At 44.7% G+C, this 144179-nt stretch overlaps 2 protein-coding genes and 1 non-coding gene across 7 annotated transcripts; 2 read left to right on the forward strand and 1 right to left on the reverse strand.

Annotated features, from left to right (window-relative positions):
- The first annotated feature begins 5144 nt into the window (after positions 1-5144).
- Positions 5145-92800, forward strand: IRF2 (interferon regulatory factor 2). Of its 5 annotated transcripts, XM_030918810.1 has the most exons (10): positions 6189-6354; positions 6477-6627; positions 51622-51714; positions 61101-61200; positions 61960-62136; positions 62455-62501; positions 72281-72398; positions 81462-81626; positions 89769-89815; positions 91469-92800. In XM_030918810.1, exons 3-10 carry the CDS (start codon positions 51628-51630, stop codon positions 91775-91777), a joined length of 1050 nt encoding a protein of 349 aa, XP_030774670.1. In that variant the 5' UTR covers positions 6189-6354; positions 6477-6627; positions 51622-51627; the 3' UTR covers positions 91778-92800. The 5 variants fall into 5 exon arrangements, with proteins under 5 accessions (XP_030774673.1, XP_010376224.1, XP_010376225.1 ...); XM_030918813.1 differs by lacking the exons at positions 6189-6354; positions 6477-6627 and adding an exon at positions 5145-5369; XM_010377922.2 differs by lacking the exon at positions 6477-6627 and having other exon boundaries at positions 6158-6354.
- Positions 48706-48789, reverse strand: LOC115896234. The gene has a single exon (XR_004056146.1). It is a non-coding gene; the product is annotated as a small nucleolar RNA SNORD79 (small nucleolar RNA).
- A 14453-nt stretch (positions 92801-107253) lies between the features above and the next one.
- LOC104673787 (protein GVQW1-like) lies at positions 107254-109615 on the forward strand. Its single transcript, XM_030918839.1, has 3 exons — positions 107254-107729; positions 108039-108177; positions 108956-109615. Exons 1-3 carry the CDS (start codon positions 107534-107536, stop codon positions 109005-109007), a joined length of 387 nt encoding a protein of 128 aa, XP_030774699.1. The 5' UTR covers positions 107254-107533; the 3' UTR covers positions 109008-109615.
- Positions 109616-144179: the final 34564 nt, after the last annotated feature.

The following is a 144179-nucleotide window of genomic DNA, read 5'->3' on the forward strand; positions in this document are numbered from 1 at the left end:
GCTAATCACAGCAGGGGGTTGGCCGATGTTTTAATTCATTTGTGGTAATTGTTACACAATATATATATCTCAAATAATCATGTTTCCTGTGAATATGTTAAATCTTTATTTGACAATTACATATTTTATTTTTACTTACTTAAAATATTTATTTATTTATTTATAGACAGGGCCTCCTTCTGTCACCCAGTCTGGAGTTCAGTGGCATGATTATAGCTCACTGCAGACTTGAACACCTGGTCTCAAGGGAACCTCCTGCCTCAGCCTTTCAAGTAGCTAGGACTGTAGGTGCACGCTACCACACCCTCCTAATTTTGTGTGTGTGTGTGTGTGTGTGTGTGTGTGTGTGTGTAGACCGTCTTGCTATATTTCCCAGGCTGGTTTTGAAATCCTGTCCTCAAGCGATCCTCCTGCCTTGACCTCCCAAAGCTCTGAGATTACAGGAATGAGCCACCATGCCTGGGTGACAATTAAATATTTTAAAATAAGAAAACAAACATAAACACTATTAAACATTTATTCAAATATACAGATGACCAGTGAACCAAGTAGTCTCCTAAATTTAGGTTACAAATTTGAAATGTATTCTTTAAAATATCTTTAATATCCGAAACTATTATAGTAATTGCTCTCCAAACGTCAAGGCAAAGCTATAGACACTGTGTCCCTCTGTCTTTAAAGGTAAAAGGACTACTTTATAGTTTGTCACCAGAGAGAAATAATGAATATTTCACATATTTCACAGCCATTTGGGAAATTATGCCAAAAAACACTTCAGGAAGTTTTCAAAGTTGAAAGCCTTCCTTTGGGGAAGGAAAAACATACGCACGCACACACACACACAGACACAGACACACAGACACATACACACACACACACAGAAATCCAGGCAATTTTAGAGAATGTGTTTTCCCTTCAGAACAGGGCAGAATGAGTATTACCCAAAACTGGGCAATATATTACTCAATGTAAACTCATGATTTTCAGAAAATAGTTGCAACAAAATGACCCCCACTTCCCAGTTTCTTATAAAATGGAAGGAACTATTACATAAAGTAATAGTCAAACATGCTCAAGAATGGTTCAACTTGAGGCCAATGACCTTTGAACTTTGACTGATAGTTCTTTCAATCCCATCACTGTTCTATTGTTGCACAAAATTTAACTTGACTTTGTGTTTATTCAACTTGGACTTCACAATAATGTTCTTTGCAAGGCAGGACTGTTATCTGTGGCTTTTGTATTGGCAACTGCTCTTAGCAAGCATGGAACCCTCGTTTTCCATGACTTTCTAACCCCCTAAATTGCAGCACCTCGGAGGGGAGCCCCAGTGGCCAAGACAGAAGTGGTCCTAGTGATCCTGGGGAGAAAACTGAGCATCAGCTTGCAGACCTGCAGTTCCTGATTTAATCATAGTTATAAATACTTAGGTTTTCAGGTATATGCCTTCACGTTACGCATTCCTAGGTTGAATGTACAGTTCTAAAGTCTGTGATTATAGGTGGAGATGATGTTGGTGCCATTACTCAGATGCCATGGTGGAAATCAACATGTCAACCTACCAGACTGTAAGCAAACGGCTTAGAAGGCTGGGACTTTCATTCATTTGGTTCACTGCTGTATCCCTAGTGCTGGGAAATGTTCCTGAGCACTCAACAAATATTACTTGAGTGATTATTTTATGAAACTTTGTTTCAATTTTAGGAAGCTAAATTAAAAACCCATTTGAAAGGGGTCAACTTTGAGCGTGTCTTTACATTTCTTCCTTAGTAAAGATCCACTCGGAGAGATCCGGCAACTATTGTACTCAAGTAATATTGTCCTTACCCGACTCCCCTGAAAACAAATGAGTCCTAAGGCAGCCAGGCAGATCTTTTAGGATGTTCCATCCCACAAGTGAGATACAAACATGCTTCACCCAGGAGATGACTCTAGTTTCACTATACAAGATCCTTCAGCTTTTTTCACATTAGACTGAAGTGTTAGGTCAGATTTCCTCAGTATGGCAAAGGTGACTTTTTTTTTTTGAGTCTTGCTCTGGCTCTGTCGCCCAGGCTGGAGTGCAGTGGCACAATCTGGCTCACGGCAAGCTCCGCCTCCCAGGTTCACGTCATTCTCCTGCCTCAGCTTCCCGAGTAGCTGGGACTATAGGTGCCTGCCACCACGCTTGGCTAAGTTTTTGTATTTTTAGTAGAGATGGGGTTTCACCATGTTGGCTGGGATGGTCTCGATCTCCTGACCTCGTGATCTGCCTGCCTCAGCCTCCCAAAGTGCTGGCATTACAGGCATGAGCCACCGCACCTACTTTTTTACACAGGCTTCCAGAAAGGCTGTAGTTTCCACAGAGATTCATTATTATATGCATCTCATTAAAGGGCTAAGAAATACTTCTTGACTGTATCAGTACCATGCGGGTGTTTTGGTTTGTTGGTACGTATTTGGTTTGCAGTGACATGTCATCAAGGGCCTAAGAACAGAAATTCATTCTATCTTATGTTTTATGAGTTTAGAGGCCTGGAAAATTGCAAGTAACACCCATGCTTCAGGGAGGCCCCGGGACTAAGGAAAGGGGGCAGTCTGTGAGTCCTCCAGTTTCCCAGCTAATCAATGAAGTGAACAGTGCAAGGTTGTGGAAAAGATGTTCTCTCTTATTTGGGACATACATAATTTGTTGCACCTGAGGCATGTGTAGGAGTTAATGTGTCCAGAGCTCAGAAGTTACAGATTTTGAGTCCATCAGCAAATAGTGATATCTGAAGCCCTGGGCGTGGAGGAGAGCACCCAAAGATAAAGCATGTAGAATGAGAAAATATGAGGGTTGAGGATAGAATGCCTGGAAACACCATAATTTAGGGGGCTGGCAGCAGATGAGGAGCCGGCCAAGAACTAGAATAGGACAGCAGGCTGTCACATGGGCATCGCAGAGAGCAGGCTGCACAGTCAGCATTTTTAAATCCTACACAGAGACGGAGGAGATGAGGATTGGAAATGGTTCCTTAGAAAGATCACTAGAAGGAAATACATAAAAATATCCACAGGTCTATTCCTGACTAGTGAGATGTCAGGTGGCTTATGTTCTTCTTTCACCATTCTTGCATCTTCCAAATTCTGTACAAAAAGACACTAGTTACATTTATATTAAAAAGCTATTAAAATATAATACAAGACTCTGATCAAGTCTGAAATATTTTATGAGAGCATGATGAAAAGAGCAAGTAATTATTAATTCACAAGTATTTCGATGCCTGTGTGCCGGGCACCATGCTAAAGATAAAACAATGAACAAGAGGACAGCTCTGTTGTTTGACAAAAAGGAACGGAGGCTGGTTTGGCAACGGAGGGATGTAGGGCTTGTGGGGCACAGTGGCAGGAGATGAGGCTGGAAAGGTCGTTTGGTGCCGGATTACAATGGACTTTATGTGTCTTGTCAAATAATATGGCCTTTATTCTGAAGGTAACAGAGAGGCTTTTGAGGGGCAGTGTTAGGGTTGGAATTGTGCTTTACCTGAAGTTAATTTTCTACTGAATTTTGGCAGTAATGTGGCTGCTGACCTGAAGGAGTCCAAACAGGAGACCAGGAGCACAGGCAGCAGGCAAGTGCAATAACTGAATGAAGGCAGTGCCCTGGGCATGGGCCAGGCCCAGAGATATTTAGGGGTAGTGTCAATAGGATATGACTGATTGGATGCATGTTGCACAAAGCAGGACATTAAGAAAAAAAGGAACAAACTTCTTCCTGCTTATCAAAGACCATAATTAAGGCAATTGCCTTTCCTGAAACATGTTCCTTTGGAAGTCAAGCATGAGCATCACAATAGTTGGGAAGTTATCTGTACCCAGCAAGTGAGTTTCCAGTTAGCCTCATGCATGGATAAGTGGTTAGGATACAGGATACAGGTTCGTGGCCCCAGCCCTGTCTGGCTTCCCTGAAATCACACCACAGAGGCAGCTGCCTTTTATAAACACAAGGCAGGCAGTGTTAGCTGGTCCAACTAGACCTCATTATTTCTTTCACCTGGGGCCTGTGCACAGAGGCTGATGACATGAGAGTGGAATCTCACGTGTGTGGTGAATGAGAAGTTCAAAGTGACACCTTGCATTCCTCCCTTCCTCTCGACTCTCCTCTTCCCGCTCCAGGGAAAATAAAGGAAGATGATTGTTTTGGTACAGGAGAAAAAAAAAAAAAAAAAAGAATACTAGGTTTTTAACTTGTGTCCCCGGGTTGGGTAAAGAATGACTATTCTATAGTTTGTATAGACTTTACCTTAGTGATCATTGCTATATGACATAAGAAAGTCAGTGGCTGGGCCAGGCGCTGTTGCAGGTCTGTAGTCCCAGCTACTTGGGAGGTTGAGGCAGGAGGATCGCTTGAGGCCAGGAGTTCAAGGTTACAGTAAGCTATGATATAGCACAGCCTGGGTGACGGAGCAAGACCCTCTCTCTGTCTCTTCTTTATTTGTTTTTGAGACAGAGTTTCTCTTTTATTGCCCAGGCTGGAGTGCAATGGCACGATCTTGGCTCACCACCACCTCCGCCTCCTGGGTTCAAGCAATTCTCCTGCCTCAGCCTCCCCGAGTAGCTAGGATTACAGGCATGTGCCACCATGCCTGGCTAATTTTGTATTTTTAGTAGAGACAGGGTTTCTCCATGTTGGTCAGGCTGGTCTCGAACTCCCGACCTCAGGTGATCCTCCTGCCTCAGCCTCCCAAAGTGTTGAGATTACAGGCATGAGCCACCCCGCCCGGCCTACCCTGTCTCTTTAAAAAAAAAAAAAAAGTGAATATTACAATAGAGGGGATAAGGAATAATGTGTATGTGAGGTCTATTTCTGAGACCAGAGTCACAAAACAGAATCCTGAACCCTTAGCTATTTCCTTACCACACGCGTTTACTTGGATACTTTCATTTCTCCAGTCTATGTAATTCAATACTTTTGTGACAGAGAGGTGTTGGAGTTTTTTTCTTATCTTTTTTTTTTTTTTTTTAAGGCAACTGTTTACATACAAACAGCTATGGTCTCCCAGGAAGGAACTTTCTCTGTTGTGTACAGAAGTCTGGGAAAAGACTGATGAAACTGCATGCGAGGAAGAAACAAGTCTAACTAAATGTGAATCTATACTTTTTTTTTTAAAGCAAGGAACCACAAAGGGTAGGTCCCAAGGAAGTTGCATTGCTTGCTGCACCTGTCACGCGGGCTGTACCTTCTTCTCTCATTTATCTCCATTTACAAACTTGAAAACTGAGGCCTTCGGCTTTGGATGAAAACCGAGACCAGTGACTTAAGGAGGCCCAAGCCGAATTTTGCTGGAAGTGCTCCAGTATAAAGCCTCTCTCAGAACCAGCCACCACCAAGACGTCTTGAAGTCAAAGTAAGTCACACCCTTGTCCACCTCGCCCTGCAATGAAGAAACTTCGGTCGCACAGGCTCCATAACTCATCCTGGCGTGGGCTGTGACTTACTGGGGGATGGGCCTCCTTTTCGTTCTAGCTACTAAGTGGAGCGGAGTGCCAGGTGGTGTCAGAGGGCGGGGCGGCCCCTCCAATGGTGGCACCCCCAACCACGGATAAGGTTCCAATTAGGTAAGGACGCAAGCAATGCTGTCGTTTCGGCTGACTGCTCCTTTCATTCCTTGGAAGTGGTCAGTGTCACAAAACGAATTTTCATTCGCTCTAAGCAGTCACACCAGCCCTGCTAACCGGATGGTCGGAGCCCCGTGCTTTCGCCGGACGCCCTCTTGGAACCTTCAGGCCACCCAGAGGATGGACAGTCGGGTGCCCGCCCTCCTCCCCTACCTCCGCGGGCCTGCGCCCCCCACCCCGGACCGCGACTCGGGCGCTCTAGCGGCGCGTGCGGGCGCCCCTGGGTGCGAGCCACCGACTCACGAGCCGCTGCTTGTTGCTCCCGCCGCCGGGACCTGGGGAAGCGAAAATGAAATTGACTTTTCCGAGAAATGATGAAAGCGGCGCTGCCCGCCAATGAGCTGCGGCGGCGAACTTCCGCACCTCCGGGCCCGGCCGCTCGCGCCCTCCCTCCGCCTCCACCTCCTGGTTGCACAAGCTTGAAACAAACACTGGGGAGGAAGGGCGGAGGGAGGAGGGCGGAGAGGGGAGGCGAGGGAGGGAGCGCGGCCGGAGGAGGGCGGGGGGTGGGGGGATTTCCAGCCGCGGCTCTTCGCAGTTTCCTCTCCTTGTTTTGCTTTCGATCTGGACTGTTCTCAGGCAAGCCGGGGAGTAACTTTTAGTTTTGCTCCTGCGATTATTCAACTGACGGGCTTTCATTTCCATTTCACACACCCTAGCAACACTTATACCTTGCGGAATTGTATTGGTAGCGTGAAAAAAGCACACTGAGAGGTAACATTTTTTCAAATAATAGTTGTGACTGTGCGTGTGTTTCTCTCGAGGGCATGTTTCTGGGGACTGTGGGGGGCCGTGTGTGTATGCGTGTCCTGATGCCTTGACACGATGTTTTGCAGACGGAAAATGCCGGGGTTCATAAATATTAATACCGATTTTTGGAGGAACAGTCGGCGCAATTATGGATCGTCTGATTTTAGGGGAAGCAGGTTCTGCTGCTGTTGCTGCTGCTACTGGGGCTGCTGAGGCTGCGAGGAGGAGGAGGAGGAGGTAGAGAGGGAGGAGGAGGAGGAGGAGGAGGTTGGTGGAGGTTTAATTTCACTTTTGGATTTGCAGATGCGGAGAGGTGGCTCCCTGGACACAGACCTGCTGTGTGTGCTTCTGCGCCCCAGGTGTTGTGTGTGGGGGTGCAGGTCCGCTGGAGTCGGGCCTCATTTAAAACAAAATTGTGTGTATGTGCGTGTTTGTGTGTGCGCGTATGTGTGTGCAGCCACCGCCGCCAGCGGATCCGAAGGAGGGGAGCGGGTCCTTCTCGGTGCCCGCGGCGGCGTCTCTCCAGGCTGCCTCCACCGTAAATAAGCAGGCACCGCCGCCCGCCCGGCTGCCCGCGCCCGCGCCCCGGCCGGGAGGAGCGCCTCCAGCCACGGCCAGAGGAAACTTGCTGGGGCGCCCCGCGGCGGTCCCGGGGCTCGCCTGCCTGCCGGGCTCGGAGTCGGGTCGCGGGCGTCGGGTGCCAGCGGCCGGGGCAGGAGGGCGGGCTCCGAGCCGGGCCGGGCGCCGGGCCTGGCCGACGCGCCCTGCTTCCTGGGGGCTGGGCCGCCGCCGCCGCCGCCGCCGCCGCTCGGAAGGGACGCCGCGTCCTCCTTCCCGCCGGCCAGCGCCCGGTCGCACCCTGGGGCTTTGTCATTGCACTTGTCCCGGCGCGCGAGGGGCCTGGGCGGCGCGTCCCGGGAGGGCACCGCGCCGAGGGGTCAGCCGCCGGGGCCGCGGCCTAGCGCCGTGCGCCCCCGGGTCCCCGCAGGCGCCCCCGGCCGGCCTCGCGCGCTGGGCCTGACCCGCCTCGGCTACGGAACGGGCGAGGTGGGGGCGGGGAGCCTCCGGGGACCGAGCGGCGCCGTGGGCGCCGGCGTCCCCTCGGGGTCCCGGGGCGCGGGGCGCGGCGGGGGGGGACGCGAGTGCCCGCCCCGTGCCCTCCGACCCGGCTCCGGGCGCCGGGTGACATTCGCCCGCTGGCCGAACATGGTTGGTGCAAAGCCGCGGCGGCCGCCACTTCCTTTCCGCCTCGCCGGTAGGGCTCGCCCACCGAGTGAAGCCGGCGGCGGCCAATCGCGGCGCCCGCCTGCTCCCAGTGGCACGGTCTGGGGGCCAGCGCCCGCCAGGGCTGGGGAAGCGTTCCAAGTTCCAAGGGTCGCGGGTGTAACTCATGCCCCTCCCAGCACGCGCCAGCGTCTCTCCTTGGCCCCCGGTCTGGGTGCGTTTGCCACCGTCTCCTCCTTGTTCCCTAAGAAGCGGGGGAGGGGAAGGAGGCTGGCAGCCTGGGCCGGGCGCCAGGGCCGTGGTCGGGCACCAGGTGAAACGCCCGGGTCAGTCTGTGTAGGCCGGACCCTTGGCGATCGGCTGCGGATGTGATCCCGGGGACTGGCAGCCGAGGTAGCTCAGAAGAGCGAGGTGGCTTTCGCTCGTTTCTAACCCGCTACTGTCTGAAACTTGGGGACATATTACCCGCCCCCTCCCTCTTCAACCACCTCCCTCCGGTTGCTCCTTGTCCTTGGTTATGGAAGGAGAAAACTCAGTTCTAAATGAGGAAAAGTGGTGCTGGCATTTCGTCTTCAGCCACCGGCCTCCCTATGGCTGTGACTCGTCTGCTTTTGATGAATGGCCAGGAGGGATGGAGGATCGTTAGATTTCCTGTTGTGGATTTTCAGGAATCACCGAGACTGCTGTCAAGCCTGCAGTCAGTTACTAGTTTTCCTCTCTCCTGTATGTTCTCTTCGAGCAGTTCAGTTTTTGGTGCTTAAGGGCAGGTGCACAAGGGGGTCTGGGGTTAGACCAGGCAGTGGATAGCCTTGATGCCAGGCAGATGCAGTTATCCCCACCAGGCCCAGAGGGGGACGGTTTAACTTCACCGCGCACAAAGATTCAGGATTCTCTGATTTCCCCAACTTTCCTTTATTCTTCTTTTAGGGGGAGAAGGGGCAAAAATAGAAACCTAAAAAAGCCTGGGAAAAGGAGCCTTTTCTGAGGAAACTTCAGCAGATGGAGTATTTAAGACTTGAACTGGGCTCTCTAGGGGGAACGTTGGAACATCTATTGATTGATGTGTCAAAGTCCGGAATTTCACTGTAATTAGTGAACGATTATAACTTGTAACTTTGTTGTGTAAGAAATTACATTTTGGTCTCTTAGATCCTAGAGTTCTTGTCTGTTACGATTTATAACTGCTTGTTAAAATTAAACATTTACATATTTCATTCTCAGTGAGTTGTCATTTTTTTTGTTAGAGAAAGTTCCAGTTATTTCGGATTTACTTACCTGTAAAAATGTCATCATAATCAAAAGCAAGGATTTGTAGTCAAACTGGAAGCAAATTATGGCAAACACATGCGCGCCATGAAGTTCTGACAGCCCTATGAACAATGGTCCCACCTTTATCCCACTTTCTGAAACACTTTATTAGGCAAATAGCGTACCAGAGTGAAAGATGTTTAAAGTTACTGGAAAAATAGAAACTTTGGATACTCCACATTTGATGTGCATCAATTTTCTCATGTTACCAACGATGTTATATTTTTATTCTTAACCTCATCTCGTACAAAACTCTGTTGTTTTTAGAGCATTTTCTCATAATATGCTTTTTATAGTGAAAAACCACTGTACTCTATCTAAATTGAGTATCTGGGTTATAGTTCCCTTATCTGCCTTATACCAAAAAGGGCTTAATGCAGACAAGATAATTTAGGTAGACACTCAATAAATATCCTTAGCACATCTATTAAAAGCCAGACACAGTGCTAGCCACTGTGTACTCAACTGACAGCGAGAAAGACAGTATCTTTACGCTAGGTTGTGTTCTGGTTAGTGAGCTGACCATTAACCACAAAAAAATACATACAGTTACTACCTTTTGGGGTTAGCTGTAAGGAGGGTAGTAATAATTCTTAACTGTCTCATAGTGTTGCTTTCATGAACAATTGAGATACTGTATATGAAAGAACATTGCATAAATTATGGCAGTCTACAAATGTGTAAGGCATTAACTTTCAAAATTCTATCAGATTATTCTTAATGTAAAAGGGCCAGATAATCATGACTGGATTAGACACTGTCTTTCTCATGGAATTTCCAGCAAGGAGGGATTTTACTTCTGAGCGTATATAAATAATGATAAAAGATTAAACATGGAATAACTGTTTTATGTAAAGTATCAAAAATATTTAACAGTGAAATCCGATATTGTCAGTGAATTTCTTCCTTTCAGAAGGAAAGTTAGGTGGTATCCATGGAGACCAAATGATATGGAAATAATAGTGATTGGACCAATGTATTTTCCCTCTTTATATCAGATAAGAAAATCTTCCCAAGCCTCTCTGTGCTTTAGTCTGAATCTTCTTCACTCTCCTGTCAGCTTCTTCATTATCTGTCATTGCAGGTGTGCACTGGGCTGATGTTAGTATTTTGCTTTTACCATCTTTTTTTTTTTTTTGGAGACAGCGTCTTGCTCTGTCGCCCAGACGAGAGTGCAGTGGCACAATTTCAGCTCACTGCAGAACTCTGCTTCCAGGTTCAAGCAATTCCTGTGCCTCAGCTTCCTGAGTAGTTGGGATTACAGGCGTGTGTTACCATGCCTGGCTAATTTTTGTATTTTTAGTAGAGACAGTGTTTCAGCATGCTGGCCAGGCTTGTTTCGAACTCCTGACCTCAGGTGATCTGCCCACTTCAGCTTCCTGAAGTGCTGGGATTATAAGCATAAGCCACCGCACTGGCCTGCTTTACCATCTTGGCTCATGTGCATTTATTGAATGCTTACTGTGTGCCCAACACTGTATATGTGACAACATACATGAAAGTAAATATAACTGATAGTATATATTTATAACCTATATTAAAATACATAATATATGCAAATAAACGAAACTGGTGAAATGTCAGTTATTATTAGTAAAAATTAGTTCTTCTTTTCATCTGTATGGGACATGATGTTCCTTCCTGCACAGGCATAGGAGGTCAGGACCTTCTCTCTCTGCCTGCCCCATTGGCCCCCTGTGTTTGGCCTGAGTGCAATCAGTGGTCGGTGCACGATGCCAGCTTAGTGCATAGTGTGCTGAATTGAGGAGTGGCTCTGGTGGCGGGAGTGACTGATGGAAAAGTGGGTGAGGAGGTTCCATCAAACTTTATCACCAAAGAACAAAGAATGATGAATAACATATAGGGTCCAGATTTGAACATGAAGCCAGTATTTTTTATAGAGTACCAAGGAAAACACACAAGCAGGAAACCCAGCTCACAGGTCCCCTTTATCCCTGGGACTCCATCTGGGACTCTTTGGATTCAGAACAAGCAGCAGGCCTGAAGTCTTGGCATTGACCTTCAAAGATCTCCTAAAAATAATGTTTCCCCTCAGAAGCTCCATCTTACGACAAACTGTCTCTGAAACAAATTGTGTTTATTTCAGAAGACTTCATGTACCCTTTTTCTTTTATCAGAGTTAAAGTGTCACTCTGTCGACCAGGCTGGAGTGCAGTGGTTCGATCATAGCTCACTACAGGCTCAAACTCCTGGGCACAAGTGATCCTCCTGCCTCAGTCTCCTGAGTAGCTGGGACAACAGGCATGTGCCACCCCAAAGCCCGACATACATTTTTGTGTAGAGACGGGGTCTCGCTGTGTTGCCCAGACTGGTCTCAAACCCTTGGCCTCAAATGATCCTCCCTCCTCAGCATCTCAAAGTGCTGGGATTACAGGCATGAGCCACTGCACTTGGCCCTTGTGCCCATTTTTATTCCTCAGAAACACATATGACTTCCAGTCAGAACTCCTGACTGCCTTGAGAAAACGGGTATCATCAAATCTAGTTGATCTTGTTTAGCCAAATGTAGAGACCCGTGGTGTGTTGGACAGGCTGGCCAGCTCTGTGTAGAGAAACTCACCATCCCGTGAGGCTTTCTGAGGCACTGAGACTAGCCGGGGCCATCCATCAATGAGCTCTGCTTGGGGATCCAGGGACCCCAAGCAATTATTTTAAATGAATAATTGATTTTTGTTAAACATAGTAACACATGCAATAGTTTTCTTAAATGCAGACATTGTGTTATTATTTCATTTGTTTATTAAATATTTGTTGACAGCCAGCAGTGTACAAGGCTCTGTGGTGGAAGGTGCATGAACTCAGATGCCTAGAGTGGCCTTTTAGTAATCCAATCACTTCCCCCTTTGGAAGTTTTCACTCTGTAAGACGTGGCTGGATAGTTCTGTCTTCCTTAGGAGACAACCTATGTGTATAATGAAAATCGCCCGGGGAGGGGACTTTTAGAAATTACACAGGACCCTTTAGATTTGAGATTATCTATAGCCCCCTTTCCCCTCCTTCCCCTTCCTGCCCTGAATAACGAGCCTCTTATTCCCCATTGGATCCCTGTTCCCTAGTCTCCATCAGGTGTGTGGCCAGAGCAAAAATGGAAAGCCACTGAATCAAGGGTCTCTTCCCAGGGCCAAATAGTTGATCTCTTCCTTGGCTCAGATGAAACCTCTTTCCACATTTTAAAGAGCTCTTTGGACAGGGGCCTGTGGTCACTGTGTTGGCTCTGCCCACTTGACCTTGCTTGCCCTACAGAAATGGGACTCATGTTAAGTTTGTGATACATTGAATTTTCCTTTTTTTTTCTTTTTTGAGACAGAGTCTTTTTTTTTTTTTTTTGAGACGGAGTCTCGCTCTGCCGCCCAGGCTGGAGTGCAGTGGCCAGATCTCAGCTCACTGCAAGCTCCGCCTCCTGGGTTTAAGCCATTCTCCTGCCTCAGCCTCCAGAGTAGCTGGGACTACAGGCGCCGCCACCTCGCCCGGCTAGTTTTTTTGTATTTTTTAGTAGAGACGGGGTTTCACTGTGTTAGCCAGGATGGTCTCGATCTCCTGACCTCGTGATCCGCCCGTCTCGGCCTCCCAAAGTGCTGGGATTACAGGCTTGAGCTACCGCGCCCGGCCTTGAGACAGAGTCTTGATCTTGTCTCCTGGGCTGGAGTGCAGTGGTGTGATCTCGGCTCACTGCAACCTCCGCTTCCTGGGTTATACTGATTCTCCTGCCTCAGCCTCCCCAGTAGCTGGGATTACAGGTGCCTGCCACCACACCCGGCTAATTTTTGTATTTTTAGTAGAGACAGGGTTTCGCCATGTTGGCCAGTCTGGTCTCGAACTCTTGACCTCAGGTGATCTGTCTGCCTCGGCCTCCCAAAGTACTGGGATTACAGGTGTGAGCCACAACGCCCAGCCGAATTTTCCATTTTGAAGAGGGAAGAAGGACTTTATTTTGTTTTATGTATTTGTCTCTGTCCAGGAAGGCCATGGACAATTAGGTGTTTGGTTTGGTTTTGTTTCTGTTTTGGTTTATAACTCTTTTATCAGTTTAGTGTTCCCTTCTGATAAGCAAGAAAGAGCAGAGTTGACAGAGAATGTCTGCGGATGAGAAGCAGGTGTATGCGGTTCTTTCTGACTATGGATTCTAAGTATTTTTATCCCAGAGGCAAGACTAGTTCAGCAAAATACCTTAATTTAGGATTTTGTGTGATAAAAGCCTGTCCTGTTTTCATTAAATGAAGATTTTTTGAGAATTAACTACTTTCTGTATAATTTTCATAAATGATTTCATTTGGGCATACTTAACACTCTGTTGCTATCTGCTGAAGGCATTTGATACTCGCACACCTAATGCCATCAAAGGAGAGACGAGCATACATTTTACTTTGTTCTTATTGAGCCTACATTTTAATTGTTCTTATGAATGTCAGATTTTGGGAAGATCCAAAGAAGTACTCTGTAGATAGAATACGCTGTCCTGGCCCCCTAACCTTACAATCCTACCGATTTTCCCATTTCATGAGATTGACCTTTCAGATGAGGAGGAACTGCATACAAATTGCTTTATTTCAAGTAATATCTACCTTGTTATTTTTGAAAGAGTTCTTTTGTCCTTTTTATCCTAGATCTATTGGAGAAGATGAGAAAAATTACAGTGGTGATAAGAGAGCGTCTTAACACCTAGATATGGTGGGTGTGTCGGGTGATAGGAACAGGAGGCTGTTGGAAAGTGAGAGTTGGGGGATGGGGTGATGAAAAGGAAACAGGTGACTAGTGCCTCCTGGATTCTTGAATGGGAGAGAGTGAAGAGGTAATCAGGCAGGGAGATTTTCTGCACAAATGTCATTGAAAGAGTGTTAGAGGTCGGAGGGGTGAGTTGAAGTTGGTTAGGTAATTAGTAATAACCCAAGGACCAGTCAAAAGACTGGAGGACTGTCCGCTGCTGACTTTGGGGTTAGACCCTTTTATCCTGGGGATGATGAAGGCTGATGGGAAAACTGCTAGGCAGCTGCTGACATTATTCTACAAGGAAACATGAAGTTGTGAGTAGTTGTCACTTGGAGACATGGTTGAAGTCACCTTAGGGGTACAGTTACGTTGCTGCATCATGACATTTAGGTCAACAGTGGACCACATGCATGACTATGGCCCCATAAGGTTATAATATCAGACTTTTACTCTACCTTTTTCTATGTTTAGATACACAAATACTTGCCATTGTGCTGCAGTTGCCTACAGGCCTCAGTACAGTAACCTGCAGTACATATTTGCAGCCTGGAAGTCATAGGCCATATCATAAGCCTGGGTGTGTAGGAGGTTACGCCATCTAGGTTTGTGAAAGTACGCTCTGTGATGTTCACACAATGACAAAATTGCTTAATGGTACACATCTCAGAATGTATAACTGTGCCGGTGTTGATGCATTGTTTGGGGACGGGGAAATTGATACTCACTATGTGAGGCCCCAAACTCAATCTAAAGTTGCCTTTGGAGGCAGCTACGGAAATACCGTAATGGCTGTCTTAGGCCCTTCTCCCCCCGTACCGATCTTCCTTGGTACTGTTTTTATTTTATTTTTAAATTCTTGAAAGAATACATAATAGATGTACATATTTTCAGGGCACATGTAATAATTTAATGCATTCATATTTGTAGTTTGTAATGATAAATCAATGTAATTGTGCTGTTCCGATTGTGGGAGGTAAATATGGAATCAGGGACATAGAATGGGCTGATAATGTGTTTTCCTAAAGAACAGATGGGACAAGTTAAAACTGAACTGTGAATTCCATAACTGGGTAGTGTGGGTCACTGAGTTGGGCACTCGGTACTCCACAGTGACTGTAGTCGGGATTCGACATTGAAATAAACTTTCTGGAATTTACCTTGGTGCTATATACTTAAAGTCTTAAAAATGTTAAGCTCTCTGTTCCAGTAATTCTGCTTCTTGGAACCTACTTATGTGAAGTAACCAGAGATGGGAACAAAGATTTATGTATAAGGATGTTTATTGAATTAGCTTCTGTTGTATAAAAACTTGGAAACAACTTAAATATCCAATAGTAGGGACACATTTGAACGAATTATGGCACATCCAGACAGAGTATAGGTAACTTACAAAGCTCGTGTTTTCGAGCAGCATTTGGTGATGGGAAAATATTTATGATCTATGTTGGCTGGGTGGGGAAAAAAGAATGTGAAATTGTGCTTCTAATTTTATTTTAAAAACGTCTGTGTATATTGGTGTATTTTAAAAAACCCGGAAGGAAATGTATCTTTCTGATGGTAGAATTGTGAGTGTTTGGCTTTTTTTTCCTCCTTGAAACATTTTTGTATTTTCCAAATTTAAAACAGCAAGCACAATTACCAATTACCCTTTTAACCAGAAAAATATTCTCAAGAGAGTGCTAATATGTCATCTCTGCCCTGACCTCTGGTCCACGATAGGTTAGAAAAAACACACTGGGTGCTGCTGAGGAGGCTGTGCGTGGACGGGGCCATTCTCGAGCCTTTCTGCCTCCGTGTGTGGACCAGGCTCTAGAGCCAGGGCCTTCCTAGCCGGGTTCTTGGAAGCCCTTGTCCTCAGACAGCTGTGGCTACTTGAAGACACTTAGATGGGTGGCTTTTTGGTGAAGTTGGGACATAATGTTTTGTCAGTAACTGTGAAGGGCTTGAGATATGATCTCACGTTACAGTTAACATTCTTTATACATATGAATACTGCGGAAACACAAAACACCTGGGTAGGAGAAGAGCGTTCCTTGTTGGTATTTACAACTGGGGCAACAGTCTCAGTGACACTGCTGTGTCAGGCCCCTAAACCTGGACCGTTAGGGGACACTGAAAACTAATGGAATGTACATGTGGGCTACACTCTGTTGACAGGGACAGAGCAGCTGTCCCTCTCCCGTCCCAAAAGAGAGAGAGAAAAAAAAGAAAAAGGAAAAACAAACAAACAAAAACCACCTTAGCTCCCTTGACATGGGATGAAAAGGTTCCAGGGGTCTTATCCCGACCTTTTAGAATGTGAGACACTTACAACCTGGGGATGTCTCCAAGGTCTGTTTTTCGTTCCCTTTGAAACACACATGCCTAGGGAGCTAGGTCTTCCTAGCACCTTGGGAACCAGTCCAGGCTGAAACTATTTGGTCCTCTTGAGGAGATTAGAGGTTTTATTATCCTTTTGGAAAAGAGCATTTAATGTACACAAATGGCTACAGATCTAATTCTCATGGTAAGTGAAGTATAAAATGTTTGTAGGGCAAGTGAGAGTGAACTTTCCCTATCTTCACATCCTATACTTTCCCTGTCTTCATGTCCTATGTAGTCCCTATCTTCATGTCCTGTACATTCCCTGTCTTCATATGCTATACAGTCGCTATCCTTCATATCCTATATGGTTCCTATATTCATATCCCATACATTCCCTATCCTATACATTCCCTACCTTCATGTTGTATATGTTCCTACCTTCAGACCCTTGATGGTCCCCATCTTCCTACCCTATACATTCCTTATCTTAATGTCCTAAACAGTCCCCATCTTCATATCCTATACATTCCCTATCTTCATTTCCTAAACATTCCCCATCTTCATATCCTATATAGTCCCCATCTGCATGTCCTATACATTCCTTATCTTCATATCCTATATATTCCCTACCATCATGTCCTAAATGGTCCCTGTCTTCACATCCTGTACCTTCTCTATCTTCATGTCCTATATAGTCCCTACCTTCATGTCCTATACATCCCCATCTTCATGTCCTAAACGGTCCCTATCTTTGTATCATATGCATTCCCTAGCTTCATGTCCTATACATTCTTTCCCTTTATATTGTATTCATTTCTGTGTGTGTGTGTGTTTTTTTTTTTTTTTTTTTTGAGACGGAGTCTCGCTCTATCGCCCAGGCTGGAGTGCAATGGCCGGATCTCAGCTCACTGCAAGCTCCGCCTCCCGGGTTTACGCCATTCTCTCGCCTCAGCCTCCCGAGTAGCTGGGACTACAGGCGCCCGCCACCTCGCCCGGCTAGTTTTTTGTATTTTTTTTTTTTTAGTAGAGACGGAGTTTCACCGTGTTAGCCAGGATGGTCTCGATCTCCTGACCTCGTGATCCTCCCGTCTCGGCCTCCCAAAGTGCTGGGAGTACAGGCTTGAGCCACCGCGCCCGGCCTCATTTCTGTATCTTAGGAGGTGAAGGCATTTTATAGGAACTCTGAGGAGTCTGGAAAGAAGCCTGGGAAGCTTTATTTTCCCCTCACACCTGCCTTTAAAAGACCCCTGTTGGAGAATGACAGTAGAACTTAATCAGAGTGTGACCTCTGACTTTTCACAACTGAAGACCTCAAATCTCCAATTTTTATCTGAAAAAATACTAGAATAGTTTCACTCTCTTTATAAACATGGAGACGTTTTTAGATTGCTATGGAAGTAGGATCGGGCGTGACCATTATGAGTTCAGAGGCTGAATGCCGTAGCACAGCTCATCAAAATACATATATATACACACATATATACACACACATATATACATATGTACATATATACACATATGTATACATATATATACACATACAACATTGTCCAACATGAATATAATGTGAGCCACGTGTATAGTTTTAATTTTCTAGTAGCCACTTAGAAAAGTAAAAAGAAGTAGGTAAAATTAATTGTAATAATATTTCTCATTTAACTCATTTTATCTAAAATATTTCAGTATGTCATTAATGTAAATATATTAATGAGATATTTTACATTCTTTTTTCATACTGAGTATTTAAAATCCTATGTGTCCTTTACACCTATAGCCTGTCTTAATTCAGCCCAGCCACATTCCAAGTGCACAGTAGACCCATCTGGCTGGTGGCTACCATCTTGGTTGGTGCAGCATAAGGAAATGAATCAAGGTGTGAAGAGAATACAGGGGAAAAGTTCTAGTGCAGTCCTGTGAAAGGACTGAAGGAAAGTAGAGTTGGAGTGGTTGTTTTGGTCACAACTGTATGAATCTCCTTGTGCCTCTGCCCACAAACCATACCTGATCTCTTTAGCCTAAAAGAATGAAATGCTCTGAATTTCTGTGGAAGCAGCATACTATACGTCCCATTCCTAGGGTAGTTAGCTATCTGCATCTTGATGAGATGAATGTTTTCTAGACTCTTGAACTGTTAAGAACATCTTTGATTATTTGGATTTTTCCATTTGTATCACCTATGTGGTAAGTTATTTGAGAGCCAGGATCCAGTCCAATTTATTTGCATTCCTCACCAGTGTTTGACACCTTTAAGACCTAGATAAATATTAGTTTATTTGATTTTCAGCTGTAAAGCAAAGGTTAGCTTGAAAGGCTGAATTCCAGCTCAGGAAGGATGGCACAGATCTAGTTTGTACTAGAAACCTAATGGTATATGAATTGAACACATAAACATTAGGATTTGTCACTTTGCATTAGGATTTGTCACTTTGTATTAGGGGTTCCACACCCAGAAGGTGAAAAATTGTTTGGTTTTTCTCCTTTGTATCCAGACCTTTAAAAAATCTTACCAGTTCATTCCTTTGATGTTTAAGTTCCAATGATGATACTAATACCTTCTTGTAAGTATAAATAAGCTAAATTTGGTGATGAACCAGAGATAAACATTTGGAAGCTGCTACTTTTTCCATGGGTTCTTTGTTAACAATAACTGTGTTATTAACAAACACAGCCCATGACATCCACACCATGAAATTCTTTTGAAATCAAGTGTAGTATTTTACACTTGCCTTCATTTGTTCTCTTTGACTGTAATTGTTGGGTTGAAGCAACAGACTCATCCAGAGAGCCAAGGCAATTTATTTTTACTGAAGACTACCTAAGAACTGCTTAGGTAGCTTTTCTCTGCAAGATTAAATGCGACCTTCATGGAATCATGTTAGCAGGGCCAGCAGCTAGAAAAATAAAGACTAAACCAAACCTTCAGCCACGAAATTCCCAGCTGCTCAGTGGCTCAGAGCTTTCCTGATTGCTTTCTTCCAATGAAAACACTGTAGATTAGTTTTAAGTGAATTCTAGTAGGTTTGGGGATTTGCAACTGACAGAAGAACAGCAAAGCATAATCTCACTTTAAAATAATAGTCCTGAAGGTAAATCTTTATTGGCTTTTTCTTGGGAGCTGGGATTTTTGTTCATATGGGAAAACTTAACTCATACACACTGTTTAGCTGACCTTTGAAGGTAAGGGCCTAGAAGGCACACGGAGGCTGCACACCTGGGGATATGCGTCAGGACTGCTGCTCCTCTTCTCTCCATTGTAGAGGCTAGAAACTTAGGGAGCCTGCGAGGAAGGCCCCTGTAGGGAATGTAGATGACCTGCTCTTTCCACTTTTGGGTGCCGTCATCCTGACGATTGGTGAAGTCAGGGTGAATTGAAAATGTTATAGGAGAGGATTTACTTAACTTACAGGTGCTTTTAATGCATTACGATTTTTTTTTTTTTCTTGAAAGTCGTTGCAGTTTGGGAGATGGGGTAGAGGAGAGTGCTCAACTGAAACAGTTGACTATTTTGATCATTCATCCATTCAGTCATTTATTTAGTGGGTGTTTATTCTGTGCTAACTATATGTAGAGGGAGATATAAAACGAAAGAAAAGTAATCCTCTTGGATTTGAGGTAGCCAGGTAGGTAGATGGTCTACATTCCTTAGAGTTAGGAGCCTAATTTATCCAGATAGAGAAAACACAACTAGGCAAGTAAGATGACAGTTCCAGAAAGATTTTACTTATCTGTGAATCCCTTTTGGAGTTCTTCCATGGGCTCTGTGGGGTTGTTTCAGATGGTAGGGGAAGCCACAGTGCTAATGTGACAGATTTTTTGCCAAGTGTATACATTTTACTTATTGATTTTTTAAGAACAGATTCTTAATAGACTGTAAAATAGGCATAAAACAATGTATTGTTCTGTTGTTCTTTCTGCTTTCCACAATTCTCCCACATTGAGTTTGGAACGTGGAACTATGGTCTGGTGTCTTTTGTCATTAAGGAAAACTGATGCGGTTAAATCCTGGTAATGATCTCCCCTCTCTACTTCCCCTTCCCTTGTGGGGAGACACTGTAACCAGCAGAGCTGCAGAATCAGTGCCCCTGCCCCGCACGGTAAAGTGAAGGAAGCTGATGAAAGATATCCGGGAACTCTTGGCACTAGTTTGAAATTTTTATGTGAATTTGAAATAATTTCAAAATAAAAAGGTTTTTTTTAAGGCTTCCTGTTAGTGCTCTAGAGTTACTGTTGCTTATTTAAAATAACAGCCTAATAGAGTATATTTGTAAGTTTCTTTATGTGCTTCCCCACATCGATCTAAAAGGGATTTTATGTAGCTCTTGTTCTAGGTAGGTCCTACTTTCACCTTGAAGGGGAGACTGGCCCTTACTTCATTTTGAAAATGCCTCATTTTCTCTGTTTGCGTGTGTGTGTGTGCGCGCGCGTGCATGTGTGTGTTTGACCATAGTGAATATTTAAGTTGCCTGAAATTAAGGAATAATTATCATCCATAAAAGGACTGAAGGAAACAGTGGCAGCAAGTAGGGAATTCATCAACGCATGTTGAAGCATTCTTTTTTAAACTGTGGTAAAATTTACATAACAAGATTTACCATTATAATCATCTTAAAGTGTATAATTTGGTGACGTTAATGACATACACAAGGTTGCCTAACCATCACCACCATCCATTTCCAAAACTTTTTCAGTGTCTGGATCAGAACCTCTATACCCATTAAACAATAACTCTGCTTCCCTGCAGCCCCTGGCAGCCAGCATTCTACTTTCTGTCTGTGAATTTGACCACTCGAGGTGTCTCATGTAAGTGCAATACAGTCTTTGTCTTTTCACGTCTGGCTTATTTCGCTCTGCAGAATGTTTTCCAGGTCCATCCATGTTGTGGCACGCATCAGAACTTCATTTGTCTTTAAGACTGAGTAATATTCCCACATGGTGTCCGTCCATTCATCTGCTGATAGACACTGGGATTCTTATTAATTTGGCTATTGTGAATAAGGCTGCTGTGATCGTTGGTGTAAAAGTATCTGTTTGAGTCCCTGCTTTCAGTTATTTCAATTCTGTAGAATGGCTGGGTCATATGGTAATCCTATGTTGACCATTTGAAGAGCTACCAAATTGTTTTCCATAGCTGTACCATTTTGCATCCCCACCAGCAATGCACACAGGTTCCAGCGTCTTCACACCTACTGCAAACATTTGTTATTAATATCTTTTTTTTTTTTTTTTGGATAGGGTCACCCTAATAGGTATGAAGTGGTAGCTCATGAAGGTTTTGATTTGCATTTCTCCGGTAACTAACGATGCTGAGCATCTTTTCATGCTCTCCTAGCCACTTGTCTATCTTCTTAGGAGGAATGTCTATTCAAGGGCTTTCTTCATTTTTTATTTTCTTGTTGTTGTTGAGCTGTAGGTTTGAGTCATTCCTTTTGTGGTTTTGAAAATGACACACTAGTAAGTCTGAGAAACTAAGATTCTCCTCATTACAATATATGTAGCATGTGGCAAAAAGTTCTGTTTTAGAATTTTGAGATGCTGTAAAGTTGATGAAGCACAGTTTGGGGAATTCACTTATGCTGGAGTGAAGTAAATCGGAGCGCATGGGTAAGCGAGAATCCGATAGAAAGTACCTTCCCTTCTCGCACCATGCTGCAATTGGGAGTTTCCGTAGCAACGATTGCCAGCCCCTTCCCTTCATTTTTTCAGCTGGAGAAATCAAGTAACCTGCTCAGTGTATTGTGACCAGGTTAAGTACTCAGTATGTTTTGTCGAACTGTGCAGTAAATAATTTTTTTTCTGTTGTATTTTGAATCCAGAAATGTCTTGTGAGAGGAAAAATAGCAGTGCTTGAATATGGTAGTGAATTTATTGTCGCGGCTGCCCTTGTGGTAACCTCTCTGCTTGGGACTCATGAAAAAGGCCTTAGGGTTCTTCACTTCTGTGGTATTTCAAGATAAAAATTAGTAAAAGCAGCCTCAGAATAACATTTGGGGGCTTAAGAATTTAAATACAATCCATTCAATAATGGTTCAATAGTATTACTGAGTAGATGAAAAAAAATTGCCATAATGACAGATCTGTTAAGTAAAATGAATAAAAAAGCATTTGTGTATTTATTGTGAATTGTTCAGAGCATGAGAAGCCATTCATTTGGTCTTACATAAAGAAATTCAGTGAAATATCACAACTGTATGGAAGCAAATTCATTGTTGGTTTAGTTTTATGTCCTGTGGAAATTTTTCATTTTACTCAATCCTTTTGAAAAGTTGAACTTTATTGAATAACTATAGCCCAGCAAGGTCATGTGTGGATTATAACTGAGTTGTAAATAATTGGAAGAAGAGGCATAATATATGTGTTGTGAAGCAGAGTGGTAAGAGGAGTTGCAAAAATTTTTGTTCTCTTTAGGCTTGGGGCAAAGATTTTAAAAATCCTTAAAATTAGTTTTAAGTACTGTGAAAACAAACATGATAATGATGAAATTAAATTGAAGACTCTCTTCTGCAAACAAATATCTTAAATAAAACCCTCAGAGGAATTCATTCCTTCAGCAGACATTTTTGAACAGCTGTGTGTGAAGCCCCGTGCTGTGAAGATGTAAAGTTGAAAATTTCGGATCCATGCTTTCAAAGAGCTTATTGTTTAGTTAGAGAGACAAGCAGGTAAATAACCATTCCTGGTCATGAAAAGAATGAAAGATGGGCTTCATGGAAGCACAGCAAGCCAAAGGCTAAGGGAAAGAAGAGGAAGAAGCTGTATCTTCTTTTTATTCTTTTTAATTTACTGGAGCTACCCATCATGAACTAAGAGCTATCTCTTTGACCAGAGAAACTGGGGCGTGCCTCACCACTGACTTCTGACTGGCCGGAAGGAGGGAGGCGATGTCATCTGGTGGCCAGTGGGTGAACAGGGCATTTTTGGTTGAAAGAACAGCAAGAGCAAAGACATGAAGGGTTGACAGTTTCTTCCGCTCCTGGTGCATGGACCGCTCTCCAGGGTGGCTGGAACAGACAGATGAAGGAGGGAGTGTCAGAGCCAGTTCCTGGTGGCCACAAATATCTCACTCAGGGCATGTGTTCCTGTTTCCCAGTAAGGAGGATACAGCCAGCTTTTTTTTTTTTTCTTTTGGAAGGTTATTGAGGATTTGGAACATTTTCCCCTGTGCATTTCAGAAAACGATAGATAATGACTGCGAGCAGCAGGGCGTGTCGCGGCTGTGCACCTGCAGTGTTGGAGAGGAGCTCTAAGGCGTGTGCATTTGTAGTCTGTGGTCCATTGCGGGAAGGACTGGGTCATGCCTTTGATAATAGCCAGGCCTGTCTTTGAGGTGCTTTTATATAAGTTTCTAAGAGGAAATGATGAATAGGTACAAAAATATTTTTTGTACTATCTTTTGTTTGGTTTGAATCGGTTTGTAAAGAGAGTGTTTATGGATACGTTTATAATCCTCAAGTGAGGAGGAATTAAAGACAGTTGGCTCTAATTCAGGTAAGAAACCCAAGTTAGAGAATCAAAGATAATGGCAAGACCCCCCAGAAACAATGCCTTCATAGGGCAGAAGTTAGGACAGGTCTTCCTGTCCGCCCAGAGTGTCCCCAGGTCCTCCGAGTGACGCCACGCCAGGCCACGGAAGGGCTGGGCGAACACCTAAGGTGCAAACCTTAGCCAGCGGGACTCAGGAACTGGAGGGAGCCCCGGAGCTGGCCGTACCACCCTGAGGCTTCTTCCCTGCATTGTGACCACTTGGATGATCCAGGAAAATTCACCTCTGTCAAGGTCAACAGACAACCTTTACATCGACAGCCTCCTTAATTCCCATTTGTCACATAACACAGTCTATTCACAGAGGCCAGCATGTGGGATACTTGGGAGGCATTATTCCACCTGCATCATGTTTTAACCGAACCACCTCACACTCTTCATGCCACACAGCTACAGAGTGGCTGGGGAGGTGTGACCATCAGGTGCCGAGGCCCTCACAGCTGGGGTGGCCGGCTGCGGTGATGGCATTGATTGGATGTTTGCCAGACTCGTCACTTCCCTGGGGGGATACATCGGAAGGTGCTATTCACAGGCCTAGATATTTCTGTGGTTTATTTCAGTATTTCACCGTCTCCCCTCTAGTGTCAGTAACTGCCTGTTCTGAACCGGTTGTATGTTGTGGAGGGCCGAGCCACGTGACTCGCGTGGACTCGGTACCCTCATACGCGTTGGCTGAATTCAGTTGCAGTAATTGACTCGGTCCTTCCATTGTTATTTCCTGTCCAGACACAAAGGCGCCGGCAGGGCATTGGTGCCCCAGGCTCAGGCACTGGTGTTTCCCGGTAGGGAAGGCGGACCGGGCAGCGGGAGGAAAGCGCGTCAGCGGGTGTGTGCCCTGGCTGGACTGGGGGATTTCCTCCACTTAGTCAGCAGGGACCCTCGCTAAGGTGCAAGGACACATGGCTGACTGTGAACTAGCAGCTTGCAGGGAAACCTTCCAGCATTTTCTCCACCGCGGCTCTCATTTCCCTGTGGAGCAGCTTCTTTGTATCACCAATGGCTCAAACATGCGGTCATCCCCGGTCATTTGCCCTTGTCGTTGTTCTTCCTTTTGTTGGGTATGTTCTTTCTTCTCTTCCACCTGAGGATCCCTCGGCTTCCAGGCCCAGTTCAGGTGCCCCCTCTTCCAGGAAGCCTTCCAGAGTCCTCTCTTTCTTCTGGGTTTTTACATAAAATATTAAAACTCCCCCATAGGCCTTTGAAAAAATTCATCTATTTAAAGTGCAGAGTCACGTTATTGTGAGGCGAATGAACCAATGGGGGTGAGTCTGATGCAGAGAGGGAACCCAAACCGAATGTGTCAGACGCCCGTAATCAGTGTGAGCAGTGGCCGTGGGTGCGTGGCCGCAGGGCGGGCGCCCGTTCCAGTGTGCTCATCCCGGGGGCTTCAACTCACCTCCAGGACACCACGTCTTGCTTGAAAGCTTGCTTTAATGCTGACGTGCCTGCCTTCACCTTTGCAGGGTAAGCCCTTTGAGGCCAGAGATCATGTCTTCATCATCTTTGCATACTCCACACAGCTTTAGATAATGCTTGGCACACAGCGATTTTCATGTGGTTGGCTGGTAAGGTTTTTGGAATGAAAAGTTGAACCAACGTAATTCAAAAGTGTATTAACATCCTTAGCTGGATTCACCCGGAAAATGGCATGTAAATAGTAAAAATTTTTTTTTCGGTTGCATGCTTTTTGTAGTCATATTGTTTTCCTTGATTATCATTTGTTCATAAGTTTATCCATCACAACATATGGTTAATATCATCTGCTTTATCCTCCTCAGTCCTTGCCCTCAGTGAGTTTTCCCAGGAAGAATTCATCCACTTTCTTATCAGTGAGTGATTACTACATGTCATTATGTGCAAGCTACTGTACTTGATGTTTTGGGATGAATGAGATGGACTCCTTACAGTACTTTATACAGAGATAAGCCTGTTGCCAAGTACATGGAGCTGTAAGCTTTGGTTGCATCAGAAGGTGGAAGGAGGCTGAGTGCAGTGGCTCATGCCTGCAGTCCCAGCACTTTGGGAGGCTGAGATGGGAGGATCACTTGTGGCCAGGAGTTGGAGACCAGCCTGGGCAACATGGGGAGACTTCTTTCTCTACAAAAAAAAAAAAAAAGAAAGAAAAGAAAAAGAACAAGAAAAAGAAGGAGGGGAGGGGGAGGGGGAGGAGGAAGAAGAAAGGAATCAGTGGGATAAGAGGTTAGAAGAAAAAGGTGGAGGGAATCAGTGGGATAAGAGATTAGAAAGGTGGGATGGGGATGAATTATGGTGGCCAGGAGTCTACATTTTATTCAGTGGGCATTGTGGAACCATGGAAGGATTTTCTGCAAGGTCAGGAGCCATTTGGGGAGATTAATCTGGCCAACAATGTGCAGAGTGGAGAATATGCTTCTATTACAGAAGGTAGACCCTGGACATTGTCTTGTTCCTTGTGGAACACTCTGGCTTAGTCAATGCAGTTAGGTGGAGCACGGGCCCTACTGTTTGAAATTTCTTTGAGGAAGTCTTAGGGGAGACCAAGGAAATCTCACCTCATACTTTTCCTCCTAACATAAACTATCCTTTATCTATTTCTTCTCATGGTAGCTCTGCTAAATTGCTGTTAAGATCTCTGTTTAGCGACGAGGAAACTATGGCTTGGACAAGTTAAAGGTTGTGAGCGGTGAGGTTCCAATTCAGGTGGGCTTGAAGCCAAATCTGAGCTCCCGCCACCATATTATGCTTTACCAAGGAGAGGGAAAGAAAAGAAACCACCGTGGTCCTGGGAGGGGTTGCCAGAGAGGGGAAATAGTGACCATCCGATGGATGCCAAATCTAACCATCCAACCTCTGGCTACCATTCAGAAACTGGTGAGAGGCAGTAGGTATCTTCCAAAAATATTTGAAGTCAGTTCTGCAGCTTGCAGGGGAGACATGCATTCTTGCTTCGGAGGTATTCCTGTACTTAGAGTGGGTAGCAATTTTGGCTCTTTTTCCAGTTGGAATTCATTGGTGATTGGGATGGTTTATCCCATGAATAGAATCAAACTATCGGAAACTGTAGTGCGTAAGTTTATAGTTTGTGTGCCGGAGCTTGACCAGATTTGAACATAAAGAGTTAAATTGGATATCTCCATAATAATTAATAGTGATCATAGCACCAAAAATAGCTGGTAACCGTTATGGAGAGCTTCCTGACAGAGGGGACAGCCCAAAGGAAATCCTCAGAGGAAAAGTGGCAGCAAGAAGCAGACCCTCAGGGCCAGCCTGTGCATGTGGAGTGTGGGAGGAAATCATTTTTTGTCATCCAGGGGAAAAGATGGTGCCCTTCAAAATCAACCTTTCAGAACAAGTTATTTTCAGGCAGCTGGTTTTTGGGAAGGTGTTGGTTTTCAAGGTAGTCTGCTAGTGATGTGATTGGAATCAGAAAGCAGCAATTTTGTTGCTCTCTGCAAATAGGTTGTCTCAGGTTCCGGTTCCGGTTCCAGTATGCTGGCTCTTTGAGTTTCTGTTATTTGACTTTTCACAAATACTGACCACACTGACATCTCCTCTCTCTTGTCCCCTTGTCTTGTCTGTGTTCCTGAAGGGGCAAAACACACCTTTTGAGGTCTGTGGAGCTTAAAAATGAAGTCAAAGGTGACTGGGTGACATAAACAGCTCAGGTAATTCAGGTCCTGCTGCTTCTGCCATGCTCCTCCTCCTCAAGCCAGCATGGCTCAGTTATCCACTTTGATGTCTACCCTTTTCCCACGTGCCTCCTCCTATTGAACTTGTTCTGTATACTGTTACCTCTCCAGTGTCTGCACAAGAGGACTGAGTGGTCTTTTCCGGCTTGCATACTGCAGGCTGACACAGTCTTAAAGGAACTCCCCACTGCACTCCGAGGAGGAGGAGCTGTGCCTTCCCAAGGTCACGTTACTTCTCCTGTACTGCAAAGGCAGTGCTCAGAGGACGTGCTGATTAAGGGAAATATAGGATCGCTTCTTTTCCCATTTTCCATATGGAAAGAAGCTTTGAAAATGCAGTATGTGCTGGAGTCCATATGCTTTGAAATCTGTGCATGATTCTTGCTTTGCTGAATTGCAGAGGCTGATGCCATCTAGATGCTGCGATCCAGGGCCAGACACACCTAAGGGTCCCAGCATGAGTTTACATTTATAAAAACTTTTAAAAGTCAGTCTACCCTTTTAGGTCTTAATGGCCTTGCATAAATTTTTCTAGAAAATGCTCTTTAAAAAAATGATGGAGTAAAAAAGATTCTTAGATTTTCATAATTTAAATGTATCTGGAAGGTAATTTATCTGCAATTCACAGTTTCCTCATGTTATCTGTTTTTTACAGAAAAGAATATTACATTTGTATCTGCATCAAATTTCATGATCTTTGTAGATTTTTTTTTTTTTAATTTTAAGACAGCATGTTTCACACATGATTAGATTACTTGGGAAGCATTCCTAGAAGTGACATGGCTGGGTCCAAGGGTGTGTTTTTAAAAGTTTTGATACCTATGGCCTAGCTGCTGTTTGGAAATTTTGTACCTATTTTATACTCCCACCCATAGTGCATGTAAGATGCAAAACACTATTCTAGATAGTTCATATGTTTATTTGCTTTTTTCTTTTCTTCTCTATTTCTTTCTTCTCTCTCTCTCTCTTTTTTTTTTTTTTTTTTTTTTTTTTTTTTTTGAGACAGGGTCCTGCTCTGTTGCCCATGCTGGAGTGTAGTGGCATGATCATAGCTCACTGCAGCCTCTACCTCCTGGGCTCAAGTGATCCTCCTGCTTCGGCCTCCCAAAGTGCTGGGATTACAGGTGTGAGCCATCGCATTGCCTTATTTTACATGCTTCTTCATTTAATCCTCACAAAGCCTGATGAGAACAGAGAAGGTCAGTAACCTGCCCAAAGTTACAGCTAAATGATGGAGCTGGGGGTGAAAGCAGGCAGTGCAGCAGAGCTCCAGGGTCCATGTTGTTGCCACGCCCACTCTGCACTTCCATGGCAGCCGGCATGAGAACAAAGAGAGGCTGTGATGAGACTCCTTCCTTTTGGGAGCCCTTAGATATGGATCTGGCCTTGTCTTTCACTCTCCTTCTTGATTCATCAGATGGGACAGGTGCAGAATGCTTTTCGTGGGCCAAAGCCTATGGTCTTCGCATTCTGTGTGCAGCGGCGTAATTCGGAAAGAAGCAATGGACACTTGGGAGAGCCAGCCCCTTTCCCCAGCTCTCCTGTGCCCCTGTGCTGCTGTCACTGCCCGTCACCTCTGCCGGCATCATTTCCCGTGACTGCAGTGCTGGGGGGACTTGGGCCTGGCCTAGGGTCTCTACATCACCTGAGGAGGGTCTCCAAATAGAGGTGTGAAGGTTTTACAGAGTTTCTATAGGGATTGCAGGCTTTAGACCCATGCTTGTCTCTGCTGCTGCATTTGGTGTGATGGATTTTGCGAACAATGTGCTTGTTTTCATCGGCGCAGCGTAGGGTCATATTGGCTCAAAAGGCTTCCTCTTTTAGGAAGAGTCCCAGACAGCTGCTCACTTATCTTCTTGTTCCATCCCTGCTTGTGGGGGATTTGTATTTTTAATTGTCTTTCATTCTGAACAAAGACTGAGCAAGCAGAAAGTGTTGGGAAGGGCCCCAGGGAACATTCTGGCTTTGTGTTTTCTTTCTGATCTGCGGGCCTGGGGGACTTCAGTGTTCACATTCCTGACAGGAGGGACAACCTGGGGACTAGTGTGGTGTCCAAGGCCAGCTGGGGAAGCACACCAGTTTCCTAGCAGTTCTGTTTGAGGATCAACGGCACATGTAGAAAAATACTGTTTCCCATGGTTTTATATTGCCAACAATACCCCTGAAGATGAAGCCCATTTTTGGATCCTCAGTTCTCACGATAACGGAGTCTGATGACCTAGAATCAGCTGTGGCACGGGCTAAGCCAGAGCACCCTTTTCAAATGAGGATAGTAATGAGGCCAACCCCGTCGGGTCACTGTGAGGGTTACATGAGGTAATGTATAGAGTTTAATGCTGGGTGCACCATGGGTGCTCAGTAAATAGTCACTGCTCTCATGATCCCCACCACCACTGTTACCTCCTAGACATCAGGAGAACATTTTTGTGAAGCAACTTTGGACTTTTGCATGTAATAAATAATTCAGTCCTGCAAATGTAGACGCTGATTTAAGTACCTTGGCCGTTGTGGTAGGAAGGTCTCGGGGCTCCTTCACCTTGACCCTCATTACCTTTAGTGTTTTTTCTTTCTTCACACTTTCGTGGGGAAGGATGTGCCTCTCTGAACTGAGTTTCCTCCCAAGCACCATGGAACCTAAACAGTTCAGTGCTTTTTATACTTCTCACGTTGCATGATATTTGCCGTTTGATTCGAAATTACGTGATAAAAGAAATGGAGGAGGTAAACTTGCCAGACAATTCCTGTGTATGGTTTTGCATTTGTGCCTCTGGGTATTGAGTCTTTTCAGTTTGTACCAAGGCTTCCGCAGAGGAGTAGGGCATGTTAAATGGAGCAGTTGCTTGTGTGCTCAGCTCAGTGGACGATGTGGGTGTCATTCATAGTGCACGCACAGCAACAAACAGATAAACAAATGCCATTTAACTTGATACTTGGAAGGGTATTTTTACAATAACTTTAGTTTTTAAATCAAATATTTAGAATGTCATGGAGAAAGAACAATGATATTACAAATGCCATCATAAAGGAACCTTAGGGAGACTATTTTAAAGAAATTTTGAATCTAAATATTTAAAGCTTTTCTTATTTTATAAGTAACTATTTTATGTATTTGATTGGTAAGCTAAAGCACATACACATTGTTAGGTAAACCTGATTTAAAGGAAATAATACTTGTAAATGGCTGCTTAAGATTTCAAATTTTATAAAAATGTTCAGGAAAAGTATTTTTCCACTTTCTAATAAGCAGAAATAGTTTGCATTACACTTTTTTTCATTTCAGAACTAAACAGTGCTATTATTCACTACATTAAGCATAGTGTGTGCCAGATTAATTTGTAATATAAATACAGTTTAAGGAAAATGATGCTGATTTTTCTGTATAGCATGATAACAATAATATATTCCAAGGATTGAAATAACTTGAAATCTACTGCAAGCCCCACATCCCTTATTTGCAATCCAAAATGCTGTGAAACTGAAAGTGATTATCGTGACTCATTTGGCAGGGTTCTCTGCCCTGAATTGACATGAAGCTATTTATAGCTTTTATTTGTCCCAATCAGTGTGAATGTTCGTGTTTCGCTGCAGAAATATTAACTGTGTTGGATTAAGGGGTTCTGCCCTAGATGCTTTCCGGGGTGTTCCTTGGGGTATATGGTATATGTGCAGCATTATCTTGCTAACATCCACACACTTTTGAATTCTGAAGACTTTATCTGGCCCCAAGATTTTGAATAGAAGATGGCGAGCCTGCGTCAGTATACCTAGCCCCTACAACCAGAGGCTTCTCACATCCTGGTGTTTCTAGGAACAGTCACGCTTTATATCTGTTTCAGGTGTAAGTATTAATGAGACCTCATTCACAGTCACAAGTGCTCCATTTTGGCTTGGTCACCATACTGACCACATACCATAGTTCTTGATAATGGCCAACGCAGTGTTGGTGAACATCAGTACATTTCTAATGAATTCTCATGTATAAAATAAACAAGATCTACATAAACAAGATTCCAGATTGTATCTTGAAAACCTAAAATAATTTAAAGCATTATTGATAAGGTATCCCCGACTGCCTGTCTAGACAGCATTTTCCATGCATTGGTGCATGCTTCCTTTGATGGCAGTTCATCCTTCTCCTCACTGTGATTGCCTGTGTCCCTGTCTTCTCTTTCTAGGCTGCAAGCTCCTTCCCCCATTGCATATCACTATGCTGGGAGTGTATAGCAAGTTCATTATTTAGTCAACTAATACTTACTGAGCATTGGCTTTTGCCATACTCTGAGCCCTGGGAATAGCATTTTGAACAAAACAGAATTGGCTTTGGTTCTCATGGAGATTCTTGTCTACAGATTTGGGGGCCTGGCCTGGCGAGATGGAGGCTTGCTGTCAAGTGACTTTGAAGCCAAATCTGAAAAATGAGTAAGAGTTAGCCTGTGAGAGGGGATGCTCTTGAGGCTGAGGGGTGACAGACGCAGAGCCTTGGGACAGACCCGTCGCTGGAGGCTTGTGGGGTAACGAAAGGCTTTAGGCTTGTGGAATGACGGGAAGCCTGTTTGTGCTTTCGGAAGGGTGTTCTGGCTGCAGGGCAGAGCTGGGTTGGGGTTGGCGGCCGAGGAGAGCAGTCTGAATGGCTGCCTGGTCCAGGCTTTGTGGAAGGAAGGAGCAGTTCTTCACCCCTGGTTTCGGTTTCTGTTCTGAGTGTGGTAGCTGTTCTTGGACAGTGCTGTGTGCTCTTCTCCGGAGTCTAAAAGCAAGCAAGAAACTAAAAGCAAAGCCCTTACTCATAGTAGGTCTTCTCTGAGCCCAGTGCTTGAAAAGCTGTGGGAGTGGGAACTGTTGTCATGACAGTAAATGAAACTGTGCTGGGAATGCCAGCTTTGGGGCGCTGGGAACCCTAAAGTGTCCTGCAGAGAACTGGGGGTGGAGGGGCCTCTGGAGGATAAACATCTAAAATTTGCAAATCTATCAGTGACCCAGCAATGGCACTTCTGGCGATTTTCTTCCACCTTAACTTTGAGGTGAGGCAGTGTGACTTGGAAATCAATTCTGGGCTTTAAAATATAAACTATAAATAACTTCTATTGAATTGGCACAGAAGTTTGACCAGAGGTAAATCTTTGCTGCCTAAACCTGAGGGCTTTCTCTCAAATACGCAGGAGGGCTCTTTGGTGGTCTTGTTTTTCCCTCTTCTACACAACCGAACAATTTAAATGAGGTATGGACCATCACTCCTCATCTTCCCCAGGAAATGAAGCTCAGAGGCTCCTTGTTCAGCTAATTGTTGCTTGATTAAGCCGCCCCTTATGGACGGATAGATAAAGTGATTGATGCGTGTGCTTATTAATACCGTCCTGGTGCACGGAGGAAGAATAAACCGCCAGCAGCTTAATTGAAGCACCACAAAGGGGGTTTTCTAGAGTTTGTTGTATTTGCAGAAAGGCTGTGGTCTTTCCCTCTGTACTGGAAATTACTTCCCTACCTGGCATTGTCTTTCTCGCCAAGTCGTTTTCTTTTGAGCTAATTTCAGACTTCCACCACGGTTCAACAATAGCACCAAGAATTATTTTTCTGCACCTGTGGAGAGTAACTTGCCAGTACTGATATCGCATCATTCCTGAGTACTTCAGTGTATCTTTGCTGTGACAAAGACACTCTCCATTGAGAACCAGGCAGGCCGTCAGAATCAGGAAACTAGCACTGCTGCGTGAGTCCCCTCCCACCTGCAGACCCCGTTCCTGTTGGAATGTCTCAGTCACGTCCCTTGCAGCAGGAGAATCTGATGCAGGGCTAGGGGTTGAAGTTTGGTGCCCTGCCTCCTTCATTATTCCTTGACTTCCATGAACTTGACACTTTGGACAATGGTAAGGCAATTAATTATCTTAGAGAATGTCTATCCGATTGGGCCTGTTGACGTTTCGGGTTATGCATTTCTTAGAAGAATATCACGGCGGTGAGGTTTTCTTCTTCTTGCATCCTTATAGGTGACACATGCCTTTGATTTGTCCCTTAATTGGTAACATTCGTTTGATCTTTTAATTAAGGAGCCATCAGTCAGGCTTCTCCACGATAAAGTTAGTCTTTTTTCCTTTGTCGTAAAAAATATTTTGTGGGAGGTATTTTTGAGGCTATGTAAATATCCCATTTTTCACCAACCTTTTACCCACTGGTTAGCATCCATTGGTATTTCTTGGCTGAGTATACTTTGATAGCTACCAAATGTCGACCTTCTAAGTCCATCATTCTTCCTATGTCTATTCGTTTGCATTCTGCTTTATGGGAAAGCTTTCTCATCCCCCTGTATTTATTCATAGATTCCAATTTTGTTCAATGACAAATACATTTCAGTCATGTATTTGGGTGCTCAGATTTTCTTAGGTGTGGCCAGTGGGAGCCCCATCAGGTTGGCTTCTGTGTCTCTTTTCGATATGTTGCTATTATCTTTTGAGCTCTTCCTTGTTTTCTGGCCCGGTCTTATCTTTTGCTTTCCCTGTCCCAGCTCTGGAGTCAGCCATTTCTCCAAGGAGCCTTGATTCCTTTTGGTGGAGGATGGTGTTTGGAAACCAAGATTTGGACACTGCCTGTGCTCGTTGCTGTTGGGGTCTTGCTGTTCCCAGGCCCTTTTAGTGGCAAGGTTAAAGAATATGTGTATTAGTTACATATATACTTACACATATGCATGCTTTTTTTTTTTTTTTGAGATGGAGTCTTGCTCATTGCCCAGGCTGGAGTGCAGTGGCACGATCTTGGCTCTCTGCAAGCTCCACCTCCCGGTTTCAAGCAATTCTCCCTGCCTCAGCCTCCTCAGTAGCTGGGACTACAGGCGCCCACCACCACGCCTGGCTAATGTTTTTTTGTATTTTTAGTAGACACAGGGTTTCACCATGTTAGCCAGGATGGTGTTGATCTCCTGACCTCGTGATCCGCCTGCCTCCTATGCATGCTTTTTTACCTCTGTATTTATTTCTGTGTTTATTGAGATATATGAAAAAGCACAAATTCAAATGAAGTCCTCCTCTTCTAGTGCCACAGCCTGGGTTATTATAGTTTTCTTTCTTTCTGTATTTGTAACTTCCTTCTCCAGTAGTCAAAAGCCTGGCTTCCATTACCCTGGTATATAATATAATTTACTTAGTTGCCTGTGTGTATGTGGTCTTGTGTCCCCACTGCTGCCCCACCACAGTGATGATGCCCTCCTCACCTCCCTGCTCTGGCTCCCAGCCCCTGCACAGGGCTATGGTCTCCCTCCTGTGTCTATCCTCACTGCCCACATGGGCTTTCATATTCTGTGTGCTGGGTGGCTGCTGCCCCAGCCACCCTAACAGGTGCCCTCTTTCTGCCAATACCTACCCTGGCTGCACCTGCCCCTCCACCCCTAGTGTCTGTTAGTTTTCTGTGGCTGCCATAACAAGTTACCACAAACTGGGAAGCATGAAACAACCGAAATTTATTCCCTCACAGTTTTGAAGGCCAAAAATTGGCAATTAAGGTATGGACAAGGCTGGTTCCTACTGGAGACCCTGAGCGGGAACCTGCCCCATGCCTCTCTTCTAGCTTCTGGTGGCTGCTAGCAATCCTTGGCCTTCTTTGGCTTATGGAGGAGTCACTCTAATGCCTGCCTCTGTCTTCATTAAACATTCTCCTTTCTACTATGTGTGTCTGTGTCCAAGTTTCCCTCTTCTTATAAGGACGCCAGTCATATTGGATTTAGGGCCCATTCTAATCTGGTATGACCTCATTTAACTTGATTACATCTGCACAGACTCCATATGCAGAAAAGGTCACATTCACAGGCTCCAGGTGGACATGAATGTTGGGGGGCCACTGTTCAACCCAGTACATCTTTGCTGTGTTGCATCGAATGGACTTTTGGAGTAAATCATTCATAAAGGAAGGGTGGAGGAAGGAAGGGTAGAAGGAAACTCATTTGTTTTGAGAAGAATGTTCTCTATTACTATATTGTTCTTCTTCTTCTTTTTTTTTTTGTGTGTGATGGAGTCTTGCTCTGTTGCCCAGGCTGGAGTACAGTGGCATGATCTCAGCTCACTGTAACCTCTGCCTCCAGGGTTCAAGTGATTCTCCTGACTCAGCCTCTCAAGTAGCTGAGATTACAGGCGCGCACCACCATGCCTGACTAATTTATATATATTTTAGTAGAGATGGGCTTTCACCATGTTGGCCAAGCCAGTGTCGACCTCTTGAGGTCACGTGATCCACCTGCCTCGGCCTTCCAAAATACTGGGATTACAGGCGTGAAACATTGTGCTGGCCTATTGTTCTTATTTTCTCATCTAAAATTAGGGCACCCTGCTGACATCAGGACAGTCTTGGAAAACTCAGGACTTAAGAGTGAGCACAGGGTGGCACTTAGTGTGATGACATTGGGTTGTCCAGGAGACATGTTCACCTTCTGTTCTGTGCCATCCTGGCGCTGGGGCACACCCCCGACCCCGGACCCCCAGAGGCCCAGTTCCAGGTCAAACAGCTATCTCTTGGTGCATGTTGTCAGCCCGGTGCATGCTCTGAGTTCTGTGAGTGTGAGTGAATGGGGAACTCTGACTGTCATTGGTGCTGCGGTGGAAGAGAGCAGTGTATCAGCACGTGGACTCAGCTGTGGGGAAACCACCATGGTGTGGAGGGCCTGGAAGTTTGTGCGTAGTCTTTGATTGCCCTGATGGTTAAAACCACCTGCTTCCCTACTTTTTTTTCACATTATGTTCTGTGCATTCCTGCACAAATTAAATATTCTAGAGGGTAGTTCTCCCTTATCTGTGGTTTTGCTTTTAGTGGTTACAGTTACTCATGGTCAACTGAGGTCTGAAAATATTAAATGGGAAATTCCAGAAATAAACAATTCGTAAGTTTTAAATTGTGCACTGTTGCAAGTAGCATGATGGAATGTAACATCCCACCTCTTCCTGCCCAGGACATAAATCATCCCTTTATTGAGATCAGGGGATCTGCTGTAGCCCCCATACTCTATTATTTGACTCTATTACGTTTTCTTTCCACATCTTCCTACTGTCTGGTATTTGGGTTAGTTTTGCTATTATACCTGATGCTCTTTGAACATCATTGACTATAAATTTGTGTCTGTAGAAACTATTATTTGTTAAATATCGACTATTGATGATGGATCAGGTACCAGGCTAGGCACGTTATACATCTTATTTAATCCTTACCACACACCGTGTGGAAGTTATCCCGTTTTACAGAGGAGAAAACTGAGGCATAAGGGTCTTGGGTTCTGTTACCTTCTGCGTTTGCTTCCTGAAGCAGTTCCCTGGCGAGTGGCTGTAGTTGCTGGATGGAGACCTGAATGGCTTCTACAGATGTGGAGACGGCGACCAATACTAGGGGATTTCTGAAGTTTTAGGGCAATGGCTTGTTGATTTCTCATTTAAGGTCTCATTTTTGTCACTACACTGTACATGAGATAAGGATAGGGACCTTATCTCATGTACAGTATAGTGATAAAAAAGCATCACTAGCCAAGGCTGGCTCCTGCCCACTTGTCATGGATGCAGGAGCCGCTGAGGTCTTCCCTGTTCTCTGCCCTGCCCTTAGGTGGCTGTGCTGTCCTGAAGTCATGTGGCTGTCAGACCTCGGGTGCCATCCTGCGTCCTGCATTGCAGCTGCCATCCTACTCCATGATGAATAAGGATAGGCCTGTGAAGGGCCTAATCAACTCATTGGGAAGTTGCATGTTGCCAGATTAATGAGCTAAGGGTCAGACATGATTGATCATTAATTTGGCAACATGCAACTTCCCAGTGAGTGATTAGGCCCTTCACAGGCCTATCCTTATTCATCATGGAGTAGGATGGTAGCTGCAACACACCATTTCCTAGGCTGTCATCTCAGCAGGAGTTGTGGTCATAGGTGAGTCTACATTGGCTAGGGAAAACTTTCCGGGATGGGTAGATGTAAAACTGTCTCCTGGATTTCTCAAAGAACTAAAAATAGAACTGCCATTCAACCCAGCAATTCCATTACTGGGTACATACCCAAAGGAAAAGAAATCATTCTAGCAAAAGATACCTGTACTTTTATGTTAATTGCAACATTATTCACAATAGCAAAGATATGGGCTTAACCTAGGTCCTCATCAGCAGTGGATTGGAAAAAGAAAATATGGTATATATACACTATGGAATACTATGCAGCCATAAAAAGAATGAAATCATTCACAATAACAAGCATGGAGCTGGAGGCCATTATCTTAAATGAATTAACACAGAATCAGAAAACCAAATACTACCACATGTTCTCACTTATAAGAAGGCGCTAAACACTGAGTACACATGGACATGAAGATGGGAACGAGAAACAGTGAGGATTCCAGAAGGGGGGAGAGAGAGGAAGTAGAAGTGGGGCAAGGGTTGAAAAACTACCTGTTGGGTACTGTGTTCACTACTTGGACAGCAGAATCATTAGGAGCTGAAACCCTGGCCAGTATCATGCAATACACCCATATAACAAACCTGCACATGTGCCCCCTGAATTTAAAACTAAAAGCAAAAGCAAAAACAACCTGTAATCCCAGCACTTTGAGAGGCTGAGGTGGGTGGATCACCTGAGGTCAGGAGTTCGAGACCAGCCTGGCCAACATGGTGAAACCCCATCTCTACTAAAAATGCAAAACTTAGCTGGGCATGGTGGTTGTGCATGCCTGTAATCCCAGCTACTCAGGAGGCTGCGGCAAGAGAATGGCTTAAACCTGGGAGGTGGAGGTTGCAGTGAGCCGAGATCACTCCCCTGCACTCCAGCCTGGGCGACAGAGCCAGACTCCGTCTTAAACAAAACAAAACAACACAACCTCCTCCCCACCAACACACACACACACAAAGTTATCTTCTGAAGACCAAGAGAGAAGTACTTGGTATCAAGTGGTAAAAAACAAACAGGGCTGAGAGATGTAAGTAGGTTGGGGAAAGGAGTTTTGGAGCACAGGGATTTTGTATTTCTTAGAGGTCCTGATACTAAAAATGAGGTCATTTTTAGAGTGGAGCAAAATGGCCCCGTAACGAAGTGTTTGCTCTTCATATGCGCTGAAATGGCAGGAGGTGGAAACTGACAAATACTGAAGATGCTTATTAGTACTTCAGTGGTTTTCAGCACCTTAAATAAATGCCCATGTGAAGTTAACATTAAGATAGTGGAATGTTTGCCTTCTGTGGGACTTACTTGTGCCTCTGAAATAGTTCTTCAGGTTAATCAGTTATGGGCTGGGCAGGGTACACTTTCCTCCCCTTCTGCCTTCAAAAGACCCTGTAAGCACCCAGGTGACCCTGCTTTATGGCAGACGCAGCAACTAACACGAAACAACTGGAGAAGACACCCAGGTGATGCAAAGCTAGAAAAAGTCCCTCTGGTTCTCTCTTGTTTTCTTAAAGACAGCGTGAACGTGAAGGGGTGGAGAGAGGGCGAGTGTCTTTATTCTGGAGTATGGGAGTGTTTACCTGGTCCAGACTACAGGAGGAAGGCCCGGGTTGGCCACAGGAAACGCAGCATGTGTCGTTGATGCCAACTCGCCAGGGAAGTATTGAACGGGGCAGGAAGTGTGACTTTAGAAGGGGCTACATAAAGGAGGCTGGGAAACTGCTTCCTGTGCACCAGGGCCAGCTCAGGGGCTGGAACGGTGTTTGCCAGGCTGTGGGGATCTTGCGGCCCTGGCTGTGTCCCCTTCCACACAGGCTCCCAGTGCAGATGCCAGGTCAGACAGAGGTGTGGGGCCCTCTCTGCCTCTTGATGTGAACCCTGGTTTGGCCTGCCTGTGCGAGCCTCATATCCAAAGCTAAGTAAGGGCCTAGGACTCCAGTTCAAATACGAGTTCTGCCATTCAGTAGCTCTGTGACCTTGGGAAGTTACTTAACCTTACGTGCCTCAGTTTCTTCATCTATAAAATGGGGACCACTGTGGTACCCACATTCTTGGGACTCTGTGAATCAGGTGAGCTTATCCTCTTAACGTGCTTAGAACGTGCCTAACGCTGTTAAGCGCTTAATACTTCTTAGCTATTGCTAATACCCTCATGGTGGAGGATATGGACAATATCCTGGCAAGTGGGACACTCCCTTCTGGCCAGACTTTGGGAGGCCAAGGCAGGTGGATCATCAGGTCAGGAGTTCATTTCCAAGGGTTTGCAGGTCTAGACCTGGATCAGGCAGTTACTCACACAGAAGCTCCCTTGCTTACCAACAGGTTGTGTTCCAAAGGTGATGAAGTTTGCAAAGTGTGCATCAGACTTTTTAAAATTAAGCTTTTCTCAAAACAAAGCAGTTTCAATGTCAGGAGCTCTACAGGGGTGTCACCAGCAGGTATTTTCTTTCCACCAGACACCTGACCACTCACTGTGATTTGGAAAGATTAGAACTGGCCTGGAAACTATGTTTCCATCTTTGATGACAAAGCTTTCCTCATTCATGCTAACCACATTTCAGGTATTCAGGAGCCACCTTGTTGACTGCCCTGATACATAACAAGTTAATTGTTGCAAAACGTCTACTGGATAGTGCTGGTCTACACTCATTGGGTGTTTGCTGGGTGCAGAGTACAAGGCCTGTTTAGGCCTAAGGAGTGTTGGTCTCAGTGGATTAAAGCACATAACAATGAACCGGTGACTTTAGGGCAGTGTAAGATGCGTGCTAACTCACTGTTAGAGGCAGTGAGTTTTATGACTTCAAGGGAAGGGGGCAAATATGTGTCTTGTGTTGGCCAGGCGATGTGGAAAAGATGACGTTTGAACAATCTTTCAAGGTATGGCTGGACGTTTCCAGGCTGGGCCTTTCTCCTGAGCTCCAGCCTCGCACAGCTAATAGCGCAGCCACCACCTCTTTTTGGGTATCTCAAAGATCTCCAACTCAGTAGTCCCCAAACCACTCTCAGTATCTCTCCTCAAACATTCCGCATCCTCTCTTGCAGAGTGGCACTCCCACGCCTTATAGTCTAAGAAAGGGAAAAAGGTCACACCCAGATGCGTGTGAAGAGGGTGGGGAGGCAGACATTCAGAAAGAAGAGCCTCGCAGATCTCTTTTCTCTGTGAAGCTGGAGGCAGGGAGGGATCTGAAATTGCACCTGTGGAAAATGGGAACAGCACCTGAGGAGAGGAAAGCAGAAAGATCTGCAGAGACTCTGAGAGCTCAAGATGAGGCGATCAACCGTCCATCTGTTTTAAGGTTCTCCAGCCTATCACAAATGTTTGCAATGTGAGCAAACAAGACGGAGGCATGAGGCCCGTTTGTGGTGGGAAAGTGGTCAGGCCACTGTGGGAAGCAGAATGGGGCCAGGGAATGGGCATTCTAGGGAGCAGGGCAGGAGGCCTCTGGAGCTGGAATCCATATTAACGTTGCTGCCCATGTTAATATACAGGCCTACGTAGTCTTGTACTCTCACCCAGCAGACATGCGGTAAGTACAGGCCTCCACTGTGTGGCATGTGGAAGTGGATTGAAGGGAGGGTGGCCAGGACAGGGATGCTGCAGCAGCTCGGGGCAGAGTGGAGCAGCCCCTGAACAGGCTGGAGTGGGAGCATGGAAGGAGGCTATGGGTAACGGGGATGGTCCAATGGATGGAGACTGCAGCCCTTGGTGGCTGACATGGCAATGGGTGGGAGGGCCAGGGAAGCGGCTACTGAGCCAGGGAAAGTCAAGAGAGTGTCAGCAGAGAGGTCTAGCTGCTTTCCCATTCGTGTTCTTGCACTGTGTTTCTTATATCTGCCTAGGGAACTGCCTTTTGAGAGTTTGTGGGGGCCTTTCTCAGAAAAGCACACATCTGGGTGAACATAACACCTTGCATGTATTTTTTAAGGCTTGATCTCTGGATGAAGATCTGCTGTTCTTGTTAGTCTGCACTGAGAACTGTTTTCTAGAGTGACCACTGGGTCGTCTGCAGAACCAAGAGCCAGTGATAGACAGGTGACTTTTGTGCACACACACATAGGGGCCCCAAATCAGTTTGCTCGATTGTGGTTGTGATGCAGCCCACATTTCAGGTACGAGAGGAGTTTGTGGTCAGAGACAAGGTAAATTTTAGAAAGTAGCTATGGGAATAGCTTCCAAAAGGATATAGAAAACGCACCTAATAGGAAAATTGTGCATAGAATGGCAAATATGTAAAACTATGATCTGGATGATTTTCAGCCTGGAAAACTAGTTTTGTGGTATTTAAAAGCATTTTAGACTTTTAATTTCATATACATTTATATTTCATTAATGATGAAATCTATTCACCACTGGCCTCCTGTTTTCCCATGACTCAGCTAGAGATGTTTATTAAACATCTGGAATCTGGAAGTCCATTGGGTTAATGGATACTAAATAACAGTGAATTGCTTATCAAAATTACTCTAGGATAATAAAAAAAAATCCCGGTTCTTATTTCATTAGAGTGGGGCCAGGGACCTATTTGTCCCCTCCCCCACCTTTTTTTTTTTTTTTTTTTTTTAAAGTTTTAAGGTGATAGCGTTGCAAGACAGTTTTGGGCTAGTGGTATGAACAGAACAGAAAAGAATAAAGGTGGGTTATGATGTATTTGGAGAGCAGTCCTGCCCCATCATTCATCCTGAGAAATCTACATAGTAGGAAATTCATGGTTGAATTGCTTAAAACCTCCTGAGGGAGACTGGCTGGAGACTCTCATTCTTAAATGAATCTATGACTTTCTAAAGTTCAACAAAACTTATAAAATCAGTTTTGCGTTGGTGCAGATAATATGTATACTGAGAGGCATGCTTTTTTCTGTATCTGGCCCTCCATCCAAACGTTAAACGTCCTTCTGATTTCAGGACTGGCAATGGCTGACTTCAGCCTTCAGGGTCCGTATCAGAGTCCGGAGAGTGATTTGAAAGTCACAGGCAGAGCAGGATTAAGCATGGCCATATAGGAAGGTCTCAGGCCACCTCTCTAATATACAGGTCCTATTATCTTTGCTCTGAACATGCTATTTTCATGCCATGAAGTTCTCGTACGTTTTATTTCTACCTCTTAGCACTCAGTACAGCTCTTAGGGTCTGCTTCTCTTGTTTTCACATATCCTGTTTTCCTGCATTCTACTTCCCACAGCGTCCCCTCCCTGTCTGCGCCATCCACGTGCTTACACACACATGCACACACACCCTCAGGAGGCAGTCCAGCCTGCTTCAATGTTTTTATACCCCTTTGACCCCAGGACCAGTATAATATAATGTGATGTGACATTAAATGGAAGCAAACGTTTCGTAAAACAATGCTTACTTCACTTTGTTTGGGGTGCTCCCTCATTTTCCATTCTCTTATATTGTAAATTAAAATTAAATTAAAAGTGCTGATCTTAATGCAATAAACGATCCCATGACCCTCTGATGGGTTGTTAGCAGAGACTTGCAAAGCACTGGTCTAGAGGTTTCTGGCATATTCTTTGAAGTCAGACGGATCTGGATTTGAATGTTTGCTTTACCACTTACTGGCTGTAAGTGGAGCTTTGTAAGTAGCTTCATTTCCTCATCTGTAGAATGGAGAGTAGCTACTCTGCCTTATGTAGCTTGTTGGAAGATTAAATGAAATAATGCATGAAAGGCATTTGGGCTGAGGGTCAGCCTCCTAGTAAGGGCTGGAATGGTATTAATGATGGGGATGACGATGGTGGTGTTCAATTTCTAACTCCAGCTTTCTCTCAATTTACATAACTTTCATGGAAATTCTTACTTTTGCTGAAAAAGCACGCAGAAGTCAATGTGAGGAACTTGCAGGAGGAACTTGCATTTGGGAAAAGACTGTTGTGTGCCCAGGAAAAATTAGTACTAAACACTGCTGTTAGATTCCTATGCGCGCGTCATCGCGTGTTTTTTTTTTTTTTTGTACATTTCCATAGTCATTGTCCTGACGTGGAGCAGTAGTTTCTAGCTCCCCTCCTTCCCTCCATTTGGCTCTGGATAGAGTGCTGGATGGCTCATGAAACTGAAGCATGGTTTTTCCCAAGTCATGCACTCAGAAGTTGTCAGCAGCCTGCGTAAACAAGCTCAGACTCTAGCTGGGCATCCGAGACCCTCCTGAGGTTCAAATCCTGGCTCCTAGTCTAGAGGCGTGGGTGTCTTGGACATTTTCTTTTCTTTCTTTCTTCTTATTTTTTGGGGGGACTGCCTTTTTCGTTATGCTTTTCCTCATCTCTAAAATGAGGATAATAGACTGGGCACGGTAGCTTATGCCTTTAACCTTAGCACTTTGGGAGGTTGAAGTAGGAGGATCGCTTGAGGCCAGGAGTTTGAACCACCTCGCGCAACATAGGTAGTGAAACCCCTGTTTCTACAAAAGTATTTTAAAAATTAGGCCAGGCGCAGTGGCTCACGCCTTTAATCCCAGGACTTTGGGAGGCCAAGGCAGGTGGATCATCAGGTCAGGAGTTCAAAACCAGCTTCACGAACATGGTGAAAACCCATCTCAACTAAAAATACAAAAACATTAGCTGGACGTGGTGGTGCATGCCTGTAATCTCAGCTACTCAGGAGGCTGAGGTAGGAGAATTGCTTGAACCCGGGAGGCAGAGGTTGCAGTGAGCCGAGATTGCACCACTATACTCTAGCCTGGGTGACAGAGCGAGACTCCATCTCAAAACACAAAAACAAAAACAAAAAATTAGCTGGGCATGGTGGATGCACCTGTAGTCCTGGGTACTTAAGAGACTGAGGTGAGAGGATCTCTTGAGCCCAGGAAGTCAAGACTGCAGCGAGCCAGGATTGCACCACTACACTCTCGTGTGGGTGACAGAGTGAGACCCTGTCTCAAAAATAAAATGGAAAAATAAAATGGGGATACTAGTATTTAACTGGTTAGAGCTGTTATGAGAGTTAAAAATGACTGATGTGAAATACCCAGCACTTGCTTCTCACACACCAGTGACTCTTATGAAGACACCCATGTTGGTTCATAAGACAGTTGCTCTGCTCACATCAGCAAACACATCTTCAGTCCTGCTTTGGCCACCAATACCAACCTTTTACCTCCCCCGGCTTGCCTGCCACCTTCTCCCTGCCTAGACAGCACCTCCCCATCCATTAAGGTCTTCCTTTGTCATAAAGCTTTCCCTTACCATAAAGCTTTCTCTTACAAGCCCATTTAACAATGATTTATGTATTCCTTATGAACTAACTAACTTAGTTGGCAATTAATAATACATTACCTTCTGATCTTTATTGCATAGTCTTTTATTATTATAATTATAGGATTATTAGTTAGCTTTATGTGATTTATCTCTCATATCCTTAGTTAACTTATTTGTTCCTTGAGGGTAGTGATCATGTCTTACCCATCTTTGAATCCCCCATAGCACTCAGCACAGTTCCTTGTGACAATGTGTGTTTAATGAATTTTTGCTGATCCACTGGGTGACTGGGTACCAAGAAAAGGCGTTCCGTGGCCGGGCACGGTGCCTCACGCCTGTAATCCCAGCACTTTGGGAGGCCAAAGTGGGCAGATCACGAGGTCAAGAGATTGAGATCATCCTGGCTAACATGGTGAAACTCTGTCTCTACTAAAAATACAAAAATTAGCCAGGCGTGGTGGGGGGCGCCTGTAGTCCCAGCTACTCCGGAGGCTGAGGCAGGAGAGTTGCTTGAACCCGGGAGGCAGAGGTTGCAGTGAGCTGAGATCGAGCCACTGCACTCCAGCCTGGCGACAGAGCGAGACTCTGTCTCAAAAACGAAAAAGAAAAAGAAAAGCTCCAGAGATAATATGAATCCTAGGATAATGTTATGTTCCTCAAGATTTGATTTATATTTATTGTTGGTAGTTCCAGGTCATTTTCATTTGGTCAGGGATTGAGATGATTCAAAACTGGGCTTCAGCCTTTGATATTAGTTTATTTCTACTTAGTTGTATTACTTACAAAGCTTGTGGGGGTGTTTCCAGGAACCCCTTTTCCTAGCTGGGTCCTGTCTTCGATTTTTGTCTCCTTAGTCACCTGAGTGTGTCAAACGCTCTGCTCACTTTCAAAGCCCCGCAGCCTCCTCTTCAGAAATGAGCAACTGTCCCTGCGCTAGGATGACAGCAGCCCTGAATGTCAGGTTCACCGTCCTGGGCTTCTTTTTCTCCCAGAATTTGCCCCCCTAATTTTTAACTACCTTGGTAGCTCTCTGATGCATGTAAGTGGATTTTAAAAATATATTTTGTCCATGTTTCTTAGTTATTCAGCCTGGGAGTCAGGTCTGATTTACCTATTGCATCATTACCAGAAGCACCACCCCCGTCTCAGCTAAGGAATTTGTTATCTTAAGTCCAGCAGGCACATTTAGAAGTCTCTGGAACAGAGAATTAACATGATTAAATGGTATTTTAGGAAGATGACTGTCAGTGGTATGCAAGACAGAGAGGAGTTTGGAAAGTCTCAGCAAGTAGAACAATTAAGAGGTCATCATAACTCAGTGCTTTCTAAAGTAAGATGAAGGCAGAGGTTAGAGTGGATAAGCCTGAGCTTTTCATGTTAGGCCTGAATTTAAATGAGAGTCTCGGCTCTCCACTTACTAGCAGGTAGTAAAGGATGGTAAAGTCCCTACGTCTTAGGGTTGTAAGGGTTAAATGACAAAACTTGTAGAAAACCCTAGGTTTTTTATTTTTTATTTTTAGAGAGGGAGGGGCTCTTTCTGCCACCCAGGCTGGAATGCGGTGGTGTGATCACGGCTCACCGCAGCCTCCAACTCCTGGGTTCCAGTGACTGTCCCACCTCAGACTCCCAAGTAGCTGAAACGACAGGAGTGTCCCACCACGTCTAGCAAGAAAACCCTAGTTTTAATGCCTAGCACATAGTTAAGTGCTCTGTAAATGGTCACCGTTGCTCTTACTATTCCAAGAACCAAAATTCAGTTATTTGGGTGAAAATTCAACCTCATTGTTGACAGCACTAATCATGGCCATAGTACTGTCAGCTTCATGGAGGATCATTCGTGACTTACGAATCACAATGAATAGCTTGTAAGCCTTATATAGCAGGCTTGGCACCAGTGATATTCTCAGTACCCACCGTGGGCTGAATTGACTTATGGCCAGATGGCACGGTTTTGAAACCAGTCCTAACCTCAAATCTCAAAGGTGTAATGATAGGTGATTTTACACAGTGCCTTTCGTCAGACTCCAGGGTAGATGCTTCAACTCTTTTACTTACTTTGAAGTACAGGTTGCTCATATATTAGGTTTGTAGAACCATAAAATTTTAGCATTTTACTTCTAAAAACAATCTGATGTACAAGAAGAGAAGCTTACAAAAAAAAATCAAATTATGATTCATCGTATCACGGATAACCCCAGGAATCATCTGTTTAAAACGTCCCACTTTTCTAGATGATCAAAGTGTGGACCAGAAAGATGGAGTGATTAATGCCCAGGGACACACACCAGCAATGGCAGAGTCAGGGCCGCGGCACAACTGTCCTGACTTCTGTGCATTTTGTTCTTAGACAAACATAGCCGCTCTGTGTCATCTCCACTGAGTTACCTGCCTGCTCTAACTCTGTTCGAGGTTCACATGGCCTGGCTGTTAGTGCCTGTGGGAGGCTTGCCTTACAGAAAGACCAGCACGTCACCCTGACTTTCAGTAATGGAAGCTACATGATACATACCGAGTAAGCATCTTGCTTTCCAGTCCTCAGTCCCCTGATCCTCTGTGCCTGTCATCTCAGTCTTTTAATCTCTGGAAGCATAATTAATCTATTTTTAGTGTCCAACTAAATGATCCATTTCTGGTGCTAGGCTTGAGGTAGATTCTGCCTTTGCTGTTTTTCACAGAAGTAAAGATGTATGCTCACCCTCTGCTAGTCTAGAGAAACCTATGTCAAATGGCAACCTTTATACCCTCTCGCATGCCAAGCACACTGGTAATGCACTACCTTCCTAGGGTGGGGGATGAGTCGGGGAGAAAAAATCAAGTCAGAAAGGAGAAGGGCCTTCATGTGACTGGGTGAGCTTTTCATTGTGTCTCATTGGAGATGTCCTAGCTACAAACAAACAAACAAACACAAACAAAACCTGAAATAAGTATAGACCTTTTTAAGTGTTTTTTTTTTTTACTCTGATAAAATACTTGTTTGATTTTTTGCCTTTTCTAAAAGTTACTTATACTTAATAACAGTCCTGATTTAAGATTATGAACTTTTCCAATAAGCTTGAGGTTGGGCACAGCTGCATCCTTACTAGACAGGCACACTGCGTAAGTGAGGAGTGGACCCAGCTGGTGGATGACAAGCCTGGCATGCTGACCAGCGGAGGACTCTATCAGAATAGCCAAAATAACCACACGGCAGGAGCATGGGAGATCCAGGCCATTAAGCATGGAAAATAAGGGGACTCTAGAGCTCTGCTTTCAGAGTGTGACCCAAGGACCTGGGGGCTTGTCAGAGATGCAGACCACAGGGGTTGCCTAGAATCCACTGACTTGGGATTCCTGTGTGCATTCAAGTTGGTGAAGCACTGATCTGGATTTGACAGTCAGCTCTTCCCTTTACTACTGGCCAAACTGACCCTATCATTCTTTTGCTAAAATCCTTCGGTTTCCTCTTCAGTCTTAGATCATGGTCATGACCAAAATCCTAGGCATGGTCTTCTGGGTGAGCTGGGTCTCTGGGCCCTCCCTGCCACTGACTGCCGTCCACAGGGGCCCCTTGCCTCAGGGCCTTTGCAGCTCTCCCTTCTCTGTTAGTTGCTCAGGGCTGCCATAACAGATGGTTTTCACACAACAGAAATGTATTCCGTCACAATTCTGGAGGCCGGAAGTCTCAGATGAAGGCGTCAGTAGGGCCCTGCTCTGCCTCACGCCTCTCGGGGAGAACCCTTCCTTGCCCGTTTGAGCTTCCAGGCCTGGCGGGCTGCAGCAGCCTCACTGCAGTCTCTGCCTTTGGCTTCCTGTGCCCATGCTCCCTGTGTCTGTGTCTTCAGGCGGCATTCTTCTGTGTATCCGTTTCCACACTTCCCTCTTCTTATGAGGACATCCGGTTCCTGCGAGCTACTGGTCACAATATTTTGTCAGCTGATCATTGTATATAACCTTGTCTTACGTGTTTCTGTTTGAAGATACCCTCTGTAGCATTTACTGTTGATTGATTAGCATTGAACTCACAGCACTACAATGCATGCCTGAGCAAAGCTTATCTAATATACGTATTTTCCCTGTAAGGCGTATCATAGCCTTCTGGTTCTTAGGAACCCGGGAAGGCACTTCGGCACAATGCCTGAGCAACAAAAAGCACAAGGATGCAAAATGTCACACTCCATAGCCTGTGAAAAGGATACTTGTTTGCCATAGGAGAGCAAGAGCAGGAAGGCAGAGTGTGGCCTTGTCCAGCCTCAGCTGGGAACACGTGCGTCAGACGACTTGAATTCAGCACACGTCCACGAGTGACCACAGACGCACCAAGTATTGATTTGGGGGTTGCGGAGATGTTTTAGTGAGTAGGCAAATTCACAGATACAGAATCTGCGAACAGCGTGGATCGAATGTGTCTTCACACACAGGCTTTAGTTTTAAAGACAGAAAGTTGGGTTTTTTTGTATTGGTGCTTTGCTTTACCTGACAATTGACTTTTCAACTACTGTTTCCATTTCAAACTGATCTTCATTGTCTTTCAGAAAGATTCTCGTCTGTGTGAACTTTGAAAGCCATCACTAACATGAGAACAGGAACCACCATGGGCTGGTGGGGGCACCTGAGAGGAACCATACCATATGGCTTTTTGAACTATTTCAGATGGGACTTCCTCCCCCGCCCAACTAGGTTATTTGTAAGAAAGATAATGGAGGAAATATGATATTATTCTGAGTACTAGCTGGAAGCAGGGCCACTTCCACACTCTGCTCATGTTTCCATATTGCTAGGCTCAGGCTCAGCTGCAGTGCCAGGGACCACACACAGCGCTTCTGCACATCAGGCTGTCAGGAGAACTGGCATCTGTTGCTCTCTACTCATGACCACTGTACCTACCCCTATCCTGTAACTACTCTTCCCTCGCTCTTCCCTCTACTTTCTTGACTGCTCTGGATTTAGTGGTCTCCAATCTGTGTCTTGAGGTCTTTTCCAGAGGGAGGATCAGGCTGGGCTGGCAGTCACCACCCTGGTGGGCAGAGCTCTTGCAGGGTGAGCCTCTGAGGGGTCGCCAGTGCACTCCTCTGTGCACAGCTTTCCCCAGTGCTCCCCAGACTTTTCTGAAACTCTTTATCTTCTTGTACCCAGGAGTCTTCGTGGAGCATGGTACCTCCCTTCTTTCCAGTGTCCTGTTAGATCGGGAGTTCCTAGACGATAGGGAATGTCGTCTTTCCCCGTTCCTGGAGCATCATTCTCAATACATGATCTCTGAATGAGTGAGTGAACAAATGAATGAATGGAACAAATGAATGGATGAGACCAAGAGCAGCAGTATCTGCAACTCCTTGCGGCCATTCCATGTCCTTGTGAAATAGCTCTGAGGTTCCTGTTTGTGTCTCAAAGATTGCTGGCTGGAGCCTGCATATGAGTGGATGAGGCCAACCTCTGACGGCACCTCACCTAGGCTGTCAGAGCGATCTTCAGAGCTGGCCTGGGCCTTGTAGTGAGCGTTCCCTGTGTGGAAGGCAGCATTTGGGCTTTGTAGGACTAGTGAAAGACCTAGAGGAGGGCGGAACATGGGAGCTCACATCTGTAATCTCAGCACTTTGGGAGGCCAAGGTGGGAGAATTGCTTGAGCCCAGGAGTTAAGACCCCATCTCTACAAAAATTTAAAAATAATTAGCTGGGCCTGGTGGCTCACACCTGTGGTCCCAGCTACTCAGGAGGCTGAGGTGGGAAAATTGCTTGAACCCAGGCGGTTGAGGCTGCAGTGAGCCGTGATCATGCCACTGCACTCCCATCGGGTGACAGAGTGAGACCCAGCCTCCAGAACAAAAGAAGGTGATGCTCTTCCTATGTAGAACTTAAATTTGGTTAGGAAAAGAGAGTGGAGTGTACACGGCTGAGAAGCGTATAGGTAAAGCAAGGGATAAGATGAAAGACTTCACTTAAAACAACTTCCCTAAAGCAATGTTTGATTTTTCAGAGGAGCAGTGTACGGTTAGTGAGTATCATAGGAGCTGGAGGCAGAGGGACTGCTTTAGGCGGGAGTGGTCTGTGAAGCCCTTGTGGAGGAGGAGGCCGGGTCTTAGAGGGCGGATAAGGACCTGCAAGGCCAGGGAATGAAGAGCAGAGGGCATGGGATGAGCACGGAGCAGGAGGTGTCTGCAGCATTCAGTGGGCCTGACTGCGGGAGGCGTACAAGGAAGGAAAAGGCTGTGGACTCCTGCAGGCCCAGTGAGGCCCGGGCAGGTCATGGAAGGATGCTTGTAACTCTGGCATGTTCAGGGCACAGGGAATAGAGGAGAGAGGAAGTTCGTGGCAAGCTGGAAAGGAGAGTAATTGAGACATCAGCCCAAATGCCAATGAATAGAATTTTCCGAACTCAGTTTTGGAGGAAATGAACCAAAGAAGGAAGGGACGCATCAGGATTGAGAAGAGGATTACAGTGTCACACTGTCTGTGAGGTCCTATAGAATGGAGGCGTGCACCGGAACCGTCTTTGCTTTTGGACCCCAGATTAGAAGTAAATGCAGGCATAGATAGGGTGAAGATGGGTGGGGGACAGTGTGCAAGGTACTTTGTTAGCGATTCCCCTCTGGATCTATTCCGATGGATAAGGGGAAGTCCATCTCAGAAAGGCATCTGGAAGCAGCGGGAGGCATTGTGTGGACTGGCGGAGGAATGGTGGTCAGACTAGGGAAAATGATTTTCAAAGGGAAAGTAAGTTAAAGGAAAAGGGGGTGATGTCAAGTCAGAGGGGAGGCTGGCATTGAAGAAAGACACTTGGGTGAGAGATTGCACTCAGGTAAAAGCAAAAGCAAAGGAGATACTTGTGCAGGGTGCCAGGGGCTCTGGAAGTAAAGTCGGGAGGGACGGGTAGTTGGTGGAAAACTTTGGAAAAGCCAAATTAACTGATTCCTTTCGAGCTTTAAATGTTAATATTGGGGGTTGAAAGCGTTTGTATAACCCAGATTCTCAAAAGGAATGGCTTGACTATCAGTGCTTTCCCACAACTGCTTTGCTCTGCCCACCTCTGGCTCTTGGAAGGACAATCCCCAAAGGCATTGGGGCCTCCAAGCAACTGAAGCCTCAAAATACAGCCAGGGTAGTGGGGATAAAGCCCCTCTAGGCAGAGTCCCAGGGAGGAGTGCCGGTCCTCGTCTCCAGTGTCCATAGGACTTCCCAGTGGAGGGCAGGCCTGGACCATCCTGCGTCCCCAGACAGCCTCCTGGCCAGCACGAGGGCTGGGCTTGCACAGGTGGCTCTAGGACACAGCCCCTGAGTACACCAACCCCCCAGTTCCCCAGTCCCCACCCGCAGGAAAGGAGAGAAGGAGAGGGTCAGGCGGGGTGTAGAACTCTGCAGCGCAGACACTACGTTGAGTGGCACCAACGCCTGACGCTGTGTTTCTCTCCCGCAAGGGCACCATGCCGGTGGAAAGGATGCGCATGCGCCCGTGGCTGGAGGAGCAGATAAACTCCAACACGATCCCAGGGCTCAAGTGGCTTAACAAGGTGAGTGGATCAGAGTGGGTGTATGCGTGAGAGAGGTCCTGGCTGAAACACGTCCAAGCAGACTGCCGAAAGTAAAATTGTTTGTATTCAAAATCTTAGACTCATTCATGACAAAAAACAGCCAACGCGAAATGATCATAAAACATCAAGTTACCATCTCAAAGGCTTTTTTTCTTTTAGAGACAGGGTCTCACTATATTGCCCATGCTGGAGTGCAGTGGTGCAATCGCGACTCACTGCAGCCTCGACCTCTTGGGTTCGAGTCATCCTCCCACCTCAGCCTCCAGAGTAGCTGGAACTACAGGTAAATGCCACCACACCTGGCTGATTTTTGTATTTATTTTTTGTAGAGCTGAGGTCTCACCATGTTGCCCAGGATGGTCTTGAACTCGTGGGCTGAAGTGATCCTCCCACCTCAGCCTCCCAAAGTGTGGGGATTACAGGCATGAGCCACTGAACCCGGTCGCAAAAGAATTTGTATCCTCTCCGACTATAGCCTCAGCCTGGAGTCTCCAGTGTCTGCTCACCTTTGCTGTCTTGGCTGACTGCCTATGGAAAGCTCCTTGCTATGTTGTTCTTTGAAGATTGTTACCCTCTTCCTTCTCCAAATTCCTGTTTTTGCTTCTCCTGGCCTTTTAGGACTAGAGGACATGGGAGCTCCAGGATTTTATATTAGGAATGGAGCATTTCCTTTTCCATGTTCTCTATTTAAAGAAAGCTTGTTTTTGTCTTTAAGAAAAAGCCTTCTTTTTACCTCTTAATGAAATGAAGCCCTATCTGTGTGCCCACCTTTCCTAAGAAAGCAGCCAGTCATTTACAACCTGCCCCTTCCATGCACAAACACTCCCTTACTTTGCTAACCTAAAAACGCTTAATTTAATTGATCCTAGCTATTAGGGGTGAATCAGAAAGAGATAATGTAGGTAAAAATGAAAAACTTCTAGAACTATATAATCTAGAAAAGCAACTAAATATATATCATACCTTCTTTAAGGAGGCCCAGGAGAGAAGTTCCTCTCCTGCCAGGAACAGTTCTGAGTAAATGCCTTTTTCCTCTTCTCCACTGCCTCCCCTTTTCTTTTTTAATCTTAAGGACACAATGAATAATTTAGCTGGCCAGGCTTTATCTTTGTATCAGGTGCAAGAGCTTAGAGCCAGATTGCAGTTTGTAGCTTGCTTCCAACAAGTAAACAGGATATTGCAGTATAATTTTTTTTAACTAATATCATTCCTGGCCTTATTAGGTCTTTTCAGATATCTTTTAAATCTTATTTCTTTTTGCCCTTTTCCTTCTATCCACTTATTTTGATTTTTTTTTTTTCTTTAGACAAGGTCTAAAGGTCTGTCGCCTAGGCTGGAGTGCAGTGGAACGATCTCAGCTCACTGTAACCTCTGCCTCCGGGCTCAAGCAGTCCTCCCATCTTTGTCTCCCAAGTAGCTGGGACCACAGGTGCACTCCTGGATAATTTTTGTATTTTTTTTTGGAGAGATGGGGTTTCACTATGTTGCCCAGACTGGTCTGGAACTCCAGGACTCAAGTGATCTGCCCCGCCTTGGCCTTCCAAAGTGCTGGGATTACAGGCAAGAGCCACAGTGCCCAGCCTTATTTTGAATTTAATGTTACTGTGTTGAATAGCTCTATTTGAGCCTTTCTGAAACAAGGTGGGGCACTAAGTAAATAGAAATGAAGAAAACATATGCTTATTCCCTGTGACCTGTCACATATCTCAAGGTCTTAACACAAACAATGTATTTTTCTAGAGTTGCTCTATCTATAGTGTTTTAGATTTACATATGTAATCAGCTTCTTCCAAAGAAACAAACAAGAAATGGAGGTGCTCCTTGGTCAGCTCAGTTAGCAGGGGTGCCATGGAGGTATAAGGAAGTGGGGACCAGAGTAAAGGGGAGCTGGAGAGCCAGGGTAGCAAATGACACTAAATGAAAGCTGACGAGTACTCAGCACTTACTGTTTGCCAGGCACCCTTCTAAGCAAGCTACATGCATTAACTCAACCTCTGCCACCGTGGGGTAGGTACAGTTAATATTTTCCATTTTACAGACAAGGAAACCGAGGCACAGAGAGGTTAGGTAGGACTCTGTTTTGAGGAACAGGTAGCATCACTGTTTGATGTGGAGTGGAAGAGGAAAGCATATGCTCCTGTGTTCTAAAGAGAAGTAAGTTGTCTGGTTTTGCTTTTCCTTTTTTAAAAATACCTGCACCAGTTTTGGTTGGCTTGATGCAGTGGAGAACAGAGAGTGTCTCACACCAATCGTGTTGAGCAGTGCCTGGTATGTTGACCTCTGTGATTGGTTTAGACTAACCATTAGTCCCTTCATGGTGCGGTAGTGGGTGGAACTGTGGCTCCCCGAGAAGATATGTCCACATCCTCACCCCCAGAACCTGTGGATGTCACCTCATTTGGAAAAAGGGTTTTTGCAGATAGAGTGAAGGACCCTGACATGAGATCATCCTGGGTTTTCTGGGTGGGCCCTAACTCCAATGAGGAGTGCCTTTATAACACACAGAAGAGGAGAAGGCACACACAGAGGAGAGGGGCGTGTGAGGACTGAGGCAGAGACTGGAAATAGGCAGCCACAGCCGAAGGACTCCAAGAAGAGGCGAGGAAGGAATCTTCCCAGAGCCTTTGAAAGGAGTGAGCCCTGGCTGGGCATGGTGGCTCACGCCTGTAATCCCAGCACTTTGGGAGGCCGAGGTGGGCAGATCACTTGAGATCAGGAGTTTGAGACCAGCCTGGCCGACATGGTGAAACTCCATCTCTACAAACACAAAAATTAGCTGGGTGTGGTAGGGGGTGCATATAATCCCAGCTACTTGGGAGTCTGAGGCAAAAGAATCGCTTGAACCCAGGAGGTTGAGGTTGCAGTGAGCTGAGATTGCACCACTGCATTCCAACCTGGGCAACAGAGCAAGACTCCGTCTCAAAAATAAATAAATGAATAAATAAATAAATAAAAGGAGTGAGCCCTGCAGACACCTTGATTTTGGACTTCTGGCCTTCAGGACTGTGACGGAATACATTTCTGCTGCTCTAAGTCACCCATTTTGTGTCATTTTTCACGACAGTCTTAGGAGATTGATGCACCCTCTAAGGGTCACCTCCTTACTGGGACTCTCGGTTGAGATGCCTTCTCTTCCATCTATTATGTCCATGTTTTTCTGATACAGGACCAGAAGGCAAATGGATTTCTCTTTGTGCAAGTGAACACTTGGTCCCTTTCAGGCAGCCCTTACCTGCTGAGCGTCACTCATCTGACTCTTGGCTGGAGAGTTCTCTTCCCGAGGCATGGAAGGAAAGGAGACCTCTGTGTCATCTCACTGGGCTCCTCCGCTAGAGCTGGACATGAGCCAGGCTGATGAAGAAGGGCGTGCCCATGGCTGCCGGCCCGTTCTGCCTCTCAGCACCACCCTGGCACAGAGGCCAAGGCCTGCACTATGGCCCCGAGGCCCTGTCAAGCTGCATCCTGCTGAGGCCTAGCCAGAGTGGGCACGTGTGCTGCTCGTGCACATGGGCACTGCCATCACTGTCACTGCAGACCTCGGCTGGGGTCAGGGTCTCTTCTCTCCATACCTGTACTCCTACAGGGTATCTTTTTATAGGTTTCCGCCAACTTAGGCTTGTTGGCATTCATCCGTCCATAGAAATACTTAACTGAGAGCCTAATGTTCTTCCCTCCCATTCACAAGCATTCTGCCTGGAAATCCTTGTTTATATTTTGAGTGGTTTGAGGTCATTCCAAGATCTCTTTTGCCACTGAAGACTGTTGTGACGCTTAGAAAACACTGTCCCTGGGGCTGTGGGACTCACTTCTGCTTCAGTCGGCATTCCGGATGTGTTCACGTTTATCGTGAAGTGCTCCAGGCTGGAAGCCCCATACACTGGTGCCTTGGCCGTCTTTATCGTGTCTGTGTGCTCGGGGCCAGGCCTAGTGCCTGGTAAGTGGGAGGCCCTCTGTCAAAATTGTTCTGGGAATACGCAGATGAATGTCGTGGTCTTGAAGGGGAGCAACGTTGGTGGTATTTTTGTTCTGTTAAGATCATCAGATTTATGGACACTGGATTGGCAGTTGTCACATGGCTTTATGGACACTGGATTGGCAGTTGTCACGTGGCTCTCAGAAAGTCCGTTTAACCTATTCCATTTTCAGTAAGAGAGAAAGAGTTGGTTCGTTAATGCTCTAAGTTTGTTTCCATCCCCTGTTGTCTTAGTCTGTTCCCTGTTGCTTATAACAGAATACCTGACTCTGGATAGTTTATAAAGACAAGGAATTTATTTCTTACAGTTATGGAGGCTGAAAAGTCCAAGGTTGAGGGGCTGCATCTGGTTGAGGGCCTTTTTGCTGGTGAGGACCCTCTGCAGAGTCCTGAGGCAGTGCAGGATATCACCTGGTGCGGGGGACGTGTGTGCTAACACAGGTCTCTCTTCCTCTTAAAAAGCCACAATCCTACCCCCATGACAACCCATTAATCCATTAATCCCTGAATGGATTAATCCATTCATGAGGGCAGGGCCCTCATGACTCAATCACCTCTTAAAGGCCTCACCTCTCAGTACTGCCACATTGGGGACTAAATGTCAGTGTAAGTTTCATAGGGGGCAAATATTCAAAGCACAGCACCTGCTTTTAATAAGTTTGAAGGAGGGTGGGAATGGAATGGGTCCCTTGGATTCCTCTGAAGGAACAGCGAGGACATTTGGAAAAGTGCATTAGAAGCAGCTTATGAATGAGGCCTTGGCTGGGGCCATTTGCCTTTGGTTCTGGGTATTCGCAAATGTGCATAGCATGTTTGAGTAGCCCAATGACAAAAAAAAAAAAAAAAAAGATAGCAAATTTTCATATGCCTGCATCTAGATGTATGAATATTTTGCCTTTGTGTGTGTGTGTGTGTGTGTATCTGTGTGTATCTGTGTGGTATTTTAAAGCAACTCCCTGACAGTGTACATTGTAAGACATAAGGACGTTTTCTTATATATCCACAATATACCATTGTTAATTGGACACAGTTAATACTGTTGAGTATCATCACTGCTCCATTCCTGTTCAAAATGCCTTGAGTATTCCCAAATCATCTTGTTACAGTTGATTTGTTCAAATCAGAATTCAAAGACTGTCCACAGGCTGTGTTTCGTGTTTGTGACTCTAAGTCTCTGCTGACTGTGGGCAGTAACCTCTGTTTTTTTCCTTCTTGCCATTGACTTGTTGAGACCAGGTTAGTTTTGGGTTTGTCCATGTGCTTGCTTGGGGTTCCCTGGGCCATTTCTTGAGGAAGGAAGGAGACAGCCACATCCGGGGTCCCGGTTTCTCTCACAGCTCCGTGTGACCCCCAACACTGGTGGGGTTATTGATTTCTTATTTCCTGTGGGAGATCCTCCTGGATCCATGCACTAAGGCAGGGGAATCATCAGACCTTTCCCTTTTTTTCACTTTGAAAGTAGACTCGTGTTTGTGTAAACATCAGGCTGTCTCTGACTCAGGTAAGGAGTCCAAACAAAAATAGCACAGTCATTGGAACATCTTGCAAATGCTGCGGGGAAGAAGAGACAGAGGAGATAACAGAACTAGTTTCCATGTGGGGCCAAGGAACATTTTTGTTCTACATTGCTCAAGATAATCTCAGATACTTTTCTGAAGTCAAGCAGCGCTCATCTCTCCTGCCTTCCTTCAGATGGGCAGAGTTCTGCACACACGTATAAATCGTAGGACCCTGGCACGGGGCGTCTATCCATGCACAGCGTGTACCATCACCACATGTGCAGGCCTGGTCACTCAGGACATGGGACACCTGGCACATACTGACGTCATAGGGTCTACACACACATAGCAACACCGTCATGTCCCATGGAACACACAGCTTGTGACCAGAATGTTTGCTGGTCAGAATCTCTTTCAGTTTTAAGATGAATCTTGCTTTCTCTTACCTTTTCATATGGTCTTCTTCAAGAAAAGAATCTGTGATACGATTTTAAAGATATTTCTGATAAGTTTATTAGTCTTTTCTTTTTTTTCCTGAACTATGAAAAACTAGTTAAAAGTGACATGTAAGTTTAAAAAATATGCAGCCATCACCACTGTCCAGTTACAGAACGTTTTATCCCTCCAAAAGGAAATGCTATATCCATTAAGCAGTCACTTCCCATTTCCCTCCCCGCTAGCTTGTGGCAACCACTCATCTCCTCTGTCTCTATGAATTTGCCTTTTCTGGATATTTCATGTAAATGGAATCATTCAATATTTGGCCTTTTGTGTCTGGCTTCTTTCACCCAGCATAATGTTTTCAAGGTTCATCCATGTGGTAGCATGTGTCAATACTCTATTCCTTTTTGTGGCTGGATAATACTCCATTGTATGGCTATACCACATTTTGTTTGCCCATTCATCAGCTGGTGGACACTCGGGTGGTTTCTATATTTTGGCTTTTGTGAGTAGTGCTGCTATGAGCATTTGTGTATAAGTTTTGATTTGAATGTTGGCTTAGAATTCTTTGGGTGTATATCCGGGTGTAAAATTACTGGGTCATCAGGTCATTCTGTGTTTCACTTTCTTGAGGAATGGCCAAACTTTTTCTCCAGGGTTGGCTGCACCGTTTTGCATTCGCACAGCAATGTATGAGGATTCCAGTTTCTCCACATCCTCACCAACGTTTGCTATTTGTGTATCTGGTTTTGGAGACATGTCTCTGGGTCAGTCTGTTTTGTGTTGCCATAAAGGACAACCTGGGGCTGGGTAATTTATAAAGAAAAGAGGTTTCTTTGGATCAGGGTTCTAGGCTGTACAAGAAGCATGACCTTGGCATCTGCCTCTGATAAGGCCTCAGGATGGGAGACAAAGGGCATTACATGGCAAGAGAGGGAGGAAGAGAGAAAGGTGCAGGCGCCAGGCTCTTTTGAATAATCAGCTCTCACAGGAGCTAATGGAGCAAGAGCTTACTCATTACCACGAGAGCGACACCAAGCCATTCATGAGGGATCCTGCCCCATGACCCAAACACTGCCCACCAGGCCTCACCTCCAACACTATCGATCACATTTTAATGCAACATTTCGAGGGGACAAACATCCAGACTCTTCCAGTCTACTCAGGCCTGTCACACATTTCAAGAGGATCCGTAGTGGGTAATTGCTAGGTTCGGTCAGCGCTTTTGTAGTTGCATGACTTTTGCGGTTTCTGTGGGACTAGGTTTGGTTGCGTGTGTGTGTATGTGTATGCATGCATGCGTGCAGATGCTTAAAAAGATCTACTTTATCAGTATCAATTTTGTGTCTTGCAAGTTAGATTTCAGATTGTGTCACCCTAGAACTCCTTTGATCTAGAAAAAAGTGCAACAGCAAATTCTTAAGAATCTTGGTGTTTAAGCATAAAGCTTTAGATTCTGGGCGTGCACTTCAGGAAAAGTTCTTTCACTGAAATCAATCAATTTTCACTTGTATTCATTTTCATGTGAACATCAATAAACGGCATTAAGTGATTTTGCTGTCGATTTTCATCTACATTAAAGCATCCAATGTCACTCAGCCCCTTTCTGATCACTGTCCTTCTGAAATTGGCTAACCTGAAGCCCTCTCTGTGGGTGATGCAGAATGAACAGCAAGGAATTTATGAAAAAGTCTCTCACTTTCAGTTCTCCTTTAATAACTGACTTTTTAGAAGATGGTAGAATTTTCCTTTTAATGGGTTTTGGGAAACTCTTCAATGTTCTGAAACAGTCTTAGTTCTGGCTTTGTGATTGGTTCAGTGGAGAGGTGCTGAGTCTCTTTGGGGACAGCTGGACCCTTTCTGCGTGTCACTGTGTGAGACCGAAGAGGTGGAAACTCCCTGCTGACATTTCCTCTCCTTCCTCAGTGTCTAGTGCGGGGACCTGCATACCTGGCAATTATCAGAACTGCCTTGAGAGCTTTAAAAGAGTACAGTCTCCTGGGCTTTAATCCACAGAATCCAGGTCTCAACCAGTCTGTCATAGGACAGGGACTCTTCCAAATCTAAAAGCTGGGAGATAATGAGTGGGTGATTAAGTAATAGTATATGGAGTTGCATGACCTGGGGTTTGAACTGAGACACTTACTACCCTGCAAGTTCCTTGACCAAATAGTTAAAATCTGCTTCTTCGTTTCCTCAGCTGTAAAATGGAAATCATAACATATACCTCGCTCAGGAGGCTGTAGGAGGAAAACAAAACTGAGGTTCATGTGGACGTGTAGGCAGATGCACAGTGCCAGTGGGACCTTAGTACCTGCCGCTACCGCCACAGGAGCTGCTTGGGCCAGGTTTCTCATCTGTAGCTTCATTAAGAATACAGCTTTCTTAGTAAACCATGCGTTTCCGGTTTCCAATCATTTGTTTTTCAGGGTTGCTTGAGGCAGTTTTGAATTACAAACCTCAGTTACATTGAGAGAGATGTAGAGATAGTCTGATATAAGGATTGTATTGAGAGATGTTTCTCCAGAAAATGTGTCATCTCATAACCTCTACCTCTTTGTTTGCACTTCTTGCTATTTCCTGCAGGCAGTGGACCCAGAGGGATTCCAACATTACTTTCTATTTCTGTTGGATGCATAAGCAAATGCAGATACTCGGTTTCTGTGACAGTGGCCCAGATATACCCGACTTCTCTGTAGCAGCATCAAGGGTTTTGGAAAGTTGTCTCATTTTTAATTTACCTAAGATAGCTAGAGTTACTATTTACCAAATGATGAGAGTAAATTATAAGAATAAGCATTGGAAGTTTCAGTAGGTGGCCATTTTTCTGTGGTTTTATAAAAAGAGGCACAGGGCCGGGTGTGGTGGCTCACACCTGTAATCCCAGCAGTTTGGAAGCCTGAGGCAGGCAGATCACTTGAGGTCAGGAGTTTGAGACCAGTCTGGCCAGCATGGTGAAACCCTGTCTCTACTAAAAATACAAAAATTGACCAGGTGTAGTGACGCATGCCAGTAATCCTAGCTACTCAGGAGGCTGAGGTGGGAGAATCTCTTGAACCCGGGAGATGGAGGTTATAGTGAGCCAATATTGTGCCATTGCACTCCAGCCTGGGCAACAGAGCGAGACTCTGTCTCCAAAAAGAAAATTAAAAAACAGAAAGGAGGCACAAATAATGGAACACACTAGCATATCCCAAATCATCACCTTTGACCTTGGAAAACATTCCTGCTCTGCAAGACTTCATGGGACTGACTGTCACTTGGGGTAGGCTATCAGGATTTGGGATCCAGCGGGGGAAGTGGGTTTGGTTTACAGTAGATTTTCTTGTCAACAGTCAACACATTCAGTGATGCTTGGTGGGGAGTCTTGCTGGCTAGACCTTCACAACCTTTTGCAGTGGTGGGTCAAAACCCATGACTGCAGTTGTTCTTTACCTTTTTTTTTTCTTCAGGAAAAGAAGATTTTTCAGATCCCCTGGATGCATGCGGCTAGACATGGGTGGGATGTGGAAAAAGATGCACCACTCTTTAGAAACTGGGCAATCCATACAGGTACTAAACCTCCCTGCGGCATTTATAGAGGCAGGCACTCTTGCTTAGTTTTGTTTTTATTACACGTAAAATATCCTGGCTTATGACCTCATGAAGATGGCTGTGAAAAACCTGTAACTTGTCCCTAGGCACATCCAGGACACATGGGGTACAAACTACAGCCATCAGAAGTAATACTCCCCTCATCTCATAGACTCTTAGTCCTTCAATTTCCTATAAATGTGGTATTCTAAGAAGTTCCCTAGGTGTTACCAGGGAATAGAAACTCATTTGTTCTGATGCTATAAACTTTGATCAAATTTATCTCCCCCACAAAAGGTAGTCAGAAATACATTTATTTATTACGACATTTACGTAGGGAGCTATTTACAGGAATGGACTCTATTGGAGCGTCAGATGAAAAAGAGGCACTCAGGTTCCCTCTACCTGTTGACTTTGCAGCCTCTCAGTCTTCTATATTTTTCTTACGCTGGTGCTCCATTCTTCCAGCATTTATAGTTTCCTCAAGCTGTTCAGTAGAACCAGGGTGACCAGCTTGTCCCAGTTTGCCTGGAACTGTTCAGGTTTTAGAAACAAAATTCCCACATCCACAGAACCTTCTCACCCCCAGGCACACCAGGACGATTGGTCACTGGAGGTATAGCCTGGAGTGAAAAGGTTTCCTCATACTGCCTGACCAGCAATAGTGTGTTTCCAGAAATGTCTTCTTCTGTATCTAATGTTTTCTCTCTTTTTCTTAATCTTTGTCTATTTTGTTAGGAAAGCATCAACCAGGAGTAGATAAACCTGATCCCAAAACATGGAAGGCGAATTTCAGATGTGCCATGAATTCCTTGCCTGATATTGAAGAAGTCAAGGATAAAAGCATAAAGAAAGGAAACAATGCCTTCAGGGTCTACCGAATGCTGCCCCTATCGGAGCGGCCTTCTAAGAAAGGTAAAGGCATTTACAGACTCAAACAAGATCACTCAATTTATGTCATCGTGCCTTCGTGATCTCTTCATTTCTACATCTGCAGTCACTTCGCAGGTAGAATAGCCTGTTCATGCTGTGGGGGATCATTCCGCCCCTACCTGGCTTGGAAACAAGACTCTCAATTCACCAAAGGCAGTAAAAGATACATGTGGAATTTTGATCATGTACAGAGTAAAGCAACAGGTTCATTGAGAGTTTCAGAAAGAGTTTAATTGGAGGGAAATGTTTCTCTGGAGGCCCTTCATGAATTAATCCAAAACTACATTTTTGTTGCCACAGGAAAGAAACCAAAGACAGAAAAAGAAGACAAAGTGAAGCACATCAAGGTAATCTCGGGTGTTTCAGAGAGAAAGCCAAGGTTGGGCTCCTAGTAATGACTCATACTCCGCCTCGTAAAGACGAGTCACAGGACCTCTGCCGAGTGTCATCTTTCTTCCTTTGCTTGTGTCTTCTGTGCTTTACATGTTTGCGCTTCGGCATGTATCCACTTGCAGTCATAGGTACACAGGGCCCTGCCTCATCCCGTTTCCCTGGGAAATTTATGAATGAAGTCACAGTCTCACTGTGCTTGGCAGGCTGAGGCCTCCATCTGGCCACCACGGCCGTTGCCAGCGGTCATTCTGTGCCAGCTAAGCTCCACAACAGCTTGTGGCTCATACTATTAAGCATATTTTCAGGCTATTAAATATACTTTAGTGTGTATTGAATGTTCTGTACCTCTAAAATGTATGAACTGTATGTTACAGACATCCGTCACGGGCGCTTCGGTGGGGACGCAGTGGTTAGCTTCAGCATTCCATCAGCACAGCTCTCAATGACTGCCTTCTGCCCCCTGCATCTCTCGCACCCCACAAGGGTTTCCCGTGGGATGTGCGTGTGTGTGTGAGTTCTCACGAAGCTGTGTGGTCTGAAGTCCCCTGCAGTCTGAGGATCTCTGTGCACAGATGAGGTGGCCCTTGTTATAGTGAGAGAAGAGCCGAATGTGCCCCGCAAAACTGGGGACAAGCCTCAGTGGTTGAGCAGAGAGCAGACACTGGCCACAGACCCAGGGATCTCAGAGAGATTGTCTAGCTCGCTGGCCTCCCTTTGCAGATGAAGAAATTTAGGCAGCGTATTTTTGCAGTGATACTTTCAGTTTCACTTTCACTAATTTTTATTTTTAACTAAATTTAAATATTGCACTATATTAAAGGCCTATTATGCTTTAACTTTTCATTGTGGAAAGATTTTATGCACATAGAAAGGAGACAAATGAGTAAAATTTACTCCATAGGCCATCATTCAGATTAATTTTAACCTTAATCAGCTCCTGGCCAGTTTTGCTTCATCAATAGCTCTTCCCATTTCCTGACTTCTAACATGAAATTGCAGCCCTTCAACCATTTTTGACTTACAAAAATAATTTGTTTATTTATTTATTTATTTATTTTCTTTTTTAATTGAGACAGAGTTTTACTCTGTTGGCACAGGTTGGAGTGCAGTGGTGCGATCTTGCCTCACTGCAACCTCTGCCTCCCGGGTTCAAGCGATTCTCCTGCCTCAGCCTCCCGAGTAACTGGGACTACAAACACATGCCACCACGCCTGGCTAGTTTTTGTATTTTTAGTAGAGATGGAGTTTCACCATGTTGGCCAGGCTGGTCTTGAACCTCTGACCTTAAAAGATTCTCCCACCTCAGCCTCCCAAAGTGGGAATACAGGCGGGAGCCACGGCACTCGGCCCAAAAACAATTCTTTATAGTTCAGCTTAATGTAATGTTTGAAGCAAATTCCAAACCTCATAGCATTTCTTCCATAATAGTTCAGTATATATATTTAAAAGATAAGTGCTCTATAAAAATACCATGATGTCATTCTTGTACCTGAAATAGTACACGGTAATTTCTCAATATCAGTGAATATCCAGCCAGTGTTCAGAGTTTCAGTTGTTTCATACATGTTATAACTTTCGTGTGGTTTGTTTATGTAAATTAAGACCCATATAAAATTCACATGTGGTTTTTGAATGTCTTTTAAGTATTTTTTAAGTATATATGTTTCTCCTATATTACCTCTTAAAATATATATATATATATTTTGCCATTGAGCAAACCTAGTTGTTAGCCATATCATTTCTCACAGTTCTTTTTTTTTTTTTTTTTTTTTTTTTTTTTTTTTTTTTTTTTTTTTTTTTTTTTGAGACAAGGTCTTACTCTGTCACCCAGGCTGGAGTGCAGTGACACGATCATGGTTCACCGCAGCCCCAACACCCCGGGCTCAGGTGATCCTCCTGCCTCAGCCTCGCTCTAGTAGTCGGGTCTACAGGTGTGTGCCACTAAGCATGGATAATTTAAAAAAATTTTTTTATAGAGGTGAGGTCTCACTCTGTTGCCCAGGCTGGTCTCAAACTCCTGGCCTCAAGTGATCCTCTTGCCTTGGCTTCCCAAAATGTTGGAATTACAAGTGTGAGCCTGGCCGAGTTAGTATTTTTAAGGCCTACATTTTGATTCATGTTATTTAGTCAGAAAAGTATACCTTTCTCACAAATGTGTGAGAATTTACTACAATTTCAAGTGTGACTGAATCGTATTTACTACTGTTTTCCCATCATCTAGCTCAGTGTCTGGCCCAGAACAGATCACTAATACATATTTGATAACTGAATAGATGGATCAGCGTTTGTTGACTAAATAGATGCATAAATAAGTAGGATATGTGGGGTGGGAGTGAGGGGTTTTCCATTAGGATGCAGATTTAATTTCTGAATCACAGTTAATGAAGAAATAAGAATGGAGTAACAGATGTTGCCTTTTCAGCCCACGTTGCTCACATGTATCCACTGTATTCCATCGAATGCCAGATGCCAATGATGCTAAGATGCACTATTATTTTGTGTATCTCTTAGAAAAATTGCTTCCAATGAAACCATGACACATAATGGATTGAAAGGCATGTCCTCTTTCAGGGATGTGGCAATGCGAGGAAATGTCCGTCTTAGTAGTTCGTGCCATGTGGTGGTCCCGTTCGTCCGGGATCTCTACAGCCACGTCGGCACTGGCAGTGTCTTCACATGGCCCTAAAATGAGCAAGTTGTGGAAGGCACAGTCCTAGGTGGGCTTGACCATCCTGGTCCAGGGAAGTAAGTGAGAGATTCCCTTAGGTGCAGCCATGTGGGTCAAGAGCCACCTTAGCCAAGTGTGTTTCATGAAATCCTTGTGCCATGAGGATATGATTCATACCTGAAACTTTTCTTTTGAAAGGACCTGATTCCTTCGGCAGAAGGCAGGTGATTCATTAGGCCTAAACACAGCCTAACTTTGGAATTTCGAGCTACTTGCATTGTGCTTTACAGTAAAGCAGGGAAGCTCGGAGGAGGCCAGTGGGCTTCCCGAGTTCTGTGCTTCCTGGCTGTTCAAGCCATCGTGTGGACTCTGTCTCTGTAGAGTGTTTGAAAAGTGAACTCCCCAGGGCGCCTGGAATTGGAAAGTCAGAGGACAATTACTAGCTATTAATATATTACCTTTTAATTGTATATCAGAACACCCAAGGACTGAGTTAATATACCCTGTGCAAATATACTAAACCTACTTAGTCCATCCAAATATGTAACTGGATACACTAAGCAGGTTTCTTCTACTGAGGAAATCTGTCTTTCATGTGGTAAGTAGGTATGAAAATTTGCTGTTGAAGCAAGCTCTTCCCAATCTTCCATTCAAGTTGAAGTTTTAATTAGCAAACAGTGTTTACAACATGTAGGCCAAGTGTTAGAATTTTCTTGGGGTCACTCATGATTCATCTCCATGCTGTATATCCCCCAACAAATAGTCTCCCCGAGACTGGAAGACCCAAGGCCCAGTGGCCATGTGGTATGTGCAGAAACGGCCTCAGCATCCTCTGACATTTCCTTTTGTGGGCATATCCCTGCATACTCAGTGAGCCATGTTTTCCTTGAGCTAAGCCCCACCTGTGCGGCAGTAACTGGATATCTAAGGAAGTGAAAACAAGAAAAACAGCTGGGTACAGTGGTACATGCCTGTAGTCCCAGCTGCTCAGGAGGCTGAGGTGTAGGAGGATGGCTTGAGCCCAGGAGTTCGAGGCTGCAGTGAACCATGATTGCACCACTGCACTCCAGCCTGGGCAACAGAGCAGGACCCCTTCTCCACCTCAAAAAAGAAAGAAAAACAATAGTGAGAAATCCTGGATTCTACATCATCGGTGCATGCATATGCTTCAGAAAATATCATGGAACGGTTTGCTCTGTGAGACTTCACACAAGGCCAAGAACAATAAGGATAGAAGTAGTTAAAACAGAGGGGGACTCGTTGATATTTTTGAGCTGATTCCAAGTTCCCAGCTACGATTATTGTCTCATTGAGGTCTCCCTGTGATGGGCAGGTTGTTTCCCTTGTAGACATTTAGGAAATGGATGCACAGAGAAGCTGATTCATTTTCCCAAGGCTGCATTGCTTTACAGAGCTGAGATTTGAATCCAGGTTTGTCCACCGGGTGCCTGGTAGCCTTTGGAGCCTAAGCCAGGCCTTGAGGGGTGGACAGGGTCAAACCATGGTCCTTCCCCCACACTAGGGGCATCAGGAATGAAGGCCTGGAGATTAGAGTTGGTTTGTCTTTCCTGGATGAGACAGGAAACTGACTTAATTAGAGCAGAAGTTTGTGTAGCGGACAATGGGAAATACAGGCGTGTAGGTGAGGCGAATAGAAATGGGTACTTCCTGCTTCAGAGGGTTGTTTGCGGCTGAAACATACGTGCCTTGAAACTGCAGAGTACTTCCAGATCAAAGTGTTAGTGTTATGAAGGAGACAGAATTGGGAAGGGCTGCCAAAGTCACTTGGAAAAGATTAGGCCTGGTCTGTATTGGTTCTGAGCGCAGACCTATGGGTGGAAGTTATAGAAAAGCAGATAGGGGTTCAGCTGCTCTTTCTCATAGAGTTGTTGGCTCTAACAGTGACATGAGCTGGATGAAGACACGGCACACTCCCTGGCAGGGCTGCTCCTGGAGTGATCCCTTCACTGGTTGGAAGAGGTCTTCAGTTTTTAAATTTTAATCAAATGAAAACACACGCCAGCAACTCACTTGAAAAACAGATAAGATGAGAGATGCCCTGGGTGAAGCGGGTTATCAGGCTTATTCTGCCTGCCTGGGATCCTCCCTTCCCATGTGGTGGCTCAGAACGGGACCTCCGAGCCCAATGTGAAAAGCTTGAGGGACAGTTTTATGGGATGAGATGCAGTTGAACTCCTTGGAGCACACTTAGAGCAGGAGGGAACTGGTTATGTAAGGGAGGCCTTTCTCACCGGGGTAGGAAGGGGCGGGGGCGGAGACACTGCTGTGGAAAGGCAGTAGCTGGTGCTACTGGCATGGAGGGAGGAGACGTTTCTCCAGAAAGTGGAAGAGGTTATGGAGGATGCAGATAAGAGCGGCCTAAAGAGGAGGCCCCTGCGTCTTGCACCTTCAGAAGGGAGTGTTGGGAATGGAGGTCGTTTTGTGGAGAGGGTGTTTCGCTTTGGACATGCTGCCTTTGAAGTGACAGAGAGCCCTGAAAGTCAATGCCAGCTAGAAAGTTGGAGAGCATAGCACTTGAGTGAGTGCCCAATGGGCAGATGTGTGGTCATGTACTTGAGAATGGCATTGGTAGCTTTGGAAACTGATGGCTTCTCCAAGAGAGAAGCTGTGTGAGATACAGACAAAGGCCTGCAGAGAAGAGGCAGAGAAAAGTGAGCTAAGGAAAAAAGTCAAGAGGGAAGCTGCAGTGAGAGAAGGGAGGAAGAGAATGATGATGGCCTCATTCCAAGGAAGGAGCGGAAGGAAGGTGGTTCTGGGACCGGGCAGGAGGCCCCAGCCTGTCTTACGAGAGCTTCTGTTCTCAGTGGCATTGCAGCCTCTGTGCTCGGTGTGTGCACTCGCCAGGGTCCAGTTCCCTGACCTCCTTGTGAAGTCCAGCTCTCAGCCTACACGTTCTGTTAGCAGAGACCTAGAGATGCCCTTAAATTTGATGTTCTTAAATCTGGCTTCAAAGAGATTGGCTTTGCACAGATGAATTAGAGCATTGGTCCATCCCCAAACCCATTCAGCTTGTGTAGCTTCAAGACCAGCTAAAGGTGTATTATTTTACAGGTCTAAAGACGTGTGCTCCTGCCCCTGAACTCTCTCTTGTGCCAGTTTGCTTTTGCTTAAAATCCCTTAAACCATAGACCAAACCTTGGGTTCTATAATTATAGCAAAGGTTCTTGAGCGTCAGTGTTTGGCAGAGTTCATGCCCCCGTGTAGACCAAACCTTGGATTCTATAGTTAGAGCAAAAGTTTTGAACATAAATGTTTGGCGGCGTTTATGCACCGTGGAGGAGTCTGGACCCAAGCAGGGTCTTCTTTTTTCTTTTTTCTTTTTTTTTTTTATCTTTGGAGTAAGTTGAGAAAATTAAAAGTCAAGAAAGCTATGGGTTACTGGATTTACAGAAGAGCCTCTATCTAAAGTGAGAAAGGGAGCAGGAAGAGGAGACATGAGTCCTGGCCAGGATTCACCGGGCCAGGTTATGGTGCAGCAAAGCAGGAGGCAGTTGAGCCAGGGCAGGAGTGGGGCATCGGGGGTCCAGGAGAGGCTGCGGGTGAAGGCTGTTCAGGGGCTGCAGGATCTGTATGTTCATTTTACATAGAGAACTCCACACCCCTTTTCTTCATTTGAGATCCTTGGATTTTTAATATAGCTTAGATTTAGATGTTTCTACTTCCAATCATTTCCAAAATTTTGACCCAGTTTAGTGAAGATCCTTCTCTCCTGGGCCTATTCTGAACCCTGGATGGAGGTGTTTCGGGAGGTGCTGGCTCCATTTTACTGTGCCATTGACTATACTGTCTGTCCAGAGTGACAGTATCAGTGAGATGATAGCTCTGAAATGACGGTTTTTTTTGAAGTGGGGTGAAGGGAGTAACACAGTGTTTGGAATGGTCTTTCCCAGCCTCAATCGGTGGAATATATGATGTCATTATAGAAGTGGTCAGTGCAGGATACAGGGTAAGAATGGAGAGAGTAGAAGGCCAGGTGCGGTGGCTCACGCCTATCATCCCAGCACTTTGGGAGGCCGAGGCTGGCAGATCACCTAAGGTCAGGAATTCGAGACCAGCCTGGCCAACGTGGTGAAACCCCATCTCTACTAAAAATACAAAAAAATTAGCCAGACATGGTGGCCGGCAACTGTAATCCCAGCTACTTGGGAGGCTGAGGCAGGAGAATCTCTTGAACCCAGGAGGTGGAGGTTGCAGTGAGCCACGATCGCGCCATTGCACTCCAGCCCAGGTGACAGTGTGACTCCTGTCTCAAAAAAAAGAAAAAAGTATGGAGAGAGTAGAATAGTGTCCAAAAGAGTGTCTCAGTCTCCACTGGAATTAGGGCACGATACAAGGGCTTCTTAAGACAGAAAGCTCCTGGAATTGAACCATATTTTATGACCAAAGACAGAGTTCAGTTCCGGTGTCTCTGCAGGCTAAAAGTAGCGTGATCTTGAAAAATTAATTTAGACTCTGAGTCATCGTTTTCTCAAGTGATAAAAGTATCACTTGTCACTCATTAAACTGTAGATCATGTGTAACATTTAGAGGTCTTCAATGGAGAAATCAGAATTAATTTAGCTTTTTAAATATATGCAAGCCTGACTGCCTCATTAGTTTTATAAGAAACCTAGAAACAGAGTGAGTAAAAAAATAAGGTCAGACAGCAAAGGAAACCCATACAAATGAGCAGTTCTCTGGTCACTTCTTCAGAGGCCTGTGCTTAGTTCTTTTTGAGGGAGTTGAAGAAATGGGGGTGGAAGAGTGAAAGGTGGGGCATGACTCGGGGGAGGGAAACTGACCAGGGTCATTGAGGACGCCATTGAGAAACGAGGCTGCCATCGGAGAGGTGGAGAATTGCAGCAGTGTCAGTCCAGGTGGCCATGGAGGGACAGCACAGTCCATCAGAGGTCAGAATATGGGGCCAGGAGAAGGGATTTGAGAAAAGGCCATTGGATTTAGGAGAGCAGAGTTTTGTTGGTGACCTTTGGTAATGGTGAGTACTTATTTACTAATAAGTGCTATGTACGTAGTTAGCTCATTTAATCTTCACCTTATCCCTATGACGTGGGTCCTATTATTGGCCTCAGTTTACAACTGTCCGCGGTGCCCTAGGGTGGCTTACAGAGGTTCAGTAAGGAGCCACAGCTAGTGAGGAGGGGAGGTGCCAGGCTTTGCCCCAGGCCCTTCTGATTCCAAAGCCTGAGCTCTCAAGACCCGCTGGGAGCTTGATTCTGGAGGTGGAGGGGAAGCAAGACCGCAGGAACTAAGGGGGGCCCAGGTGGAGAGGCCAAGTCCGGAAAGGCAGACGGGGGGTGGGAAGTTGGGCTGTGAAGGAAGGGAAACCTGCTGACTCACCCACGTCACAGGCAAGGTTTTTTTTGTTTGTTTTTTTGTTTTTCTAGAAAGGGCAGGTTTTTTTTTTTCCCTTAAGAATCAGGCTCTCACTCTGTCACCGAGGCTGGAGTGCAGTGACATAATCATAGCTCACTGCATCCTCGAACTCCTGGACTTAAGACATCCTCCCAACACTGCAGTTTCCCAAGTATCCGGGACAAGAGGCATGCACCACCACACCCGGCTAATGTTCTTATTTTTTGTAGAGACAAGGTCTTGCTATGTTGCCCTGGCTGGTCTCCAACTGCTGGGCTGAAACAGTCCTCCAGCCTCAGCCTCCCAAAGTGCTGAGATTCCAGGGTGAGCCACCGTGCTGGACCCAAGAAGGGGCAGACATCTTATTTAGAGCTTGTAAGAGAAGAGATGCAAGATGCTGGGGGAGAAAGGAGTAAAAATCATGCCCGGTAGGGATGGATGTTCTGGGCCTACCCTTACGTTGGACCTTCGGGACATCTGGTAAACCAGGCAGCGTATCGTTTATTTGAAAACTGAGCTATACAGTGGAGCGACGCCTTTGAAGTCATGTTATTAAGGTGGGAGTTTGCCAGGTGGGATTATGAAGGAGGAGGTTATTTCCCCTCCTTCCGTTAGTGACTTTTTGAGGATTTTGGGAGGATTGATTCCAGCTAGCGTATAAATAAACTGATGAGAACACCCACCATGTTTCAGAGCCGACCACTGTTGACTTTTCCAAACACAGTCACATCCACTTGCATGATCCTCTGCTTCCAGTCCTGTGTTCCTTCTGCTCTCCACCCTCTTCTTCCGCTTTGGATTCCTTGGGTGTTGTCCTGTGTGGCTTTTGTCTGACTTGATTGCTATGGTAGCAGCAGATGCAAGCTTACCTTGAGAGCTGAACGTCACCAGGCACCTCAGGGCTGGCTTCTGCAGAGCTGTTTAGTACAAGGGAATGGAGGGTACTGGTGCACTTGAAAAAAGCACACATTTAGAGCTCCAATAAGGGAAAGGAATTTGTTCTCATTATTTCATTAGTGTGCGCGTGCAGAATTCTTGGGCTGGATGGGATATTCAGCCACCTGAAGGGCAGTTATGTAAGCCCATGGTATGGGGTTGCCTGGCTGGACTCAGGCCAGGGTACGGCCCTTGTGATCAGCCAGCCATCCAGTGCAGGGCCTCAGGTGGCCAGAGGCCATGGCAAAACTTATCTGCAGAGAATTCATCTACAACTTCCCCTAGGCTCCTGTTCTTGGGCCAGTCATTGAGGCAGAGCTTTCCCTAAGAAATAACTATGAAAGAGGTGGCATGATTCCTCCCTTAGGAGAAAGCCAGGCATTGATTCTTTTGAGCACTCCCTCAGAGGAGGAGAATGTGGAATCCACACAGTGCAGCATTTTACAGAGACAGTGATGCAGCTCTGCGTAGCCCCAAAGCTATTGTCTGCAGGTGGAAGCATTTCCTAAAGGCGAGCCAGATGGGCCGGTACCGTTTCCTTGAAGGAAAATGGAAGGAGCTGAATACCCAGCAGTGTACCCTGTGCAGAAATGTGCTTTAAAACAGGCCAGCTTAAAGAGGCAGGGAATGAATGTATCGGCAGCTGAGCATGAATGACCCTAGCATTAAAGAAAGTAGGCCGAGGGTAGAATTTCAGCTAAGAGAAGGGAGGGGAAAGGAAGTGTTCTCAATTCTTTTTTCTTTTCTTCTTCCTAGCAAGAACCAGTTGAGTCATCTCTGGGGCTTAGTAATGGAGTAAGTGATATTTCTCCTGAGTATGCGGTCCTGACTTCAGCTATAAAAAATGAAGTGGATAGTACGGTGAACATCATAGGTAAACTGTTTTGACATCTCATTTTTTATACATATGAGCAGCCCCCTGGGGCCTGAAATTTGTAAAACAGTGAACTTCAAATAACATAGTCAGTGGGAGGAGGTCTTGGAATCATCTCAGAATGCAAGTTCCAGCCCCCGGATTTCAAGGCTGAGAAACGAAGGCTTTTGAGGATCAGATAAAGGAACTTAGACGGGTCAGTCTCCGTGGAAGAAGGCTGGGGTGACCTCCTAGGAGAAATGTTGGTTTCCCGGCGGCTCATGGCTGGCGATCCCAGTCTTTCAGTATTTGGTTCACATGGACAAAAGAGTATTTATTTAACTCGGGAACCAAGGAGAGGGAAGATGGTCCTCACAAGTCCTCTCAGCAGCTGCTTCCTGGCAGGCAGAGAAACTGAGGCACAGAGACGGGTTGCCAAAGGGCCCACTCTGATTCAGCCGATATTTTTGAGCACCTTCTGTATATCAGACTCAGTACTAGGAGCAGGAAATAGATGGAGGAGGCCCAATTTCTTTTTTCATGGAGGGATGCAGATAGTAAACATAAGACACCCACAGATAACTGCAGTGTTACCATGTGTGGTAAATACTGCAAAAGAAAAGAAAGGAGAGGGAAAAACCAAGCCACCAAATTTAGATTGGAGGTCTCAGAGGAGCAGTGTTTTCCCTCCTTCGTGACAGTTGAACAGCTTCCAGATGTAGCTAGCTGTGCCCGCCCCCAAGGAGGGCAGGGTCTTTACAATGAAGACATGTCTTCTGATGTTCCTTCTCTCCCGTATGGCCAAATGCACAGGTGTGGTGCCCAAAAGACCTCAGCCTGCTTTCCCTTTAAGGGGAAGGAGAAGAAAAAACTCCTTTTTATTTTTACTTTCTTTTAGCATTGAATTTTTGTTGTGTGTGTGGTGACTTCTGTTTTTAGGAACGGAAGAAGCCAGCAGCATGCTGAAGTGTCCTGACAGGCCTCCGCTGGCCTCTTGCCGAGGTTAGCAGTGCTTTTTTGTATTGAAACCATCTCCCAGGCAGTGTAAAAAGTTTGCAGGTGCAGACATTCTGTGTGACCGGCCTAGGCAGTGCTCTGTAACCCTGTTGTGTTTCTTGATAAAACACAGCCCCACCCTTTAATAAAGCAAAGATTGCTATGAAACCAGAGAGTCTATTCATTACTCTGGAGTAAATAGAGCAGTCTGTAGTGACTAGACATATGGCAATTAGGAAGTCATGGAGTTGGGATTTTTGTCTTAATTTTGGCTGCCCAAAGTGCCCCCTATAGGATATTCTTTTTTTGGTAATTGTTTCCAAATTTGCCTGTCTTTATCTACAGTGAAACTCAAGCAGCTTTTTAAGGCAAGCCTGCAAACCTAAGTATCAACATGGGCTCCTGAAGGCGCATGAGAGCAGATCCACAGCTTACTGGCCAGTGTTAGGGTCCCCATGAGGGCCACCCAGTTGAACTCAAGGTTGGCAGACTCTGGCCCCAGCACTTGCCATGGTTTCAGGATGGCCAGAGGTGACACAGGGCTGTGGCACTGGGTCTTCATCTCTTCCCATATCCTTTGTTTCCCCTTATTTTTGCCATATTTTATTATGCTTCAGATAGAAATTTTATTTATAAGATAAAAAGTAGCTCTGGGGCCGGGCACAGTGGCTCACACCTGTAATCCCAGCACTTTGGGAGGCCGAGGTGGGTGGATCACGAGGTCAGGAGATCAAGACCATCCTGGTCAACATGGTGAAACCCTGTCTGTACTAAAAATACAAAAATTAACTGGGCATGGTGGCAGGTGCCTGTAGTCCCAGCTACTCAGGAGGCTGAGGTAGGAGAATCACTTGAACCCAGAAGGTGGAGGTTGCACTGAACCGAGATGGTACCACTGCACTCCAGCCTGGGTGATAGAGGGAGACTGCCCAAAAAAACAAAGATTAAAAAGTAGCTCTGGGTGAGTCTTTAGATGGAGGGGACCCCCTCTGAAGAGATCACCTATGCTGTCAGCCGTGCCCATGCCTTCCTCCTGGAAGCTGAGTTGTTCACCCCTTAGGAGAAGGGGCCTGAGACAAGGCATTCGATTTTATCCACACCCCTAGAACGCTCTTAGCAAGATGAAACACCATATGAGATGTGAACCCTTACATCGCAATATGCCCAGACACAGAACCCACAACAACATACTTTATTCTTGGCTGTATTGGACCTGGAGCGCCTGGGCACTGAGGTGAGACTGTGGGGCCGCTCCTCAGTCACCAGGTGCCAACCGAGAGACCCGGGCAGTGGAGTTGGGCTGCTGTGTTTTCAGCCTTAAGAAGTTTTTATGGGAGGCTGAGGCAGGAGAATGGCATGAACCCAGGAGGCGGAGCTTGCAGTGAGCTGAGATCCAGCCACTGCACTCCAGCCTGGGCAACGACAGAGCGAGACTCCGTCTCAAAAAAAAAAAAAAAAAGAAGAAGTTTTTATTTACTCAAGAAAGCTGTCATCTTTTTGTGATGCTATATATTGTTTTCTTCTTCCTTCTCTCCCTGGCTGCCAATACCTCGTTTATAATTAACTGTCACCTCCTCCTGTCTTCCCTCACCCTACTTCTCAAGTCCATCCCTTCTGTTTCGGACACTGTGTGTGGGCCTGCCTTGGCTGTCACCTGGGCTCTGCTTCCATTCTGCCCCCCATTTGTTCTTCTCACAGAATAAAAATGCCAGTGTCATCATGTCACCACTGACCCCAAGAGAAGGAGTTGAGTTCCCCCAGGTCCCTGGGGTCTGGCATGACCTGGGCCCTGCCCACCGTTTTCATACCTGTCTTTGAACTTGAATTACTCTGAACAAGTTCAGCTCCCTGTGGCTGCTCATGGAGACAGTGAGGTTGGTGGTGGGCCTCTTTCTGGTGGAGCAGCCGCAAAGCCTTTGTCCACAGGGCACAGTGAGGAGTGGACATGTGGCAGTTCCAACAGGAGCTGTAGCTCCAGCCCAACACGTCTCATCCACACGTCTGCTCCCAGATCATTGACCCTGGAGACATTGGTTACCTCTACTGAGTGGTTTTTTTTTTGAGACTGAGTTTCACTCTGTTGTCCAAGCTGGAGTACAGTGACATGATCTTGGCTCACTGCAACCTCCGCCTCCCGGGTTCAGGCGATTCCCCTGCCTCAGCCTCCCAAGTGGCTGGGATTACAGGGATGTGCCACCATGCCTGGGTAATTTTTTTTGTATTTAGTAGAGACGGGGTTTCACCATGTTGATCAGAGTGGTCTCGAACTGCTGGCCTCAAATGATCCACCTGCCTCGGCCTTCCAAAGTGCTGGGATTACAGGTGTGAGCCACCGCGCCTGGCCTCTACTGAGTTTTTACTGGGATACATCCTGTGCTTCCCTTCGTGTAGTAGCCTGAGATGCTGTTTTCTCACGGGGTGCAGGGTGCACGGTGCCCCGTCCCACTCTTGCCTACTCCTGCACTCTGTCACCCTGGTAAGGTGTGTGCAGCCTGTAGTCAGGGACAGCCTGGCCCAGGCATCTACAGATCCCTGTCTCTGAATCACTGACCCCACAGTGACTGTCTCTCCCACCATGGCTCTCGAGTGCCTAAACCAAATCATGGCTGTATTTTATACCGAAAGAGCACGAGATTGGAAGTCAAAAGATGTGGTTTCTAGACCTGCTTCTGAAGTTTTTTATTTACCATGTGATTTTGGGCAAACTCCTTAATCTTTGAAATTCAATGTCTATATAGATTGGAAATAATATATAATTATTTATAAAATGGAAATATTTAAAATTGCATAGAAAATGGAAATAATCATACGGATCCGGCCCATCTCACAGAGTTACTGTGAAGATGAAGTGAAACGTACAGATAAATCACTCTGGGGCTAGAAGGGGGTAAAATGATATGTTATGATTATGATATTACCAAAATCATATTAAAATATATTTGATTAAGAAAAGTAGCCTCCATCTGTGCTGTGTCATCAGGGCTGGTATGAAGTTTAACTCCTGAAACCTTCAGAAGGGCGGGGGGAAATTCCCTGCGTGATGCCCTGCTGGTGGCCTGATTTTATATGCCTGCTAATCAGTTTCATTCTTGACTCTGCAGCTACCTGGGTGACCTTAGCAATCTACCTGACTTCTGGGTTTCAGCTTTTTTCAGCTGTAAAATGGTAGGACCAAGCTCCCTCCAAGGACCCCTCTGTTTCTAATAATCTGCTTTTAAGCACTTTCTCTGAGGCGTGGGAGCAAGCTGCTTTCTCAGGTGGAGACCTACATTAAGTCAACAATGGCTAATAAAGTAAGAATGACCTTTTAAGGGATCAAACCGTTCATCAGTAACCAGCCATAAATAATATTGTTATAATTCTCAGCAACTAGATTCAGTTAAAATTGCATTCCTGTGGGTGACTCTTTTCAGATGTGCTGACTTTAATAAACTGGAGAAACTTAGTGGATTTCTCCTTCTTCTAACTGAGAATTTCCCTGGCACACAACAGAGAACTATTGAAAAGAAATGTCACTATTAGTTATGAGCCTGAAGACTCACTAAGGTGAGATTCAAAAGTTTTTTATCCTGAGAGGGGCTAAGAAAGCCAACAGTAGCTCAGTTCGGACTTCATTAACTCTCTCTGTTAGGGAGAGCATATTATAAAGAGTTGAAATTTGGAGTCAGGTAAGGCTAACATTGAATCCCGGTTCTGCTGCTGATTGGCTGTCTGACCTTGAATTCGTTATGTGGTTATGCCTTGTCTGGTTATTTCAGCATCTCTAGAATGGGGATCACTATTGTGCCTTCCTCATGGGTTGTGAGGTCTTGGGAAGTGGTAGGTAGAGGCAAAGATAGGTGCTCAGAAAGTCAGGTTTTGTCATTATTATCAGTTAGGACACTCTTTAGTACCCAGAGGAGTGCCACTTCTGACTCTATTTGCTGTAGCAGGTAAGTTTGTTATTCATGTGTCTTTTCAGCCATCAGGAGTCAGTGTTGCTGTGAGCGGTTCAGGGAAATCAGTTCACGTGGCATGAGACAGAGAGAGGGACAGAGAGAGAGAAACAGATAGAGACTGGTTAGCGATAGTGTTGATGCTCATCTCGAGAGCATTTCGATACCGGGATTTCCCTGCTTCTCTCATGGGCTTTCACTCGGGAGCTGGAAAGTTTCTAAAGTACCCAGGATGTTTGGATGGAGAGAAGCCATTGTCCCTTACCAGGGCATAAAGCAGCACACTCCTGTGGGGGAATTTGGCCTGAGAGATAACATAATTACATTAACTTGGTATCCAGATCATAGCCCAGAAAACAAAGACTGACTTTTCTGTCCTGGTCACCCGCATTCAGGATACACCTAAAATCTGCATGGACATGCTTATCTACTTTTTATCCCAGGTCATGTATATTAAGTGAAATACGGTAAAAGTCACCCCTTTTAAGGCATACAGTCCTATAAATGTTGACAGATGCACTCAGTGATGTAACTACCACCATACTCAAGACAGAACATTTTCATCACCCCAACACGTTTCCTCCGTGGCCCCCAGCCCTCGCACCCACAGCCGGCTGTCTTTATCACTTCCCAAAGGCTTCAAGAGTCCGCTCGCCAGAAGTCTTGACGTTTTCTAGAAAACATTAATTGTCACATCTCGTAATTGCAGATTGTCACAATCTCCTGCAGGACTCGACTCTGGCTCCAGTCAGTGAACCTCAGCCCCTTCACGTGTCCATTTATTCAGGGGAGAGTCCCTGAGTGCCTCTGGTGGGAGTTGTGAGTGTGTGTCATGACTGGACACAGAAAGTTCATACTTTCGTTGAGGAGAGATGCCATTGACCAGTTCAAAGTGCCATACGGGTATATAGAATTAACCAGCAACACAAGGCCGGAAGTCCAGAAGTGTCGCAAGGTCATGCCCCATTGTAGTTTTGGCCGAGCGACGGGGACAGTGAGTGAGAGGCACCCAGGGGACAGAGCCCGGTCTGTGCTGGCGGGTCAGGAAGGGGCTCCGGAAGTCAGGGGCATGGTGCATGCTGCCTTTTGCTAAACCCCCACCCCTGTGCCACTGCCTCATTGAAGCCTTTGATTCCTCAAACTAGAAAAATCACCCCACTTCTCCAGCTTCCATCGCACGGCCCCGTTCTTTTTCTTTTCTTTCTTTTCTGTGTTCACGGCCTTCAACTTACTCTCTCGATGGTTAGTCGCTGGCCTATAGCCATGTTTGTGAACTTCTTACAAACCGGATGCTTGACTGCATCGATTTTCCGCTGCTCCTTCTAGCCCTGGGAGGCTAGGAGGTGCAAAGCAGGTGTTCCATAAATCTCTGTTAGTTGAATAACCGACTTGGATGTCATGGGGAAAAGCAGTGAGAGAAAGAATTCCTGGTTGGAACAAAGGGATCTGACTAGGGGGATACTTGAGCGGCTGCCATTGTTTGTAGTCCCAGCTAGCTTGCTTCTTTCTATTAGGAGCAACATGCAAAGGAGAGATGAGTTTTGAAGTACTGGAAGTTTAAATGGCTTCGACTTAAGTCACATTTATCTAAGGCCTTCATTGCCTTAGTATGCAAAGTATCACTGTGCCCTCCCTCCTCAAACTCACCCATTTGGTTTCTACCTCCACCCACCAGCTGCTTCTTAGGACTTGGGCTAGGGCAGGACATTATCTTGTTTTCCTGCCATTTTATTTTACTTGGAGGGAAGAGGCAGAAGAAACTTGAGAGAGGTCAGTGTAGGTCAGTGTCAGTCTGTGTCTAGTGACCTGCGTAATTGATGTCCTCACCCTCAAATAGGATAGTCCAAAGGATGAAATAAACAGCTTGGGATCTGCCTGCCATATATAGCCTGCCTGCCTTTTCTTTAATTTTATCCCCACCAGGAAAACCTAAACGAGATCCGGTTTCCTTCCATTCTGTATGCTATGGCTTTTGGACTCTTATCTCAGCCCCAAATCCCCTTTCTGAGCCTCTTCTGTGCCTTTCCTTTCTTTATTAAAGAACCTATGAATTGCCACTGCCCTCTAAAACCTTCCCTGCGTAGCAAGCAGAGAATGTGCTTATCGCTCCACAGAAAGCAATTAAAACAGGAACCTGTTTATAAACAAAATACTTTAGAAAATAAAATACTTGGAGTGATTAAAACAGGAGCCTCTCCATGACGCCTGGCGTCTCAAGGAGACTGGAGTGCATTCTAACCTGAATACTTTGCCGATTGGTGAGAAAATGTCAGCAACATAGAGCACCACATATTCTCCAAGCTGTGTGAGTTTGGACAAGTCACTCTCCCTCTCTGTGCCTGAGTTTCTTCATCTATAACAGGATAACGATGATTTATCTGTCATCCTTGTGGGATAAAATGTTAAAATAACATATACGAGGACCTTGGGAATTATTTCTTCACCTTTATTTATTGAAGCTAATTTTCAGGGACATTTCATCCAACTGACAGCGGTATGAAGTCAGTTTCATTTAAAATTAGGGCAGGACCTTAGGGATCTTCAAATTGAAACGGCAATGAAATATCATTACTTAACTATGAGAATGGCCAAAATAGATAAACAGTGACAACACGAAACGCTGCCGAGGCTATGGAGAAATCTCATCACTCAGACATTGCTGGTGGGAATGTAAAATGGCACGGTCACTCCGGGAAGCAGTTTGGCAATTTCTTGTAAAATTAAACATGAAATTACCATATGACTCAGCAATTGCATTCTTGGGCATTTATCCCAGAGACATGGAAACTTGATGTTCATACAAAACCTAAACACAAACATTCATAGCAGCCTTATTTGTAATAGTCAAAGGCTTGTATCAACTCAGACATCCTTCAGGGGGAGAATAAACACTGGTACATCTATACCATGGAATACTACTTGGCAATAGAAAAGGAACACACAACTTGGGTGACTCTGCAGTGAATTCTGCTGAGTAAAAGCCAGCCCCAAAAGGTTACTATATGAGTCCATTAATATAACATCCTTGAAATGAACAAATTAATGAAATGGGGAACAGATTAATAGTTGCCCAGGGGTCCTGGACAAAGAGATGGATGGGGAGGTATTGAAGGAAGGTGGCTATGGTTACAAAGAGTAACATGAGAGACACTGGTGGTGATGGAACTGTTCGGTGTTTTGACAGTGGTGGTAGGTACATGAACCTTCACGTGTGATAAAACTGCACTTAGTCCTGGCGCAGGTACACACTCACGCAAAAGAGTGCAAGTAAAACTGAGGAAATCAGAACAAGATGGGTGGATTGTTATTTATGTCAATACTCTGGTTGCGATATTGTGTTCTAGCTTTGCAGGATATAACCATTGGAAGAAAATGAGTAACAGGCACACGATCTCTCTGTATTATTTCTTACAACTGTATGTGAGTTTACAATGATCTCGAAATAAACAATATAATTTTAAAAATTGAGGCAGATTTCAGAGCTAGGGTTGTCAGATTCCATCTTATCAGTGTTCTGGGGAGCTGATGCTACTAATGTTTGCCAGAATTGGAGATCTGACTCTATTACACTGTGCTGATATTTCAGCTAGTTGGACATATTGCCTGCAGAGCAGGAGGAGAGCTGGGAGCGTAAGCAGAGCACCCCACAGCTAGATGTGACACAATTGGGTGGATTTTCATGGTCCTTCCTCTTTGGTAAGGTTTGATAATGTCTCCCTGGATCATAGAATCCAGAAAATAAGCACAGCGCCTTCTTTTGGAGCAAGAGCAGGGAGTAGAAATTGGTCAGGTTCAAAGTACTGTCATGTCTGGCTCTGGGGCTGGGGCTGGATGCTGCCTCTGGTCCTGTGGCCTTGGCTGTGACGGGGTTGAGTGGAATTCTGCTGAGCTGGATAGGACATGGCTATGGTGCATGCCATTGGCAGGCATGCTGGAGACAGACCTGGGGAGCCAAGGACTGGCCGGCTGCTCCCTGGGAAACATCACCCCAGAGCTACAGAGCTCAGGCTTGTTCTTCAGCCCCATGGCAGGGGACAGATGGTGATGGAAGCCTGGCAGCCTGGCTCTTTTGGGGAAGACTTTCTTTCTTGAGAAAGTGTGCTAGAATTGTGAGGTCAGGGGACTTTGCGTGATGGCTGTCTTTTCTTTGAAGTTGTAGGACAGTCCCATCTGGACAGCAACATTGAGGATCAAGAGATTGTCACCAATCCGCCGGACATTTGCCAAGTCGTAGAGGTGACCACTGAGAGCGATGAGCAGCCGGTCAGCATGAGCGAGCTCTACCCTCTGCAGATCTCCCCCGTGTCTTCCTATGCAGGTGAGCGGCAGCGGGAGGCTCTGGGAGGCCTGGGAACCGGCTGTGCAGTGCTTTGGTCTAGGATCACCCATCTCACCACCCCACGGGGCATCTCTCCTCTGTCCTAGGAGTTATTCTTCCTGGAGTTTTTCATACTTTAATTATCTTGATCAACATCTTCTTGGACACTTCTGTTCTCAGGTAGAGGACAGGATCACAGCATTTCTTTACTTAGTTGGCCATAACTTTTTTTTTTTTCTTTCTGAGACAGAGTCTTGCTCTGTCGCCTAGGCTGGAGTGCAGTGGGATGATCTCGGCTCACTGTAACCTCTGCCTCCCAGGTTCAAGCGATTCTCCTGCCTCAGCCTCCTGAGTAGCGGGGATTACAGGCACACACCACCACTCCAGCTAATTTTTGTCTTTTTAGTAGAGTTGGGGTTTCACCATGTTGGCCAGGCTGGTCTCGAGCTCCTGACCTTAGGTGATCTGCCTGCCTCGGCCTCCCAAAGTGCTGGGATTACAGGCTTGAGCCACAGTGCCTGGGCTCCCATAACATTTTTATGTATGGTTAACAGATAAGATTTCTTTAGGGCAGTGGTTCATCAGAGTCTAATTTATTAGTCCAAGTTATTAGAAATTTGGCAGTGTTTTAACGGATTCTCAGTTTGAGCAGACTGGATAGGACCTTAGAGGTGATCTCTTCCTGTTCCTTCATTTCTGAAAGGGAAGGGACTTACTCGGGGTCGTACAGTCAGCACGTGTCTGGGCCAGGACTTGACCTCCACCTTCAGACCCCAAGCTCATTGCTAGACCCACTCCATTCCGCCAAGTGTTCTTGTCCTTTCCACATATTTCCTCTTTCTTTTTATATCTAGTACAGGTTCTAATGAGGCCAGATGACTGAGCCCATTGCCAATTCCCCAGGGAACTGGCGACATAATGGCAGGAGTTGGCCCGGGAAGAGTCACAGGAGAAGGAACAGATCAGTTGGTTCTTGATTCTTACAGAGTAAAAGGACGGCCCCTCTTGTTCACCGGCATTACGTCATCTTCTCCTCTCTTCCTGATGATCTCCATTTAACTTTGTGGAAATCAGTCGTAATTAGGAAATCTAAATCCTGAGTCAGTGTTACTGCTTGCAGATATTAAAAATAAAAAGCAGAGGCCCCATCCTAGGAAACTGCAGTTCAGTTCTAGTAGATTGTTCAGGGATTCTTCCCTGTGCTCTTTACACGCTGCCAAATGGGGTGTCCTCCAGTAGGTGCCACCCCCAACACTGGCTCAGACCAGCGCTGAAATTAAAGGACCATTGTTTGTGAATTATCAGCCACTAAATCTAATCTCATTTTCCCTGAATGCCAACTTTCTTGTTTTTTCTTTTTTTTTTCACTTTTAAAAATTGTGGTAAAATACATTAACATAAAATTTACCATTTTAGCCATTTTTAAGTGCACAGTTTAGTAGCATTAGGTGCGTTCATGTTGTGCAGCTGTCACCGGCAGCCACCACCAGAACGTTTCTCATCTTGCAAAACTGAAACTCTGTCCGCATTAAACACTAAGTCCTCTTTTCCCTCCTCCACCCTACCCCCTGGCAACCTCCTACCTGTTTTCTATCTCAATGAATTTGGCCATTCTAGGTACCTCATATGAGTGGAATCATGGTGTTTATTGTTTTGTGACTGGCTTACTTCACTTAGCATAGGTCCTAGTGTGCATTGATGCTAGGAATGTAAGTGGGATGTGAGAATAAACCTTGGCTACAGGAAGACTATAATCTGTCAAACAGGATAAGCTTGTCATCAGTGATTTATTCAGCAAATGCATTTTGAACTCTTATACGTGCCAGTCCCTATTTGGTCCTTGCCAGTATTCAGTCACAAGAACTACCATTTGTTGCAAGTTTATTGTGCCCTGGGAACCATGCTCAGTGCTTCGGTACAGTTGACTATTTGTTGTTGTTATTGTTGTTGTTAATAGAAATAGGGTTCTGCCATGTTGCCCAGGCTGGTCTAGAACTCCTGGGCTCAAGTGATCTGCTCGCCTCAGCCTCCCAAAGTGCTGGGATTACAGGCCTGAGCTGCCAAGCCTGGTATGATACAGTTGACTTGTTTAATTATAATTAGAGTAACTCTGTCAGCCGGCCATCATCATCATCCCCTTTTTAAAAGTGATGAACCTGGCTGGGTGTGGTGGCTCACGTCTGTAATCCCCGCACTGGAAGGCTGAAGTGGGAGGATCAATGGAGCCCAGAAATCAGAGACCAGCCTGGGCAACATAGTGAGACCCCACTTCTACAAAAAAATAAAAAAAGTTAGCTGGGTGTGGTGGCATGTGCCTGTAGTCCCAGCCACTTGGGAGGCTGAGGCAGGAGCATCACTTGAGCCCAGGAGTTCAAGGCTTCAGTGAGCCCTGATTGCACCATTGCACCCCAGCCTGGGAGACAGAGTGAGATCCTGTCTTTAAAAAACATATATATATGTGTATGGATCTACGGCTGTCGTAGGTAAAGCAGTGTGTCTGAGGGAGAAACGATTGGAAGCACAGCTAGAACCCATGAACCGTTGATGCCAAAGGCTGGTCCTTAACCCCTCACCCTGTGTTGCTGCCCTGGACAGCTGCACGGGCTGTGCCATTCAGAGCACAGCCACATCCCGTGATCTCATTTGATTTTCACAAGGACCCACCAAAGGAGGCAAAGCCGAATGTTTATGCCTTAATTTTACAGTAGAGCTAACTGAAGCGTGAAACACTCAGCCACTTTACTTATATTTACATAGTTATGGCTAAAAACCCATGACTTTCTTCTATATCCTGCTGCTGCAGGCATCGTTACGCTCCATGTGGTTTTCTTTTTCTCTTCTTTTTTTAGGGGGTCGGAGCTTTAGAATAGACTTCTATGTTTATCTGTTGAGTAAGACTTTTCTGAGGTCTTCCTGGGGATTCTGGAAAGACCTCTTCTTGCTGTTCTGCCAGCAGTGGCATTTGCTCAAGCAAAAGAATCCGGAGAAGAGCAGATCCATGCAGACAGAAATGAAAATTTCATTACTGCCTTCAGGACATTTGCATAGATTTGAAAGGAAGGATTTCAGTGCCAGGATGGCAGTCAACAGGAGGTTTTGCTGGAGCCTGGCTTTTCAGCGTGGTCTTTGGTTCTTTCCATTGTTTTCATTGTCTGGATTCTCCAGAACCTTGTGGAGGGAGGCTTACTGGATGGAGCCACAATGTTCCATCGCTGCTGCTTTTCTAGAGCTCACACTGATATAAAACATTTCCCTGTTACTGACTGTGGCTAATTTTAGTTCCTCCGTCAGAAATTGTATAACATGCTGCCAGGAAAGGCAGCTTTCTGCGTGTATTCACCTTTCTTGCTTTATGTTCTCCAATAGAGTCGGCCATTTGCCTGTTTTTCATGATGGAGTTCCTTTGTTTGGGCTGTTCATCTGAATGTCAACCTCCTCTGACCATCTTTATTCATCTGTTTGGGAAACTGGTATTTGGAGGCTGCTGTTTGCTAGTTTTCCCCTCTACTAATCATTGAACTATAATCCCAGTAGTATATTAGAAAACTACATTCAGTTTTGCAAGTCTGTCTTCTCCTCTATGGTCTAAATATTACGGTGAGAAAGAGAAGAGACAGTACTTGCATTGGATGTTTTAAGACAACATAAACGTCTAGTGTGATTTGTAAACCTTTCATACTAGGGAGGGACATTTCAAAGTGCCACTTTGGGAAGCTCTGGCAGAGAGACATGTCATATTTAAAGATCCATCACAAAGTGACCGCTTGCCTGATCTGTGGCATCAGAATTTTATTAGGTGGTTGATGGTTTAATTAAAACCACAGTAGAGTAATGGGGGAGGATGGGTAAGAGGGGCTGGAGAGTAGACTCGAGAAGAAAGCATCATCTAAAGGACTCACTGGCTATAATGAGAGAGTGGAGATCTTCTGCTGACCGGCAGCCATCAGTAAAGGCTTTGAATCCTTCGGGAAACCACACCAGGCTTGCATTTTGTTGGGCGGAGCAAAGACACAATAGCTTTGAGATTAAGAGGACTCCGATTTGAAAATAATTTACTCCTGGTGAAAGTAATTGAGAATATGATCAATAGAAAGACATTCAAATCAAACTTGTTGAACAAGAGCCTTCCAGAAAGTGTAGCAGAATGTCAGAGTGCAAACAGGCTTTCAGGTAAAAATGTATCATCTCCCTTCCAGCAGTATTCCTGAGATGGTTAGACAATATGTGTATTCTCAGGGAGGCATTAAAAACTGGTCTGGAATAGAGAGTTAACCTACAACCAGTGTCACCCTAGAACTGGAAGAGCTTTTGAGATCATCTAATCCAAATACTCCCCTTCCCTCCCAGCCCAGATGCTTTCAGGAAAACTGAGACCAGAAAGGGTTAAGTGAATTACTCATGTGCCTGTTGGTGCCATGTAAACACCTTCAGCTTCAGCTTGTTTGGAGTTGCTAGAGAAGCATCTCCAGACTTCTTTATTCCATTGTATTTGAAGTAAGTAATAAACAAAAAGCAAAAGCAAATTCAAACTGATCAAAAGGGAAAATGAAATAACTTATGTTGATAGTTCCATAGTAGCGCTGATCTGGAGGCACAGCTGCAGTCAGCTGCCTTGTGTAAGAAGTCAGCGTGGAAGTGGGAGTGGTGGAGTCAAACCAAGGAAACAAGAGGACATGGGGCGCGGTGCATCCACCAAAGCACTTAGAGTCACCGATTTTGGGGTCGCAGAGAGAACTGCTGCCCTCAGGGGGAGGTTCAGGGTTCTCTGCTCCTAAGCGAAGGTACTCATGGCCCCTTTTTAAAACTGTTGGTGTCTGGCCGGGCGCGGTGGCTCAAGCCTGTAATCCCAGCACTTTGGGAGGCCGAGACGGGCGGATCATGAGGTCAGGAGATCGAGACCATCCTGGCTAATACGGTGAAACCCCGTCTCTACTAAAAAATACAAAAAACTAGCCGGGCGACGAGGTGGGCGCCTGTAGTCCCAGCTACTCGGGAGGCTGAGACAGGAGAATGGCGTGAACCCGGGAGGCGGAGCTTGCAGTGAGCTGAGATGCGGCCACTGCACTCCAGCCTGGGCGACAGAGCAAGACTCCGTCTCAAAAAAAAAAACAAAACAAAACAAAAAAAAACTGTTGGTGTCCTAATATGGCGCATCTTCCTGACGACTTCAGATGCTGTGGACCTTAATCTAGACATGACGCTCTTCAACTCGCGTTTGTGTCAGCTGAAAACAGAAGTTCAGAGCGTGTGTATCTTTTCTTATCTGCAGCTATTTCCCTGAAGCTGAAAACTGGGTACTTAAAGGAAGTTAGCATCCCAGTCATATTCATGGGCTGTGCAAGGTCTCACCCAGGAGCCTTACCCCAGGATCTGACTTTCAGCCCTTCCTGCACCTGCGACTTGGGCTGTGCTGGAATCCCAGCCCCCAAAGCATGCTTGGTGGCATTATTTTGTTTGTATTTGGAGGGGAAAGGAAAAGAAGACCTGTGATATTTATGGAAAGTCATTAGGAGTGAAGAGCCTCTGAACCCATATGAAAGGAAGAGAAACCTTGGCTTTGGAGCACAAAGAAAGCTCAGCATAAAATGGAAAGCGGATCTTGAAATTTCGTCAGAGGCCAGAAGAGCAGGGAAGTGGGGCTGTTGTGTGCAGTGTGCAGGCCCTGGAGTCAGAAGTCCGGTTTTGTTCTCTCTCCTCTGTGCTGTCTCAGTTGGCAACTCTGGCAAGTTTCTCAACATCTCTGTTCCTCATTTTTCTTCTTGGGAGTGACTGTTCCGATTCCTGCCTCCTCGGGATACTGAGCCAGCACAAGGGTTCTGTGAGGAGGGGAATTCTGCTTTCTGTTGTTTTTTGTGTGTTTCTGCGTGGAAACAGTTCTTGTGCTTAGCACTGTCAGCTCATCTTCATAGCTGGGATCTTCGTCAGCTGAGGCTGAGGGCTTCTCTGGGCCTCTGTGGCTCCCAGCACGGTATGTTTTGGGGAAACATGCCCAGTCCGAGGAGTGGAGAGATCTGCCTTCTGCATGCTCATGGCCAGCCCCCCGTGATCACTCAGGCTTGTGTGAAGTCACTGGAGAACACTGGCTGACAAACAGGCCCAGAGACTCCAGGCTGGGACCAGTGGAGTCCACGTTCTTACTTCCCTCGTTTAAGGAATGCACCTGTGGCACAGTTTGTCCATTTGTTCTTTTGCCTTTAACTGATAGACAGCCTGGTCTGGGGCTAATGCTGTCGGTGGAAGAAAGGGCTCTGTCTGGGCTGGAGCCATCTCATCCCAGCTCTGCCACCAGGAAGACGTGAGACAGAGGCCAGCCCCTCAGCAGGGACCGGCTGGAAAGCTGGAAGGCACTGGAGCATAAGAGCTCTTCTGCATAACGGGGGATAAGAGCAGCTGGTTCCTGACGTAGGACCCCTGTGAGACCTGCATGCAAAGACTGTGGCATGACACTGACCCATAGGGCTCCCTTCTTTTAGAATGTTCGCTTCTTTTAGAACATGAGCTTCGCTTTTGGATTTTCTTGTGTTTTGAAATATACGTCACCTAAAATTTACCATACTTTTGGGTATGGGGTTATTAAATTCAGAGTTGGAACTAAATGGGAGGAAAGGCAGTTAAAGGTTACCATCAGGAAGAGAAGCTATTGCAGTGACTCTTTAGGCCTTGTCTGTACAGTGAATGGCTCAGGCTAAGTGATCTCTAAATGCCTAAATATTGCACAGGCTCTGCCCTCTGTGATTTTATTTCTCAGTGGTTATGGACACTGGAAAAATCGCACACCATTGATATTTTATTTTACAAAATCAAAATGTTTTTACATTTAAAAATCTTTTTATAAGCATAGGTTGTGTGTAATCACTAGACTTCAATTCCATTAATCCAGCCTGTTGTGCAAACCCAGGGTTAAGCAGTGCTGATGTACAGAGCGTGTGCTGTGTGCCAGGCCCTTGCTAGGCCTTTTCCATGTACCCTCTCACTCACTCTCCATGTAATCCTCTTAGCAGGTGGCAGTGCCCTCATTTTACAGAGGAGAAAACTGCAGCTCAGTGAAGTTGAGAAACTTGCCCAGTGTCTCACAGCTGGCAGGCCAAATGGGGATGGTAACTGATTGGCTGCCATAACCATGAAACCACAAACTTAGTGGCTTGAAGCAACACACATTTGGATCTTACAGTTTCTGTGAGTCAGGAATCCAGGCGTAGTTTAGCTGGGTCCTCTGCTGCAGAGTCTTGCAAACCTGCCATGGAGGTGTTGACTAGGGCTGCTGTCTCATCTGAGGCTCAACTGGGGAAGGGTCCACTTCCAAGCTCACGTGGTTTTGGCAAAATTTCGTTTCTTGCAGGTTGTTGAACCAAGGACCTCAGTCTCTTGCTGGCTGTTGGCTGGAAGCAGTCCTTACTTGTTTGCCATAGGAGCCTTCCCAACATGGTTGCTTGCTTCAGCAGGGCCAGCAAGGCAGAGTGTTTCCTCTTCCAACAGGTTTCTGTGTTATGTAACATGATCATGGACACAGGATCACATCCATTCCATCCCCTTTGCTGTATCTTATTTATTAGAAGCAGACACACATTCCATCCACACTCAAGGGAGGCAATCCCAAAGAAAGTGAACCTGCGGAGGTGAGGATCATAGGGAGCACCCCAGGTCTGTCCACCCACGGTAACCCACATGGCAGATGCAACTCTAGAAATCCAGGATCTAAGTCCTAAAGGGGTGAGAGGTAAAGGAAGGATCTGAGTGTGATAGGGATAATGTAGGAAAACCTTTTTGAAATGGTCAACTCTGCATTGGAACTTAAATGAATTGGTTGGCATGGATTGGAAGACAGGACCCATGTGGGCATCGTGGATGGAGCTGCAGGGAAGAGGGCCCCAGGGACCAGTGCCCCTTCCTGGGAGTTAGTGCCCAGTGTGGACACAGCCTGGCCCTGGCCAAGGGAGCCTCCTCACAACTCTCAAGCCTGGCTTCTCCGAAGATTATGGAGTGGAAATTCACTGTAGCTTCTTCCATGTAGAATGTTTGACTTTACAAAGGGAGGAGGTGATGAGTTTAGTTACTCAGTCTTCTTTTTATAAACACTGCCCGAGCCTGGGCACAGCTTGAGGGACAGGAATGATGGCCCTGTGTTTTTCTCTCTGTGAACAGAAAGCGAAACGACTGATAGTGTGCCCAGTGATGAAGAGAGCGCTGAGGTAAGCTGCCACCCCGACCACCCACGATTCTGCCGAGGAAAAGCCTCCCCACCAGCTCCGGGCTTTCCTTGCTGCTGGTTACACACCTTTCCTTTAGATCACAAGCTTCACTTTGGGATTTTCTTGTGTGGGGAAATAATGCATCACCTAAAATTTACCATACTTTTGGGTTTGGGGTTATAAAATTCGGTGTTGGAACTGAATGGGAGGAAAGGGAGTTAAATGTTACCATCAGGTAGAGAAGCTGTGATGGCAGGAAAAGGGAATGAAGTGGAGGCCAGGAAATGCTGATGCTCTTACCACTTAAACATCCTATTTCACTGGCAAAAATAGAACAGCCTACCCAGCCAAAAGCAGTGACCAGTACACGTCAGAAAATGCTAAGCAAAAGCCTCTTCCACGTGTGCGTGGGTTTCCTCCCTCTGTGACCCATGCCCAGAGCTGGTTGTGTGCCCCATCTTGATTCCGAGTGGGTCCCATCCCCTCTCCCTCCCGTAGATGGGGCGTGCGCAATGGCAGAGAGTGGCTGGAATGGAGATGGAAAGTATTCCTGCTGGCCACCTGCTGGGGGTCTGTGCTTGAGTGAATGAGAGAGAGCAAGAGGGAGGGAGAAAGAGAGAGGGAAGCTCATGGTTGTTTGAATTAGTGGTTTCCCATGTACTAAACACTTTCAGAAAAAGTGCAGGCATTCTGAAAAGACAGATGTACACACTCACATATACCCTGGCCTGATTTCTTCAAGGTTGCAGATCTAGTCCCTTCTCTGAATGAAACCAGCCCTTCATTCAGAGCTCCACACTGTGGAGCTCTAAACCACCCCCATTTGAAAGCAATCAAGGGGTATACATTATTGCATATCACTAAGTTCCTCACTACCTTTTCTCTGCAAATGCAAGTTGGCTCAGGTTGACTGGGCCAGCACTGAGGGACTGAGTCACTGTGCTACACTGGCCATGGTGACCTGAAACCTATCGAATAATCGGGCCGAGCGGCAGAGCATAGGGGAACCAGAAACCAAGCTGCTGCCTTCTTTTTTTGCCTTCATAGAGTAGTCTGGAAAGTATTTCTGGGAGGTAGCAAATGGGAATTGATTTAAAAAAAAAAAAAAGAAAGAAAGAAAAGGGAAGAAAAACCATTACTTGGCATATGAATAGCTGGGTGCAATAGATTTCAGTTGAGGGATATAGAAGTGCTAAGCCTTTGTTCATTCTGCAGTTCTTAAAAAATTCAGCTAAAGCACCAACACATGGGAACAGTGACACATTTTTCATTTTTAAATTTTATTTGTGGGTTGTTGTTTTGAGACAAGGTCTCATTCTGTTCCCCAGGCTGGACTGCAGTGGCGTAATCATAACTCACTGAAGCCTTGACTTCCTGGGCTCCAGTGATCCTCCCACCTCAGCCTCCCGAGTAGCTGGGGCTAAAGGTGTACACCACCACGCCTAACTAATTCTTATGTTTTGTAGAGATGAGGACTCACTACATTGCCCAGGCTGGTCTCAAACTCCTGAGCTTAAGTGATCCTCCAGCCTCAGCCTCCCAGAGTGCTGGGATTACAGGCATGAGCTACCACACCTGGCCAGTGATGCATTTTTTAAAAAGCCATCCAATAGAAGGAGAAGGAAATACATATCTTAATTACTTTCTTGAAAGGGGCGGCCACACTGGCGGAAGAGGAATATTGAAGGCAAACAGTACCTCAGCAACATGGGGACTCGAGGCTCCTACCTGCTGCCCGGCATGGCGTCCTTCGTCACTTCCAACAAACCGGACCTCCAGGTCACCATCAAAGAGGAGAGCAATCCGGTGCCTTACAACAGCTCCTGGCCCCCTTTTCAAGACCTCCCCCTTTCTTCCTCCATGACCCCAGCATCCAGCAGCAGTCGGCCAGACCGGGAGACCCGGGCCAGTGTCATCAAGAAGACATCGGATATCACCCAGGCCCGCGTCAAGAGCTGTTAAGCCTCTGACCTCCCCGGTGGTTACTGGGGCTTCTTGGCTTTGTTTTGTTGTTTGTTTGTATTTTATTTTTTTCTCTCTGACACCTATTTTAGACAAATCTAAGGGAAAAAGCCTTGACAATAGAACATTGATTGCTGTGTCCAACTCCAGTACTGGAGCTTCTCTTTAACTCAGGACTCCAGCCCATTGGTAGACGTGTGTTTCTAGAGCCTGCTGGATCTCCCAGGGCTACTCGCTCAAGTTCAAGGACCAACAAGGGCAGTGGAGGTGCTGCATTGCCTGCGGTCACGGCCAGCAAGGTGGAGTGGATGCCTCAGAACGGACGAGATAATGTGAACTAGCTGGAATTTTTTATTCTTGTGAATATGTACATAGGCAGCACTAGCGACATTGCAGTCTGCTTCTGCACCTTATCTTAAAGCACTTACAGATAGGCCTTCTTGTGATCTTGCTCTATTTCACAGCACACTCAGCACCCCCTTCTCTGCCCATTCCCCAGCCTCTCTTCCTATCCCATCCCGACCCATCCCATCCCACTCTTTTCCTACTTTTCCTTCCCTCAAAGCTTCCATTCCACATCCGGAGGAGAAGAAGGAAATGAATTTCTCTACAGATGTCCCATTTTAAGACTGCTTTAAAAAAAATCCTTCTAATCTGCTATGCTTGAATGCCACGCGGTACAAAGGAAAAACTATCATGGAAATATTATGCAAATTCCCAGATTTGAAGACAAAAATACTCTAATTCTAACCAGAGCAAGCTTTTTTATTTTTTATACAGGGGAATATTTTATTCAAGGTAAAATTCTAAATAAAATATAATTGTTTTTTATCTTTTCTACAGCAAATTTATAATTTTAAGATTCCTTTTCTTGTTTATCAGCAGTTGTTATTACATCCTTGTGGCACATTTTTTTTTTTTTTAATTTTGTAAAGGTGAGAAAAGCTTTTATGAGCTCATGTAGCAATCAGATTATCCTGTGGATTGATAATAAATGAATATGATATATAGTTAAATTTTTAAGGGGCATCACTCCTGGCTTTGTCTGTGTCTGCTTTAAAAGAGCACAATCACGGAATAGGACTGACAAAGTATTGTTTGTTTTGGGGGACCAAAATGTTTTCCCTTGTTGACCACAAGAAACCCTGGAGGTTCCTACTGTGAGGCTGCAGGTGACTTCTTCTCTTGAGTGCTCGCCTGAGCAGGGGCCTGTGCTGAGCGTTTTCCATGAGTTCCCATCTTCATTCATCACACTTGTGCTGTAGAATAGGCATTCATCCCCGTTTCATGTGGAGGAAATGAAGACTTAACGTGAAGATGCCTTTACTCGGCCCACAGTAGCACTAAGAGGCCAGGGCACAAGTTGGGCACAAGTTGAGCCCAATTCCCTGTGCTATGAAGTGGGTCTTGTTTCTTGTAAGCATGTCTGTGATCTCAAATGTCTCTCTTCCTTTGTGTTGGGAGCGTTGCCTAGGGAGGGGGAGTATTTTAGCTACTCCACTGGTTTCCTTCTCTGCTATGAGCGAGGTTCAGCCACCTCTGTGTCTTTCCTGTTTTCATCCTTAGGCTTACACGTACGACGAACGTTTTGTGTTTATGTCACTTACAGGGGTGTGTGGATAAGACATTTTCCACTACAGGAAATATGTGTTGGGCTCCAACACCATGTCTGTCACTGTTCTTTCCAGGACCCAAGGCCTTACACATAGACCCTGCCCTCAGAACTTGGGGTCTGTCTTGTGGAATAAAAGGGGTGACTTCAAGAACACCAGTCTTTATCATCCACTTGGTGTTTGAAGGTATAGTCTTGGCCTGGAGAAAGCCACAGCACCAGCCTCCCCTGCATCCCCAGTATCTTATTCTGTAAAATCAGAATATGAAAACTCCGCTGCCTGCCTACTACCTCTGGGAGGTTGTGGAGGAGATTGCTAAGTTAATATTTGAAGAAGTTCCTTTAATGAAAGGACAAAAGGCTATTTCTGTGCCCATCTCCATGTGTGGCTGCAGATATAATTAGTGGCCATAAAGTTATCCAGCCCTGGATGGAAACCAACTGGAGCATTTTCCTGGCGGATGCATTGTAGCTGAAATACCACACACAGAGGTGGGGCTGCTTCTGGAAGGAGCACCTTCGTTGACTGTCTCAGTTTCTTAGTGAAAGGGGAGTTATCAGGAGGAAAGGGATGCTCCCTGGCTCTTTGGCACCCTGCTTTTCAGTTGAGACCTGCTCTTCCCCCAGGTCCTAAATGGAGGAGTTCAGTTCTTTGAGACTTACATCTGAAACCTTTTACTGAGTCATCCTGTTTTTAAATAAATTAACAAAACAGTAAGGGAAGGTTGCCCTGAGTCACATGACCTGGTTATCAAAGGGTTTCAGGTAGCTCAGGTCTCCTCCCCCTTCCTTCTTCCCAACACAGGCTCAGGGCTTTTTCCTGCATCTCAGGTCCCAAATGCCAATCCTGCTGTCCTCCCCCTGCTTCTGTAGTGTAACCAGACTTCTCAAACCCCATCAAGTGGAGTAAAATTCAGGACTTGGAAACGCATCATTTAAGCTCCAGAGATGATACTCCATTGCCAATAAGGCCATGAAAAACAGAATCATGTTTAAAATACTTCTGAGAAAGCCTGTATTGTTTCTAAGTGATCTTTGCGAGCAACATAGGAAAACCAGCTAGTCTCAGGATGCCTAGGGTTGACACAAGGAAGAAAAAGGCGATGGAGCAGCTCATGGACCCAAGCCTCAGACCTTGTCGTCACTTAGAGGAAGTACCAGGGACACATGCTTCTGGTTGGTATTTGTGCGAGCTGATAGGCTTTTATGATGGGCTTGGGTGTGTGTGTGCACGTGTGCACTTAACAGCAAGTTCAAGTTCAGTGTAACTGCCTTTGGAACAATAGTTTCCATTCTCTGCAGCCAGTTCCTGGGTCACTCCCTTGATAACGGGCTCGCTGTACAGCTGTGAACTGTGAATTCAGGGACATGTACTTCTGCCCAGCCTTGAGGTTGCAAGCACCCAGCACATCCACATGCCTTGATGAAAGGGGCTTCTGGAATGCCATTTGCATATCTAAATAAATCCACCCTCAACCGCACTATTTTGTCCGTGTTTTGATGAACCACTGCCAAAGGTGATATTGAGTCTATTGAAAAGGATCTGTAAAAAAGAAGAACTATACATGGCTATGGAATACAGATTCTTGGGACATCGGAACCCTAACACAACAGCCTCTTCCCCACCCGAATCCAAAGTGTCCCATACTATCATGTAGCCACCACTGAGACAGATTTTAGAAGTGAAGAAGATGAGTGATTTGATTTCAGGAGTCTGAGTTTTCACACTTGTGCTTTTGGAAGTACTTTGCATATGAATGAAAAGATGGTAAGCCCCAGATGGCCTCCTGCCCCTAGTTCCGAGAGATGGAACAGGAGACGTTCCTTCTGCTTGAGGCCACTCTGCAACGCTGCATTCATTAGGCTGTAAAGGCCCCCTGCTATTGTAGTTATGGACAAATAAGCCCAGATCAAAGGTGAAGAAAAAGAACCCCACTGTTCTGCCTGACTTCTCCTGATAAAAGACAAAAGCTAGGGAAAGGTTTACACACAGGTGGCCAGGATGAGTTCCTGGCATTCAGGGGTCAAACAGCTAATGGCTGAGTACCAGTTTGGTTTGGAGGCAGAAACTGGTTTTCACGTGGTACTGTTCAGCCACCTCCCTCACCCTGAAACTCCATCCCACAGCACAGTGACATGCCTGGGACCAGAGTGATCAGAGCTGGTAGGACATGACGCTGACCTCCCTCTGTCCCCAGGCTGCAGTGGACCCTCCCAAGGCCAGTTGGGTGACACCATCAGCTTCTTGAGGCTGTTTTTCAGTCTCATTTGCACGGCAACATGTGAATCAAGGTTGGGTGCTACTAGGCTGTCATCCCCCGGATCTCCTCCTTCCCTGAGCCCCACCATTCTGGTGTCAAAAGAACAGGACTGGGACTCTTGGCTTCACCCCCTTAGGAATGTGTCCAACCACAGGCCTGGAGATGAGAGCCCAGCTGTGCGAAGCCGTCAGGTCTCAGGTCAGGAGATGCAGGAAGCTGGCAGGAGTCAGGGGGAGATGATTTCTTGTGAGGCTGCCTGGCCTCTGGGTCCCCACTGGCCCCATGGGACACTGGTACCTTCCCCATTCCCTGTCTGGGCTTGGGCATCTCTGGTTCTGCTATGCAGACAAATGAGGGTTTTGTAGAGGTTTTCTTCTGTGGCCACACGAACAGCAGGTGCAGAGGCACTGTGTCTCTGCTTCCGAAAATAGGGCCTGGAAGGAAGGAAGTGGTCAGGCCTAATAGCTGGTTTTAGCAACAATGTTAAGTCTGTCCAAGAACCTGGGTTGTGCTGTGGAAGGATCAAGATGTAGCACATTTCAGAGTTCATATAATCTGAAAAGAGCATGCTCTGGAGTCTGACCAAGTTTCTGCAGAAGAAAAGCAGTGTATGTGCTTCTGTTCCTGTAAGCACACTGCCCTGTGGAGGTTTGCTCAGTTTCCCCATATCTGCTTTATAAACACGTCCAGACAGAGGTTGCTGGTGCTGTGGAATGTAGTGTGCTGGGATCATGTAACTGCTGCCCAGTTAACCCCTTACATGCGTGGCTGGAGAAACACCAATATCCCGTGCAACAGCCTGTGTTGCGAAAACAGTTAATTTAAAAAAACAACTTTTTTTTTTTTTCCTGCAGGTGCAAAAAAACTCCACAGTGATAACAGCTTTAAGTTTCACTTTTGGTTGAGAAGCACATTTTAAAATACAAATATCTCTCCATGTGAGTCATCAGGGAGAGGATATCCAAGATGTTCTGGCAGCTTGGGTTGTGTATCTGAGAATACTCTTATTCTCCAAATTTTCTCTAATGTGCCAGTTCAACGGCATTGACATTTCAAATCCACACATGGCACCGGAACTGACTGCCTGAAGTTTCAGGATAATGTTAGCAGCGAGATGGGAGTGAGTTCCTTAATTGGGGGGAGGTGATGACTAAGCGTTTATTCATCCCCAGAATTAACATGGATCCATATTCTCTGCCGAGTTCACTCTGCCGTCTCCCAAGGGGACGTCCCCGGTGCTGGGATTCTAGAGCACGTGTTTATGCTGCAGTATCTTTTCTCTGGGAAACTCATGTTTTGAATGTAACTGAGATGCAGGAAAGATGTCACAGGCTCAGCTCTGCAATACTCAGGGTACAAGCAATAGAAATTTTAGTAAAAATCATAAAATACAGCCCAAAGCCATTGCTTGGATTTTACCTGATGGTTCCAGGGATCCTGTGCAACACAGCTGATATGGGAAGGAGACCACAGGTGGATTTGTGTTTTCAAACTTTTATTTGCAAAATTGATCTGAAGTAATGTAATGACAGTGCCTTTCTCAGCAACTAACATATTTAATTAGGGTAACCAATCATCTTCGTTTGCCCAGAACTGAGGGGATTCTCAGGATGTGGGGCTTTTAGTGCTAAAACCAGGAACGTCTCAGGCAAACTGGGAGGGGATGTCACCTAAAGGTAATGCTGAGTTACATAGCACAAATGACATTTTGTGTTTTTGGAAGATTTTTAAAACCCAGGTAAATGTTTCATGAGGAGGTGTTATTGAGAATATCTTGTTGATGACCCTATTCATGCATTAATTTAAAGTAGTGTTTTGTTAAAAAAAAAAAAAAAAAAAAAGTAGATTTCGTTCATTCAACCCTATGTACTGAATTCCCACTGTTTTCTAGTACTGTTCTAAATGTCAGAGAGTTGTTACAGAAGTGAACAAAGCAAAGTCTTTGTTCTAATGGAGTTTAAATTCTAGTAAGGTGGACAGTCAACAAATAATAAAAATAATCTTTGGGCGACAATCAACTCCATGGAGAAAAACAAAGCAGAATATGGAGTGATGAAGATATTCAACGCTTTCATTTTAGAGCTTAAAGGATTGATTGCAGGGTTGGCGGTTGTGAAAACCAGCAGTTAGAGGGAAAGAAGGAAAACAGCATATATCGATGGGGCTTAGTTGCAGGAAACAAAAACCACGCCAGCTATTTTAAGCAGAAAGGCATTGTCTAGAGAGAAGCAGGTGTTTACAACTTTGTCGGGAAGGCTGGAGGAGCCGGCTTACGGGTGCTTCCACATCTGCCACCACCGTAAAGGGAGGAAATCAGGAGCCTGTGGCTGGAAACAGTGACTCTGAAGACACATTGTCTTAGCTGAAAGCTGTTTATTAGAAAGTTCTGTCACCACCACTTTAACTGTCTCTCAACACCCATGCAGTCAGTGGCTGAACTTTGAGACATGGCTTCAGAAAGCCCCAGTGTTACCACAATCATGCTTGCCAGTGTTTACGGTCAATCAGGAGGAGGTGGCTTCTGCCTCCATTCTGACTTCCAAATCTCTTGCATATAATTGGTTGAACCTAATTCACAGTTAAAACCCCAGCTGCAAGTAAGACTGGAGAAATGGTTCTCAGAGTTGCCGCCTCTGCAGTACAGGAAGACACTCCAGAAGGAGTTGAGAATGGGTGCTGAGTGCCTCTTCAGGATGTCTGTCACACCTCAGGAAACCTGCCAGGAATACCAAAGGGAGTGAAAAATCCAAGGTAAGAATATCCAGAGAATGAAATCTGCATCCCATACCTTCCAGTGTAGATGGGAAAGCAACATATGTAGTGGGAAGAGAATACGTTTTTTGAAATCAGATAAACCTGGGTTCAGTCTGCTCTTACTTGCTGACGACTTTGGGAAATCTCTTTGTATCTATGAGAAAAAGGTTCTTCACATATAAAATGGGGATATTAACACCTTACTTGCAAGGTGAGAATCAGATAAGATAATGTAAAGTTTGAAGTATGAAGTACATTGTAAGCACTCAGTTATATCAGCCACACCATCTGCATATAAAATAGCTAAGATCCATATTTTGGAGCACTGATTCCAAACTACCCATCCTCTCTCAGACTTACATGAATTCAAGATTTGACCACTGAGGATCTCAGAGCTCACACATGTGACCCCAATTTCTATACAGCTAAAATTAGTCTTTCCTTCTCTGAGCTATCCTTTTTTTGAGCAAGCCTAATTCTGTTGTCAAGTGGCATAGAAGGAGCTGAGAATTTATTCCTTTCTGGTAGAAGCTGAAGGGGATATAAACCTGCTGGCAGTTAATTTAATTTGATTTTTGTTTTTTAAGACAGCGTCTTGTTCTGTCACCCAGGCTGGAGTGCCGGCTCACTGCAACCTCTGCCTCCTGGACTCAAGCCATCCTCCCACCTCAGCCTCCTGAGTAGTAGCTGGGAATACAGGTGCATGCCACCATGCCCAGCTAGTTTTGTGTGTGTGTGTTTTCTGTAGAGACAGATTTTCACCATGTTGCCCAGGCTTATCTCAAACTCCTGAGCTCAAGTGATCCACCCGCCTCAGCCTCACAAAGTGCTGGGATTATAGTGTGAGCCACCATGGCTGGCCAATTTTATTTTTTAAACAACATAGATTCAAACAAACTTTTTAAGCTTCATAAAGCCACCCAGTGGAATTACATTAACTTTTGATTATTGAAGTGATTCTGATTTGCTTCATTCTGGCCATTGATACAGTTTCCCTTGTGGACCAGTTGGCATTATAATTCCCACTAGATCCTGGGATTCATGACATTTTGACTCAACAATTTTAAAACTGGGAATATTTCAACATATTCATAAAACAGAGCCACAAACATTAAGCTCTTGTGCTTTCTTGGTATCTTTCTACCCTATGCTAGAATCTTACCCACACTCAGGACAGAATGAGGGAGCTTACATGGCAGGTGCTTTGCCAGAGCCTAACCTGTGCCAGACATGAGGGCAGGGCCAGGCCTTCTGTGTTATCTTTTTGCATAAACAGATTAACATAGGGGCTGAGGAGGCTCCTGGGAAAAGAGCTAGAAGAGCGTGCAGAGAATGGATCCCAGGAAAAGAATATAGCCTGAGGATGTGACCAGCTGGGGCCAATTAGGCTCTGAAGGTGGTAGGAGGTGTTCTTGGTACAGTGTCTTGACTGCTGCCTGAACCTGTGAAGACACCTGCCTGCTTCAAGGGGTGTGCATACCTTGAAGAGAGAATGGCTGGGAGTGTAAAGCTGCCACTTCCGGTCCCGGTTATCCTTTGTATTAGCCCGTTTTTATACTACTATAAAGAAATACCCAAGACTGGGTAATTTATAAGGGAAAGAAGTTGAATTGACTCACAGTTCTGCATGGGTGGAGAGGCCTCAGGAAACTTACAATCATGGCAGAAGAGGAAGCAGGCATATCTCACATGGCGGCAGGTGAGAGAAGCCTGTGAAGGCAGAACTGTCAGACACTTACAAAACCATCAGATGTTGTCAGAACTCACTCATTATCTCGAGAACAACATGCAGAAACCACCCCTATGATCTAATCACCTCAACAGTGGGGATTATGGGGATTACAACATGAGATGAGATTTGGGTGGAGACACAGAGCCAAACCATATCACCTCTATTAAGCAGAGTTTTCCCTAGCTATTTCTTAGTGGCCTGAGCCTGGGTGGCAGATTAAGTAGAAGATGAGAATTTCCCCAGTAATGACAGAGGCATGTGTCCCAGTAAAAGTTCCTAGACATCCTGAAATAGGACTGCATCAGTAGATGCTATGGTCTGAATGTTTATGTCCCCTCGAAATTCATATGTTGAAACACAATCTCCAATGCAATAGTATTAAGAGGTGGGGCCTTTGAGAGATGATTAGGTCATGAGGACTCCACCCTTATGAATGGGTTAATGCCCTTATTAAAAAGGCCTGAGGAAGCTTGTTTGCCCCTTTCACCATGTGAGGACAGATAGAAGGTGCCATTTATGAGGAACAGGTCGTCCCCAGATACCAAATCTGCTTATGCCTTGATCTTTGACTTCCCAGCCACCAGAACTGTGAGAAATAAATTTCTATTGCTTATGAATTACCAAGTCTGAGGTATTTTGTTATAGTAGCCCAAACTGACTAAGACAGTAGGGAAAGCAGAAGCCTTAGCTAAGGAATGAAAATTGCCTAAAAGCAGAAACACAGTAGGTAGGCCACTGGCCCAGGCAGTGGCAGCTCCAGGGCTAGGGAGGGCAGAAGTGTACTTAGTGGATTGACACACAAAAGCAGAGAACCCTGGATACTAAAGGTGGAAGGGACCTCAAAAATGGTAGTGGAGGCTGGGTGCAGTGGCTCACACCTGTATTCCCGGCACTTTGAGAGGCCAAGGTGGACAGATCACCTGAGGTCAGGAGTTTGAGACCAGCCTGGCCAACATGGTGAAACCCCATCTCTACTAAAAATACAACAATTAGCCAGGCATGGTGGCAGGTGCCTGTAATCCCAGCTACTCGACAGGCTGAGGCAGGAGACTCGCTTGAACCCAGCAGGCAGATGTTGCAGTGAGCCGAGATTGCGCCATTGTACTCCAGCCTGGGCAATAGAGTGAGACCAAAAAAAAAAAAAAAAAAAAAAAAAAGAGGTAGCGGCAGGGGGTGCTGTTATTGATTTCCTGAGGTTTCATAGGCTGGGCTCTCAAGGTTAGGACTTGAATGTTTAGGACAGCTCATATAGTAGTAATATGACATCATGTGTACCTACAGGTTGGGAAGCCCTGGGACACTGAAATTACAACTGGATAATAAAAACAGAGTTTTTTCCTTGTGACGTGACCACTGTGATGTAAAGCTGTATCTCCTTCATTTCATCAAGAAATTCTTAACATTCCCCCCAACTTGCTTTCATCTTTCTCTTCATTGCCAACTCTGTAAGCAGTACCACCCCTTTTCTTTGAATCTGATTCTCCTCCAAGAAGGAATGCTTCTCTGCGGCTTTCACCTTTGCTCACATCAAAACCCCCATACAGAATAAATACCATCCTTCCATGCTCTTCCAAAGACTCCCCTAATGGACGAGCTTCCAACAAAAGATAACTGGGAAACTTCAGCAAAAAGACTGTTGATGAAAATTTGCTGTATTTGATTATATAGCTAAGACTAAAACGGGGAACATGGTTGGAATTATACTAAGTAAATATGATGTGTTCTCACCAAGTAGAAAGAATGCAACTAAATAATATAGAAGAAGAGGGAAAGTAAAACAATATTATTTACAATTTTATAGGTATTGGGTGTGAGTTAAATTACGCCACTTAAAATGAACAGAACAGACAGTAAAAAGTGAAGAAAAAAAGACAAAAGTATCATAAAATATATAAATTCAGAGGTATTGAAATATGTATGCATCAAAACAACTATGGCAAAATTTTACTGATTCAGTATTATGCCTATGAAAATTATTCAGTTCAGTGATTTGGAGAAGAGGGTAAAGAAATGTTTACACATTGGAATCTGTGGAGGGGAGAATGTGTGTCTAGAAGGAAAATGGTATTTTGTCTCATTGGTTGGATTTGTTTTTAGTTATAATATTTCATCTATTTTGAATTTTATAAAAATGACAGAAGTGTATGTGATTTTTATGCTAATGAAGAGAAAATGGATTCAAAAAGGTTAAGAAACACTAATCCAAGGGAGCTTCCAGAGTAATTGCAGCCATCTAATTTGGACCTCCTCACAAAACCCTTAAATTCAACAGGAGCACCACAAGATAATCACCTATGGTCCATGCCTTCAGCATTAGTGGAAGATGGAGGATACCACAAATGTTAAGTGACCAATAAGTAGAGAAACAAACGCCATATTCCAAATGAACTCCCATCACTTATACCCACTGTAAGCTGTGTGCAGAGAGTGGGAGAAAGAAGACTTAAAATCCCCAGGAAAAAGAATAAAGAGGCAGGGAAAGCTTAGACATAGCATAAACAAAATCACCTCCAGAAAGTAAAAGTTTCACTGCTAAGTGACACATTCACAGCACAGTTAAAGGGAAGGGGATTGAAAATAAGCAGAACCAGAAATAGCAACTTCAAAGAAGCATTGCTTCTTGGGGAGAATCAGATAAACTAAGAAAGAGTAGTGCCCCTTAGAGACTTGACAGTGATGAGAAAGAAGGAAGTAAGAGGGAAAAATGGAGGACCTTGCAGAAAGTAGAGAGAAACAAGACATAATGGCCCACTACCCCATTACTACCCATTTCTGCACTACACTTGACAGGAGAGGATATTCTTGAATTAAGAACCTGTCCAAAAAACTTTAAATTTAAAAAATCAACCTAATTCCATAAAGAGCTACTATTAGAAGAACACATACACACAAAAATGAGAATCATTACAGTTTAACTGATGAGAATTCTTAACCAAAACCAACCAAAGAGCAGAAGAAAAATGTAACCCAACATTCCAAACTGAAGTAGTTATCTTTAAACAATGGGATATATTTAGAAAAAAAAACCCAGAATCAGAAATTTTATAAGTAAGACCATAATGGGCACAAAATAAGAAAACATGCAATGAGTTGATTGAGCTATGGAATGAAATTCAAGAAAAATACAAAGTCATTTCAAAAATGAAGAACAGATTACAAGGTACTGAAGGATAATAGATTTGAACATTGAACAATTTCAACAATGAAAACTGGCAGTAAAATAATGAAGAGAATAAAGAATGATGTAAACAGGGTTAAACACAAGTGATTGGAATGGAGGATGGGCAAATAAGATCCAACATACATATAATAGGAGCTCCTGGAGAAGAAAAGCAAAGCAATGGAATGGAACTGTAATTCAAGAAAACTTTCCAGAAAGAAAAGAAAATATAATTTACGTATTGAAGAGGCCCACTGTGTATCTAGAAAAACTGACCTAGAGAGAATAACTGAGATATTTTTAGTAAACTATGAGGCTTTAAAGGTACACACACACACACACACACACGCACACACACAGATAATCCTCAGGGCCTATGTTAGTTTCCTGTGGCTACTGTAACAAATGACCACAAACTTGGTGGCTTAAAACAACAGAAATTATTATTTCACTTTGGCCAGAAGTCCAAAATCAAAGTGTCAGCAGGGCTATGTCCCCTCCGAAGGCTCCAGGGAAGGATCCCTCCTTGCCTTTTCCAGCTTCCAGTGGCTCCAGGTGTTCTTTTGACTTGTGAGTGCATGACTCCAAACTCCACCTCTGTCTTCACATGCACTTTTCCTCTTTATCCCTGTCTCTTTCCTCTATTGTCTCTCTCAAATCCCCCCTGTGCCTTTCTCTTATAGGAATACTTGTCATTGAAATTGGGGCCCGCCTGGATAATCCGTGATGATCTTGTCTCAAGATCCTTAATGACATCTGCAGAGACTGGTTTATCAAATAAGGTAAGATTCACAAGTTGCAGGGACCTAGACATAAACATATCTTTTTAAGGCCATTATTCAATCCACTAAAGGGCCTCCAGGCAAAGAGCTCAAATTACTTAAAAGGATAAGAATACTAAACTGGCATCACACTTCTCGTAAGCAACAGACAAAGCAAGTCAATAATGGAACAGCCTTTTAAAGGACTTATGAACAGAGTATGAGCCAATGTTTTTACATCCAGCCAGGCTCTTTCAAATATCAAGATTAAAGTAAAACAGTTTCAACATACAATAACTCAGGAATACTGTACGCATGTACAGTAGGGCTCTCCTAGAGAACGAGCTTTGTTTGAGCAAAACTAGAAAAATTTTAGCAGAAGGACTGGTGGTGAAAATATATTTTGTGGTTGATATGGTCTGGTTCTGTGTCTCACCCAAATCTCATCTTGAATGGCAATCCAAATTGTAATCCCCACATGTTTGGGAAGGGAGCTCCTGGCAGGTGATTAGGTCATGGGGACAGTTCCCACATGCTGTTCTCATGATAGTGAGTGAGTTCTCATGAGATCTGATGCTTTTATAAGGGACTTTTCCCACTTTGCTTGACACTTCTCTCTCTCCTGCCACCATGTCAGGAAGGACATGTTCGCTTCCCCTTCTGCCATGATTGTAAGTTTCCTGAGGCCTCACCAGCCATGTGGAACTGTGAGTCAATTTGACCTCTTTCCTTTATAAATTACCTAGTCTCAAGTATTTCTTCATAACAGCGTGAAATGAACTAATACAGTAGAGTATATTGCATGGTGAAAATTTAATATTTTTAATTGTATAGCTAAAACACAGGCGAGGACATGGATTAAAGAGTAGTATACATATATTATGTGTTCTGAAAAGCAAAACTTATGGAATCAAAAAGAAAAGAGACGAGAAGAGAGAAAAAAAGGAGAAAGCAGAGAAGTAGAATTAATAGTTACATAGATAAAGGGTGAAGGAGAAGAGTATAAATGGTCATACCAGACAGTAGAATGTTCAGTAAGAAGAAAAGGAAGTTAAAGGGATTAAAATGGAATAAATACAACCACTGGAACAAACACACAAACATTCTGAAATGCCAAAAGCAATGAAAAAATAGCAAAAAAAATATGGCAATTAAAGAAGGAAATACGGTAAGTATGACACATGGAGTAATTATAAAATAATATGATACTTGAGACCAAATATATGCGTCATACCAATAAATGGATTGGGCTTTACTGGTTTCCTCTCTTTTCTTGTTATAGTGATGAATAAGCCCATTCTCAAATTGGCCCACAAGGCAAAACCTGAGCTCATGCTATATTTAGTAGACATATATCAAACATGATGATTCAAAAGGCCAAAAATATAAAAAACTGGCAAAAATATACCAGAAAAATACAAACAATAAGAAGATAGGATAGTGGTTATTACATCAGATGAGTTAATTCAGGCCAAAAAGCCTTAAATGAGACAATGGAATGTACTACGCAATACTGAAAACCAGGTTTTCACAGTTCATGTACAATACTTATGACTATCTACGCACCGAATAACACAACCACCACCAATATAAAGCAGAAATCACACAAAGTGAGACTAGGAATCGAATATTAAACATATTAATAGGAGACTTTAACATCATAGCCAGTACAAGGCAGATTGAATGGGAAGAAAATAAACAAAGTTGTTTAAATAGCTTAATAATAAAGTAGACCTTATGCATGTTCAACACTGTGCCCTAATAATAGAGAATGTATTTTCTTTTCAAATATACATGATCATTTTGAAAAACTGGCCATATAAGGCCAGGTATGGTGGCTTACATCTATAATCCCAGCACTTTGGGAGGCCAAAGTGGGAGGATCACTTAAGCCTAGGAGTTCAAGACTGCCAGTATAGTGGGACCTTCACTCTACAAAAAAAAAAAAAATACAAAAATTAGCCAGGTGTAATGGTGTGCATCTGCAGGCCCAGCTATTCGGGAGGCTGAGGTAGGAGGATAGTTGAGCCCAGGAGGTTGAGACTGCAGTGATCTGTGATCACGCATTGCATGATTAGCCTGGGCAACAGAGTGAGACCCTATCTTACAAAGAAAATTCATCACATATTTGTATTTATGGTTGCATTAAATTAACCTGGATAGGCTTGGTAGACCTCTGCTTTTACTCTAGCTTCTGCCATGGTCTTTTCTAGTATAGTCTGAGTTGCATGTGCAAGAAAAACAGTTCTCACTTCAATGTGTGATTAAATCCAAAAGTTGACAAGTGATGCTGTTCTTCTCTCTGACCTTTTCCAGACATAGCCTAACTAGTATCTCTTTTTTAAGCACAGGATGTGGGACGACTGCAAATAAAATGTGCTTTCACATACAAGTGTCAAGGGATGGGTAACTCCTTCACGTCTGCAGGCCTCGGTGGAGAGGGATTAATATTTGATGCTTCTTCTCCTACAAGCCATTGGGCGTGCCAGTCAGCTGGGCTGTGTGTTCTGTGCTATGGCCAGCGAGATGGACGATGTCATCACATGGCTATTCGGCAGGGTCAGTGGGAAACACGAGAAATGATAGGTTAGTTGCATATGAAATATGTGCAGAAAAGAAAAGCTGAGCAGTCCTTCCACAGAGCATACAAAAGTGCTGCTGCTTCTGCTACAACGGTCATGTCGTTTATTGTAAAGTATATGTGATGGCTAATACTGAGCATCAACTTGATTGGATGGAAGGATGCAAAGTATTGCTCCTGGGTGTGTCTATGAGGGTATTGCCAAAGGAGATTAACATTTGAGTCAGTGGGCTGGGAAAGGCAGACCCACCCTCATTCTGTGGTGGGCACAGTCTAATCAGCTGTCAGCACAGCTAGGATAAAAGCAGGCAGAAAAACATGAAAAGACTAGACTGGCATAGCCGCCCAGCCTCCATCTTTCTCCCGTGCTGGAAGCTTCCTGCCCTCGAACATCAGACTCCAAGTTCTTCAGCTTTGGGACTTGGGCTGGCTTCCTTGTTCCTCAGCTTGCAGACAGCCTGTTGTGGGACCTTGTGATCCTGTAAGTGAATACTCCTTAATATATATATATATATATATATATATATATATATATGCCCACATCATTTATTTTGTTATTTAGTAATTCCTTTTTTCTTTTATGATAAACAATTTTGGCAAAATGAGATTTTAAAAAATGCATGCATGCTCAATGAAAAAGTGTTAACTGTCTTTTGACACTCAGGAAGTTCATGATAAATACGTAATTTGCACAAAATGTTTCAAAACATTTGCCATCCAACAGGGACTGTGGCTATATCACTGACCTCAAGAAAACCTATGGACAAAATCTGCTAAAGAAGTACCAGCATCTATGTCAAAAGTTAGTCATTATTTTAAGAAGACTGTGCTGGAAGACGGGTATTTAACATAAGCAGATACAAAAGGTGCAGTTACAAGTCACTGTGAAGCAGTGATGGCTCCTTATTTAGATCAGACATCTGCTCTTCCAAATGCACTTTTTTCCACTTGCAATAATGGTTCCCAGGGAAGGGCTGCGGGTACTGATGGGACTGACGGTGGATGGAAAAACCCAGGCTTTCTGTGTGCCACACAGCGATGTTCAGTAACGTCAAAAATGAAGCCTTTTCCTATAAAAGGGATCAACCCAGGTAAGTCAGGTTTATCGGAAAGTCTTTGTGCTGAGGGAGGGGTTACATGTGGAGGAGTTCATGGCCAGAAATGAAAGGAAAGGCTTTCTAGCTGACCCAGTAGGTGGGGGTGGAGGGTGGTATTCTTTCTTTTCTTTTGGAGGGGGACAGGATCTCACTCTGCCACCCAGGCTGGAGTTCTGTGGCACGAACCCGACTCACTGCAACTTTCGCCTCCCAAGCTCAAGCAATCCTTCGACCTCAGCCTCCGGAGTAGCTGGGATTACGATGCACACCACCATGCCCGGCTAATTTTTGTATTTTTTGTAGATATGGGGTTTCATCATGTTCACCAGACTGATTTTGGACTCCTGGGCTCAATCAGCCCACCCTTCTCGGCCTCCCAAAGTGCTGGGGTTATAGGTGAGAGCCCCCGCGCCCGGCCCGGGAGGCTGCTCTTCACTCTCCGGTAAGCAGAGTGGCTCCAGAAGGGAGGGCGGGGGCTGAGGGGCAGAGGCCTGAGGACCTGTTTGCTTTATCTTCTGGTTCCAGTGTGTGTGCAGGGCTGCGAGCGCTGGCAGGGACCTCTGGCTGCCTGAGGCACGCACGGGGCCTGCTCACCCTGGGCTCTGAGCGAGAGAGACACTGAGCCCAGACACGGTGACTCTTTCTTCCAGAGCTTTGAGTAAATTTCTTCCAGAGACATCTGCATCTTGGCGCGGCTTGGCTTTGCCCTCCTGTATAGGTTCTTGATATTTATTTCCAGAATTTCCGGAGTGGGGGATTTACTCTTCATTTTAAAGGACTGGCTGGGTGGGAATTGTTTCAGAGGTGGCAAGGCACAGCGCTTACTGGTAAAAAGAAAGGGAGGAGCTTTTGTGTGGGGACTTTTAACCACAATGAAAAGGTTGTTTGCTTTATAACTATTAAAAAGAAGGGGAAAACCTCCCACCAAAAGCAACATAACCACACACATGAGCACACAAAGCTGCAAAATTCTTGGATAGGATTAATTTCAAATTCCTTGATTAGATTCAAGTTGGTGTTTCCCAATAGCCACGTCATTACTAATTTAAAGGAAGTTCAAGGCCTTGGGAAAGAAAGCCTCCATCTCTTAGCACAGCCATGAAAATATGCATTTTCCTGTCAGCCTTCAGAAAATGACATCTGAGCTAGAAGAAATTAACCTAATGGCAGTTCAGGCAGGAAGCTTAAAATAAGCTTAACTGTTGTCTTCTTTCTTTTAGATTGGTTTCCCCTCCAAGCTGGGATTTGAACTCATCTTATCTCCAGGGTTAGGGTTGGAGACGGAGTTGTAAGGACAGAAAGGGAAGAGGAATACACAAATTTTTTGCTGACGGACTTGGCCCCATCTTTGCAGGCTAACTGAAACTCCCAAGGCCTTGAGATTTTTGAAAACTGCCATATTTCCTCTAGTTGAAGACTCACTTTATATTTTTTCACATGTTAACATTTATGAAATTGGGATGTGTAATGTATGCCCTGTCAAAAAAATTTTCCAGCAGCTGTGCAGAGGAGTGACATGCCAACGTGGCCTGCCTCGCCTGTGGCCACACCACCTTAGCCAGCTGCGTGGAAGTATCTGCTCATCCATTTTGTCACTCTGTTTTGTTATTTTCATTGGTAGGCACAGCACACTGTTAACTTAGATTCATGTTCCTAATTGCCACTGAAAGCGTCTTTCACAAGATAACTCTGCTTTACTGTATTGGAGCAAAAGTCATCATGCGTGCAAAAGATTGCCTGGCATATGCCAGGCAAAAGATTGCCCCACTGCACAGAGTAAATGGTACAATTTTCAAAGCGAGGGGAAATTGGCATGACTACTTCATGCATCATTAAAAAAAAAAAAAACTATTATTCGGGCTCCAAAATCTTTAAAAGCTTCTAGTGATTTTCAAAAGAAGTTACTTAATGTTTATCTTTAAAATAAGGAAAAACAGAATTATAAGTTTAGCCAAAGAGGAAATGCCAATAAACCACTAGGATTCTCTATGATACCCTCAAATTACATTGTCAATCTTAAGCGTGCTGAAGAGGCCAAGCTCATAAGCATGGCTGGAAAGTGGCATTCTCCATACCGCTGTGAATAACTGTGGGTGTCCGAAATCATGTGGAAGAATATTTAGTCTCTGATAATGAAACAGGCCAGAGTTAAACTTTGGTAATGAAAGCAGCATGTAATGGCATGGATAAGTGAATTCCAAAGTCATTTAAGAAGACACACAGTAAGATGTGCCTCTCTCTCTCTCTGTCTCCCTTTCTCTCTCTCTTCCTTTCTTCTCCCCCTTTTTTCTTTCTTTCTTTTTTTTGGGGGGGGGACAGAGTTTCACTCTTGTTGCCCAAGCTGGAGTTCAATGGCACGACCTTGGCTCACCGCAACCTCCGCCTACTGGGTTCAAGCGATTCTTCTGCCTCAGCCTCCCGAGTAGCTGGGATTACAGGCACATGCCACCACGCCTGGCTAATTTTGTATTTTTAGTAGAGATGGGGTTTCTCCATGTTGCTTAGGCTGGTCTTGAACTCTCGACCTCAGGTGATCTGCCTGACTCAGCCTTCCAAAGTGCTGGGATTACAGGCGTGAGCCACCGCGCCCGGCCCCTCCCTTCTTTGTTTCTAATCTCTCTTCCTTCCTTCTTTTCTTTCCTTTTCCCACTGAAATGCTGCTATTAAATTGATGAGTATCTTATAATTGACGGCATCTTAGAACTGGGGAAATAGAGTGTTTTGTCAGACTGCTTGATTTAGCAACTGAGAGTTGAAGGGATGGGGGTAAGTTCAAATCAGTGAGATTGCTGGATTTCTTTTTAAAAGGTGCTGATGAGATAGAATCACCATAACAGAGTCAGGCACAGATGTAAAGATCAGCAAAGGCCAGGTTCCCTCGACTTATTTTGAATGGATGGAGAAACGGTGAATCTTGGGTTTGTGAGCATGACCAATGGGTCATATGGGCAGAAAAGCAAGTGGCAGTCTCAAAAGAAGAGGGCATTTAGAATCCGAGGTTCAAGCTGGAAGAGATCTTGGTCACCTCCTTGCTGAATGCCTTAATTCAACAGATGAGGAAAATGGGCTCATACGGCAGAAATAATCTGTAGAAGTAGGACAGGATCCTAGGGGTCCAGCCCCCTATTCTGTGGATTTTCATCTGGAGAAGTCAGTCATGTACCTGCCTCAGGGCCTTTGCACCTCTTTTCTCTTTGCCCAGATCATTCTTCCCCTAAATAGCCACATGGCTTTCTTCCTCATCTCCTTCAAGTTTTTGCTTAAATTTCAATTTCTCAGTGAGGTCTTCTCTGACCATTTAGACCAGAATATGCCATCTTAAAATATGACTATAGAAGACCAGAATATGCCACCCCAAAATATGCTTCTTGGGCATGAGGGTTATTTTGAGCTGATTATTTTGAGAAACTGCAGACACAGGAGTTCTAATCTGAAAACAGATCCCTGTGCAGGGGAAATCTACATCTATAAAGGAAATCTCTGCTTGTAAGAGTATCTCCCTCTCAGTATCAGGGCAAGAAGGATGTGCGGAAGTCACTGGAATCTCTAGTCAATGAAGCAGGTGCTGACTTAATTCTGCATAACAAACCTTACCCTTGTCTACCATGAGTTTCCTGGTGACCTCCCCACAGCACTCCAACCGGTAATGCAGGAGAGCTGAGGTCTCGGCATCCTCATTCACACCTGGTATTGCCAGTTCTTTCTTTTTAATGTTAGCCACTCTCATAGGTGTTTGTATTTTCAACTTACACTTCCTTAATTACTGATTATTATCTTTTTATGTTTAATAGGGCTGAAACCAAGTTAAACAGATTTCTCTACTGCAGCAGGACTCAGAGGTTTTTTGAATTGCCTGATGGACAGATAGCTGGGAATTCTTTTCCTATGGTCAAGTAAAGATTGCAAGGCTAGAATTTCAGTGAAGATATTTTGGCAAGTAGTGACCTACATGATTGAAGGGGTCCAGAATATGGCACCCCAAAATATGCCACTTTGACATATGGTTTATTTTGGGCTGAAAGCAACTGAAAATGAGCAGATGCAGGATGAATCCTCTGCTCTCTCTTTTCCTACCTGAAACAGGGGCATAACATTCCTTTGTGGAAGGTGTTCCTCAACTCCCATACCAGGAAGTGTAGAGCACTCTTACCATCAACGATGGAGGGTCAGCATTGAGATAAGTCTGCATAAACAAGCTTTGTTTTAAAAAGTTTCCTCCATTAATCTCCCCTATGTATTTCCTAGTTACTATCCCACAATTTGTCATCCCTTTCCTTTGTTAAAATGATATATAAGTCCCTGAGCCTAATCACTTTGCATTTCACCAGTTTTCTGTGAACTCCTATGTATGTAAAAATATAAATACATTTGTATTCCTTTTCTCTTGTTAACCTGTCTTGCGTCAGTTAAATTTACAGGCTCCAGCCATTAAACTTACGGGACAGAAGAAAGTTTTTCCTCCGTAACATGCTCAAACACCTATTCTTCTAGAAAGCATTTCATCTGTTTCCAACCAATTCATTTCGTATTACTTCCTTCTGGTTTCTATTCATAACAGAAACATTTTGGGGTTATCAACTATGCTACCTTCAAGCCTTTGCTCGCGCGATTCTACCTGCTGGGAATGCTTTCCCCTTTTTCCTCCTCTCACTTAATCTGCTCAGTCTTTCCAGCCTTCCTCCTGCCTCTTCTGTCAGAAATGAGGCAGGAATAATACAGGGTGGTCGCAGAAGAATAGAAAATTCTAGGCAGGCATTTCACATGACTAGCAAAAGGAAACTGTTGAATTAGCCACAGGAGCTAAGAGCCGATAGGACCCTGAAAAACTAGGGTGTAGGCCAAGCTGGCTAAGACCAACTAGACCCAACATGGTGCTGGATTTGACCGAGGTTTCTCTTAGGACGTCATTATTCATTCATTAGCATACAAATGCATACCCGGCAGTGCCATGACAGTTCCAGGAACACACATATTTGGTGTAAAAGTGGGTGGCACTACAGTTCTGAGAAATCTCCACCTTTTTCAAGGAATTTTCATGAATATTCCACCCCTTGGTTAAAGAACTCATAAAAGGCCGGGCGCGGTGGCTCAAGTCTGTAATCCCGGCACTGTGGGAGGCCGAGACGGGCGGATCACGAGGTCGGGAGATCGAGACCATCCTGGCTAAAATGGTGAAACCCCGTCTCTACTAAAAAATACAAAAAACTAGCCGGGCGTGGCGGTGGGCGCCTGTAGTCCCAGCTACTCAGGAGGCTGAGGCAGGAGAATGGCATAAACCCGGGAGGCGGAGCTTGCAGTGAGCTGAGATCTGGCCATTGCACTCCAGCCCAGGCGGCAGGGTGAGACTCCGTCTCAAAAAAAAAAAAAAAAAAAAAAACAACTCATAAAAGTAGCAGCCCTAAACACCCTTGCACACAACTTTCTCTTGAGTCCACCTGCACTCCCCTGTCTTGAGTGTGTACTTTTCACTTTGCAACAAATCTCTGTACTTTCACTATTTTCTGACTCATCCTTGAATTTCTTCTCCTGTCTACGGCCATACCACCCTGAACGCGTCCGATCTCGTCTGAATTTCTTCTCCCGATGATATCAAGAGCCTGGCTGGGCACCGGCTGGGGTCAAGGTCCCACTTGTGTTTGGGGACCTGCCCAGCCCACCGGTATCCATGACTGGGACGCTCATGGGACTCATGATCAGACCCTCAGTAGCTTTTTTCTGTATTTTCCCAAAGGGGTTCTGCTCCATTTTTCTAACTAAATAGTTAGTGGAAGGCCCTAGTATCCTAGACCTTTTAAAAAGTCCCTTGAGACATTGAGCTGAGCATAGCTATTGCTTACAAACATTTATTGAATTCATATACAGTAAATCAACAGGCATTTATGTCAGTTCACTTAAATGTTAGCTCTTCATTTAGCCAGCTACTAAGAATAAATGCCAAAAAGAGAACTTTGTTTGTAGTTCCTGGCTAAATGGGGAGAAGACATTTAATTGGAAATTATGCAGCTCACAGCTGGGTTTCTTGGAACTTGTGGATGAAACTAGAAGTGTATGGCCAAGCCTACCAACAAACCCCCAAACCATGACTTCTCCTTTGACACATCATTCATGAAATGAAGGAATTAGAGAGGAGATCACCCAGTCCACACTTATCTCCAAACTGAATTGCACCCAAGGCTGGAAGAAACAAATGGAGCCCATGGCATTCAGATTTCTGTGCCCCGCTCTCCTCTCCTTGGTACTCTCACGTGTCTTGTCGAATTTCCCATACCCAGCTCCTTAACCAAAGGGACTGACTGGGCCGGGCAGAGGTTGAGTCAAGAGTGCTCAGGTGTCCCAGGATGAATGTTGAGGGTGGTGGCAGCTCTCCTATGTCTCAGCCCCCCGGGAGCACCTCAGCCCTGCAGCAGCATCAAACTGGGTGGCACTCACAAGTATGGAGCCAGAAATCAGTCAGTGGGAATATGATGCACCCAGTTTTACAGTGACTGTGTCCTGAAACTCCCTGTCCTTTGTTCTTTCAACAAATATAGATTGAGCAGTCATTATATATCTCCTATCTGTCAGGCACTACAGGAGTTCCTGGAGGATACTGGTCTGAAGTTAGCATGATCTTGACCCAAGAAACTTACAGTCCTGATAAGAACTTCCATCAGAACTCCAGATGTAAGTCATGTTTCCTGGGTTATGCTATTGGTGGTGATGGTGGGGGAGGGAAGGAGGGTGGGATGAAATAAGAGCCTTCTAGTAGTCACAGATTTGTATGGCTTTGACTCCCAGGCATAGGAGTCTGGCAGTTTTGAGGGTCTATCAGTATATGAAGTCCTTTGATCTTCTTGGCTTCCAGAAGGCAGCACAGGCCTTGCTGTTTGCCCAGGCCCATGGGGTCAGTCCTCTTGGGTACCGTGGCATGCAGATGAGGGTGCTCACCCAAGACACCCTGTAGTGCTGACTACTGGCTGAAGGCACTGAATATCTGATATAGTTTGGACAAATCTCATGTTGAAAGTAGATCCCCAGTGTTGGAGGTGGGGCCTGGTGGGAGGTGTTTGGATTGTGGAGTCAGATCCTTTATGGCCATTTGGTGCCATCCTTGTGGTAATGAGCAAGTTCTTGATCTACTAGTTCCTGAGAGATCTGGTTGCTAAAAAGAGTCTAGCAGCATCCTCCGCTCCCTCTCCTCCTCTCTTACCATGTGATATGCACACACCGGCTGCCCTTCACCTACTGCTCCAGCGCCACGCTTCATGTACAGCCTGTAGAACTCTGAGCCAAATAAACCTCTTTTCTTTATAAATTATTGACTTTCAGGTATTCCTTTATAGTGACAGGAATAGACCAAGACAAAATCTATGTATCATCTATCTATCTGTCTCCCTATTCCCACTTCTGTGACAGGAGACTTATCACCTGGTCCTGCCCTCGACCCAAGCTTCTGTGACCATCTCCCACTCAAATCTGCCCCAACAGTAACCTCAAGTGGGCTTGAGTCCTTGTCATCCCAACTTGCACTAACTTTGCTTCAGAATTGTACTTGTTAATATATAACAATATTCAGGCTACCCTAGTTCACGTAACACCTTTGAGAAGTGGCGGTGAGCAACCGCTTCCGCCAGGTGCACACAGCCCCACACCGGTGTGCAGGGTCTGGTCAGTGGAGGACAGCCTAGGTTGCAGCTGAATCTTACCTCATCAGGGCACAGCCAAGCCAGGTCCTGAAGGCATGGCCCATGGCTGGATTATTGCGAGGCAGTGGACACCTTCACAGCTATTCGCTTTATCTTTATGACTGTTTCCCAAAGGTTCCCCTGACTTGAGCTCAAAGGAAGTTCTCTCGGGGCCGCCATCCTGACTTTCTGTTCACACCACAAATGACCCTCCCAAGGGTCACATCTTCACTAAACACACCTGGCCTCTTCCAGACCCCACCATTGCTACAAGCCTGAGGCAAGAGGGTACCACACTTCTCTTCTCTGTCTCAACACATCCACATGGGCCTGGCTTTCACTAATTCCTCACAGCATGGCTGGGACCACAGTGTAATGTTTAACAGGGTTTCATCAGAGGTCAAGGCTAAAGGAAGGAACATGAAAGCACATAGGGGTGTTCTGGCTACACGATAACCTCACAAAGACATGATATTGATGTATTTCCCAAAGTCTGGTTTCAAAAAGTCTTGGGATGCAACATTACACGTGGGCTTGCTGTGAGAAATACACACACTCCTGGACTTACAATGGGGTCCCATTCAGACAAACCTGTTGTAAATATCACAGTGCCTTAGCTCGACTCCCTTAAATATGCTCAGAACATACATCAACTTCAGCTGGGCAAAGTCACCCAGTGACACAGGACAACGTAGAGTATCATCATTCACCCTCATGATCGTGGCGGACTGGGAGCTGCATGCAGCTCACTGCCGCTGCCCAGCATGGAGAGGGAGTATCAGACCGCACATCACTAGCCCGGGAAAAGAGCAAATGGCAAAATTCATTCCAAGTATGGTTTCTATGGAACGCGTGTCACTTTTACACCATCATAACGTCAAAAAATCGTGAGTTAGAGACCATCTACTTAACAAAGATTTCAATGAAATAGTGCCTTAAATTATGAAGTATATATTAATTCATTGCATTATTAATTATGATTTAAATTATTAATGTGCCATCACAGCAGCCTCTCTTGGTAGAGCCTCTGTGGACTGGGCTAGAGGCGCTGTGCTGATTTGCAGGCAGAGCTGATCTTGTTCCTGCAGCTTCAGGATGGGTTGTAAGGAAGGGGTGAAAGAACAACATGCAATATGGCAGGTTGAAACATGGTCACAAATTCTTTGGCACTTTTCCCATCAAGAGGCAGAGGCTGTGTCCCATCCCCTGGAATCTAGGTCTGCTTTGGCCAATAGAGAATGGTAGAAGTGATACCCTATGACTCCCAAGGTTAAGCCATGGAAGGCAATCTAGACTTGCATTGTTGCCTGGGAACATTTGCCCTTGGGGCCCTGAACTACCCTGTGAGCGGTCCCAGGAGCCTGAGGCCGCCATGCTACAGTGACCACAGGTGGATTCTCTGGTCACCAGCCCCAGCTCAGCCAGCCTCCAGCCAGCCCAACTCAAAGACTAGACACATGAGCCAAGATGTTGCCTGGGCAATGGGTCATCCAGCCGCATCCAGCCTACCCCCAGCCATGGGACTCATCATAGCTGCAGCCCCAGACACCACGGAGAAGAGCCACACCTTCTGTTCTCTTTCCAAATTCCTGACCTGTAGAATCTGGGAGCATAAGGATGACATGGTTGTTTCATGGTTTTTTATGCAACAATAGGTAAGTGAAACATGCAACCTCTTCTCAATCACTTCCTTAGCCTTAAGAATTAAATCCCACATCCTTAGCTCTCCAAGTAGAAGTCTGGACAAGTCATGCTGCTTATTTTCCCTTCTTTCATTTCAGTTGCGTTGGGAACAAGTTTTGCAGGCCTATTCGTTTCCCAGGGCTGTTGTAAGAAGTTACCACAAACTTGGTGGCTTAAAATAACAAAATGTAAGGCCCTGGGAAGAGCCTTAGAACGTGTTCAAATGGTCATATGTTTATAAAATTTGCAAAAGTAAGACACTTAAACAATGGAGACTGCTGGTTATTTCCATTTTTGCTTCCTCTCTGTTTCTGTTTTTCTTGCGTGGGTGTTGGGAGTGGCCCGCGGTGTTTTTCCATATGTGCTTTAGTGGAGTTCAAGTTAGAGATATATTTAGTTTTGGTGAAATGGGACCTATTTATGTGGTTTTCTGGCAATTTCACATATAGCTGAGTTATGAATAACCATCCTGATGAGGAATGACTTCCAGGAATACTCCCTGAGCCCACTGGGCTGATTTTCCTGAAGTCAAGACATAAATGTGCAGAGTCAGAGAACACAGGGCAATTGATACCAGCCCTGGAAGTGTGTAGGGAAGGGGAGGAAAAACAATGTTTGAAATATGTGGAACCAGCAGCTCGTCTGTGGAAAATTCTTCCAGCCATCACAGGATAAAACTGTTGGTAGAGGACTTGATTCTTAATGATGCTTATTCGAAAGTGTAGTTCTCCCCAGTTCAGAATAACCTCGGGGATATAGTTTGGATACGTGTCCTCACCCAAATCACATATTGAAACATAATTCCCAGTGTTGGAGGTGGGGCCTGGTGGGAGGCGATTGGATCCTGATGGCAGATCATGAATGGTTTAGCACCATCCCTCTTGGTACTGTCCTCATGATAGCAAATGAGTTCTTGTGAGATCTGGTCGTTTAAAAGTATGTATCACCTCCCCCTTGCTCTCTTGCTCTGGTTCTGGCCATGTGACATGCCTACTCCCCACTCGCCTTCCACCATGATTGTTAGTTGCCTGCGGCCTCCCTAGAAACTGAGCAGATGCCAGCACCATGCTTCCTGTATAGCCTATGGAACTGTGAGCCAATTAAATCTATTTTCCTTATAAATTACCCAGTCTCAGCTATTTATTTATAGCAATGTGAGAACAGACTAATATACTTGGTAATGCAGAGTATACAATTATAAGTTCATCATATTTATATTTTTAGCTTTTGATAGGAATTGCATGAACCAGAATTGACAGACTTTCTGTATTTACTGGACAGAAATCTGTAACATTACGATAAATAATGAGTATGTCTACAAAAGCTCCTGTATGAAAGAAAGGCCATAGAGATTTCCTCTAAACTTGACAACAACCCAAATATTTGTATGACATCATTAAGAATGAATGGTGAAGCCAAAATAAACTTTTCCAAGCTTCTTGATAATAAAAAACAAATTTTGACCAAATATGCTGGATAAAAGGCTGCATTATATTTCCATTCTCTATACTTGGTCTTAGCCAAAAGTCTGAGAAGCAATTATATTTCTATTCCTTTTATTTAAAAAAATTATAAAATAGCCAGCTAATAAACATATGGAAAAAGTATGATAGAGATATTTTAAGCAGTTATTTAAAGAAAAATCTTAACCATTTGGACTTCATGCTTGTGTTATTTGTCAGGTTAAAAACTTATTTGTCTTGTGTTCTTTTCTTATTCCAAATATTAACACTCATATATAATTTTATATTTATAATCTTACTTTTTTTCCTTAAACAGGATGCCTCAAATTTCATAAGCTTTGGGATCCCACAAATCCTGAATCTCCCCCTGCCTCCTTCTTTAATCACCCAAACCTGACTGGAATTTCTATTATTCCCTCCTCTACTTGCCCATATTGAGGCCCTGACCTGGGAAGAAGGTAGCCTGCACTGATGTCTAACTTGATAGAAAGTTGTTGACCAGGGCAAAAAGTTTATGCTAGGTTTTCTTTGGATTACTTTTTTGGAGCTCAAAACTTGAATGAGCTTTGATGTAGCAGGAGAAATGCTGCTTGGACAGGGAGTCATGCCTCATTCATTCTTCAGTGGGGAAAGGGCTGATGAGTGGGTTTCTGGATAACGGGGGAGGCAATAGCATGGGTTCCCAGACTTTAAAGAGGCCTGTTAAAATGAAAGTTATCCTGGGCTTTGAAGCAAGGGAAATAACACTTCCTTTCTATTTTCAAACATTTCATGCATCCATGACAAAGAAATATTGAAGATGTGGCCTCTTGGGAACTGGGAACACCAGAAGTTGAATTTATGTAACATTTTCAGAAATAACTATGGAATAGAATTGTTCAGTGAATTTTCCAAGTCTATAGTGTCATCAAAATCTTTCATGAATTGAATAACGATGTTAAACTGTAGAAAGACCTTTCAAGATCCCAAGAATGGGTAAAATGATGTTGGATTCTCTTAGCCCTGTAATACGAAGGAATGAGGAAAAGCAGCAAGCAGCTCAGACCCTGCCTCTAACATAATTTCCCCTGTGACTCTTGTTACACCCTAAAGACATGCGCTGGAGGGAATCCTAACACAGGCCTGTGGGTATCACTGGGAAGGACAAGGAAAACAGAAAAGGGGTAGCACTTAAAACAGAAAATCAATGAGTCCCTGCTCCTGACATGTGCCAATTGCCCCAATGAAGTTAGGGGAGCAGAGAAAGAAACCAGTGTGATTGAATGAATCTTCAAATGGAGAACAGACGTTGTTACATGTTTATTTTTTCACAGCAGTATCTTTAAGTCTGAAAAATGGAGAGCTTCCAGGTCACAAAGAATGCGAAGGAACTCAGTGAAAGCTAAGAATCCTACGATGTGTGGAAATTTATGGGCAAATTCTCGAAGCTCAAAAGAGGTAGCTTACAGGCTGGTGAGGGTAACTACTGTCTCACACTGTGGAGAGGAGGCTCTGGGGACTCTGGCATGCGAACAACGTAGGGAAAGGAAAGGCTATGTGTGTAAACAAATAAACAACCTCTATGTACATATAATTATTTTTTACTACTCCCAAGGTTTTTTCAGATGCCTGGGGGGGAGAAGTAGGAGAACTTCAAAGTGATGCTCAGATGTGCTAGGAAATGTGAAGCCTGTTATTCAGAGAAGTGAGAAAGAGCCTGTCTTTGGAAGCAGGACCTGGGTTTGAATCTAAGCTCAGCCGCTTAGTACCTTCTGTGGACTTAACCTCCCTGAATTTCAGTTTTCTTATCTGTAGCATGGCCATGAGAATCCTTTTCTCCACAAACTCACAACATGTTGTCAGGATTAAATAAGATAATATGTGTAGGACTTGACAGACTGCAAACAGTCAATAGATGACATATCTTTTTTTTTTTTTTTTTTTTTTGAGACAAAGTCTTCCTCTGTCGCCCAGGCTGGAGTGCAATGGCGCAATCTCAGCTCACTGCAACCTCTGCCTCCCGGGTTCAAGTGATTCTCCTGCCTTAGCCTCTGAGTAGCTGGGCTTATAGGCGCACACCACCACACCTGGCTAATTTTTTTGGTATTTTTAATAAAGACGGGGTTTCACCATGTTGGTCAGGCTGGTCTCGAACTCCTGGCCTCTGGCGATCTATCCGTTTCGGCCTCCAAAAGTGCTGGGATTATCACAGTGAGCCATTGTGCCTGGCTGATGGCATATCTTATGAACTCATTTGCACCTATACCTTCCTAAGGCCTTTGTTACAAATAAAATATTATAAAATATGTGTATTTTTACATGTGAGCATTTTCATCTGAAGTCATTGGTTCATGGCCTTGCTCTATTTATTTATTATGTATGAGGGACATGCTGGCAGGGGTCCTTCCTGTAATTCCATCCCACTGCTGCCTCCTAAGGCAATCGCAAATCTTCCATTCTATCAAACCTTATGAAATTACTTCTATCAACAAATGTCAGCTTTGGAATTCTCCTTATGAAAGCTCATTTCAGGCTTCCTTGGAATTCTTAAATAACTAAGCAAGCATTTGAGATCTGATATGCACCGGAAAGCACTGGCATAGGAAGAGATAAACTGCCTTAAATGCATACACACTCACAAAACAGACATTGTTCTCAGCACTTTCTTTTAATATTTTGGGGGCCAAGCTACCTACTCAAATGCTACCCAATAGGCTTCTTCTGAAATCAGCCTCCAGCAAGGCATTAGCACCAATTCTGAGAGCTTCCATTTATTTTGTTTACAGTCCCTGTGCAGTTTTGGAACACTGCGTTCCCTTTCTTGTAACGGCACAACAGCAACACTGCCACGTGGCACTGGACGGGCTCCCCACTTCATGCTGGAGTTTCCTTTGGGCTGGCATTGTTTGCACACAACTCTGGGGCCTCTAGCTATCCGGTACAAAGGAAAAAGCATGGGCTTTAGAGGCATTCAAACAAACCAGGGCTCAGGTTCTGCTGTCATGTGCTATGTGCTTACTTCATCTGACTCTTTGTTTTCGTTTTCTTCTGCAAAAGGGAAATAATAAAATTAATGTCTTTGCAGGATCAATGTGAGGACTGAATAAGACAATGTGTGTAAAGCATCCACTATAGTGCCCAGCAATGTGAAACACTCCAATAAATGAAGTAATTATTTTAATAATGGCGGTTAGGGAACGGGCAATGCGCTTTTTCTTTGTTGTGATTTCCAATGTCAAACTGCTCTGCCTTTGCTTACAGAATTCAAAGACACACATAAAAATGTTTCACTGTGGAAGATTCTGCTCAATGGTATGACTCTTAGCAGTAGTAACTATCTTTTCAAATGTTCTGGTGGCCTGGCAAAAAGGCTGTATTAGTGACGAGGTGGTTACTCTCTGAATTCCTGCGGCCTTTTTAACCTACCTGGAGAAAGACAAGGCACACTTCCCTGGTTTGTTAACTATGAAGAAGCAGAGGCGAAGAGAAGTGGACCTTGTACTTCATGTTATGATGATGACATGAACACTTACAAGAATCCAAAACAGCTGTTGTAACTCTGCAGCCCACCCTTGGCATGGCTGAAGAGGGGTGGGTGTGGCAAGATTATATGTTGTTGATATGCACAGTCACGTGCAATGGACTTTTCAATGAATATGTTTTCTGCAAACTTCTTGCACATGGGAGTTACTCTATCAAGGTGAGTGTACCATGCTTACTGTTAGTGTCCTGAGAAGGCTCACTGCGGTGAGTCTTATTGGGAGGATGAGCAGGTGGGTGTTTGCCGTGTGTGTGCTAAGCATTTACTCTAGGCGGCTGGTGGCAAGCATCCCACAGCATGGTGGTGGGGCATGCATCATACGGCACGTAGAAAGGAGAGCAGAGCTTAGACTTACGTAGGCCTGGACTCCAGTCTCAGCTCGGCTGCTCATCAGTTACCTTGAAGGAGCTATCTAACCTTGCTGAGGCACCTCATTTTAAAATAAAAACAATAATGTCTACCTTGCAGAGCTGTTGTTATTATGATAGATAAAAACTGTGTTGTATTTTGCACAGTGCCTAGTATAATGAGAGAACAATAATTCATGGCTTATATTTGCCATTCCTTAAAAAAAAATCTAGATTTACATAGAGTGATGGGGCCACAGGGCAAGCTAACTCATTATGTAGATAAACAGATCTCTGAGCAGATCTGCTTACCTTCAGCATTGAATCCTGCCATTGTATCATTAGTAGCTACTCACAGAGGAAAAAGAACACCTAGAGTTGATTACTGAGTGAAATCCTGGCCAGGGCCTAGTTCCACAGTAAGTCTTCTTGACACCTGAGCCCGCCCTGGGCGCTGCATACTCTAAGGTGGTCATCTATCACTGAGCACCAGAGCAACATGCTTCCCTTTCATAAGAAGCTCCTATGTTTGGTTGGCCTCCTTGGTGAAGGAGCACTGGAAACAGGATGTGCGGGGCAGACCTGGCGTCATCCATCTTTGCTGCATCCCCACAGGAAGGACCATCTCCCAGTTCCACAGTACTGCTCCAAACTAATGTCATACAGATCAAGACAGCAAAGCATGGTCTTACGGACCTGCTGGGACTGGGAACGGTTTGATAATCTGTGGCGCTATCCCACAGGCTGGGGCTGGGCAGAATCCAGTGTAAGTGACATGGCAGCCAAAGGTTGGATGTTCATCAGGGAACTCTGCTTCCCTTCTCTGTTGCTGGGAAGTAGCTGCTCAGCCAGAGATGATGTTTTCAAGAGAGACCTGCATCTACTTAATAATTTGGGCCAGGTGACAGTTCTGGCTGTGGGAAGCTAGGAGGAAGTGACCTATGACACTTCCACACCTGGCCCACAAAACTCTCCCGTCCATCCTTTGCTCTCCGATCCTGTCTGTTGGCAGCAGTGCTGGGGACATGCCTGTAGGATGGCAGAGCCCGTCTCAGCATAGGCTGCACAGGATTGTGTGACACTTCCCTCATTCTTGCTTTGTGCCAATTCCTGCGTGAGTGGGAAGTGAATTTCTGTTGTGTTTTACCACTGAGGTTTGGGGGCTTATGTGTGGTAGAAGCCACGTTACCTTAATTCAAGGTGACTTGCGATTCACTTTCTCCAGAATGGCAGCCCAGGCCTGCTGGAGATTTGGCTGTGTAGTGACCAGATAACTGAGGGTGTCTGGTAGGGGATTACCCCAAGTAAGACCAAGTTACTTTGAGCCAACACTCAGCACCTGTTGACACATTTCAGTACAAGAAGGAAGCTTGACATTTAAAATTTAATCCTGGGGCCTTGATGCTGAGTAGATTTATAATGCAGAATAAGCCCCAGAAACAGACATCTATTTACTACAAATGTTTATTATTTACTTATTGTCATTATCTTTTGAGACAGGATCTCCTTTTGTGTGCAGTGGCATAATCACGACTCACTGCAGCCTTGACCTCCCTGGCTTAAATGATCCTCCCACCTCAGCCTCCTGAGTATCTGGAACTACAGGCTGGCTAATTTTAAAACCTTTTGTAGAGACAGGGTTTCACCACGTTGTCCAGGCTGGTCTCAAACTCCTGGACTCAAATGATCCACCCACCTCAGCCTCCCCAAGTGCTAGGATTACAGGTGTGAGCCATCGTGCCCAGCCTACTACAAATTTTTAAAGGCTCTTTCTTGGAATTTCATTATCCAAGGGAACATTTTGGGAGTTACCTGCTCCATAATTATTTATTGAGATTTCTTTAATTGGAAAAGAAACGCCAAGGCCTTTATATTCCCCATCCTAATTTATGCAGAATTGGTTAGATATCTTAAGCAAAGAAAATAATAGTCCCAATAACAACCACTTGGATTTCTAAATGCCTTAAACAACATACCTATAGGTTACTAAACTGGCCAGATAATATTACCAAATTGGCTGTGCTGTGGTTTTCATTCCAACCCTTTCTCTGTTAGGAAGGGTCCCCAGAAAAGAACAGTTCACTTTCACTTCAGTAACTGGTGGAGATGATCCTCCCTTCCTTTTTCAGACTGTCCCATAGACTTCTTGCACTGGGAAATTTGCCAAATTCCTCCCATTTAGCCACATAAGGCAAAACTCACCGGAAACATGCATTTCCCTTCTCTCCCAGCAACAATGACTTTACCCAGAGTCACCAAGAAGTCCTGTTCACTGTCAGCTGTGCAGACTGTGTGTGTGTATGTTTCACCCAAAATATGGCATGAAATGGACTTACTAAAAAACAATAGAAAGGCCTTTTTGCAGCACTGCTTGGAAAGCCTTCTTCGCTGTTTTACCCCTGCAGGGGCCACTCCTGCCTAAGCTGGGTGGTGGTCCCCCACCTCACCTGTGGGCAGCTCATCCTGGAGGACACAGCATGCATGAGGGGTGCCTATTCTCACTTGTCTCTAGGCACAAACATTCTGCTACTTTTCTTTTTTAGAGAAGTGATTCCCTTCCAGAAAATATTTTCTTCCTGCTTCAAGTAAAATAACCTCTTTTTTTTTTTTTTTTTTTTTTTTTTTTTGATATAGGGTCTCACTCTGTCACCCAGGCTGCAGTGTAGTGGCACAATCATGGCTCACTGCAGCCTTGGCCTCCCCAGGCTCAGGTGATCCTCCCATCTCAGCCTCCCGAGTAGCTGGGGCTACAGGTGAGCACAACCACTCTCAGTGAATTTTTGTATTTTTTGTAGAGATGGGATTTTGCCATGTTGCCCAGGCTGGTCTTGAACTCCTGGACTCAAGTGATCTACCCACCTCGACCTGAAAAAATGAGGGCTTACAGGTTTGAGCCACTGCACCCGGCCGGCACTCTCAGAATTGATCCTTGTCATGTTCCTCTCACCCATCACTGTAGCTGAAGCCCCGGAGAAGCCACTGATTACCCTCTAATTGTCCTAGGTGTTGGTTTCTCTGTTAACATAATGGCTATAATTAGAGCTTTTAACCAGGAAAACTTCCCAAATATAACTTCAGTGAAAATATGTGCACTGTTCATACCTGATTCCCCTGGTACTGTTGCTGCATAAGAAGTCACCCCTTAATTTAGTGGCTTAAAATGATCACCTTATTTATGCTCTCAGAGTCTGTGGGTTTGGAATTTATTTTATTTTATTTTATTTTATTTTATTTTATTTTATTTATTTATTTATTTTTTAAGATGGATTCTCACTCTGTCACCCAGGCTGGAGTGCAGTGACACGATCTCCGCTCACTGCAACCTCTGCCTCCTGGATTCAAGCAATTCTCCTGTCTCAGCCTCTCGAGTAGCTGAGATTACAGACCGTGCCACTATGCCTAGTTTTTTGTATTTTTAGTAGAGATGGGGTTTCACCATATTGGTCAGGCTGGTCTTGAACTCCTGACCTCGTGATCTGCCCGCCTCAGCTTCCCAAAGTGCTGGGATTACAGGCATGAGCCACTGTGCCCGGCGGGTTTGGAATTTAGACAGCAGGAGTGGCTTGTCTCTGCTGCATGATAGCTGGGGCCTTGACCACTGGGGGTAATGCAGCAATTGGGGTGCATTATCATCTAAAGACTCCTTTCCTCACATGTCTGGCCCTGGCCTGGAGCACTGGAGGATGAGGTCTGATCTGATGACTGCAGCGTCCATCCGGGTCCTTCCCAGGCACTGTGGCCTCCCTCACCGCATGGCTGCCTTGGGTACTCGGACTTCACATGGAAGCCCAGGGCTCCAAGATCAAATGCCCCAGCAAGACAGAAGCTCAGCCACCTTTGATGACCTAGAAGCTAGGCAGCATCTATTGTACTGCCTTCTGTGGGTTGTGAGTGAGTCCCAAACCTGCCTTGACTCAAGGAAATGGAATTAGACTCTACGTCTTGATGGGTTGTGGCCAAGTTCTGGAAGCACATGAGTAGGGGATACTGTGACATTTTCATCTTTGGAAAACACCATCTAGCACACCTGAATCTGCTTTCAGGGGATGTAAGGGGATTTCCAGGGCAAAATTTGAAGCCACATGTGGTCAGCACTTTGTACTGTGGAAACAAAGTGCTCTGGGCATCCAGAAATGGGGTAAGTTTTTTCTTACTGGGATAAATCTGGCTGCATTTTAGGTAATCCTGGAAAATTGATCGACAAAAGCAAAGGACCAAGAAAGCTGCTTATACCAGTGTCTCCTCCCACCCTCAGCCTCCAGTAGCATTGCTATATTTTTCAGTTTTATTTGTGTCACTTTAAATAAGGTAAGCTCTCCTTTGCTGTTCTGGTGTATTTAGACATACACGTATTTTGCTATCTTGGGTTCTCATGATTATACTCTTACATCTTTGCACACTTCATTTGGACCCCTTCCTACTACTTTGATTTCCCCATGACTTTATTCAGAATTTGGAGAGAATAAACCCACTTGGCTCTCCTCTCCCTGGTTGCTTTCTCCACTCATTCTAGCATCTCTTTGCTCCATAAAATTATGCTCAATCAAGTATCACATTATTTTTATCTTTAGTTGTATATGTCGTTCCTGTGTCAAAGAGCTTACCCTGTGGGTGCTGTCCAGCCATCTTGAACATTTTGCAAGGCAAATTTATTTATTTATTATTTTAAGACAGGGTCTCACTGTGTCACCCAGGCTGGAGTGCAGTGGTGTGATCATGGCTTACTGCAGCCTCGAACTTCTGGGCTCAAGCAATTCCCCCACCTTAGCCTCCCAAGTAGCTGGGACTCCAGGCAGGCACCGCCATGCCCAGTTAACTTTTTAAATGTTTTTCTAGAGACGAGGTCTCACTATGCTGCCCAGGGTGGTCTTGGGCTTCTGGGCTCAAGTAATCCTCTTGCTTTGGCCTCTTAAAGTGCTGGGACTACAGGCAAGGGCCACCGTGCCCGACGTGGCAAATTTATTGAAAATTGGAGCAATATTGAATCCTCTTTGTATCCCAGTGACTAGCAAGAAGGTAAGATACCATGATTGGCTCATCACAGCTACTACCTGTAAATACACTTCTGTGTTATTCAAACCAGGAGTCAGGAAGGAAAACTAATTGAAAACTACCTTCTGAGTATCTGAATTGGACAATTGCTGGGGGGAACAGAATGACAAAGAAGCAGTACCTGCTCCCTAAAGGAGCTTCCCATCTGCCAGGGGTGCCAAACCATGAACACATAGAAAGGTGAATAGCCACAGCATGGCAGGCAGGGTAATGACACCCCTAAAATGTCCACACCCTGATCCCCAAACCTGTGAATATTAACTTACATGACAAGAGGAATTTTGCAGATGAGATTAAGGTAAAGCTCTGAGGTGGGAAGATGGGCCTAGATTATCCAGGTGGGCCCAGTGTAGTCAATGGGGTCCTGGTAAGTGGAAAAAAGAGTCAAGACAGTTGGAGTTATGCGTGTTAAGATCGGACAGGGCTGTCTTTGGAAGACGAGAGGGGCCTTGAGCCAAGGAGCGAGAGCATCTCTGGAAGCTGGCCAAGGCGGGAGGGAACACAGCCCTGTCTACACCCTGATTTTAAAGGACTTCTGACCTTCAGACTGTAGGATAACACAGTTGGGTTGTTTTAAGCCACTAAGCTTGTGGAAATTTGCTATAGTAGCATTTGGAAACTAATACAAATAGCAAAGTTAAGTGAGATAAGAATCCGAAAAAAAAGTGTCATAGGTCAATGAGCCAGAAATCGCCACATACGGGAGTTTCTACTGCAGTCTCATATGTTCATCCGCCTCATCGCCCACGAAAACTCTCATCTCTGGAAAATGAAGCGTGAAAAGTAATTAGCTTATGGGAAAAGTAGAGGCAGACCTTTCAAGACCTATGGAACTTATAACCAGAGCCTTGTCACTGTTACCAAGAACAGTAACGATGTTAACTGAAATATCAGCTGGCATCTCATCTCCCTCCCACAGTACATCCTTTGCAGTTTTATACCTTGAGCTTCTGGTTTCCTCCTTGAGAATGGAGCATTCTTTTTTTTTTTTTCAACTTTTATTTTAGAATTAGGGGGTACATGGGCAAATTTATTACAAAGCTATAATTTCATGATACTGAGGTTTGGAGTACAAATGAATCTGTCGCCCAGGTAGTGAGCATAGTACTCAATAGATAGTGTTTTTAACCCTTAACCCCCTCTCCTTCTCCTGCCTCTTGTGTTCCCCAGTGTCTACCATGCCCATTTTTTGACCATGTGTACCTAATGTTTAGCTCCCACTTATAAGTGAGAACATGCAGTATTTGGTTTTCTGTTTATGAATTAATTAGCTTAGAATAATGGCCTCCAGGTGCATCCATGTTGCTGCAAAAGATGTGATCTCATTCTTTTTTTATGGCTGCATAGTATTCCATGGTGTATATGTGCCACATTTTCTTTATGACATTTCTTTCTGAGACTGACCTGCTTCATTAAAATAAAAAATACAACCTGAAGGTAGCCTGTTTGCCCAAGCATTTCTTTTTAAACACCGGGGGATATGTCTTTGCAGATTCTTCATCTTCACTTACAACTTCCCCAGATTTAAAAAAAAAAAAAGTCCAACTTAAAATTATAAAGCCAGCTCCTACTTGCATTAATGGAAGATACTTCTGCCGGTAGTCCGATTTTTTCTTAAAGTTTTCATACGGTCCTAAAGTTTTCTATTTAATTCTGAAAACCCTATTGCTCATGGCATCAAAATATTAATCTGCTTGGAAAAACCGATGAATAGCAAACTGTAATTGGTAGATGCTACGAGGGCTGTTGGTTCAAATAAGGGTGGGAGCGGGTGGGGGAGGCCTCTTGCTGGAGGTGGGCTTGAGCTGAGCCTGGAGAATAAGTCAGATGGGAGCTCACAGCATCACTTTCCAGGTGGGAGGAGGAAAATATGGCGCCCGATCCAACAATGGGGTGTCCCTGGTGGGCTGTGTTTGGCTCAGACACCCCAGGTGGTGTGGCCCTATTGGCCAGAGCAGCCGCTCTCCCACACCCGCAGCTGCTGTTCTCGTGGTCCTGGGCTTGGGCCTGGAGAAGCCCCTCTCCAGGAGGCTGGGCCAGCCCTACGCTCACACCTAGAGATACTGCAGCTTCCTCTCTTGGCCTTCAAGCCACATGGCCCCTAATTTCCCCTTCAAAGCAGGCTCCTGGGCTTTTGAGGGATTGTCACTCTTGGAGGAAATAAAAATGCAGAAAAATATAGCAGAGCACTCTAGAGAATATGTACTTTCTCAACTTTTCTAGCCACCTTCCTTTAAGCAGTTATAATGCTTCTGGCTATCACAGGACATTCAGAGGGAAAAGGCCTCATCGACATAGCAACTGTAGGCTAGGTGGGCCTTTGGTGCACACCCCCCCCCCCCCCAGCACCCACAGATATCCGCGCCTCCTGTGTATGAATGTGTGCCAAGAATTTAGACCTATTTCTTGCCTTCCGGGCTCTCTATTCCTCATCCTCCATCCAAGTGGCCGTCTTGTGCAGGTAATTCTTTTCTCTCCCCTCACCCTTTCCCTCTGCTTCTCCCTACTGTCTCTCCCCCTGTTTCTCTCTGAGTCTCTTTCCCCCTTCTGCCTTCCAGAGCCTCCTCTGCAATTCGAGGTCATCCTCTTCTCCAGCTGCTGCTGCAGAGCCCAAGTGTGGTCCCCACACCCCCTCACTGTACACTTCGGCAGGAAGGCGCTTCTGTGTCCCCTGTCCTCATCCTCCACTGCACCTGTCCTGCTTCGTCTCTTCCTCCTGGACTCACGTTGGCCTTAGGCCCTGCTCCAAAAGGAGGACATTCACCACAGCTTCAGACTTCCTCCTGCTGCTGCTGCTCCTCAGAAGCAAACCTGGTGACTACGGATGTCTAGGCCCAGACCGTGCCTGGCAGAGCAGCCACGGGGTGGAGAAACAAGTCCTCAAGAGTGCTGCGAGGAGAGCCACAGAGACAGGGTCAGGGAAACTGAGGTCACACAACTGGGAATAAGAAGGTGGGGTGCTGGGGGGCTTGTCAATGTGGTTCTTCCACAGAGGATGGGAAGCCCCTTCATTTCTGCCCAAGAAAGTATCTTCAGCATTCACCGAAATCTCCCCAAGGGGGAAGCGCCTCAGGAAGGGGAACTAGGAAGGAAATACAGGCTGGTGCTTACTCCATCCCCATCACAAAGAGGCTCAGAGAGAGACTTGAGAACGATATGCATATGCAATTTTTTAAATCACTCATTCAAGAAATAATACTGAAAAATCAGTTACAGGTGATGGATTAGTAAGGGCTGATCAGATTGACTATGTAAGTGAATTACATTTAAATTACACTTGAAGGAGCTCTATCAAGGGCAATTATGGGTCCTTCGGGAGGCTTTAAAAAGAGGAGGGATGAAACTTGGTTAAAATGGGGGCTTATTAAAAGCAAGAAGAGTACAGAACGGTTGAGGTGACTTTCTCTGTGCCCCACTTTCAACCCTGCTCTGCCAAGCAGACTTGCAGGTGGGAATATTTGCTTGCCCTGGGTTCAGCAAGTGCTGCCTCGCCTAACCTGCTTCCAAGGTATCAGGTTTCAAGCTGGTGTGGCAAGAATGATATTGGCCTTTGTGTTCTAAAGGAGTGGCATGAAGCACAGTGGACCTTGATCTTCAGTTGACGCCACAATCTCCCTAATCCACTGATCTCCAATCATCCCACTAGATTAGCCACTCTATCAGGCGGTATTTTTCCATGTCCCATGTGCTCAAGGACGAAGTTCTAAAAGCAAGCTTGGAAGCTTACGCGATGCAGTACAGTGTCAGGGGTGGGCAGGGGAGAGAAAAGCAAAGGATTTACATTTGTTTTAGAAACTGCTGCCTAAAGATAAGCTCGTCTGTGCAACTATATGACTTCTGACACTGAGGCAGGGAGGATTGTGAAACCAGGATAGAAAGAATTTCAGACAGCAAATAAATACACATTCGCTTTAGCCAGGGGGTGGGGTGGGGAGGCGGCTGGGAAGGGACTGAGTCTACGAAGAGGCCTAGAGTAATAGTTTTTGAAGCGTTACTTATCTAGTGCTAGGCGGCAGAGTTCATTTTGTTTGTATGCAGTAATTACTTGCAGTCTACATGCAGAAAACCAGTTTATCTAATGAAGCGCAGGGCTACAAATAAAGGTTTCTTAATAGACCCAGGCGACTGCCATGGGCCTCACCCTAACTGCGGGGACACAGGGCCTTACCATCAGGGACTAGGCTTTGGGAGGCACTGAGGCAAGTTGGAGAATTAGAAAAGGAGTCAGCCATGAGTTATGTCCTGGTTATTACCAAGAAATAATCTAAACAATGAAAATAAAGATGCGTATCAGGAGTTGGAAGCAATGGTTTACTGAAGGGCAGTCCGGAGACATGCATCTGTTTCCAGGTGTTCAAATGCACTTTCCTCTCACTGAGGGGGCCTGAAAGCCTCCCCCGGCTGCTCTGGGTCCCAGGCGCATCCAGACGTTGCCAGACACACCTCTGTCAGGTGAGGCAGGCTCCAGGGGAGGAGGCCTTGGCTTTGTTAATTTTGCAGAAGAGCAGGGACTTTGATGACAATTTTTTTTATCTAATGACAAGCTATTTCCTTTACCACTAGTGTCCCGAAGGGCAAATTTTAAAACCAAGGCCATTTGATAAAGCCTGGGGAATTTATTGCAAGGCAGATGGACAGCAGCAGCACATAAGAGTACGTGCGTGGGGCTCCAGCCCGGCCACGGTGGGAACTTTTCTCAGCAAAGGGCAGCACTGCTGGCTTTGCTGGGGCGGCCTTGCCAGGAAGATCCCAGAAGAGATGGTCTGAGGTGTGTGAACACTGTGATGTCATGGACAAAGCTCAGCATAGGACCCCATGGGACTTCAGGTTATTAAGATGTAAATGTTGGCCGAAAGCTTATGTGTGAATTTTATTTTAAGTTGTGACTTCCTTCCTTTCTGCCTGGGCCAGTGCACAAGCTGGAGAAGGGAGAGTTGGTATCACTCTGCAAGAGATGTTTCTTCAGGTTTCTGGGTGTGTTCTTGAGTTAATAGAAATCTGACACCACTGAGAAGTAACTGACAAAGGCTTTCCGGCCCCAAGGCAGGGTGTCACGTACTGGCCCTGACCGATCCCTTTTGGAGCTGGAGACTCCAGAACATGGCAGAAGGTCATTTCTGCAGGAGTGTTAGCTGTTCTGCAGCTGAAAGAGGAACTACAATTGAAGACAGGAAAGCAACATTGTGAAAATGCCTATGGCTGCCACTGAGAGTTACCAAACAGCCTCAACAGTCTCCTAAGAAATGATCACTGGGGACACATGTTTTCAGACTGTCATTGCATGCCCTGTATGTACTTGTTGTAAAGTCGAGAAATCACACCAGCACCAGCACTGCTTTCCTGATCACCTGTTGAAAATGTAATGGACATGAAACACCAAAAAACAGCATTAAATTCCCCACCAAGAGGCCATCCTCCGGGTGTCGGCGGCTTCGCAGTAGCCGTTTTTCACAAAATTGTGTTTAAAAACATGTTTCTATAGGCAATATTCACCTAGAATGAAACACTTGGCTAGAATAGCTTATTTTATGATCTTAGATTTTCTCTGTGTTGGTGTGTCTCTCTCCCCCCATTTCTGAGTTCTGTTTGGCTTAAATGTGTAATGATCTGACCACTGAGCTTTTTCACAGAACTAGGCTAGGAGGACAAAATATTGAGTTAGGAGAAGTTTTCAGCCAGCAATTTCCCAATAGTACATAATTTCCTTTTTTATCTCCTTTTTCTTCTTCAGAGGAAAGCAGGGTGCCTTCTGGAGTGAGGACATGACTACAAGTTGTAGGCAGGAAATACTGTTTCATGACACCAAATTTTGAAAGAAAGAGACTTTAGAAAATGGTCATATTTTGGTCGGGCACAGTGGCTCATGCCTGTTATCCCAGCACTTTGGGAGGCCGATGTGGGAGGATCACTTGAGGTCAGGAGTTTGAGACCAGCCTGGCCCACATGGTGAAACCTCGTCTCTACTAAAAATACAAAAAATTAGCCAGGCATGATGGTGTGTGCCTGTAATCCCAGCTACTCGGGAGGCTGAGGCAGGAGAATGTTTTGAACCCGGGAGGCGGAGGTTGCAGTGAGCTGAGATCGTACCACTGCACTCCAGCCTGGGGGACACAGCAAGACTACATCTCAAAAAATAATAATAATAATGATAAAATAAAAAAGAAAATGGTCATATATTTACAGTCTACTTTTTATATTTTGTTAGATGTCACTAACTACTTAATGCTTTGTAGTTACTTAAAATGTTGTTCACAAATCCCAATGTAAGCCCATGAAATTGACCTCAGTGGTTACAGTTTTCCTAAAACCCTGGGGTTTTTGTTTTAAAAGGTTAACGTGTTTTTTTTAGTTAGTCAGAAGATAATTATAGACCCTTCCCTGGGTGCAAGTGATGTAAAGGGTCTTCGGGGATATGAATTAAAGAGCAGACTCTGGCCCTGACCTCTGTATTGACAACCTCCTGAGAAGGGAGGCCTTGCTCGTGCTGAAAGGAGCTTTTGCTACATGGGGTCCCACAGGTTTGGGTGCAGGCAGGAGGAGCGGCAGCAAGAGGGCCCACTGTGGGCCCACAAACATTGGGCTGGGACCTCAGATTCACACTTATACCTTGTTCTGGGGAAAAAATGAAAGCGGCTCAAGCCTTTCTTAACCCCTGGGAGACACTGGCAGGGAAGAGACCACAAAGAGCAAGACAGCTGTGACAAGTGCACAGTCACCCCAGGCCTCAGGGCTCTCCTGTTTCCACACACTGTCCAAACTCATCATCCAGCTCTTGGCCTGCTCTGCCCAGCCCTCTTCCTGACCTTCGATGCTCACATCTCCACTCCCAAAATAGATCGGGAAACTGCTGATGCCACAGAAAGATCTGGCTTTGGAATAAGTAAGCCTGGGTTCAAATCCCCTGCCTGTACACATTTATAACATTGGACTTTATGTTCCTACCCTGTACAATGGGAACACCAGGACCAATGATTCAGGGTGCTGGGGAAGTCTAAAGTAGGTAACATGTGTCAGACACATAGCGCAATGCCTGGCGCATGACAGCTGATCTGTAAAGGTTACTTGTCTCTCCTGCTTGTCCTAGGAGGAGCTACTTGTCCCTCCTGCTTGTCCTAGGAGGAGCTAGTGCCGGGATTCGCCTTAGGGGCATGTGGGTGTCGGAGACAGTGCATTGCGTCCTGGCTAAGTGGCTTGCCAGATGCAAGATCATCTGTTTTCCTGTTTCTAAAAAGGAGATAATGTCATAAGGTTACTGTCAGGATTAAAATGAAAAATGATAGAGCATGCCTGTCGCATCATAGGAATTTGATAAATGTTGGTTTCTGTCTTTAAACTTCTTTGAAATATGCCATCCCCCATCCCTGTGATGGCCTCATAGGCAGTTGCATCCCTTGAACTCTGTACTGGACCACTGGCCACCCCTGCCTCTGCCTCATGCATCTGTCACTGCCGTGGGAGGGGTCTACGAGGCACTGGGCGACTCAGCCAGGTGCAGAGGCAGGCATGAGGTTCCGTGGCAAGGCTGTGGGATTGTCCCTTGCAAAACAAGCCTCCCTTCACTTTCTATCTTTATGACTACCCTCGCTGTTCTGTCACCTGATTTTATGTGAGAAACCAATTCTGGGGTAGGAACAAAGTTTCCTCCTGATCTCTGATCATGCCTCATTTGTTGGAGTGGTTCTGAGCTATCACATCCTCCCGCTTGCCCCCTCCCCAGGGCTGTTCTTGGAGACAGCAGCATGATTTGAGCCCATGAAGGAACAATCAGGCTCAATAAACCTAAGAGAAAATCTAAGAATAATCTAATGTTCTCAGTGCTCAGGTCTAAAGAGGAAGTGACCTCATTTCATAAGGGACAGTCATTGCTAGTTTAATAGAATAGCCTTTTGCATTATCACAGATGTAGCAGACTAGGTGTGTAATCATAGATAAAATAAAAAATCATAGACAATTTTGAAGAAAAAACCAGGAGTATCTTTTGAGATTACTTAAGGGAATACAAGGAATCTATGTATCCCTTTGCATAAGATGCCCCATACAGTATATCCAGCCCATCAGGTATTTCATGAAGCACTTTCAAGTGGATAAGAGGTAGGAGACCAGAAAGATTCCACTGGTATTCTGCAAAGTGGAGTGTGAAATGCAAAGTTGTTTTTTTTTTTCTGCCAGAATTTACACATCCAATGCCAAACCTAAGGAAGAAAGGAGTAAATGGCCAGAAGGAAGAGGGATTTGATTGTCAGATGGTTAATTGTGGTGTGACAGCATTCCACTAAGAATTTTGAAACATTCAACCTACGTTGGCTTTGCTTAAACAAAACCCAAACGGAAAGCATCTACAGGTGCACACACGCAGCAGCGCTCTGCGAAATGTCTGTGTTTCACGTGGTGCTGCCTATGCCACCCCACTCTCAATGTCACCCCACTCTATCTGTCCTTCTCTGTAGGAGCTGGAGGCCTGCAAACTACATTTCCCAGAATCCCCAGCCAGTTTACTTCCCAGTAGCCTCTGCCAATGGGAAATACTGGTGGGAGCTTGGAAGGAGGGTAGAAGGGAGAAAGAAGCTGATTTTATCTCTCCTTCTGCTGAAGTCTCTGGCAGTGGCAGCAGTAGCAGCAGTTGCGGCAATAGCAGCAGCGGCAGCAGTAGGTGACTGAGTTTCTGCTCAGGTGGAGTTTCAACAGCAGTGGGGACAGGGGGCGCTCTTGCAGCCTCTGCAGCAGGGCATTCCTGGGCTCGGGCTCTGGCAGCATCAGCGTCCGTGACAGGCAGCCCTTGGTGGGAGTTTAGTTTCTTGGCTTCCTGAAAGATTTCCAGTAATGGCCGTGGAGCAGCGAGTCTCACAGCCGCCCCAGCCACAGAGCAGCCACCGACTCTGTCTGGATCACACCATTTTTCCTTTTGTTCAGCCAGCCTTAGTAGTAGCTTCCTGCAGTTACTAATCTCTGAATGATCTCAGCTTTCCCCCTTTGTTCTCCTCCAGCCCTTCCACACATTTACAGACCATTTCCTAGGTTAACTTTCTTCTACTTGAAATTCCTAGAGTAGTATCCGTTCTGCTGACTGGACATTATTCAGTGTACACATTTATAAAGTAAACGCAAATTGTAAGGCAAATCAAATACAATCTCATCTTGTTTGATTCCTCACCCCAGTTGCATTTGTGGGCTTATAAAAGGAAGGAGTAAGCAAGTCTTTCTCTCAGAAGTTTGACAACAAAACTCAGTTCCTTGTCACATACCCTGCAGCATCCACCAAAGAGGTCACCATGACAAGTATTCTTGAACAAGAGACTTTCTTTTGAGAGATCTCTGTTCATAACCATAATGACATTCATAGTAGGTACCCGTTCAATAAGTGTCTTTTATATATTAGGCATTTCAAATATGTTATTTCATTTAATTATCAGTTATAATAATTATCTATCTATCTATCTATAGACAGGGTCTTGCTGTGTCAGCCAGGCTGGAGTGCAGTGGCAAGATCTCAGCTCACTGCAGCCTTGACTCCCCATGCCCAAGTGATCCTCCTACCTCAGCCTCCTAAGTAGCTGGGACTATAGGCATGTGCCACCATGCCTAGCTAATTTTTGTATTTTTTGTAGAGATGAGGTTTCACCATATTGCCCAGGCTGGTCTTGAACTCCTAGGCAGAAGCAATTCACCTGCCTCAGCACTCCCAAAGTGTTGGGATTTCAGGCATGAGTCACCACACCCAGCCTAATTGGCTTTTATTAGCAATTCATAAACTGGGCAGCACTTAGTCCATAAAATAGACAAGAGCTCCACTGGGAATGGCAGAACAGTGGGATTTTGTAAGGTGGTTTGAGCAGGAACAAGGAAACAGTATAGTACAAAAAAGCAGATTGGTTAATATCCGCTTACTTGGTTGCTTCCGGTTATCTTGGTTGCTTCAGGTTGCTTTCCTTGTGTGGATTAAAGCAGAGGGAACTTCCTTTATCATGCCGACTCAGGTTGACTGGACCCCCCCTTTTATTTTTTGGCAACCTGGCCTGTTTTGGGATTTTTCTGTTTTTAAAAGTTTTAATTTGATTACGTGGCACTTGACATGATGACTCCATTTTGGGTTGGCCTGCTGGAGCCCAGTGCAGGAATTCAGTCCAAAACAATGGCCTCCCCCAAATTTTATTTAACAGTGGCTGCACACCCCTCTCTTCTTTTTGCCATGTGACTAAGCCATCCTTCCTATCTGGTGTTGCACTCTATTTCTTCACTCCCCAGAATTTAAGATGGTCTTGTGAATTACTCTGACTTACAAAATGAGCCAGAAGAGATATGTGAGTTCCAGAGGCCAGACTCAAGAGGTCTGGCAAATTCTGCCTTTACCCACTTGGAATCTTGTCCTTTAAAGGCCCTGAAAGCAGCAGATCTTGCCATTGGAGGATGAGAAGCCACATGAAGAAGAAAGAAGACGCGCCAGAGAGCAGTGCAGTACCACCTTCCAGAGATGCGAGTGTGACTGTCTTTGGTCTTCTAGCCCAACTGCTTTCCCTGAATGCAATGCATAAGCAGGCCAGGCAAAACTAGAAGGAGAAGCTGCCCAGCTAACCCACAGAATTATGAGAGATTAAAAATCATTGTCTTAATTTGTTTGCATTTCCTAGAATTTTAAATAACTGAAAACATACATTAAGAACTCTTTTTCTCTGGCCGGGTATGGTGGCTCATGCCTTGTAATCCCAGCACTTTGGGTGGCTGAGGTGGGTGGATCACCTGAGGTCAGGAGTTTGAGAGCAGCCTGGCCAACATGGTGAAACCCCGTCTCTACTAAACATACAAAAATGAGCCGGGCATGGTGACGGGCACCTGTAATCCCAGCTACTCAGGAGGCTGAGGCGGGAGAATCGCTTGAACCCGGGAGACAGAGGTTGTAGTGAGCCGAGATCACACAACTGCACTCTAGCCTGGGCGACAGAGCGAGACTCCGTCCCAAAGGGGGGCAAAAAAAAGAACTCTTTTTCTCCAGCTTCTCCCACTTAGTAAAATTATGTTGAGATTCAGCCGTGTTTTCCTGTGTATCAATAATGTATTTCTTTATGTTGCCAAGTAGTATTCCATTGTATGTATACACCATAGTTTGTCTATCCGTTCAACCATTGAAAGACATTAGGGTTGTTTTCTGTTTTGGGTTATTAAAAACAAAGCTTTCATGAACATTTATCTATAAGTCTTTCTGTGGATATAAGTTTCCATTTATCTTAGGTAAGTATCTAAGGTCATAAAATAAGTATATACCTAAATTTTGAAGAAACTACCAAACTGTTTTACAAAATGGTTGCATTATTTTACATTCTTACCAGCCATGTATGAGGGTGTCAATTCCTTCGCATTCTTGTCAAAACTTGCTGTGTTCAGTCTTTTTAATTTTGACCATTCTAAAAATATGTAATGGGTCTGGGCGTGGTGGCTCACGCCTGTAATCCCAGCACTTTGGGAGGCCGAGGCGGGTAGATCACAACGTCAGGAGACCGAGACAATCCTGGTTAACACGGTGAAACCCCGTCTCTACTAAAAATACAAAAAATCAGCCGGCCGTGGTGGTGAACGCCTGTAGTCCCAGCTACTCGGGAGGCTGAGGCAGGAGAATGGCCTGAACCCAGGAGGCAGAGCCTGCAGTAAGCTGAGATTGCAACACTGCACTCCAGCCTGGGCGACAGAGTGAGATTCTGTCTAAAAAAAACAAAAATGAAAACACACACACACACACACACACAAAGCATGTAATGGTATCCCACTGTGGTTTTAACTCACATTACTGTCAGAGGCATTGGAACCAGAGTGACTCCATCTTGAGCAGGGGCTGGATAAAATAAAGCTGAGACCTTCTGGGCTGCATTCCCAGGAGGTTAGGCATTCTTAGTCACAGGATGAGATAGGAAGTTGGCACACGTTACAGGTCATAAAGACCTTGCTGATAAAACCGGATGCAGTAAAGAAGCTGGCCCAAACCCACCAAAACTAAGACAGTGATGAAAGTGACCTCTGGTTGTCCTTACTGCTCATTATATGCTAATTATAATGCATTAGCATGCTAAAAGACACTCCCACCAGCACCATGACAGTTTACCAATGCCATGGCAACATCAGGAAGTTACCCTATATGGCCTGAAAAGGGGAGGAACCCTCACTTCCAGGAATTGCCCACCTCTTTCCTGGAAAACTCATGAATAAGTCATCCCTTGTTTAGCATAAAATCAAGAAGTAACAGTAAGTACAAGCAGCTTGGCAGCCCATGCTGCTGCTCCGTCTACGGAGCAGCCATTCCTTTATTCCTTCACTTTCTTTGTTTTTTGTTTTGTGTTTTGTTTGTTTGTTTTGAGACAGAGTCTCACTGCGACGCCCAGGTTGGACTGCAACGGCACGATCTCGGCTCACTGCAACCTCTGCTTGCTGGGTTCAAACGATCCTCCTGCCTCAGCCTTCCGAGTAGCTGGGAATACAGGTGCACACCACCATGCCTGGCTAATTTTTGTATTTTTAGTAGAGATGGGGGTTCACCATATTGACCAGGCTGTTCTCGAACTCCTTACCTCAAGTGATCTGCCTGCTTTGGCCTCCCAAAGTGCTGGGATTACAGGCGTGAGCCACCAAGCCTGGCCTATTCCTTTGCTATCTTAAGAAACTTGGTTTCAGTTTACTCTATGGACTCACCCTAAATTCTTTCTTGTGCAAGGTCCAAGAACCTTCTCTTAGGGTCTGCATCAGGACCCCCCTCTGCCCTTTCTGGTAACAGTACCATAATGACAAATACTGTCGAGCATATTTTCATGTAATTATTTGCAACTTGTGTATCTTCTTTGGTAGAGTGTCAGTTAGAATATTTTGCCTATCTAAAAATTGGGTTTGTTTTCTTATTATTGAATTTTGAGAGTATGTTATATGTTCTGGACACAAGCCCTTTATCAGAGATATGGTTTGCAAATATTTTCTCCTAGTCTGTGACTTTTCTCTCTTAACAATGTCTTTTGAAGAGCAGGTGTTTTAGATTTTGATGAAGTCAGATGTATCAATTTATGATTTTAATAAATCATGCTTTTAGCATAGTATTTAAGATATCTAACCCAAGGTCACAAGAGTTTTTGTCTAAAGGTTTTAGTTTTAGGTTTTGCATTTAGGTATATGATCCATTTTGAGTTAGTTTATATATATTGTACAAGGTAAGGACTGTGGTTTTTTCTTTTTGCTTATAGATTACCACTTGTGCCAACATCGTTGTTGTAATGATAGGATAGAAATCACTGTCTTTTCTCCACTGGCTTACTTTTGCATCTTTGTAAAACGTTGGTCATGCAAATAAAACTGACCCAATTTTCCCTTAGAACTGATAGGAAAAACTGTATACAGTTTTTTTCTTTTTGTTGTTGTTGTTGTTGTTTTTAATAAACATTGAAATGGACTATCCTGGTTTTAAAACTTGCGAAACTTACGTTTGTCTTATCTGAGTTTCTTTCTCAGGAAACCAACTGTCAGGCCTCCCAGATAGTATCAGAAAGCTGAAGATTTCCGGATCACTGCATCCTAACAACAAGGTGCCAGCACACTGATTCAACTACCTACTGCCTGGAGCAACTCCTACATAAACTCCTAAATTTATTTGGTTACAGAGACAGATTTTAGACTTGTCTCCCATATCCTGGCTGGCATCACCAGCAATAAAGCCTTTCTTCCTGGCAGTACTTGTTGTCTCAGTGATTGGATTTCTGTGTGGTGAGCAATTAGACCTAAGCTGAATCCCTGGCATTCACCAACACATAAATGTGCAGTTCTGTTTCTGGACTCTCTCTCTTCTGCTTCATTGATCTGGTTTTCTAACTTTATGCCAAAATTGCACTAGTTTGATTACAGTTCCTTTATAATAAGCTTTGAAATAACGTTATATTAGGCCTCCAAATTTGTTCTTCTTTTTGAAAACTGTTTTGGCTATTTTAGGTACTTGCATTTCCATAAAAGTATTAGAATCAGCTTATCAATTTCTCCAAAAAAAAAAAAAAAGCCTACCGAGAATTTGATTGGGATTGCACTGGATTTATAGACTAATCTGGGGAGAACTGACATCTTAACAATATTGAGTCTTTCTCCCATGAACACAGTGTATTTTTTTATTTGTTTAGGTCTTCTTTGATTTTTCTCAACGATGTTTTATGGTTTTCAATATATAGATCTTTCAGAGTTTTGTCAGATTAATTCTTAAGTATTTAATATTTTTGAACTAATTGTAAATGGTATTATTTCTTTCCATTTCAATTGCCAATGGTTATTGCTAGTATATAGAAATGCAATTGATTTTGTCTATAACTTTGCTAAATTTATTTATTAGTTCTAGTAGCTTTTTCATGTGAATTCCATTGGCTAGTCTACATAGACAATCATGTTTTCTACAAATAAAGATAATAGACATCCTTGTCTTATTCTGGATCTCTGGGGGAAAATTCAGTCTTTTACCATTATGTATGGCATTAGTTTTAGCTATCCGTAGAGCACCTTTTATAAGATCGAGGAAATTCTTTCTATCTTTTTTTAAGGAGAGTTTTTTTTTTTTTTTTTTTTTGAAGAGAAATGGATATTGCATTTTGTCAAATGCTTTTTCTATATTCATAAGGATGATCACATATTTTATCTTTTTCAGTGGTGAATTACATGGATTGAATGTTAAATGTTAAACCAACTTTGAATTCCTGGTATAAACCCTACTTAATCATGATATATTATCTTTTTTATATATTGTTGAATGTGATTAGCTAAAATTTTTGTTTAAAACATTTCCAACTTTGTTTATGATGAATATTGGTTGGTTGTTTTCTTTTCTTGTAATGTCTCTGTTTGGTTTTGATGTCAAGGGAATAGTAATCTAATAAAATAATTTGGAAACTATTCCCTCTGCTTCAATTTTTTGGGTAAGTTCATGTATAATTGGTATTATTTACTCCTTAAATGTTTAATAGAAATCATAATTGAAGCCATTTTGACCTGATGCTTTATTTATGAGAAATTAACTATAATATATTTAACAGTTATTTTGGAATGGTATTTTCCTTTGGAGTAAAGGACTTTCTTTAACATTTCCTGTACTGTGAGTCCTCTGATGAAGAGGTTTTCCAGCTTTTGTGTGTCCCAAAATGTGATTACTTTGACTTTGTTTTTGGAAAATATTTTCACTGGATATAGAATTCTGTATTGATAGGTTTGTGGGTTTTTTCCTGCACTATATTTTTTCTTGTATATCTTTGATTTTAAAAAATCTGATGTCATCCTCATTTTCATTCCTTTGTTCATAGTATCTTTTTTTTAAGGTGCTTTTTGGTCTTCAGAAATTTAATTATGAAGTGTGTTGCTAAAGTTTTATTTGTGTTTCTTATGCTGTTTTTTTTTTAACTTCTTGGATCTATGGTTTTATAGTTTTCATTAAACTTGGAAAAAATTTTGGCCATTATCCTGTTGAAATATTTTTTCATGCCAACCTCTCTCTCTTCTTTTTCAGCAATTCCAATTACATGTCTATTAGGCACTTGAAATTGCCCCATAGCTCACTGATGCCCTTTCATTAAAAAACTTTTTTCCCTCTGTGTTTCCTTTTAGGTAGCATCTTTTGCTATGATTTCCATTTCACTTTTTTCCCCTTCTTCAATAGCTAATCTGCTAGTAATCCTATATAGGTTTTTTTTTTTTTTTTTTTTAAATCTCAATATTGAACTTTCCGTCTGTAGATGATCTGAGTCTTTTCTAAGTCTTCCATGTCTCTATTTGACCTTTTAAACATTTGGAATACAGCTACAGTAACTGTTTTAATGTCCTTTTCTGTTTATTCTATTGTCTGTTGAGTTCTGTTTTGATTTCAGTTTATTGATTATGCTCTTCATTATAGCTCATGTTTACCTCCTTCTTTTCATGATGAGTAAGTTTTTATTTGATGCCAGCCACTATAATTTTATCTTTTTGGGTCTTGGGTATCTTTGCAATCTTATAAATGTTCTTCAGCTTTGTTTGGCAATACAGTTAAGATACTTGGAAACACTTGAATACTTAAAGTCTTGCTTTTAAGATTTTTTAGGTGGTACTACAGCAGTGCTCAGTTTAGGCATAATTATTCCCCACTACTAAGTTAAGACCCTTCTGTGTGCTCTATTTATTGCTTCATGAATCATGGTCTTAAATGTGGCTGGTAAGAATAGGTACTATTTCTAGCCGTGTCTGAGTCTCAGACATTGTTTCTTCTAACCCATTCAGGTGGTTCTTTCAGCCTTGGGTAGTTTTCTGTCATGCATGCACCAACCAATACTCAGAGGAATACTTAAGGAGGTCCCTCTGCAAAACCCTAGAACTCTCTGTGCACAAATCTCCTCTCTCTGGGAATCTGCTTGTGAGTTCTCACTGCTCTGGTTTTTCCAACCCTCAGCTCTGTCTCCCCAACTCAGGGAGGCCTTGGGGCTCCACCAGGGTTCCCTCTCCCTATATCGTTGCCTCAAAACTCTTTCAAGGTAGTAAAATTTGGCCACTGTATGGATGATATTATTTATGTCTCATCTCTTAAGTATCAAAGTATCATCCTTAATTGCCTGGTGTCCAGTACCTTAAAATTGCTATTTAATGTATTTTGCTTTTTTTTTTTTTTTCAGGGAAGAAAAAAAACTCATTCAATCCATCTTGAATGATTGTATGTATTAGTTTTCATGCTGCTGATAAAGACATACCTGAGT

The sequence above is a fragment of the Rhinopithecus roxellana genome, chromosome 2 (assembly GCF_007565055.1).
Source record: "Rhinopithecus roxellana isolate Shanxi Qingling chromosome 2, ASM756505v1, whole genome shotgun sequence".
NCBI classification, from domain to species: Eukaryota; Metazoa; Chordata; class Mammalia; order Primates; family Cercopithecidae; genus Rhinopithecus; species Rhinopithecus roxellana.

Coding starts and splice junctions, on each gene's coding strand:
- IRF2 (XM_030918813.1), top strand. CDS start 51,628: ATGCCGGTGGAAAGGATGCGCATGCGCCCGTGGCTGGAGGAGCAGATA. Junction 72,399..81,461: donor TAGTACGGTGAACATCATAG/GTAAACTGTTTT, acceptor TTTTCTTTGAAG/TTGTAGGACAGTCCCATCTG. Junction 89,816..91,468: donor GTGATGAAGAGAGCGCTGAG/GTAAGCTGCCAC, acceptor CTTTCTTGAAAG/GGGCGGCCACACTGGCGGAA.
- LOC104673787 (XM_030918839.1), top strand. CDS start 107,534: ATGGCTCCTTATTTAGATCAGACATCTGCTCTTCCAAATGCACTTTTT. Junction 107,730..108,038: donor TATAAAAGGGATCAACCCAG/GTAAGTCAGGTT, acceptor TATTTTTTGTAG/ATATGGGGTTTCATCATGTT. Junction 108,178..108,955: donor AGGCTGCTCTTCACTCTCCG/GTAAGCAGAGTG, acceptor TCTTTCTTTTAG/ATTGGTTTCCCCTCCAAGCT.